The 144,179-nt window shown below is 45.0% G+C and overlaps 2 long non-coding RNA genes across 2 annotated transcripts; one reads left to right on the top strand and one right to left on the bottom strand.

The window, feature by feature from the left end:
- The first annotated feature begins 62,007 nt into the window (after positions 1-62,007).
- On the top strand, positions 62,008-119,707 carry LOC129388335 (uncharacterized). Its single transcript, XR_008615309.2, has 3 exons — positions 62,008-62,321; positions 76,614-76,693; positions 119,480-119,707. It is a non-coding gene; the product is annotated as an uncharacterized lncRNA (long non-coding RNA).
- LOC140213532 (uncharacterized) lies at positions 63,516-65,119 on the bottom strand. Its single transcript, XR_011890392.1, has 2 exons — positions 64,893-65,119; positions 63,516-63,629 (listed from the first exon to the last, which is right to left on the bottom strand). It is a non-coding gene; the product is annotated as an uncharacterized lncRNA (long non-coding RNA).
- Positions 119,708-144,179: the final 24,472 nt, after the last annotated feature.

Raw genomic sequence — 144,179 nt, forward strand, 5'->3', positions numbered from 1 at the left:
ACTGCAGCGTCGTGCCCTTCTGGGTACTCTGCCGCATTGGTGTACACTACGCTTTTGGAGAAGGTAGATTTGGAGTTTTTGGAGTCCTCGGACTCTGCTTCTACTGCGTTCCTCGTTGTGTATGTGGTTCATGTTTCTTGGGATGGGGGGTACTCTTAACCTGTTCGTAATTTCTTTGGGGATGGCGGTTATCCCCTCTCGCAATTCTGGGATCTGGTAGCCAAGTTTACTAAGGATGGATCTGCCCGTTTTGCTGCCAGTTAGTCTGATATATTGTGCCGTGAGTTGGGCCTCGCACATTTCCTCTAGGGTGTTTCACATTCCTAGGTTGAGGATCCTCTCGGTTGATGTGCACGGTGGTAAACCTAGGGCTGTTTTGACACCTTTCCTGATGATGATGTCTACCTTGACCCTCTCTGCTTTAGTTGTCTTTAAATACGGGATAGCGTCGGTGATTCGGATAATGATGAAATAGTGGACAAGTCTAAGTAGGTTCGACTCCTTCATCCCCGCTTTTTTGTTTGCTATCCTATTGAGAAGCCTGCACGTTTGGTTGGTCGTGGCTTCTAGTCTGTTTATCGTTTGGGTGTCTCTCCCATTTCCTTACATCCACATACCCAGTATCCTGATCTTGTCCACCCTTACGACCGGGGTGTTCTTGACCAGGAGCTGGATATTGTCCTGCTGCTTGCTCACGATTAGCATCTCCGATTTTTCCGGCGAGCATTTTAGCCCTATGGGTCTCAGATAGCTTTCCGTTTCCCAGATTGCCCTTTGTAGGGTGCCTTCTATTTGGCCATCACTCCTGCCTCTGTCGACCTAAAGGGTGAGATCGTCAGCGCAGAGAGTGTGGCAGAGGCCCTCTAGCTTTCTGAGTCTTGCTGGCAGCCCGATCACTGTAATGTTAAAAAGGGTAGGCAATAACACCGATTCCCGCGGTATTCCCTTGTTGCCTAGCTTAATGTTTTCTCTTATTGTGTCCCCAATGTCTTTGTTCACTGTTTGGTCCGTGAGGAAGCTTCTGGTATAGTTGTATAGCTTGCTTCAGACATTTAAGTGATTGAGGTGTAACAGGATCGCTTGGTGTTTGACGTTGTCAAACGCTTTGCTGACGTCCAGTCCCACTATGACTCTTGAGTCACTAGTCTTCCTTTCCAATGCTTGTTCTTGCCAATTGGCAATCGTTCCGCGACAACGGAGGGAGTTGCGGAGAGATCACCGACGAAGCTGAATGGACCAATAGCATCAAGCAGGCGTGCAAAGAGGCTGAGGAGGAAAGAGAATTAGATGAGGAACAAGACTGGGTTGATAGCCCCATGAGAAAACTGTGGCAAAAGAAAAGAGGCAGGAACCAGGCCTGCCGAAAAAAGGGGCAACCGCAACCTGAGAAGGAAAATAGCAGCTCTCAATACGGGAATTGAGAGCCATGCCCAAACATTAAACAGACAACACTGGAACGAGATCTGCAATAGACTAGATAAGCAATTAAGCTCCATCACCCCCAGGAAGCTATTGAGACACCTCCTGGACCCAGACAACCCCAAAGCTGAGACCAGGAGAAAAACGCAAAGACTAACACACAATTTCCAGGGGTCGGAGGAGGATATAATTAACCAGATAAAAGAGAGGTACACAAGGGAAACAAACACCGAAACTTTCCCTGACTACAGCGGCAAAATCGACGAGGACCTAGACCAAGCAATCAACATAAAAGAGGTCCAAGCTGCATTAAACAAGCTCTGAAGAAAAACCGCGGCTGGCCCAGATGGGGTCCACAACAAGATGCTTAGAAACACCGATGACAACTCGCTCCTGCAACTAGCGGCATTCATGCAAAAGTGCTGGGAGCGGGAGCAGATAGAGTGGAAGAAAGCAAATCTAGTCCTCATTTCCAAACCAGGGAAAGAACTCAAACTAGAGAACCTTAAACCAATATCGTTAACCTCCTGTGTAGGCAATCTCATGGAGCACGTAATACAGAACAGGCTCAATGGATACTTGGAAAGTAAGGAACTCTATCCAGACAGCATGATTGGAGTCGTATATTTTGAAGAAAAGTGTGTCTTCATTCAACAAGTGAGAAGGGCAGTCTGGTGAGCGAATTATATAATGGGGTCTTGAGGCACGCACCTGGGGTGTCGCCGGCCCTGCACGGTGAGCAGCGACATCCAGCCGCAGCAGTTGGCGAATGGACAAGATTGAGTTAAAGTTATTTTGCTTGCTTCTCTGCCTGGTGCCTATCTTCGAGATCATCATCTGGCCATCTGGTTCGCTGGTTCTGAAGCAACTGCACTGACTTCACAGTCATATTAGGTAAGTGAAGTAGTGTGCGGTTTCTGGAAACTTACAACAGATTGAAGCTAGTGAAATGAGCAAATAGTCAGATCAGTGCTGCCACCAGCTTTAAATACAGCAATGGCGACAACTTTTTTTCCGCGATTCTAAAAGCTTACCGAATTTACAGAATGCCGAGATTTTTGTCTGAATGAATAATAGAAGCAAGTTTACTGATTTCGCGCTACTGAGCCATATCATGTTCGGGCCAGTCTCGTTGAAGCACCATTATTGGGTAGTTCTATGGCAGTTAAAATGTATATATTCTTAATAAATTTTGGTTAAGTGCTTCGGCACGCTCTGCCGACAGTATCTTTACAACGTGGTTACATCTCTACTGGTAATCCTAGGCAGAGACTCAATAAACATTGGCCTGACTAGCCGTTACAATTGTTAGAATCATATGCGAGGATGGTATTAAAGTATATTTAGCTGGCTGTTGTCATAGTCATTCTAATGGTGCTGTAAATATTTACACAGGTCTAGCGGAAATGAGCGAGACTTGTTCTCTTAGTATTTCTTACATTCTTTTCTTTACATTTCGGAGTCTCTTCAGAATATGAGACAATAAAGCTTCATTATTCAAATTTGTGGTATGCACGTTTCGTGGTAGGCACATGTTTCCAACCCATTCAAATTTATTTCATTTGCAGTAACGAAGTGTATCCTAATAGAGGAACACTCGGAGGGCGTTGGTGCCCTCGCCGCCGCTAGCGTGATGCTTTAATATGATCGGTGCATGTGCTGTGCGCACCGAGGTCTGGTGGTGATATAATTCAAATGCATGGGCGAGAAAGAATGCTCAGCAGCGGTGCTGTTTTATGACAACCACGATAGGAGCTATACGGAGAATAGAGTGGAGCGCATTCATTTTCGCGGCAAGGACGGCAATGCAAACAGACCGCAGCACCACATACCACTCAATTTGGCTCGATAGTGAGGCCAAGGCGGCGGTCTTCCTCTCCTGCTAGCAGGATACATTTGCACCTGCCCACTGCGTTGACGCAGAGCAGCAGCATGCCAAAAAAGAAAAGGAAAAAAAATCGAAGTTTGCGATATTCCCTAAAGCGAAATTTGAGCGCAGCTCTAGGTGCGTTTTTATTGCGCGATACAATTGTTGGCGCGGACCATCTGTCTTGTGTTGCACGTTGTGAACGAGCGTTGCGAACGACTACCACGCTCAACGGAAGAACGCGAGAGCCAGCGCGTGCGTGACGCTTCGGTGCGATTAACAGCATCCGCCGCAGACAGACTTCCGCTCATGCAGCGCATTGCTACCATAGGTTTTATCGGCGGACACTCTCGCCCCATGCGTTGTCGGTGGCGTCATCGGTGAAGAGATGGCGTACGCTACTCTGGCGCCATCTTTTAGAAATCGTCGCCACAGAACAGGTCTTGCGCAGCCCCACGCTTTTTTCTCACGCTTCCGCCATACCCACCTCTTCCGCTTTCCTCCTCGCGCTCTCTTCGCTATCGCCCGTCTTTAATCCTCCGCTGCGATCCGTGTTGACTCTTTCATCCTTCACTGTGCTCGTTCACTCGGCTACTCCGAGCGATGCCGAGCTACGCTGAGCGTGCCGAAGACGCCGACGCTCAACGAAGGAACGGGCGCCTATGAGCTGCGCTCTAAAAGTGACTCGTACATATGATCTTACAATAAGTGGTCGTATTTAGCTCGCGTAAACAGTGACTGCCGTGAGTGTATTCCCCGGACCCCAACCATGGTCTCCCGGCACATATGTGTACCCCTAGCTTTTACGCTCCTTTCGTTTTCATCGCATTGACAAGCAAAACGAACGCAAATAATAAAAATATTAATTATTACTTGGTGTGACCAGGCTGGCATATGACACTTTGACTTGGCTAGGTCGTTAGCATCGGAGCCTTGTAGCTCCGATGGTAAAAAAGCTCGGCCTACTTATTTCCATCTCGGCTAGTTTATTTAGGATACTTAACACGATTTCTAATTATCACACACAAGCTTATTTGCAAAATCGGCGTTTCAACATTGCAGAATTCCCAAATGAGTCCGGTATTGTTCTGGAGAAGTCCTGATTAAGCCCCCGAATTTTATCAGTGAAATTTTGAGAATCACAGCGAAGGTGCAGAATAGTGAGTTGTCTGTGGAACGAATACTTAAAATACATATAGATACAAATGTATCTTAAGCATGCAAATGAATGGGAACAAACACGTCAAAAATTCCATTCCGAAAGAGAAACAGGCTATTCAATATTCGCGGAAGCAGAACGCTAGCGGTTCGGGGAAAAGGACTATTCGTGTTGAAAAATAATGAAGAAATCTGACAGGACAATATAGTTGTGACTAGAAAAACACTCCCGAAGGTGAGACAATGCATACAGTAAGCCGGCGAGAAGTACAATACTTCCCTGTGTTTTCTGGTGTGAAAACTTTTGCATGCCGTTGTGGTCATCCTTGCTGGGATATTTTAAGCCCTCTGCGAACTCGTAGGTTGCATGATGCAATAGTATAAGGCCGAAACATGCAAATACATATTCATCATTTATATTATTATGCAGCAATATAGTGGCAGAGGGCGAAAACAGTTGCAGTTATAGGTTACTTTAGGTATACGGGGGCGAATCAAAATTAGCGCCCCCATATTTTATTAGCCACAATAACGTGCCTACAGGTAATTACAAATATACGTACTATTCTACGTACCTTACACTATTCTTCCCCATAGTCTGCGCACCAGCTCAGAAATTTGTGCCATCGCAGCACGAATCTTTATGTGTTTCTATGGTAGAATTCGTCCGGCTGATTGTGGAACCACCATCGGACTGCAGATTTGGCGTCATCCTTGCACGCGAATCGCTGTCATTCCAGGAATTTATTCAACGGACCGAAAACTTAGAAATCACTAGGGGCGAGGTCCCTGTGCATTTCGATCGGCGTTAGTCTCATGCTCCATACAAAACGAATCGCACTTCGTTGTTTTTAGGCTGTGGGCGTGTGAAGCACAACCGCCATATTCTACAACTGACAGCAGCGCCGTGCCACCGAATTAGCGGCAGATAAGTCGGAGTCGGTAAAGAAAGGTCAACCACTTGGAATGCATAAGTCAACTTTGCATTTACAGCCGTAATGTGGCTTAATGAATAGGGGCAATGACTTTCTGGTTAGCCCACGTAACTTCCCTTTCTGTTACATGCATTCGTTTCATATTCATCAGGAAAGCAACAAAATAGGTGGAAAGTAAGAAGGTAGCCAAAGAAAACCATGCACAGACAAGATGCTTGTCTGCGCCAGAATAGGTCCCTGTCCTCAATATTTTGTATATTCGAGCAACAAGGGTTACATAATTCCATCGTGTCACAACTTTAATATGTCAGTGCAATGTAAATTTGATTCATTCTAGAAAACTCTACGGAAATATCTTCACAACAAATGCGTAAACAAATCACAGAAAATGCATTTACCATGAGGCAAACGGAGTCCTTCAGTGCATCTCATAATTAAACAACATACATAAGCAATTAGACAATGAAAACCTACGAACCGCTTGTTCCGTAAACATCCATACGCAAGGAAAATTGAGCCTGCCATCGGGAGAGAAAAACCAGAGTGCCAAGTTTTGTATAACCTAAGCCCTGGGGGAAAAGTTACCAGGATGAGGATTTGTTCATAATAATGTGTCTATAAAGTAGCTTTCTGAAAGGTTTCAGGGTCTTTGTTTGCTAAATTCGAGTTTCGATATTGCTGTTATCATTCAAGCTAGTAGGAGTTTACTTGCTAAATACAATTCGTTTCGATAACGGTAATCCCTAGTAGACTCCGTGTTTCACAAACTTTCAAGCGCACGTATGGACTTTTCTTTTTCGACGTCGCTAGCCTTTTTATCTTAGTATTAGTAGTTGTGCTACATATGACACTACAATAGAATTATTGCGACTATATCAAAGAAAAAGATATATTTGTCCTGTACATAACTGGTGCTTGATGTCCCGCCTTGCCTTAGGCACCCAATATGCGTGACATCTTCAAGTTTAAATGAACAACAAACACGTTGCAAGAGAAACTTAAACGAGAACATCCGAGAATCTTATACCCATTGTGAGCTCAAATTTATATTTACAAAAATGAGGAATAAAACGAGTATTTACACGTGTGATTCGGCACCTAAACGTTATACACTTTGATTGACATTGATTCGAAGTTCACTTAAATCTAGCCAATTTCACAACTCTTTCAATCATATATTTGATTTTTTCTCTTAATCAATTAGCCTGCAGTAAAGAAACAAATGGATTTAATGCGCATACAGAAGCATATTATTGCGTTTGCAGACCTAGTATTCTCTGACATTAGCTTGGACGACGATAAACCCTGAGTGAAATATTTATTAGGATTCTGCATATAGCATTTATTCAGGTTTAACCCACAGCCTCTAATTCCGCAGAAAAACAGCTTACAGAAAATAAGCTCAGGTTTGGCTGAATTAAAGGCCCTTTCTTCAGTACACAAATATTCCCACTCTATAACCCCTTGCGCATTATTTATTATAAGTTAATTTGTTTGCAAAAGGGCTAGCTCGGCTAACTAATACTTTTCAAACTGAACTGGTGTCATGAAACTAATTCACATATATGTAAAAACCTGAGTAATGCCTCCTACAGTTCGCGTTCAAATATTCTAGTGAAAACGCTCAGTACACATACTGGAAGATAGCTTTTAAAGCTTCCCTGATCTCCACATTTGCGTTTATCGGGTACACTAGCAATAGTCAGCAATTCTGGAACAGCGAATTTCCTCACTATAATATTACCTATGTGCACTGGACGAAAGTCGAGGGGGGACTACCTCAATCTAGCCCCCTTACATGCCGCCCTATGACTATTTAATGAAAAATGGTGTTCTTTAAATCAGCTTGATAGGTGGGTTAGAAAAACAATTAATTCCCGCACACATACCTTCATCTAATTAGAGGGATCGTTTCTTGGTTTGAAGTATGGCGATTCACACATGAAGGAAAGTATTCATTAAATGATTTCAGGGTAATTAGGACTCTTTCCGCTTTCCATCATTTCTTCTATAGTTGAAGCTTCATTCACGGTATTTGTCAGTTTATTTTAAACTTTAGGTAGCTTATCTGGCTTGTGTACGTGTTCGGAGGCATGCCTACAATATACATATTTGGGTTTTGCATATGTTGGCATTTACTTTACTGCAGGTATTAAGGTATTGTTAACATTTAGCAGTGTACTTGGTCTGAAAATATTGCTTGAAAAGCTTGTTCCTTTCTTGTGTGTTCTCGTAAATTTCTCAGCCATTCAAGGCTTTCTGAATTTTGTCACTTCTCCCAAATATGCAACGGCAAGCTTCTATTATGAAGTTCACTGAATATTTTGTGGAATATACATAAATCCCTGGTGGCGTCTAATTCCAATGAAAATCTTCGAGCATTCTTTCTTCTTGGCCGCTGTGGAATTCAACTCTGCATTACGCTCATGAATTTGTTAACATCACATCATAACTATCTATGTTTTACGTAGTAGTTCTGCGAAAGCCCGCAAGGTGGAGAGAAGTAATATTTACGGAAAGTCAGACATCCACCCGTTCGTAGCAATTGCTAGAAATAAAACCCATACGGGTTCCTCGAAAGAAAAGCCTCAGAGTTGAAGAAAAATTCGTCCTGGTCCGGGAATCGAACCCGGGACCACCGCCTTTCCGGGGCAGCCGCTCTACCATCTGATAAACCAGGCGGCTAGCAGATGGCAGGGCGAAGTCGAATTTGTCGACATCACGAAGCAAAGGCAGGTGTTTGACGTAGAAGTTATGCGGAAGCCCGCAAGGCGGAGAGAAGTAATAATTTATTATTACTCCTCCGAGTAGGTACGCCCGCATATTGAGCATGTTTCATGAAAACTGACAATGTTTGTATAGTGACAGACATCGTAAGATATTTAAAAAGAATGCGATGATAAATGAAAAGATAATTACTATACATACGACACTCAACAGATCAAGCGCATATATAACATGTTATACAAAATTAGCCTTTCACTGATATGGGTGTATCAGAGAAAATATAAAAACGCTTTTGCAGCGCTGCACAAAGGGGAAAGGCACTTTATTCCTTGAGACAAGTATAAGTTGTAGCCTAATGCAGTCAGATAATTAGTATGGTTCTTGGGATGGGTCAAAGAGCTTACGATTGCATATTAGGTGTGCTATATCCTTTCATACATTACACATAGCGCACAGTGGAAATGTTCAACATTTATTTTTACACAGTAAATAATTTGTAGGATACACTTTTAGACGAATACCGTGGAGCCATGCACAATCGCGCATGTCAAGTGCACAATGCATGGGAGAATTGCATATGGGGTTGTGAGTGCGAATATGCATTTTGTACCTCTTCATAGGCCCACTACTAAGAAGTGGTATCGAAACATGGCATTGCTGGCATGCATTAGCATTCACTAAGCCCTTGGACCTGTGCAGCACTACTAGCTTGCTGTACCTTGCGTCCGTTGAGCCGTTGTCCATCATCGTAATTGTGTCCATATGCGCTCTCTTGGTTGTCGGCTACTGAGAGACCTCTGGTACTCTCGCCGCTCCTGCATATGATCACAGTCCACGGAGAATGTGCTGAAAGTTGTGCTTTCGCGTGCTGTAGTTCGCCCGCAATTAAAGTCTTTAAGCCAGAAGAATCGTTGGTGCAGTCGACGCCGCGTGACCTTACACGAAGGAATGTTTGAGGAGTACGCCTCAAAATCTAAGTCCGGCGATTGGCGCATTCTTATAAGGTTCGTGCAGTTTGCGTTGTTATGCGGAGCACAATACGATTAGCAAAGCGACACAAGTGATAAATCATCCTCGTCATCATCAGGCTATTTTATGTCCACTGCAGGACATAGGCCTATTGTTGCTATCGCCAATAACCCCTGTCCTGCGCTAACCGGTTCCAGCTTAGTGACTGAAAATTTCTTAATTTCATTACCCCACCTGTACTTCAACCGACCTCGACTGCGCTTCCCTTCTCTTGGCACCCACTCTGTAACCCTAATGGTCCAGCGGTTATCTAACCTACGCATTACATGACCTGGGAGCTCTATTTATTTCTCTTAATGTCAATTAGAACGTCGCCTATCCCTATTTGTTCCCTGAGCCACACGGCTCTTTTTCCTGTCCCTTAACGTTACGCCTAACATTCTTCGTTCCATCGCTCTTTGCGCGGTCCTTGTTTTCGAGCTTCTTTGTCAGTCTCCATGTTTCTGCCCCATGTGCCAGCACCGCTAGAATGCACTGATTGTACACATTTCTTTTTAATGATAGCGGTAAGCTTCCAGTCAGGATCTGACAATGTCTACCGAATGCACTTCAGCCTATTTTTCTTCTTGTGTAAATTTCCTTCTCATGATCAGGGTCCCCTGTAAGTAATTGACCTAGGTAAACGTACTCCTTCACAGTCTCTAGAGGCTGACTGGTGATCCTGAACTCTTGCTCCCTTCCCCGGCTATTCATCATTATCTTTGTCTTCTGCATATTAATCTTCAACCCCATTCTTATACTCTCTCTGTTAAGGTCCTCAATCATTTGTTGTAACTCAGACCCAGTGGTGCTGAACAGGACAATGTCATCCGCAAATCGAAGGTTGCTGAGATATTGGCCGTTGATCCTTACTCCTCGGCCTAGCCTGTTAATTAGCTTGAATACCTCTTCCAAACACGCAGTGAATAGCATTGGAGAGATTGTCTCCTTGTCTGGCCCCTTTCTTTACAGGTATCTTCCTACTTTTTTTGTGGAGAATTAAGGCAGCTGTGGAATCTGTGTAGATACTTTCCAAGATATTTACGTAAGCGTCCTGTACTCATTGATTACGTAAAGCCTCTATGATTGCTGGCATCTCTACTGAATTAAATGCCTTTTTGTAATCTGTGAACGCCATATAGAGAGGTTGATGGTACCCTGGGGATTTCTCGATTACCTGATTGATGACATGGATGTGATTCATCGTAGAGCATGACTTCCTGTAACCTTCCTGTTCCCTTAGCTGCATAATTTCTAGTGTTGCCCTTTTTCTATTGGAGATTATCTTGGTGTGTATTTTATATAATACTGGAAGTAAGCCAATGGGCCTATATTTTTTTTTTTCAAATATTTAACGTCTCTCTTTTTGTGGATTAGCATGATGTTTGGATCCTTCCAGTTTTCTTGGACCCTTGAAGTCGATAGACAGTTCGTACAAAGGTCCGCTAGTTTTTCAAGCATTACGTCTCCTCCATCTTTATATCAATCGGCTGGTAGTCCTTTTTCTCCTGCCCTTTTTCCCCCTTTCATGTCTTGCAAGGTCCTACTAACTTCATCGCTAGTTATAGAAGGAGCCTCTGTAATCTATTCATTACTATTTCGTATGGAGGTACCGTGGCTGCTTTGGGTACTGTACAGGTGGGTGTAGAATTCTTCCACTGCTTTTACTATACGTTCGAGATTGCTGATGATATTACCCTGCTTCTCTCTCAGTGCATACATCTTTGTTTGTCCAATGTCAAGTTTCCTTCTTACTGGTCTCAGGCTGCGTCCGTATTATAGTGCTTCCTCAGTCTTTCTCACGTTATCATTTCGAATATCCCTTATTTTCTCCTTGTTGACTAGTTTTGACAGTTCCGCGAATTCTATCTGATCTCTTGAGTAGGAAACTTTCATTTTTTTATTTCTTTATTAGGTCCTTTCTTATTACAGAGAGCTTACCTACTGGTGGCCTTGGTTTCTTATTGTCAGCTTCAATTGCTGCTTCTGAAGATAGCCTAGTTACGTCTCATTCATTGCCTCTACTTCAATTTCATCTCGCTGTTCTAAGGCTGCGTATTTGTTTGCAAGTGCCAACCTGAATTGGTATGGTGTTATTATTGCTGCAGCTAGCTTGGTCTATTTCTTCATGACCAACTTTACTCGTTCCCTCTTCAACTTGAGGTGAATCCTAGACCTCACAAGCCTATGATCATTGCACTTTACCCTAACTAACACTTTTACATCCTGCACTATGCTGGAATCGACAGCAAGTATGAAATCAATTCCATTTCTTGTTTTACTTTAGGGCACTCCCCCGTCCACTTTTTGTTGCAACGCTTCTTGAAGAAGGTGTTCATTATTCACAGCTTATTCCTTTCCACGAATATTACCAACATCTCTCCTTCGAGTATTTCTAGAATGCACTGTGTAGTTGCCAATTGCTTGTTCGCCAGCCTGCTTTTCCCCGCTTTTGCGTTGAAGTTGTCCATGACGGCAGTATACTGAGCTTGCACTTTTCGCATCGCTAAATCTACATTTTCATAAAACTGTCCGATTTCTTCAACGTCGTGACTGGAGGTTGTAACTTAGGTTTGTACTACCTCTATTCTATCAGCAGCTTAGCTTTCTAGGCTTGTTGGTCTGTGAATTGAATAGCAATGAGTAGCGCGCAGAGGACGGGACAGTAAAATTCACACACACACACGGTTTCTTTAAATTAGGGAAGTAATTAGTTCCACATAAGGATAACCTCGAACAACTAATGTACATTTGTGTATGGCTCTTTAAATTGGCATTTTGCATGGATTTAAATGACTACATGTATAAGACGAGGGGAAAGTGCGGTTATAGACAACCTTATTCATTAGCTGTATAAAGACGTTCAAGGCTTCAGGACAAAAGTGCCGGTGCGAAAATTCCTCAGTTGTTGCATTTCCGCTGTTGTTCAGAGATTAGTGCACAGACTAATAAAATATTTATTTTGCGATATATAACAAGACTCCTCGGCGATCTGCACACATAATTTTCAAAGTGGGAGCGATTCTCCCACTTTGATGCCAGAATTCAAAATCTGCAAATGCTTCAAAGCCCAATAAGCCACCATGTGAATAGGCTCCCAGGGTACTATAAATTATAAGTAATTGACATGGAGACCAATGACAGATTGAACACAAGAACTCAGCTTCAATCTGTCAAACTCTTCAGAATACTCAGCTCAAAACAGTTCCCAACTTAAAGCGACTTGCGTGCTGGTACATTTCAATTTCCTACTTACTTACCTTCGTAAGCAAACTTTCCCCAGAATGAAAATTAAGATTCGAGATAACGGGCTAATTTTTCTCGGAACCACCTGGGTTTCGTCCTTAATATCGGTTCATGAGGCTTTACTGTCACAGTTGAGTGAAATATAAAACCAAGCCTCAGATCCACCACTCAATTTATATCAAAAATGTGTTGGCAACATGTTGTGATGACCGTATACCCGTGAGTAAATGTATACGGACCACAGGGTCACCGAAAAAACAGAATTTCTTCGTAATTAACAAGGATAAGCGGAAACTTACCAGTGTACTACAAAATTTCTAATGCCAAGTTTGTACAGCGGCCATTCATTTCCAGTTGCGTTCAAAGACCGAGGAGAAACTGAGTTTTATCGCGCAATCCCTGGCCCGCATTCTTTTGCTCACGGATGTACATTCAATTCAATACATTCTGCGTGCTGCCCTATACGGTGTTTTGCTGTCCTTACATGCTGGACTTTGTGCTGCTTTGAAAAAGTTGCAATTTCTAACCGTGTTTATATGTGCCATCCTGGTAGTACCGTGCCCTGTATATGGGACTTTGTATTCAGTGGTCACAGTCGTTCTTCGTGGTAAAAATTTTATGTTTCCTAATAACGTCATACTTTCTTCCATATTCATATATATCATCCTTGGTGGCTAGTTTTACTGTCGCATGTTGTCATGGCCGTATCGCCATGTTGACTGATGTCCTCCTTGTAAATTTGATTTCTGTTCCTACATACTGTAAAATGTCCTTATGTTCAATGTGTTCTGTCACAAATATACAAAGTATATTATGTGAGTAATGAATTTCCCATTAAGTCACTTGTCAATGACTCGCTTAAATTTTTTGCCCGAGTGTTGCGGTGTAGTATGCCTAGCCGGACCATACCTTAAAGGAACTTCTTGTTGGGCAAATTGCTATTGATTCATTACACCTATTTTACCATGCCGGAGGTTTGTGACGCGCCTCTGTAACCCATTGCGTGGAAGGCGAGTTATCAGCGCCTACACGAATGATGCCGGATGAATTCGAGTAATACCGCATTGCGTCCAAGGATGAGAAAGATCTAACCACACTGAAATGGCTGGGGGCATTCTTAAGTCCCTGTAATCTAACTACTGGAGGTTTGGTATAGAAGGGCGTTCTTTGTGAGATTTCTACTGCCGCGCAGTTAGGACTGGGATTTGGTTGTGCGACCCTGTAATCCAGCTTACTGAAAGACATCGTGTGGGATTCGAGTCTTGTGAATTGCTCCTGCGAAGAGTGTGGCCGCCATTCATGGCCCAGGGGTGCCTGAACTCTGCGGATGATGGCGGGCACGTGCAATGAAGCTAGGGTGAAATCACGGCCTCTGGATGGGAGCTCTCCCCATTTCCATGGCGTGCGTCACGGGCAACGTGCGGGTGGCCTCCGATGCTCGCACAGCCAAGAATTGCAGCCCACGCTGCGCGCTTAGCCTTAAGGAGGCCACGGCAGAAGTAGGGCGAAAGCTGCTCAGTATACTATGTGAAATAGTACCCGCCAAGTTATCCCGGGTCTTGAACTTCCTCGTCTATATACCGGTGCAGACGACTGTGTCAATAATAATCAACTCTGCACCAGGGATGACGTGCGACGGCAGGAGAATGACTCTTCTGGCGCTCTTCTGCACTGCGTACCGCCACCTTTCACCTGGCTAAGCATGCCATGACAACCTTTACCAGCCTTGCACAGCGGCGGCCCGTCGCTTCCGCGACCTAGCCACGCCATCCATCGCTACACTCTCCTAGCGCTGTTGAGGAAGCGTTGGCTCTCCTCTTCTGGTCACGCCCCCACAGTCTATAGGACTCGATTCCTCCTATAGATTCACTAGTCCCAGTCATAGGCATTATATATATTGAAGGATAGTCTCTCTCCATTCCCCAAGAGAGAGGGGCTGTCTGGTGAGCGGATTACGTAATGGTGCCCTGAGGCACTCACCTTGGGTGTGGTCGGGCCAACACGGCGAACTGCACAGTCCAGCCGCAGCAGTTGGCTTATGGACGAGGTCGAATAACGGTTCTCTTGATTGCTTGTGCGCCTGATGTCCATCTTTGGAAGCCTCATCTGGCCGTATGGCTCGGAAGCCACTGCCCTGACCCCACAGTCAATATAGGTACATAAGGAAGTATGCGGGTTCTGGAAGCTTACAACAGATTGAAGGTAGTGAAATGGGCCTATAATTGGTCCCATCAGCGCTGTCGCCACACTTATATACAGGAACGGAAACACCTTTCTTTTAATGATTTGGGATGCTTGCCGAATCTAAAGACTGCTGATATTTTAGCCAGAATTAAGAAAACAAGTAAGTTTATTGATTTGCTCTAAAGAACTATATCATGTGTTGGGCTGGTCTTTAGCGGAAATCTTTTTGTCACTGAAGATATGCATCTGGGATAGACTAACCTGGGAGCGGTTGTACGGCCAAGGTCTAGCTGGTGCACCACCATTGTGTAGTTCTACGGCATTTGAACTAGAAATGCTCTTAAAAATGCTTGTTGAATGCTTCGGTACGCTCTCGAGACAGCATATTTATAACGTGATTCCTTGTTTTCTGGTAAGCCCAGTCAGTAATTCAATAAGCTTTGGGCTGCCTAGTGGTCACTATTGTATGAACCATACGCTAGAATGGTATTGAAGTATATCTCGCAGGCTTTTCCGATAATCATTCTAATGGTGCTCTAAATTTTTTTATAGGTCTACCAGTAATCAGTCAGATTTATTCTATAAGTATTTCTATATACCCCTTTCTTTCTATTGCATAATCTCCTCACATCATGAGGCAATAAAGATTCATTAATGCAAGTGATAACACATGTTTTCACCTTGTTCCAGTTTATTCTGACAGTAGTGCCGAAGCTTATCCGTATAGAGGAACACTCTAATCACCTTGGTGACGTCACCGCCTAGCGTGCTGCCCCAATACCGTCGGTGCATGCGCTCGGTATGCCGACATCAGGCGGTCACGTGATGTAATGCAAATTCAAGAGCGAGGAAGAGTGCTACAATACTGGTGCCTTTTTTATAAGAGTGATAGAAGGTATCCGCAGATGAGAGCAGCATGCATTCGTTTTCGCTGCAAGAACGGCAAGATCAAATGACTGCATCCTCATATCAAAGCCAATTTCCTCGATAGTGAGGCCAAGGCGGCGTTCTTCCTTTCGCTTCTAGCCCGATAGATTTAGACCCACACACTAGCGTTGACCCAGAGCAGCTGCGTGCCAAAAAAATTAAAAAACCGGCGATTGCGATATTACTTGATGCGAAATCTGAGCACATCTCTATAAGTGCTTCGTTTCGCATATAGTGATTTGCCGGGACAATATGTCTCATGCTGCACGTTGCAAACGAACGAATAGTGGCCCGACTGCCTTGCTAATCAGGAGAACGCGAGAGGCAGTGCTTGTGTGACGCGTCGGTGCGATTCGCAGCAGCCGCCACCGACAGACCCGCTCATGCAGCGCTTGTTTACCATACGTGGTTTCAGCGGACGCTCTTGCCGCATGCCTCATAGATGGCGTCTTCGGTGAACAGAGAGCGCGAGTTACTCTGGCGCCAACTCACAGCGATCGTCAACGCACAACACGTCTTGCGTCGCACTACGTTTTTTTCCTCACGCTTTCGCCATACCCACTTCCTCCGCTTTCTTTCTCGCACTCTCTTCGCTATGGCCGTCTTTCATCCCCTGCTGCACTCCACGTTCCCTCTATCATCCTCCTCTGTGCTCATTCACTTGGCTATGTTGAGGAACGTCGAGGTACGCTGAGAATGCCGAATACTCCGATGCTCAATGAAAGAACGTGTGCTTAAGAGCTTTACATTAAAGTGACTAATGCATGTGATCATATAATAAGTGGTTCCACACAGCTCACCTAAATAGTGACTGCCGTGTGTGCATTGGAGTGACCGTAACCATAGTCTCCCGCCATATATGCGTACTCCTATCCTTCACATGCCTCTAGTTTTCATTTCATCGGCAAGGATACCGGCATTAAATAATAAAAGTAGTAAAGATTTCTTGGGTGGCCTAGAGTGGCACCTGAAGCTTTGACTTCAGCAGCGTGTTTGCATCGGAGTGGTTGTAGGCTGTCAGCTTCGAGTCATTGGCCATCTCATGAAATTGTGTTATTGGCCCTCCTGCCTAAAAAATGCTCGGGCTACTTATTTCTTTTATATTTGAATATACTGAGCACAATCTATAGTTATCACGCGCAATCTTCTTATTTACGAAATCGTTGCTTGAATATTGCGCAATTCCCAGCATGAGTCAACGTTTGTTCTGGAGAAATGCTGAATATGTCCAGCATGCCATCAGCAGACTATTGAGAACCACAGTGATCGTATAGATAAGGCAGTTGTCGGTGCTACGAACGCTTAAAATACATTTAGATACATACGCATCTGAAGCATGCAAGCGAATGGAAACAAACACGCCAAAAACGATAGTCTGAAAGAGAAGTAGAGCAAAGGATATTCGTGGAAGCAGAACGCTAGTGATACGGGGAAATGGGACAGTGTGTATTGAATAATGACATAGAAATCTGACAGGACAATATAGCTGGGTTAGAAAAACACTGCCGAAAGGTGGGACAATGCATACAGTAAGCTGGCAGGAAGCGCAATACTTTCCGGCTTTTTCTTGTGTGATGTGTGTTCGATGGCGTGTTCCAAGAAATGCAGAAACCAATAAGACAAAAATGCATTATCATAAGGCAAACGGAGTCCTTCTGCACATCCCATAGGTGAACAACATTCATAAGGAATTAAACAATCCAAACCCACTAACCGTTTGTTGCGTAAACACATCAAAGAAAATTGAGCCTGGCATCGTAACAGAAAAACAAGTGTGCCAAGCTTTTATAACCTTAACCCTGGGGGAGAAGTTAGCAAGATGACGATTCGCCCATTATCAGACGCACGATCCACTATTTGTAGTGACACTCTTGCATGCGCTGTGTGCGTGATTCTAATGAATGCACGCACTGCACGCTTCACTTTGCTGAGTGCTTGCAGCCTCAGCATTACGAGAGTGATGAGCCTTACATTGTTTGTTTGCTTAAGGGGGTATGAGCCATTGTTAATGATGATAGTTTTTGTACCATTGGACCGGACGGTGCGTTTTTTTGGGTAAGAATGGTGGACCCAACCACCGTCCCCCATGTCAATGCCCTAACCATTAGGTCCCTGTCGCACGCACAATTCTATTTGTGCCAACATCAACTAGCTGCTTCAAATGATCACCGCGCGTGTCACAACGTAGCACGGATGCACGAGAGCAACTATACGCGTACGAGTATCGTTTAGGACAAATACAAAGCGATGAAATGTAAAAAATTTCTAATTTCCTTAACACTTCGCGAAAACTTCGCGATTCAAAGATGTTCACTTTACCGGCACATGTTTTTCTAATTTTTTTTTTATTTCTTGAATCAGAGTCGTCCCAGTCAATATGTTATTGTGCCTCAGTTCTCCGAGAGCACACGAGATAATCAATTACAATGTTGACTTGTAATACAGCCTCTTGTAAACTCGCGTCAAGTGCAGCGCGGTTCACAAGTGCTACAGGCAGCCCATGACGTCATCGAAATCTTCTGTGACGGGGTTGCCGTACCAGATGCCAGTGACGCGCGTACGCACACTATTACCGCGCTGCCGAAAGCTCAGTCTGTTCCGCACACGGCGGGACAAGAGGCAAAAGTGTGTACACCTCGGTTTCCATGAGAAACGAACAATCAGACAGCCCATTTTGCCAGATTTCAGGGACACGGTCATTGTATCGCCTTCACCCATCGTAACCAGCTGACTCGCACGCTCTTAGGTTCCTTCTGCTGCCACGTTACCTCCAATTTTGGAGCTGCGATCGGTCGTATTTATCACGCCAGAAGCGACGCTATGATCGTACATCGACTAATGTACTATGAGTACATTAGTTAATGGCGAAAGCTGGATAGTTGGAACATGTACATCTGTGAAACTTCCTGCCCCCCCCCCCACCCTTGCGCGCGAGAAACATTTTATAGTTTTTCAGTCTGTGGTCTGTTTTGCAGTATTGTTGTGAGAATCAGTGAACTTCCAAGTTCATGCATTCCACAATTTGAGGCCACATGCAGCACTGAACCGTTAACAATTATAGATGCTCTTCTTTTTTTCAAAGTCCTAGTCATAGGGCTTGCACAGTTGCCGCAGCCAGACAGAAGTTTCCTGGAACACGTATATTTACCGATGCCAAAGCGTCAAATGACCTATTGAGAGAAAAAGCCGGTGTGTGTAGCCTGCAGCAACGAAATGCCACCAAAATTCCCAGTGGCTGCCACGCCACGTCACGTGGGCGCCTCGATGGAGCAGAGCTGGCGAAGCGAAACAGAACACACTCGCGCATCACAGCCATGTGTTGCTTGAGGGGAGAGGGCATCACCGCGTCGCCGTGTACTACCCCTTGCTAGCTCTAGCAAGGCGGTGCCCGGTGCCCGATCTAGTACCACAGGCTTCTGCTACTTGCTGGCTCGGACAGCACGTAACGTTAACGCCTGCTGGCCTTAGTGGCCGCGGCTGCTTCTTCGGTCTCTCGTCGTACATGACGTCGGTGGCATATCACGTTGACCACTATACTACATTACTCGCAGCGCATGACTCGAAAGACCAATGAGCGGCTTTTCGATTTTTCGTTCCAGCAAAGTACAAAGAACGAAAATGCAAATTGATACACGAAGCTCATTGTAGAAAATGAAGTCTAACAGGTTTGCATCGTAGAAAATGAAGTCTAACAGCTTAGCATGCACCGCAGTTGTTGCACTGACAACCTAATAAAACGACCACCTATGACCAATTTCTCGTGCTGCACTTGTGTTACAATTGTCATAGGCATACAATGTTTTGAGAATTGTGACTAATAGGGTGTGACTAGCCCTGTGACTAGTAGGGTGTATTTTTCTTTCCGGTCAGTCTCGTGAAGTCATCGTCCCTGAGGTGTTTCCTTTTAACCAAACCAATTGATATATGTTAGAGGTCTTAATAAAGCTTTATTTAAAATATTGTGTTTATGTGTGCATCTCTATGTATGTGCCTTACTGTATAGGGTATCTTGAATACATGCATTTCTCGCACAGCACCAGGGTTGCAGACCCGGCCATGGGCCAGGTAAAGATACTTAGCGTCGCAAATGGTTGCGACACTGGGCAAGTTGGTATTTAAGCCCCTTAAACTTCGTAAAATACTGCCACGCTTCGAAGAATGCCGCCTCCTCCTCGCGAGGTCTAGCCGAGGCCGACGCTGCGTCGATATTGGCCTAATAGCATCACGTGGGCCCTCGCGCCGTGCATCAATGCCAAATTTGATCGAGAAGCGTCTACGGAGTGGCGAGGAGCGCGTGTTGGCGCCGTTGCTAAGCTTGAGCAGTGTAGGCGGCGCCACGGTCGAGGAGGGAGCGTGAAAGAGAGGAGAAACGAAAAGGAGTTAGGCGGAGAAGGAGAGTGCCACTACTTTACGAAGTTTAAGGGGCATTAGTTGGTATTGCTTCCTGTAGTGCAAAACAGCGCTGGAAATTAGATATGGGACACACACAACGTTAGCCCGGCGTTGTGTGTCCCAGTCTTTGTTTCTCATGTTGTTTCTTACCACAAGGTATCTAGCATCCCTACGGAAACATATGAAATCTCTTTCTTCCATATGTTTACCGCACAATTTTTATTGAACTTGCACGGAATTCGTATGAAATTTATATACAGGGTCTCCCAGCTAAACTGGACCAAGATTTGAAAAATACCCAAGAGCTCCAGAGAAATCTTACCCACTGCATAGTAGCCGAAGTCGTATGTACTTACGGCCAGTATTTTTTCATCACGAAATATTACTTAATTACTTTTAATTAGTGAACTTTTTAGTTATTGATTGAATTGCAAACATACCAATTACACAGTTGTTGTGCACCCCTAATCGTCTTAGCATGTATCATATATTTACCCTGCTACCCTGCCCGTGCGGTTGAGCTTGAGTCGCTCTATCTCACTTCTCTTTTGGCCCTCTGCTCAATCCTTCCAAGCATTGTGGATGCCCAGGCTTAGTAGCTTATCCGTTTCGTCATCAGACGAACACAAGAAGCCCTAGGGCCAGGTTTAAGTTTTTTGATGAGAGTGTTCACGTTGTCCGTCCTGCTATTCTTGAAACCCTAGTATGGGATCCCATAAATGACATTACTGATGATCAGGCCTGGTATTTACGTAGTAGTTCTGCGGAAACCCGCAAGGTGGAGAGAATAATCATTACAGGGAAAATCTGTCATCCACCCGTTCGTAGCAATTGCTACAAAGGAAACCCATACGGGTTCCTCGAGAGAAACGCCTCAGAGTTGAAGAAAAATTCGTCCTGGTCCGGCACCCGAACCTGGCACCACCTGCTTACCTGGACAGCCGCTCTACCATTTAAGCTAACCAGGTGGCTCGCATATGGCAGGGCGAAGTCGAATTTGTCGACAACACGAAGCAAAGGCAAGTGTTTGACGTAGTAGTTCTGCGGAAACCCGCAAGGAGGAGAGAAGTCCTGGTATTAGTTTGAAGATGTTCTGTTCCTTCAGGCGGTGCTTTCTGTTGGTCACCCTTCGCATTAGATGCGTGGTATGAATTACTGTCTCTTGGAGCTTTTGAACGAGGGCGAGACCAACACCGTCCAACGGCAACGTGAGGCCCATGATAGTGACGACGTCTACTTAGGATATGGTGACTCCGTGCAGGGTGAATTTTGAGTCCAGTGTCTTCTCGGGAGACTGCCCTCGCATTCCTTTTTCACGATTAGGTGCTCCGGCAATGCCTAGGCGCAGAAGAGACTACAGCGGTGCAGGTAGCACTCGTTCCCTTCAATGGCTTCCTTTAGGAGGTCTTGTTCTTCGCCCACCGATCTTATGCACGCCCATGCGGTCAGGTTGTCCGCGTATATTGCGTGGTGGACACACGTGGCGTTCGTCAACACGTCCGGCCATCCCCTCATTGCTATAGTAGAAAGCAATTGGGACAACACTGACCCCTGAAGGATTCCCTTTTGCGGTATTTGGACCTTCACAGTCCTGAGGCTCCCAAGGCCTATGGTCGCCCTTCGACCCGCCAGAAACTCCCTAACGTAGTAGTACGTCCGTCGTTAACAGTTGGTATGTTGTAGGCTGTTTAACACTGCTTCATGAGAGACGTTGTCGAAGGCCACCACCTTTATGGCAAGTGATACTATAGCACTCTTTGGGCGGGCGATGAGGCGGTCTACGATAAAATTTTTGGTGGAGTAGAATGGCCAGGGTGGAGAGGTGAAGCCGAGAACTAAACCTCATGTTCCACAGGTGCGCCCCTTCCACAAAGAAGGGGGAGAGTCGGTTGTGGACGATGTGCCCCAAGAGTTTTCCCGCGCACTACGTGAGGCAGATCGGGCGCAGGTTCTGTGGCTTGGTGGGCTTGCCGGGTACCGAGATCATCGTTACATCCGTGTGCTTCTAGGAAGCCGGCATGCAGCGGCTGTCTAAGCAGCTACCTTTATGTATACTAGTATTCTCGGCATCGCCCCGTCATAGAGATTACGGTAGTTGTTATTCTTAATTTTGTCCCGTGTGATTCTAATTTTATTCCAACCGGATTTAAGGAAGGTGCGCACGTGTTCAAACATATTTTCGCATTAAATTTAAGCGGGATAACAACGAAAATGAAATAACCAGAACGCATGCTTATTCCTGACAAAAAATAGAACGGACAGTGCTCTTTCTGAATGGTGGCGACAGCGTCGTGAATAAATATATTGGAACCGAATTTCTGGCGGTAACAAAGGCAATAAAAAGAAAAGCAAATGGGTTTTTATTCAAGCATGACCTCTTATAGAGGACTTCTCAAGTTCTTTCAAACAGGTGCCTGCGTCGATGTTTTCCCACCAAAACAAGACTGAGTAACAAAGGAAATAAAATAACGAGAATGTTGGATTGTTGCCGCATAATATGAAAAGAATTAGTTTCTCCGCTGCGCGGGGCACATACGTCAGGCTGATGCAGCTGTCGTTTTTTTTATTCTTCGAACATTGATTTATAATAGAAACCCTAAAAATACTTTATCAAGCTTACATCTGCCACAGTAAAGTGATATACAGTAGATAAAAGTAAAGTGTGGTTGCACGCACTGGCACTTTAAAAGATCGAGCTAAACACGGTTATCAGTGCAGGTTAGTTGGTGCGAATCCATCGATGAAAGAACAGCAGGAAATTAACATGTACAAGGGAGCAACACAGTACAAGTGAACAACATAAACAACAGCTGGTATCCCCACAGGAATGCCAAAATCAATTGCGGTGAAAATACATTGAATAAAATATTCTACTTGTGCTATCACGACTTCAACTCATATGTCGAACAGCCTGGTTGCCAGGTATTCTAGCCCTCAACCACTCTACCGTTTTTTTTTCTGTATTACCCTGTGCAACGCTGCGCAGAAACTTCACAATTAGGCATATAAACCAATCACAGTTTGCCACGAACTTTTTAGAAAGTTTTTTCAACGCATTAAGAATACTTATGCAGTCTGGTGCGTCAGACTCGGTTCTAAGCAACTCTGTAAGTTACACCAACTTTTTGTTAGATTTTCTCTTACAGGTCTAACATGCTGATCCACGTTCATTATGAGGTCAACTGGTAGGCCCCTTTTGTCTTTTTGTGGTAGAAACCTCATTCCAGAAAAGTCTAGTGCCAGTCCTTCCTTGATAGTACACTGAATAGCATACCCATAGCGATGTTGCAACACTATTCCTGGAGTGGGTGATCGTGCCAGCAGCTCCAACTAGTCGCTAAAGTCGGCAGATCTACGTACTCGATATAGTTCACACCTGCGCCCTCATGACGTTGCTCGTTGCCTTGCCAATTGCGAATGTGGTCCTAAACTATATTTTCAAGTAATAGCTTTCTCAGGCTCTCCTCTCATCCCTTGTGAAATTTGTATCTATATTCGCTTCGGCTGGGCCGTTAATGCGACTTTCAGTGTAACCTTGGAACGTGCATATACGAATAAATACTGTATATATTAGTCATATCAGAAGCAGCAAACAAATCTGACAGCAAGTAAAATTATCTGCACTACTTAGTTGAGGAAAATGGTAAATAAATTGGAAGCAAAGTGGATGAAAAAAAAAAGAATTGGCCGAAGATGGAATAACAACCGACGTTTTCGTATTAAGCAACCCGCATTCAGTATGCGATACCCTTACCGAGTGCGCTACGGGGGCGCCATTTGCACATCTACTTTCTGGAGTGAACATGTTTATCTACTAGTGCGAAACCTCGGGGTTTTAGCTAGCGCCACCATTCACATCATTGACGGCGGATGTGACTGATCCTTTCTGCCACAGGCGTCACGTCTACGTGGACGTTTAGTGCGATATCCATTATATGGACACTCGAGGCGCGCTTCTACCATCGCCGTGAGGTTCCTTATCAAGTCTACCAGCTATAAAATAGCCGCCGCACGTCGTGTGCTACGTATACGAGGTAAAGCGCGCGAGAGTAAGCCGGCCAGCGCAGCTGGATGTCGCAACGCAAGCGAGGGAAGCGGGAAGGAAGCGCGCCGGTTTCCGTCGCGCGCAACTATCCGGGGAAGGGGCATTGCGTTCTACTCCGGGAGGCCCGGGTGGCCGCGGGTGCCTGCCCTGGCCGCTCTATTTTGAAAGGCATCTGCGATGGAGGCAGAATCCAGCAGCGCGTTGTATTTTTGCGGCTTAGTTCGCGTTAATGCGAGACGCAGCACGAAGGTGAACTCGCTCGCGGCTGCTGCTACACTTTTTCACTCTAGCGTTTTGACAGTGAATTTCCGCGGTGATCGAGTGAGATGTGCTCATGTTTTCGTGTGAGCGCATGATGCCATGCTTGTTAATTTAGTTACTATGTCTGTGTTTATAAGTTTATACGGCCGATAAAACTACGATCCTTACTTCGTACAGATCTCCACTAATTTGCTATCGCAATCGATGATTTCCCTTTAGGATGAAACTACGAAGTTTATATTGAGTAACATAATAAGGCAAATGAATGGGAAATAAAGTGGATGAAAAACAACTGGATGCTAGAGTGATGTGAACACGATTTACAAAACACTTTGGTCAACGAGGTAAAACTTTAAGGAACCCCAAACATTTCTGCATAGCCAGCGACCTGAAAATCACTTCGCATAACGTCGATTTCCACATTGCACGCGATCTTGACAATTTTTTTTTAAAGTCGATCCTCTGCTCAGACAACTTTCCTGACTGCTCGCGAGAGAACATAGCGAAATGGGTATCGCACTTTCTGTTCGAAAATCACTTGTTGCTTCCAGCTAAGCTGTTGCCACCGTGGGTGTGGCAAGCGTTAGCATGTGATAGATATTTGGTCTAAGTTACGAAGGTACGCTCCACAGGACCAAATCCTAATGCATTTTCTTGAACATCAGTCGAAGTACTCTTGCTCTTAATTCTACACCGATGCATGAAGGTCACATGCTGGCGTATCTCACGAGGTTGTTGGCCCCTCTTTCTGAATGCGATTTATTTCAGCTCCAAACAAGTATCTTTACTGCAGAAGCCTATGCAGTTGTGTAGGCAGGGAAACAGGTCAAGAAATTGAAACTAGAGAATGCAATAATATTCTAGAGTCAAGTATTGTAAAACCTTCACTATTTTCGAGTAATCACTAAATCCAGTATTGGTGTCTGTGGCGCGAGTACAGTGAAGTAGAATGCACGCCAGTGGGTGTATGACGACGGCAGGAAGGAGACGACGACGGTAACCGATGATTGCATAATTTCTACGAAAGATCGAATTGAGGTGAACGAGTGGAATGGAGGTGTACCATAGGCAAGGAAGGTAGTGCCTCAATGCTCGCTGACGGCAACACGTGATATCCGGCAGAGAACAAGAACGGGTGACTTGAAGGCCACACGGTAGCACAACCGGAAGCCAGTGTTTTATAACCAATTGGGCGAGTATCATGGTGCAGGTGCTTGCCTTTCCCGAGCCGTAATGAAGCTGATACAGTGGATTTGATGCAGCGTTGTCGTACCCGGACACTATGTGCACCCGGAAAGAGCACGCCTCGATGTCTGGATAAGTGGTCTGATAACGATGAGAAGGGCGGGGGAAGTCTGACATGCGTTGAAGAAGGAACAAGGAAGTGGTGTTTTTCTGTCTGGTGTTCGGGAATTAACGCTCGTGGGAAACTTTTTTTTTCAGTTGCTGTTTGAACGGGTTGCAACCCCTATCCAATATTCTACTGCGGAGATGCTGGGATCTTATGCTGGCTCAATCGGAAGTGGGACGCGAGAATCGGCGGCGACAGTGGGATTAGGAGGCTGGAAATATGATCCAACGTCCATCTCGGCAACGCAAACACAAGCATAAACAGAAGTGGATGAACCTCTTCCCAGGTGCAACTCTTCCTAAAACGTAGCCATGCATCAACTCGCCCAACAAAATGTTCTAAACTATCTAAACCATCCACATTTATTGTCATTTTTTTTACCACGTTTTTATTTCAATTAGTAAGTACAAGTAATTTCTTCTATGCTGTCATTGGTGTCTATGTTAGTTGGCTTCTCATGATATGAATAATCAAAATCGGACCCCTCGGTTAACCACTTTCTTCTCGTTCGAAAGGTTAGATGTAACACGGCTGTGCAGACAGCTAAAATATTCGCTGTAAAGTGCGTAAAATATACCTGTATTACAACAACGATAACGTAACACGAAGTACTATGGACATGAAAAACATGCAACGAGGGCAGAATACAATAAAATGTTTCAGTGTGTGCAGGACTGCTGCCTCACCAGGACCGGTTAAACGCAAGGCCCTAGAGGCCCATGCTCTATAATATACTACTGTTGCAGCACAGGCCTTTAGTAAGAACATGTGCTACGAATCTCTTGGCTTTACAACTTGCAATGAATCAACATCGCATTTATGAACATACTGCAAAAACTAGCGTCCTCCAGTGCCTTGCAGTGTGGGACCAGCGTGTTCTTTTTTTTGTTTTTTTTAACCTTGAATCCCACTGGGGATCCTGCAACTGGGTTGAAGACACTTGGACACCGATAAGGTTGCTTGAAAAGAGCTAGATCACATATGACGAGACGCTGGTTTCACGGCGTTGATACTGCGGCGCAATAGTATATGGTGTAAATGCGCTGGTTGTTCCTTCATTTCGCTGGCACGTACTGGAAACTGAACGGGTTGGGGTTTTGGCGCACTGGTTCGAGTGCGTAAACAGTAGGCACTGTTCAATAACAAATGCTTCGTACAATTTTATCGCGGTGCAGTAGTCTCCTATTCTAAGTAACCCCATATGTCAAAAATGTCTGATTCGTGTCGTAGCTTCCATAAGGGCGTGCGAGCTGCTCTGTTTATTTGCATTCATATGTGACACTCCATATCATTATTGTTTCTCTTATGTCGCTTCTGTCTGAGGGGACAACTACGCTTCTGAACAACAATAAGTAAACGCAGATAACACCTCGTCTTATAGCATTTCTTTTGTGCATGCGGCGCGAATGAGGGCATGTTGTTCAGCAGCAGTGCACATATTTACATTTCGTGCACGTTCACCGCATCTCTTACGTCAGTGTCTGTAAAGTCCTCCTGTTAAGTTTTATATTTTTTTAAAAGCCGTGACTGCAAGTTGTCACCGTGTTGTGAATTCGGCACAACATAACAAACCTAGCAATCGTACGAAGGCGTTCGGTCAGACAACACAACGGCTGCTGCTGCTTGATATTATCGTACCGATAACTAAGCTGAGGCTATTGCTGCGGTTCCCACATGTCTCAATACACTGAAATAAAAATTAAAAAAAAAGCTCAGAAACTCAAGTACACACAATTTAGTCTAATGAAGGAGCCCGCACCGAGATTGTTTCCTTCCTCCGAAGGTTAGGCCTATAGCGTACCGCCGGAGTCCATAACGCTCGATCCGCCCGTTTATGTCCTAGAATAAGCAAGCCTGACGAGAAAAATCAATCTAGAGTTCAGCTTTGACGTCAGTGTTATTAGGTAAATGGTTTCATTGTGCCTACAGTGTCCGCAGTAAAAGCGGTGGGAGCAGATGTCACGCGGTATAAGCATACGTTAAATGTGATGTCGCCTGCCAGCCGCACTAACCGACGCTTCTCTGACTGAGATATGTGACCACGCAGATGTGTCGAGAGAAACACGTTGTTGAATAAAAATATGTTGCATTTCCCTTACACAAAAAAAGTAACAGGCCTTATATCCTCCCGGGTCGGCGATTTACTTGAGACTTCGGAGTTGGAATAAAACTCCTACAAAATTATTGTTGTTGCACTTGAAGGCTTACTATTAAATACTGACAAAACAGAGAGACAAGTGAGTGTATTTGCACCCGTACAATACATGACGGGGGCAAAGGTTTTAGCCTGGACCCGCAGTCATCCTCACTAACCGTCGGCCTAACCTCCTTAACTCTTGGGATGCGGTGGCGGTCAGGGCGAGACAGGAGACTTGTCGTTGAGCACCTTCTTCTTGGTTGAGTAGCAAGGGCTCCCAGCATTCTCTACATCTATCTGTCTCTTCAAAGCTAGCACAGGTCCAAACCATGTGACCTATGTCGGCTATAGCGTCACAGTGCCTACACCGAGGGCTATACACCTCGGAATTTCATTTGCTGAGCAGTGGCGGGTTCGGAAACACCCCCGATTGCAGCTTCCTTCGCATAACTCCCTCGCTTTTAGTAAGGTTCTTATCCGCTCTCGGGTAAGTCTTAAGCCCCAGCTTATATTAGTTGAGAATTTTCTGAAAAGTGCTCAGTTTCTCAGCAGTCTGGAGGGGTGCCTCGATTAAGGAGAAGGGGGGGGGGATAGGTGGCCGGTCGTCGTGACAGCGCTGGGATCCCGGAAAGTGATACCTCGGGCCAGTGCGCCTTCTCGTTCCCTGGCAAACCATGATGAGCCGGTGTCTATATAGCGAAACCTGCTCCGCCGGAGGCGGTCCGAGGGAATATCTATGCACAGCTACGGCTGACATCCTGACCGCATCACGATTTCTGATTGCAGATTTCGAATTACTATCCAGAACTGTCACATCCTTTTGAGTCCAAGCCAGCGCAATGGCGACTTCTTCCGCCTCCGTTGCTCCCAAATGCTTCATTCTACGCCATGAGGCAAGGCCTCCGTTTTGGTGAGTAATTACGGCTGCGTATCCTTTGGTGTGCTCGTATTCGGCAGCGTCCGTATATGTCACGTCCTGCCGGCTTTCCAGTCTTTTCTGCAGAGCCTAAGCCCTGTCTCATCACCTGCCCTCATGATGCATCTGGTGCACATTCTTGGGCAACGGGGGTATTCTACGCCTGTTTATGACTCACGCTGGGACTGCCTGGGGCTCGAACCCGAACTGCTCCAGGACCCTTCTACCTGCCTGACTGCGCCGCAGTCTCTGATATTGCAATGCCATCCCCGCTTGAATGAGCTCGTCTTATGCGTTGGACACCCCTAAAGCTAAGATTTTGTTTGTTGATGTGTTCGGGGGAAGACCGAGAGCAGTTTTGATCCCCTTTTTAATAATAATTCAACCTTGTCTTTCTCCGCTTTTGTGAACTTCAGGTAGGGGGCTACATATAGAACCCTGCTAATCAGGAAGGATTGCATTAATCTCAGGAGATTCGCTTCCTTGACGAACCGTGACGAAGGTCACGTGCACGCCGCAGAAGCCTCGCTTACCCCTATTTTCTGGTAGGGTAAGGGTTGGTCATTTTTATTTAATCTAAGTACAAACACACTGAGTCCAAATAAGACTGAATGCTGGGCAACCACATTCGCTCTCTTGAACTATGATGACAGAAATACCACCTAGATCATCTAGTCAACCACAAATCAGCCCTCTCCGCATTAGGATATCGACAGAAAACGCCCCATGCATTATTTTGTTTCTCACATGCATGTCTATATTCATCATTCCACCAAGGGACTCGTCTTTTGCATGAGTTTACGTATGTCTGTGGGATTCATTTTCCCTGTTGTTACCACTATAGAAGTGCCAAAACATGCTAGTGCGTTGTCTATGCTAAATTCGCAAATAAAATCTTGTGATATATGACTTTCTGCGGTAAAATAATCCCAATAGCGGATGGTATTTTCCGCCGTGGAACACTAGAAGGGCATTTATGGTGCTTTATGAGAATTAGCGTCAATCAAAAAGTGTTCAGCTTCAAATAGCTTTTTATACACCCCTTTCAATATAGGGAAAGAACAACTAAGCCAACTACTATATCAATTGTATAACGTGAATTGTGTTGGACACTATAATACGTGGACTGTTTTTTATTAAAGAGGCACACACCAGAGGCTTAAATATGGTTTTTTTTTATTAGCCGGCCTCTCTTGTCGCGCCCCAAAGAGTATTATGGACATTGAAATCGCCGGTGATAAGATATTGTTCTGGCAGCTGGTAAATGCGGCTGTAGAATTCTGTTTTGTTGAGCTTGTAGATAAGTAACATGTAAATTGAACAGATAGTTACTTGCCTATTGAAGAGTACTGCTCGCACAGACACTACCTCGCGAGGCGTCGAAAGGGCTGGCTACAGGTTGGCAAGCGACAGCACTGTCGGTAATAATTGCTAGTCCACCGGACGAGGCGACCGCATCCTCATGGCCCTTCCAAAAATGGTGTCCTACTGATGGAAATTCAGATGTGCGGAATTTAAATATGTATCTTGGATATAGAACACAATCAGCTGATATTCGCATGGTTTTTCGCTTATGTCATCAAGATTATGAAATATTCCCCTGACATTCCAATGCATTATCTATGGTCATAGTGATACAAATAGAGAAGTGTTCTGTGTAAAAGGGAGAAAACTCTTATTAGCGCTCAGAAGTCCTTGCCAGGATCCTGGATCTTTAGTTTTTGTTTCTTTTTTGGCGCGCTATTTCTACGGCACAAAAGGCACCGATGTTACGTCTACTCGCTCGTGGGAGCAGGAGGATGCGCGCCCTCAGAGGGTGGCTGTTTGCATTTCAGGGCTCGCATGGCGAGAAGAGGCCTTCTTGCCCTATAGCCCGCGGGTCGTCATGCTCTCTTGCAGAGCAGCCCTAGTAGTTCCACCTACTACGGTGAAACTACTACAGCAGGCCCGAAATGGACAGTCCACTAGGTGGACTCTCATGGAATAACCCCGCAGAAGTGCTCATCACCGACAGATGAACGGTGCTGACAGCAAAGCTCACCCAAGTCATTCTGCAATACAGCCAGACAAGCCGCAAGAGGGCAACTGCCCACCACCCGCAGACGAATGGTCTTACGGATAAGCTAAGCAATACCCTCGCCTACAAGTTGGCATTGTACGTCGGCGTTGAACACAAGACGTGGGATGCCGTCCTGCCGTACGTAACATTCGCCTACAACACGGCAATGCTAGAAGCAACAGAGATCACGCCGTTCAAGCTGGTTTACGGAAGGAACCCAACGACGGCTCTCGACGCCATGCTGCCACTCGTCACCGATGAAGAAAATGTCGACGTCGCCACCTATCTCCAGCGCGTCGAACAAGCCCAACAGCTCGCCCGCCTGCACATCAAGAACCAGCAGAGGACCGACAACCCGCACGACAATCTTCGACGACGCTTCCTGGAATACCAGCCCAGTGACCGTTATTGAGTTTTACCCCGATACGCCGATGAGGACTCAGTGAGAAACTATTACGCCGCTATTTCGGACCCTACAAGGTCATCTGGTGCATTGGCGCACTCGACTGAGGTCGTGTAAGACGGCATTTCGCTATCGAAGCGGTGCCGCTCACGACCAGAAATAGTCTATATTGCGCGGCTTCAGCAGTTCTACCAGCGCTAACGAACTTTAGACTTTCTTGTTTTTTTTTTTTGGGGGGGGGGGGAGGACTGTGTTACTACGGACTTCGCTTCTTTGTTGCCTTGTTACTTTTGTTTAACAAGTGTCCGTTTTGTTTTTAGCCCTGTTGTCTTGTTTGTAGCATCGGGACGATGATGCTTGACGAGGGGGCATTGACACCTATACTTGTTTGTCTTTTTCACTGTGTAAGAAATGTTATCGCTAAGCGTGGGGCGCGCCCGCATGTATCGGAGGTTTCTCGAGTGTTATGGGTCGTTCTTTCTGCTGTCTTTTGTCACCGAACCCTGTGCAATCTAATTTCACGTATGTGCGACACTCATCGTGTGGAACTTCCTGTAAAATGCGCGGGCACCAGCAATTACTCCGGAACCTTCAATGACTCATGTATAAAAGCCTATCTGCTTGACCCGCTGATCAGACTTTCGACGATCACCGATTGTGCTCGCGACTATCGTTGTTCTTTGAGTGTAATTTGCATTTGAGGGCGCATGTTTGCCCAATAAAACGCTAATTTCATCATTCACAGTTTTGTTGCATTCTAACCGTCACTACCACGTGACAATATGAATGCTGTCAGCACGTCATCAACATATACAGTATAACACTGTGCGCCAAAGGGCCATCTATGTGGATTTCATTTATACATTAAACAATCTGCAACTTAGTAGTATGCGTCCTTACACAATCGGCAACTGAGTAGTATGCCTCCTTACAGCATAGGACCGCTTGGAGCAAATAGGTATACAGAAAACATTGAGTTCTGTAAACTGGAATACGGTTAGAGAGGTAGCTGTTAATATTGTTGAGCATGTTGCCGCGGACACCCCATGCATATTAAGATTCCGAAGCGGCATGTGGTTTCCTACGCTTTATTAATCTCCAAATATACAGACAAGAAGTTGCATTTGTCTATAGAGGCCTCCGTAATATTTGCCTCAATGCGACCTACATGACTGGTTCTTGGTCTTCTTTTACTGATAGCGCATTTTAGTGATAGCGCGTTTTGTTGCTGTACAAAAAGTGCACCAAGCGCCGATTCGCCATTTTCTCTATCAGCTTGCATAGGCAGCTCGTCAATGTTATTGGTGTGTGACCGATGGCTAAAGCTGGATTCGTGCCCCCTTGAGGAATTGAAATTTTGATAGATAGTACTCAGAAAGCCAAGCGACAGGAGAGATTTCTGGGATTCACAATGGAAGTATTTTATAATTTCCTCAGTGATATGGTAAAGTCCTGGCTCAGAATTGTTGCAGCAATACAGGGACGCCCCAAGTGCAGCTAACTTATGCGGATGGTTGTGTGATTCAGCTTGTGTGCACTTTTGTTCCAGAGGCTGGAATTCTGCTCATTGTTTGAACTAAAGGAATGTTTTGCAAAAATATGATGAACTGGAGATATGCAAGAAATGTGAAACCAGAAATTGCCTTTGATCTTGGAGGCTACATGCCTAATTGTTTACCAACGGTAGTGTGTTTGGCTGCCAGCCTTTTATCCTATTTGCACTGTTGCATGTTGTTGTCTCATCTATAAAAGTGCTTACACTGCCTATGTCTTTTGTCAAATTGGTCTTCTGGCTTTTTTGACGTGCCCTTCGCTCTTGTGGCTTTAAAGGTTAGGTTTTCCGGAGTCAAAGAGTCACAAAGCAGCCTGCACGCTTTGTTTTGCTTCTTGCTCACTTTTCTACGCTTATTATATCGCTACGTTCGTTTGTTAGTGATTTCATTTTTATGGAACGCATTTGGATGCAGTATCAATTGGAAAGCTGCTGAGAATGCAACAGCTTCATCTAAGCTTAAAGCACAGGTGCCATCCCACGACAAATACGCGAGTTCTCATAACAGCTCTCAGCCCGCTGAGTCTACCTTCCACCGACAAATCTGTGGTGGTCACTCAATCTGTTTTCTTGTCTTTAGGATTGTTAGAAGGCACTCATCGGTGTAGGGATTTTGATAACAGTCCATTTCAGATACGTAAAATGTGTTGGTCTTGATATACTCAGTTCTATAGAGAAGCATGCTTCTGTGCAAGAATCTAATGTATAGGTGTTCTCTTATTTACCAGACATGTCCAGTCGCAAAAAAAAAAAAATTACTTTTTCTAATTGTCGGGCTCTCGCATCCCCTTGCAAAGTTTCGCTTCCATTTACATTTTCAATGACGACCTAAGGCCCGGCTGTCTTGTCTATTAATGCCTCCTGATCTAGTCTATGGAGCTGATGATTAAGGGTTTTGTAGGGAGTGTATATAGTAACAAGTTTATTTAGAAACACAGCTAAAACTTCCATTGCATCAAGGGCCCTTCGGTGTTCTAAGCGCTGGAATGCAGTTGTCTTCCTAAGTATAATTGCTACACCGCCAGCCAACGCGATAACATCGTCACGGTGCTAACAAATCGCAGAGTGCTTATTTGGCCTTGTTGTTTATACAATGTCCTGAGAATACGAGGCAAATGCTAAATGACGACGTAGACAACGCAGTGCTTGTCCTCGTATTGTCTACGTCCGTGCGCAACCTTCGCCGTATACTGACATTAATTTTACGAAAGTAACCAACGAGTAACCTAATACCTAGTGCCTAATACCTAATAAATAACCTAATTACGTTGTAGTTATTATGACCTCTACTTAGTCACTACTCAAATCGACGCGTTTCTCTCAGCATTTATTAGTCCTTCATGGGCCTTCATTGTAAAAGTCCTGAAAAATTGCTCTCCGACGTTTTGAATTACCTTATCTCTACGCAGTGCATTTTCCATTTCTTCATACTAGAAAGAGTTATTTGGTGCGAGATCAGGATAACAAGGTGGAAGGTTCGATACTTCATAGCCACTTCGTTTTGCTTCCGCGGCAGCAGCTTGGGACGACTGTGCGAGTGCAGTATCATTGATAACACAGACACCTTTGAAGACCCTGCCATGACCTTTTTCGCTTTGGAACATGCCGTAACATGTTCAGTCGTCAGCATTATTATCCGCCATACATAGCCAAACGTAAACGTAATTAGGTCGTCTGTCGGGACGATTATACCACAGTCCCTAAATACCAACAGTCTGACCTTCGCCCCTTGACAGTTTGAATGAACTCTAATCTGAGTGCTTCCACTCCTTGTTCATCTCTTTAGTCCCTAGATCGCAATGGTAGATCCAACATTCGTCCCACAGTCACCGAACGATTAAAAAAATATTGACGCGAAAGCGTCAAATTGAGCATTGATCCAAAAAGCCGGCGTCTGTAGCAGCGAAACGGCACCTAAACTCCAATCGGCTGCGACGCATGTCACGAGCATGCCTCGACGGAGCAGATTGGGTTAATCGAAACAACTGCCGCTGCAATAGCGTGCCAGGTGTTACGTGAGGTGAGAGGGCCCCGCATATGTTTCCCGGTAAAAATTACTGTTGCGCAAGGTGCCGCTTGCGACGTGAGTAGTGACGCCACTGGCCTTTCATCTATAAAATAACCAGCTGACAACTGACTTCATTGTTGTTACAACCGCGCTATGGGTAGGCAATGCATAGTTGGAACTCCCAAGGAGCAGCGTGAATACGAGGAGCGTCAAAGTGAAAACGGCAATACGACCAGCGGCGGCATGCTGCCACTGGTCTTACTGCCATTGAGTTCCAGCACAGGGGAAGTTCGCACGTCCCCATTATCCTGTGCCACAATAATGCGCCGGAGCAGGAATTGAGCTATAAAGAATTGCATACTCCTTCAGCAGTTGCAGTTGAGTTGCTCAACAGCTTCACTGGACATCCATTTTCGCAATGCTGGGATGGCGAGTTGATTTCTTTTTCTTTCTGCACATTCCCTCGCATTGGCAGAGAAAGCATCCAGACCGATTGAGGAGTAATATAGCAGTATTCACCAACATAGCTTCTAAACGGCACTGGAGAACAAAAATATAAAGGACTCGAGCAGGACCAATGAAAAATCTACAATTGCGCACCATGACAAAACGATGTCAACATTTTTTTTTCAGCAATACATGTAACAGCGGACATGTGAGCCAATGGTCTCTAACAGCCTTACCGAAAGGCCATCTCTAAGAGAAGCATAGAGAGCCGACGGCACTGATATCATGAAAGAATTGACAGCGCAACAAAAATACGAGAAAATGTAGTAAGAAAATATTATTTATGAGAAAAGAGCACGCCTTGTACGCCGCTGGTCGAGCCTAACGAACGATAGCGCATCTTCTACCTGTGTGGTAAGAGAACGGAAAGAAGAGGCTCGGTAAAAATTGTTACCGATCAGAACGTTAAGCAAATTGGTTACCTTGTTTACTGCATTTTAATGCCTAGTTTATTTCAGGAAAATGTTTAATGAAATAATTTACTGCGCCACCATTGCAATTCCACACCAAAAAAAAAAAAAAAAAGCTGCTCTGGTGATAACCTATCATCAATTGCTTGAAAATGCATGGTGTAATTCAAAACAATCCAAACAACGGCTTACGCTTTAAGAGCAGCGGTATTGTTTGTGCAGCTTGTGAAATTTGCCATGCGTAGTGTGAAAGGCGCCTAATAAATGCCTTATCTAAATTGTGGCTGAGGGGAACGAAGATTTCGCTGTTGATACAACGATAAAGAGGGCACCCACGGCGACAGTGAAAGGCGCACGAAGCACCGCTGCTCGAATGCAACAAATTAGTTCAAAGGGAGAACGAATTTTACAAGCGTACAGCGTGGTAAGCGAAGAATCAGGTCCGTTGTCCTTTCTTGGTATAAAATTGTTCTCCACGTTACCTCCGAGGAACGGTTAGAACCGAGTACACACGGTAAGCTAGGACACCCTATAGGCGCAGCTGATGGACAACTTGTGGCGCCATAGTTGTGCTGTCAAAGACGAGAAGCACTGCTCGCTATTCCCTGATTTTTGGAAGTAAATTAAGAAACACGTGCCGTACGAGGAAGCGCAAATCATTGCCCTCTTACATAGTAAATCAGTGGTTTCTCCAGCCACTACCAAGATTATAGTTTCCCGAACCACTGGCGCGAAACAGACAAAACGATTCAAATACGCGAGCTGATGCAACTAGCGGAGTGAGCGTCTCTAAAATTTGTAGTCATACGCACCTCTAAAGCTGGCATGGTAATATGTCGAATCATTTAACAAACCATTGTGTTGAAAGAAGGGGGTGGTCGGTGCAGCTTCCCTGCGCTGAGTCAGCCAATAAACTGTATCTTGGGCTTTCCGAAAATATTACTCATAAGCCTTTCCCCGCAACGTTGTCTCAGTCAGCAGCTTTCATATTATATCAGCATTTCTCACTCAGGCGAGCGCCACTCAAAAAAAAAAAAAAAACACACACACACACACACACACAGGGGAACGAAGCAGCATATACGAGTCTGAATTAAACATTAGCGTTCGTGGAAAGAGACCGCGGAGCGAAACACCACTAGGCTTGTCACTTGCGACATTACACGTGTATTATTGTGCTACGTTGAGATGCATGTAGGAAGTAAACATTGAACAAACAAGGAGGAACTTCTTGGCATGCGCTCCGTCGAGAGCTTAAATAACGGTGTCATCAATGTTTTGCTTGCCGGTAAAAACACCAATTCCTATGAAATTGGGTTTCGGGCGAAGTGCTTTCGCTGAAAGCCTTCCACACAAAACAAATCCTAGCTCGGCGGATACCATATTGAATTGTTTAAGGCATCTGCGAAGAGAACAGATTGACGGAAGTGCTTGACTCTCTTTGTACGGCGCGTTTTGGATTTCAACGCTAGACGTTTGTTACGAGGAATGGCGCAGTTAAGAGTTTTGGAATACTCCACATCAACATGGATTCTTAATAAAGTCAGTAACTCCCATGCGAATCATGTTGGATGTACATTAGACGGGGTGTTTCTCAGCGTCGGTGCGTGGACTAGCGTCGTGAGATAGATAAGCACAGTATGTGTAAAGCCAATATGCATAGCAGCAGGCTAATCTGTTAAAGTTCAACCACGACGAACATTACACTGCCTGCAGGGCAGCGAGTTGACCGTGGAGTGTAAAATAGAAGCGTCATTCCCATACGACGTACTAAATGCGCATTTGTGCCTTAATGTGGACGTCTTTTCATGATCACGATAGTACTTGGTAAAACTGTAAAGTGTTCAACAATAACAAATTTATATCGAACAGCAATATAAACTCGCCCAAACATCGACCTCACTTTAAACATTTTATTTGATTTTAGTAATAGAAGTAGTGTACACGCAAGAAGGGCTGTCAGACTAAGCATGTTCCTTTACTCGCGTGTTTCTAAGGAGCAGATCTTCTCATACGAGCAATAGCGCCACCTCCACAGGTTCAGACCTCATACTGAGAAGCGCTCCGCGTCAAAAATTATGGATGCCGCAAGTAGTTTGGGAATCCAGCAATTTGGTCACCACTAAAAGTATACAATGTTCTTTTAAACTTCAGCTATATTGGAAACACCCCTCTCTGTAGTGCAAGGCCCAAAGTCTACATGCGATTATTTTGAAACATGGCCTCTAGTGATAATGTTACGCATTTCTTCTACGTTATAATTGTATCGATATTAATAGCAGGGGGCAAATACAAACGCGGCAGCAAATGAGTAGCAAAGAACGATTGAAATGCAGTCGGTCTTTATAGCCTTCCCTTTGGCGTTACGGCGCATACCACACAGTGGTAATATTACTGTTCGTGTGTTCCAGATATTCAGAAATTACGTAAAGCTCACTGCATAACGTTAATTGGAAATTTCGATGCCATTTCCTACCTTTGTTTCTGCCAAAAGTGTAAAATTACCTTTATATACCTTACTTTTAATGTCACCACATGCTTAAAGTTCGTGAACCACTCTACAATACCCAAGGTAAAGTAGTGGGTGCAATAGGCCGGCTACTTGTGAAATTCACACTACTCTTTATTTTATTGTGGTCCACTGCTTACCGCTGCCCAATACAGCATATTTTATGAGCAACCGGGCTAACGCATGCCTCCTGGCCTCGCACGTAGGGGACGTGAGACTCTAAAGGTTGGCTATAGGTATTTCTACGCGGCTTCTGGATGATCGTTCTTTAACCACAGACATTCTTCTCAAATAGCATGTGGCACGACTTCATGCAGCAGAGCGTCCACACCGAAACGGTATACGTATCAGCGGAAGTGTTTCAAGCGCTCACCCTGGCTACCTCAAATCCTACAAAACCATAGCTTAAAGAGGAAGCAATCCCCAAACGCTCTTCCCGCCTGTCAGGTACTCCAGCAAGCCCTAGGAAAATCACTAGATAGGTGACGCTCCCAAAGCCCCGTTTATTGCTATATTAATCATACTGACACTTGAAGTGCCTTCGCGCCGACACTGCTGCGTTCTCGCTGTATCCATGCCTAATTGCGTTAGGTCGAGGGTCGGGTTTCCAGAGTTGCGATATAGGCGCAGTGCAATGGGGCGCAAAAAAAAAACGAGGTGGTTAAGTGCACGCGCCCTCATGTTCTGCCCAGAAAATGTTGCCACGTAGCCTGGGCATTGCTCTGCCTCGCACTACAGACGTGAGTGTTATGCGCACTAAAACAGGCATTCCTATTAAGCACCTCTTTGCATACCACACCGGGGCAAATACCCTTGTTCGAGTGGAACGAACAGTGCAATTCAAGCTGCAAGCTTTCTCGGTTTCCCTTTAGTGCATATTTCGGTGTATAATTTGGGTGCGATGCCTGCAAAGCCAGTGGCAGTGTTATTCATCATGTTGGTGTATGAGACGGCTAAGTGCTGTCAGGAAGTGCTTTCTGCTACGCAAAAGAAGTTGCCTCGCAAGCTGTACCGCGCTAACATGTTGCCCTGCATATTCCTGGAACACCTTTTGGGATGCTTAAGCACTCCGCTAAACATTTTTATCGCTTTCATTGCATCGCCCTTTGGAGTGAAACGGGCGTATGTTATTCATGGATTGGTCATTGTTACCGGGCTTCGATAGGAATTTGAACAAGACAGATTATCCCACAGCCGTGCAGTTGGGTCCAAATCACATCTCTTTCTTAAAACCATTTATTTAAGTCTGCAACACTAAAGAAAATGGTGACATCATACTTTAATTTTTTTACATCCTTGCGAAACGACACATCTATCCATATCCCTCAAAAAATTTCACCCTCTTGGTATCAAGCTATTATATTCGATTCTTATGTTCTGTTCTGACAAAGGAACATAATTAAACTAGGCTACATCATATTGCAAAATAGAGGAAATGGATCTATTGGTAAAACTGTGCATGATCGAGCTACAGAAAAAATGAAAACTATCAGTTTGAACGTTTGCACGTTTGATCTGTTAGTAGTGCGTAAAATGGATGAGTTATTGCATGGCGTTTCGGCAGGGATTACCCCCCTACCCCTACGATGAAGCACTTAGAGCTGCAAAATTGATGACATTCTTTTAAAGGTATTAGATGAAGGTGACTTATTCAATCCCTAGGAACACTTGTTCATCCTGGATGGTTGAGTTTAGCTTTAGAAGAGCACAAAAAAGGCATCAACAGGAAGGACAGGGCAGATACTAGCTCTGCAACTAAGCAACTAACTCACTAGCAAAAATGGATCCTCACCACACCATGGGTGCATCAATTTCTTCATTTCTTCATTTGTAAGCAACATTAACCCCTGGCTGCAGCCAAAAGTTGTGCTCTTAACGAAATTTCGTCGTCAAGGTTGTAGATCGTCTGATCACCCTGGTTTCATCGACTGATAGAACTGCGGCGACTCAACGGGCGCGGTGCAGTGGCGCCATCTTTGAGCAGTCGCTAACAAATACGGTATCTCTCGCTCACGAAAACCGAGATCTGCGGCGCTCTTGCATTTGGAATAGCAGCATTCAACAAGTAGAAAAGAGCGCATAACCTCTATTTCAGCGAAACACGCTGATTTGTGTAAGTGGTTCCAAGATCAAAATATAAGGAGCGTTTGACAATAGGTCATTGTGTTTAAAGGCTTGCCATGATTTTATTACTTCGCTGGACATGCAGTTGTGCTTTTTAAACAAGCTATAACTTTTTTTTTTCATCCACGCTTCCCTGAACTTTTCATGTATCTGCACATGAGGCTTTCTACACTTACGTTCCGGCTACTTGATCCCATATGGTTTATCCTAATCCACAAATGATGCGAGCCATATGTGAACGGACATGTAACAATCGCTAAATTCGCCTCTGCTAGCCCGGTTTCTGAAGCCGCTGTCTGAAACACTTCTTAAAGGCCACTTGCAACTAAATTCAGTACAAGTTAGGTAAATAACATAGATGCAGTCCTGTAATCCTACAGGGGTGTTAATTGCTACTTTCCTTATAAGTACCCTCTAAACAGCACATAGAGAGACCATGCGTTCTCTTGGCGGTTAACCCCTCTGACTTAGTACGCAGTACGTCGCCTCCGAGATTTTTCAGCGCCGTGAGGGAAGCTAGAGTGCCACGGTATCTCGAGGCTCATGCAGAGCAGCAGCATGTTCTAGTCCATGCGTCACTTCACACGGGCAGTAAATGCCGCGTTTTTCTTTCTTTTTTTTTACTTTAGGCCAACTTTTTTTTTTAACTCTCGGTATCAGAAACGACTTCCTTTGGGGGTTTTTCTGGCGCTTCCAGCAGTAACATTAGATAGGTAATATTTTACTCGGAGGCTGTGCTTTTTACGCGGCCCAAAATTTCGTTGCAGTGGACCTTTAAAGTACATATGGTACGTTCCTTGATATCAAGTACGTAATAAGAATGCGTAGAAACCACACGTGCATTCCCAAGATTCGTGCATTGATTGAATCGAATGGAATTTTATAGACATAATACAGTTTACAAAAAATGAAATTACAATAATGCATCTGAATCCCTAGCCTGAGGCTAGTTGGGATTCATTCAAGTATAATTATGAAAAAGAGCATGTCACATAACAAACGAAGAATGATACAAACAAAAATATTTTAGTAACACTATACCATTCGAAAACTAATGATAACATGATTATTACTCTGGAATACTATTTGACATGTTTTGTGCATTTATTCGGGCGAGTTTCACAATATTAGCACAGATATTGTTACAATTGTACAAGCAACAGATTCGTGTATTTACAGATTATAACGTACAACACTATTATTCATGGTAGTCAATTGAACACAGTTACTCGTCTTGAAAAATGTTCTTTTTCTGGCAATTAATATATTAAGTGGCTATATAACACGTAGGAATTGTATTTCCAATGGTAATGAGAAATTTGTACACTTTTTTAACTCTAGTGTTAGGTTGTTCCATACAGCGACTCCATTAGCTGTAAGTTTTCCCTTACCATATGTATTTTTTTGTTTGCTGAGTAAGGTAGTTACATTTTACCTTGTTACGACTTTCGTAGCGAGAACATAAAAATGTGATGGGCAGAGTGGATAGTTGGTGCTAATACTAGAATGTACCATTAGTACAGTTTTATAATCAAGTGGTGAACAGCTTGATATTTAGGCTTCGGAAGAGTGGTAGCGTATGTAGAATGATGGACATTTGGGCGAGTTCGTACTGGTTGAACATCTTGAAGCGCCAGCGCAAGACGACGAAGACAGAAGGCAGGAACACACAGGACAGCGCTGAACTCACAACTAACTTTATTCGAAGGCATACACGAACTTATGTACTACAACCAATGGCCACGTGCTCTCCCATCGATGGCGTCGTTATCAGTGCGCAGGCAAAAACGCAAAATCCTGTAATCTAATGCAACACTATGAGGCGGTTTGAAAATTCTCATGTCGCACGGCATTGCTCGGAGCATGGGTGCACTCCTGTCTATGAAGGCACCACAATACCTTCCGCGCATAGAAATCGGACTACTAGGGAGATTATTGAGGCCTACTATATCAAGAAAAAACGACCGCGTTGTGTAAGCATGTCATCGTTATATTTGTATGACAGTGAAATTTGAACTTTTAAACCGCCTCACAGTGTAGCATTAGGTTACAGGATTTCGCGTTCTTGCCCGCGTATTGATAATGACGCCATCAATAGGAGAGCACGTGGCTATGCGTTGTAGTACATAAGTTTTTGTATGCCTTCGAATAAAGTTAGCTGTGAGTTCAGCGCTGTCCTGTGTGTTCCTGCCTTCTATCTACGTCGTCTTGCGCAGCCCCTTCAACAGGTAGCGTACGTGCAGTGTAGTCTTAATTTGTCATAAAGCGTATTGCTCTCTTGTGGAGTATTATAATTGGTTCTAGATATGTGCGGTATGTTTGACCCCAGCTAAATAAACAGTAATTTAAGTGGCTATGAAATTTACTGAAATAAATTATTGGTAATGTGGGTATGTCGAATATGTGTCGGCATTTGTACAAGAGAAAACAAGCTTTACTAAGTTTCTTGCAGACTTCGTTGATATCAGGTTTCTAGTTAAAAGATTCATCAAGTATAACGCCTAGGTATTTTATGGAATTCACTCGTTCTAGTGGTAAATTATTTATTGTGAGTGTACACGAGTGCTTGAGTGATCATCCAATAATTTGCACGGGGAATTAAAAACAGTATACTTTCTTTTCTGTGTTTTAACGTAGTTTGTTTGAAGCGAACCACTTGTGTATAACGTCAAGCTCTGAATTCGCACAAATAAAGGTATGGTCCGGAGAGTCTTGGGCACATATGAGAGCAGTATCGTAAGCGCACATTATTATTGAAGTTTTTTATAACACAAGGAAGGTCCTTAATGTGTATTGAGAAAAATATTGGTCTAAGAACAGAGCCTTGGTGTACCCCTACAGTTCTTTCAAGAAGCTCGGACTGGGTATCAGCTATCGGCACTGTCTGTTTACGGTTTGCTATATAATTTTTAAATAATTATAGGCACATTCCACGAAATCCAAAACATTCTAGTTTAATAAAGTGATGTGGTTGACAGTATGAAAGGCTTTTTTATGTCAAGACATATACCCACAACGGTTCTATTGTCATTTAAATGGTAGTTAATAAGTTCACATAAGGAAAAGACGGCTGTGTCAGCTGACCTACTATTTCTAAACCCAAGCTGACAGGGTGTAAGAATATTGTAGTGTTCTAGGAAATACATCATTCGTTCTACTATTAGTTTTTAGAATACAATACTTATAGTACTTGGGATGGAGATAAGACGATAGTTTTCTGGAAGGTTTTTCTCACCCTCCTCTTGAATCGGGATTATCTTTGATAATTTAAGAAGGTGCGGATACGTAGATGTGCAAAATTATTAGTTAAATATTTTTTCTAAAGGGCCACGGAGAATATCGATGCATTCCTTGAACGCCAAAGAAGGTATGTTATCGCAACGGTTTGAAAATTTCGCTGGCGTAGTGCTAACTAGAGTTACAATTTCACTAGCTGGTATGTCGGTAAATTTAATTATATGAGGATTGGGAGGAGGGTATATAGTGTGTTGTTCGTTGACAGCCGTAGCCACTATCCTGAAATGTTGTGCATTCCCAATATTCGTGCACTGGTTTTCTGTGTTGTCTGCACTAACGTACAGCCCAATATGCCATGAAAGATAAAGTGTTGCACCGTCTTATAGCAACAGCCAAATGTGCACACTGTCTCAGATTACAGACAACTGTATCATGGGAAAAATTGCCCTCGTTTGCAGGGACAAGTTGGAAGTCCTCACGTTTCGTTTATACTTCTACTTTGCTTAGAAATATTCTGAGCGTAAACCAATGTTATAACTGGTTCCCGTCGACACTCTACCATAACGATATAGTTTATATACTCGGTAGTTAACCATTCCACCCATTTTCTGTCAATGAGAAATGTACAACGAAAAGGGCGAATGAAGGTGTCGTCAAATACATCATTTGGACGACCTCTTCATCTCTTCATTTAAATGTAGCCGTGGACCGACTTGAAACATATCATGGCAGAAAAGGCTTGCAAATGTTTGCGGATGGTAGAATTTGAGCTTAGAACAAAATTTCGTTTGTTGTAAAGCAGTGCACTTCTCAATTGTGGGAGCAGGACGCTTATAACAGCTGAAATTACATTCGATATAGACGTGGGTTTCCTCCACAACCTCTATACTCAGCTTTATGGCAGTTTGCCCGCCCCTTGAACGTATTCCCATGTTCGTCTATGTGAGACATTGTGCCTTCTTTTCGTTTCTTGAATATGCTTGCGATTGCCATTTCAGATCTTTCTCATGAAGAGAAATCAGGGTAAGAAAAATAAACTCAAGCACAGGTGAACACGTTAACACGCGATCTAAAAGGTGAAATATATAGTCAGAACATATCTCGCGTTTCCACAAAAGAAATTACTAGGGGCTATCTGAGGCTAAATTTTAGACAACATTACGAGCATTTCGATTTTGCGAGCCATTCCCAGCATTTCAATCAGCTAAGTCAGATAAATTGAACTTCTACGTCAAGGAAAATAGAATTTGGCTGATATTGCTGGATATAGTGACAAACAAACTCATCTGAGCTTTCTGCTTCCACATTACAATAGCGGGGTATCGCCACAAGAAGCACAGAAACTCGTCTAAGAAATTTTCTGATCATTAAACTCAGTGCAATTTTCTACCGCGCTGCAGCATTGAGAGAAGCAGGGACGTTACCCACGGCGTTCTCTATTGTCCATTCCTGGTGTGTTATTACCAGTGAAAAAAGGAGCAACAACAACATACTAAATAAGGAAAATATCTCGCAAATCCCAGCTCATAATGGATGCAGAAGTTAATTTATTTATTTAGAAGACGATTGATGTTGTCGGTGCTCGCGCTCAACCCGCTCGGCCGCTGTCTCTCTGTGCATTCATATAAAATGTCGAGCGCATCATACCTTAAGCGCGTACTAATTAGTGGAGGTGCTGCTTCCCTATGTCAATCTGGCACTCCGTGCCCGGACTCTACCCCCCGACTTGGTCATGCCTGCCGACGTGCCATGGCACGGTGCTACCGCACCACTGGTGGTCGCCTGTTCGGGAGTACCAAGAAAGCGAGACCCTGTCATTTTCAACAGCACCGACGAGCTTGACTTCGAGGACTGGCTGACTTTGTATGAGCTGGTGAGCGCCCACAAGAAATGGGGTGACGGCGTCAAACTGAGTAACGTCAAATTTTCCCTGGCGGGCGTGGCACACCTGTGGTTCCACAACCACGAAGCTGATATGGCCAACTGGTCACCTTTAAAACGAGCTTCGCGGAAGTCTTTGGCAGACCAGCTCTTTGCAAGCTCCGCGCAGAAGAGCGCCAAGCAATCCGGCGAGAGAATTATGTCCTACATTGAAGCTATTGTCGACCTGTGCCGTCGCATCAACCCTGCTATTTCTGAATCTGACAAAATACGACACATATTGAAGGGTATCGAGGATGACGCCTTCCAAATGCTCATTGCCAAAAATATTTAAACTGTCACAGACGTGGTTTAATATTGCCAGAGCTATGGTGAGTTGCGGAAACAACATATTTTTACACGTCTCGCGTGCTCTGACACGGCCATCATGTCAGCATTAACTGTGGGCAACGCTTCTATAAAAGGAAGTAAAATGTAGACCGCCGGGTAGATTGATTTGTCGGCGCTTTAGGAATGTGTGTGAGGAGTGTTGGCGTGGCGGATAGGGGGGGGGGGGGGGTTTGTCCGCGACTGTACACACCCACTGCTACTCTTACTACACTACATACGCCCCACCCGATACCCCAGCAGTTGCCCGTGGTGCGGGGGGCTGCCACTTCTTCGCCATAGCACATGGTCGTGCCAGAGTCGGCCAGAAAAAATCCAATCATCCGTCATGGGGCAAAATTTCAACATAGGCAGTGGGGTGTGTGGCTCGCCAGCACGGTGCGGGTGGGCCAATTGGCACTTCTCGACCAAGCCTGGTGTACCACGACCGCCAGTGGGTCCCTGGTCTTAGGGAACCACTCGCTTGACCTGGATCTATTCTTCAAAATCAAAGCCCTTTTCTTAAAGAGAGGTGGTTGAACGTGAAGCTTTGATGCAAGCTGAGTCAAAGTTCAAAGCCAACGACCACGCAACGCTGAGCGACCCGATGCTATGCATATGTGATTTGACTGCTTGCTTAGGATTGTATTTTTTCAACGTTGAATTTGCATGAAGGCACATTTCGTTAAGTTGCATAGACTTTATTTTAGATAATGTAGCCGTTGATTACACGCACACACACACACACACACACACTTTCACCGAAGACTCTACAATTGCACAGTATTGCCTTGTGATTGCTGTCGCAGACGGTTAGAGGCTCTGCCATCGTAACAACACCCAGCCTGCTTGCAAAGGTGAGATCAATGCAGGAACGGTGTTGCGCCGTGGGTCTCTGTTGCGTCTTCAGTTTCAACGAGTAGCTATTATCTAGCGTGAAACTGTCGATTTATCTGCCGTGCTCTTTCGCCACGTCGATGTTAATGTTACGGCACACGAAGATCGGCCTACAGTGTGGCTTTAAGGTCTTCATCGTTTCTGCCTGGAAGGTTTCCGCGTCACAACGAGGCGTGTTCGGTCTGATGCACATGGTGACGATCACAAAACCAGTAGGCATCTCGACGGCACAAGCCTTCCCACATGGCTTCTACGTGCCGTTGCCGATACGCGGGATCGGCCTTAGGGGCCCGATCGCCTTCGAGCTTACGTTACGTTCCCGTACGGCACCCTGTTCTGCCCTGCTATGCACCCCCAGGGGTGAATCTCCGTATGGCTGCCATTGTATGTTTTTAAGCAGACGCTCTTTCGACGCTAGGGCCGTAACTGAAGGGAACCTTGGCGCTAGCGTCGAAAGAGCGTCTGCTTAAAGTCTGCGCCAAGGTTCCCTTCAGTTACGGCCCTAGCAGGAGGGCGATACTTTGGTAAAATGGCGACGCACACGATTCTTTACGTTGTCATGGCAACAGGAACAGCAGCCGCGCGGCGCCTCCTCACCCTAACGCTCTTTGTTTTTTTTTATTTTATTTTTATTATGGTGACCCGCTCCGCTCTCTTTACACCCTTCCCCGTGCCCTACGAACTTTTTGCTTTCTTATTGTCTCTCTGCGGCGCGTATATTTTTTATCGCGAGCGCGCGCTGCACGAGACACTGGCATTATGTCCTGGCGCGTGGTGCGCCTTGGATTATATATGTATTTGCAACCACGCAGTCTTGTTCATACTTTCAGTAGGCCAGCATATGCCAGAACATATATAAATTCCTCTTGCAACAGAACAGATCTTTGGCCTCGTTCTAGTGACTTCCGTTTCCGAAATGAAAAATTTTCGCATAACTTCAGATGATAGAAGCTGAAAAAATGAACAAAAGTGAAAAATGAATTACATGTACATGACTACTAAACAACAAAAATATTCACAGACAGTGAAATAACAAAAAAAAAATAAAACTCAAGGAAACGCCATGGCCGTTTCATGTACCACATATAAAAAATAGTTTTATATAATGCCCTAAAGATGAAAGTATAGAAGAGCTTCTTATATGCGCAATGAGGGCATCTGATTACTCACTCAGATATTGCACAAAACTGGACGAGGTGTATGACATAGTCATGACAACTAAAGAAAAGGAAAATTCACTGGTAATCAACAAAACAATGACATGCAAAATACCTTAAAATGGAATAAAATGCTAAGACTTTTATCCACAGCCATACAATAAAAGAACTTACTTATATACCTGCACAAAAGTATATAAAATGCGTGACATGGTTATTACCACAGAAAAAAATGAAAGGAAACGGCAGAATGAAAATACCATTGTACTAAAAGCACAAGTGCAGATTATCACATTGTTTTGCACTTGACCACAACTTCAGTAACGGTGGCAAGGGGGAGCACAAGGTAGTCAGCTTTTGCAGCAGCACATAGGAAACATTCGACGAAAGGCCTATTCCCCAATCAAAGACCAGTTGAAATAAACCAACAGCATGACTTTTCTTTCACCCCAAGTGCAATGCTTAGCAGTAAAGTTATGTCACATAAGGAGACTTGAACTGCTGGGCCAGTTGGTTATTCGACATAATAAACGAGCTTTGCACCAAAACCCTACACACAAAAAAACACCCGTGGTGTCTCTTTTCTTGTGTGTGTGAATTTGCCCCAAAACTCATTTATTATGTCACTTCAGGCACTACGTCATACATACTGGGCACTCCTTTGTGCAATAAACACGAACTGAAAAAAACCTGCATATAAGACACTTGGAATGCTCATGCTTTCAAGAAAGAAAAAAGCATATAATGCCTACATATGAAGATTGTTAGCGCGACTTTCCCATCGGCAATTACTGAGATAATAAATAAACACGAACAGTAATTTTTCAGCTGTTAGTTCGTTTGTAGATGGGTGACACACAGAAAAAGCACTGAGAGCGAAATGGAAAGCTGGCCGAGTTACTGAAGTTGCAGATTGAGACTTGGCACAGAAAAAACACAAGGCATAGACCAGGTGACAATGAGGAGGAGCATCTGTTTGTCAGCTTCCTCTACTGGTAAGAGAGGAGTGTAGCACAATCAAAGCGCAATGACGTCCGGGTACTCATGGAGCACACACATGCTGAGGCCTGTGTTCATGTGCATGCGCCTTCTAGTGTTGTTGGCTCTGCGCGCTCACCTGCTGTCTTTAGGCACCCGGAAGAACCTTGCAGGGCTTGTTTTTTGAGGTATTCATGCACCATTGCACGATGCACAAGCGGTGCGAGTCGTGAAACGTGTGAAACATCACGGAGCACAAGCACACTGTCATAGAGAAAGAAATGACACACCTATCGAGGACCACAAAACTGACGAAACTGCCCACGCCAGTCCACGCACAGCAGCGGACGCTTCCCGATAACAGCAGATAACGAAACCGGAAACTTCATGCAGCGAGCTAAGCGGGCACGGGGTCGGCGGGCGCGGGGTCGGCGGGCGCGCGCAGGGACATTCGAAGGTGAGAGGGTTGTAAGTCAGAGAATAGGAGAGGAGTTGAGAGGAGAGGCGAAAGAGCACGGCCTCCTAGATCGGCGCGCGCCGGGGCGCGCGAATCTAGGAGGCTGTGCAAAGAAAGCGCATTTACTTTGTCATCCTCCTGATGGATGGCGCCCATTACCAATGCCACCTAAAACCCCTAAATGATCTAAAAGTAGACACATCTCTCTCCTCCTTCTATAGCGACGTTCTCTTTCTCGGCTCTTCCCGGCCGCCGACAGTGGCGGCACCAAGGCTAGGTGCAGCTAGCGGACGTTCCCAATGTTCGCCCCGTTGGCGTGCCGCGCACTGCACTCCTGAAGGATTTGGTTTTAGCGTTTATAACAGGAGAGGTTCAGAAATGAGTTATTCCAATAACTGCCGGGATCCATGTTGCAATGCTTTATCGCAGCTCCTTCCACTAGGATTGTGGTGGGAACGGTGGAGGTGGTGTGCGCAAGCGAGTTAAAGGAGGGTTTCGTCTAGAACGGTGCCTTTTGATCAGCTTCATTTGAACTTGAACGCCACTAAGAGAAATTGGAACAACATGCGCTTTGTTTGTGGATATTTATCTTTTGCTTTTTTAAAACACAGACATGGGATCTAGGTTTTATATGAACAGATGGTGGTGTACTACTTGCATAATATAATTTTATTAGTATCGTTATTCACGAGACCAAAACTAAGTCTAATCAGAGGCATGTCATTGGTACAACCATACATGAGGCCGCATGAATGACCTCTGAGAATGAGTTAATCCGCACGGTAGCAGACACCTAAATATCGCCCCGTCAGGTCAGGACGGTCTCCTGTACATCTCAATTATCATGGCCAGGCCATTTCCTACCTGGAGGCGGAGTTTGACGTTGAGGAGATTCGTAGCGCTCTACATGGACTCAATGGTAGTTCCGCAGCAGGGCCGGATGCCGTCTCCAACAAGGCGTTTCAAAATCTGGATGATAAATCAATCGCATACCTCAGAGAGGAAATTAATGAAATTTGGAGGAATCGAACCATCCCATTACCCTGGAAGACTGCTCTCGGAGTACCACTCCCCAAGCCTGGCAAAACACCTAGCGTTGACAACTTGGGGCCCATCTCGGTTACATCCTGTGGGGGTAAGGTAGTGGAGCACGCGGTCGTCAATTGACTCTCGTCTTTCTTAGAAAATAGCGACATTTACCCCTATAGTACGATAGGATTCAGAGCAGGCATATCCACACAGCATACTATTAAACTGCTTAAGCATCAAATCATAGACAACGACTCTAGCGACACCCGGGCCGTTTCGGGACTTGATCTTAAGAAGGCCTTCGACAACGCTTCACTCTTGCATATCCTAGCCTCGATATCTCGGCTCAATCTGGGTGAGAGATTTTACAACTATGTTAGATCGTTCTACTCGGATGAGTAGGCTACCCTTCGGGTGGCCGATCTTGAATCACATCTACTGGAACTTGGCGAGAGGGGCACGCCACAGGAGGCAGTAAATTCTCCCTCTTTATTCAATATAGCCATGGTCGGCCTTAGCAGAAAGCTCCTCGAGATCGATGGCATCAAACACACCATCTATGCTGATGATATAACTATATGGTGCACAGGAGGCGATGATGGTCAGGTTGAGGAAGCCTTACAGGAGGCCATAGACACTATCGAAACCCATCTCGAACCTACCAGTCTCAGATTCTTCGCCTTGGAGTCGGAACATTTACTGTACAGTCCCAAGAAACGCGGTCCATGGTACAAGGGGTGGAAATCGTTAGAAGACAGAGACATTAACCTATATGCAAGAAACGGTTGCCGCATAGCCAGAGTCGATTCAATCAAGGTCTCGGACATGATCGTTGAGTCAGGGGGTACATATGGCAAGACTATAGGCAAACTAATTGCTAAAACTGAAAGTACCGCTCATATAGTTCGGAGAGTATCAAATCGGCATCATGGACTCAAGGAGGATAACCTCATTCGACTAATGCATGACTTCGTTCTGTGCCACTTTACATAGGTGGCAGCCATGCATCGATGGAAACGGGCAGAGCGGGATAAATTGATTGCACAGCTTAGGAAGATTATAAGCAGGTGCTCAGGTTACCTTCACACACTAGTACAAAGTTTTAAATGCAGGTTGGCATTCATAATACTCTGGACGAAATTGCATACGCCCAGGAGCGCGCACAGCTACCTCGCCACCCTAAAACAAAGGAAGAGAGATCCATCTTCCAGAAATTCGGATGTCACCCCAATAGACTAGCGGAAGAGTTCTCTGACGTGCCTCCGTCGATTCCTGAGAACATTACGGTTGCGCCCATACTTAGGAACACGCACCCCGATCATAATCGCGGTAGAAGAAGGGCAACGGTGGCCAACCACTTAGGCAAATACAGTGATAAGCGACAGGTCAACTTTGTGGATGCCGCTTCTTGTAAAGAACATCGGGCGTTCACCCTCGTCACTTTCGATAGTCGGCAAGGAATCACCAATACTGCCTCGGTTCGGGCGAGGGACTCCGAAATTACTAAACAATGGCTATTGCACTAGCCCTACTGGATAGCTCAAGGAGTATCATCTACAGTGATTCAAGGTCTGCAGTTACAGCATTTGAAGAAAACACCGTTTCCAAACAGGCCCTCAGACTTCTTTGGGGCAAGGCAATCACGCAACAATTCATTTATTGGTTTCCCGAACATGGGGGTCAGATAAAGGGTGCTCCTCCCAAGCTCAACGAGTCGGCTCACGGGACTGCGCGCGAACTTGCTCATCACGCTAGCCCGAACCGTAAGCCGGCTCCCCAGGCAACAGAGACACGCGCTCCACCTACAACAAGATTACTTACTAAACACTACTATCTTGGCCGTACAACCTACTTCATTCCTCATTCGCGGCTCAATAGAGCTCAAGCACTAACGCTCCGTCTAATACAAACGAACATTTATCCCAAGCCACCGCTCTTACATAAAATCTATCCGTATGCTTACACCGATGGTACTTGCCGCTATTGTGGAGAAACAGCCACGTTAGAACACATGCTTTGGTTGTGTGCCCGGTCACGCTCTATCATCGATAACAGCTCGGCCAGATGGGAGGCGGTTCTCTGCAGCCTTCTTCTGGCTGACCAACTCTGGACTGTCCAGCAGGCCCACGTTACGGCCGAGAGGCTCGACCTCCCGGCTCCCACGTGGGAGCGGCCCAATGCGTGAAGACTCACGATCTGCAGAAATTCAATAACGTTTTACCATACCATACCACCAGAAATGCAGCGGCACGTTCTTCATATTTGTTGCAAATACCCAACTGCTCCAGGCACTCTGTGCTGACCGTGTTCAGGAGTCCCCGAGCAGATTTCTGTGCCGTTCTGATAAGGATGTCGAAACCTTCCTCATTTTATTTTTGTTAAGTTTTTGGAACGGGAGGCCGTAATTAATAGGGCTAATCACCAAAGCTTGCAGAAGCGCAATAGTTTCTTCTTTGAGCCCGTTGCGGCTACGTCTCATTCGCCATATCATATGTGCCATACTCTTAACGGTTGCTTTTAAGCTCCGAATGATGGCATTGACGTTGCCGTTCTCTTAGATAAGTAAGCCAAGTACGCTCATTTGGGTGACTTCACGAATCGCTCGACCGTCGAGATGTAAGTCTATCCTTATTGTGGCAGCTCTCTTATGAGGCCTGCTGCGTACTCGCATGAACTCTTAATTTCCGGGTACCCACGTCATACCTGCGTGCTTGGTGAACTTTACCAACTTGTCTTTGGTTAACTATAATAGGTGTTGTTATTCCCCATAGGAACTCCGGTGTTCCCTTAACGTTATGTCATCGGCGTAGATAGTACTTCCGAGGTCCGGTGCTTGTTCGAGTTTGGGGGCCAGTCGCCTCATCCCTACGTTGAAAAGAAGTGGGGACAAGATTGAGCCCTGTGCCTCGGTAGGGCATTGCGTATATGTCAGAGCCCGTACTGGCCAAACGAATTGTTGCCTTCCTGTAGTGAAGGAAGGTAAGGACGTACCGAAACACCCTTCTTCCACAACCTATGTTTTCTAGATCTTTGAGGATTGCTTCGTGAGAGAGTGTGTCAAACGCTTTTTTGACATCGAGCGCCACAACTATCCTGGCTTCTTTCTTTCATGGTGGGTCCAAAACTTCGTCACAAAGCATGAGGAAGGCGTGCTGCGCCGATATATGGAGCCAGAAGCCGAGCATAGAGTCCGGGAAAAGTTCATTCCGCTCGATGTAGTTGCTCATTCGAGCTTACATCACATTCTCAAAAAGCGTCGCTGCGCACGACGTTAGCGCTATTGGTCTCAAATTTTGTAGATCTCTGGGTTTAGCCGGTTTCGGTATGAGTATGACGGTAGCCTCTTTCCCTTCTTCAGCTACTGCCCCGTCGTCGGACCACGCATTATCGTTGAAGTAGGTCGTAAGCTGCCTCAGTGATTCCTGGCTCAGGTTGCGCAGCATCGAACTTGCTGTGCGGCCGAGACCCGCTGGGGTGTTCTTCTGGAAAGATTGTGCGGTTGCATAGAGGTCTGCCGTTGTTATGGGTGCGTCCAACTCTGCGTTGTGTGGTCCCTCATTGTTTTATTACACTAATCTTCTGTCCTGCACTCCTATGTAGACACTCTTAAAGTCCTCAATGACGGCATTGGTCGTTTTATCGTATTCATTTTCGACGAACTTCAGTGTCCTGCTTGTAGTGGTCTGTGTTCCTGTCGGATCTATCATACTGCACAGAATAGCTGCTAAGCGTTCCCTATAGTACATAAAAAAACTTAAGACAATTGGTGTGTTGCAGCTGCTGCGCGTACTCACTGGCTTACTGCGCAAGCCTAGCTATTCCAATCCTAAGTTTTCTGTTGTGTATCTGTCTCCTCCAAGGTTTGGTCAGACTTCTGCGCGCTCCCCACAGGTGTAGTGGGCGCTTGACTACTGCTGGTGTTTCGACCGTTGTCGCGATTTCACGTGTAGTGCTTGTGTGCATACTCCTGATGAATTTCGTCCATTCTGTAGCACTATCGCACATGTGATCTGCCTTTGATTCTCTCTATAAGCTGTCGAATCGGTTATGGTGGCTTTCCCTAATCTATGCCGAACCCACGTAGTGTTAACTGAGACACTAATTATGCAGTGATCACTGCCAAGGTATACCCCGAGGTTGGTCCAGGTAACGCCTCTGTTATAGTTGCTGAAAGTTAGGTCCGGCGTGGTGTCTTTTACTACACTCTTTCCCGTTGTGGTTGGTTCACCAGGTTTTTTCTCCAGGTCCAGGTCATACTCGTCCGCGAGTAGGGCTAGCCTTTGGCCCTTCGCTCGGCCCAGATTATAGCCCTAATTATAGTGCGGAGTGTTAAAGTCCTCTAGGATAATTTCCCGGTCGTTGCTTTTCACTTTGCGCAATGCGGCTGTAGCTAGCACGTCGAACTTTGCCTTCCTGTCTCTAGGTGGGCTGTAGACGTTGGCAATAAGTGTTTTCGGTTTGGAGCGTCTGCATGGCCAGAAAGGCAGGACCTGATGTTGGACGCCACAGTTATAGACGTAGTCCACTCTCACTGTTATGTCCGCGGGTGTCAGCGCTGCTATCTGGGGATGGTCCGGGTGAGTGTGCAGCTCGTATCCTCTGAGGTTCTGTATCCTCTTGCCTGGCTCTAGTATGCATATGATATCCGGGGGAACAGGCATCGCATCAATAAAACTCGAAAGTGCTGCATCTTTGGTGCTAAGTGTCCTGCAGTTCCACTGCCAGATCTCGAGGTTTTTGGCTACTCTCGTGTGGCGATTAACCATCTATGGTACTTTCGCTGTTGGTCAGCTCCCTCTTTAGGCTTGCATGTAGATGTTCCTAGGCTGGCACTTTTTGGTTTGTTCGGTCCCTCTTTCGTGCTGTGAGAAGAGGCGTCCTCTATGTGTCGTTTGAGCCTCCACAGCTTCGCGAAAAGAAGTTGGATTTTGCGCGCTATCATATCCACTTTATCGTTTTTTTCCTGTCACCTGTGGGTTCACGCTTTTGGTTTTTCCTGGCATGGCTTTCTTTCTGTGGGGCTCATTCCTTTGTTTGAAATAAGCTAGCTTCGTTCGGGTTTCTGCAAGACTGTCTTTTAAAATTCTGTTTTCTAAAATCCTTTGATAGGCTGCACTCTGAGTTATTGTATCGGCAGTGCGAGACACTACTCGCGCCCAGCTTACCTGCTGCGTGACGGTGGCCGCCGTCTGATGTTTGGCCTGCGGAGCCCTCTCCTGCTTAGTGGCTAAAATCTTGACATTGCCTGCTCAGGGTGCTGACCTAGATCTCTGACGACTCCGACGTCTTGTACGCGATTGAGATCTTCATCTGGATCGTTTTCCTTGCCTTAGTTTGGAAGGGGTCCCCTCTTGCCTTTGAGGGAGCTCGGGAAATCGATGACCTCCAATTCTTCGTCTTCTGTTGCAAACCTCCGGGGTAGGTGTTGTTGAGAAGCTTTGTGAGCCCCGCTCCTCGGTCAGCCGTGTGGTCGGGTTTGCTTCAGACGTTTTTTGCAGCTGCGGTCGCCCGTGAAGTGCTGTCCCCCGCAGGTGGCACATAGCAGCGAGCACTCGTGTCCGCCTTCGGGCTTGAGCGCCCCACAGATTACGCCCACTTTTATGCCCATTGCGAGCAAACATCCGTGTGGTGGCCGACGATGTGACAAGTCTTGCAAACCTGCGTCGAGTTGTGGTATGGATGCTATGCGATTTCCCCACCGCAATACTAAACGAACCGCGGTAGGACCGTTCCGAGGAAAGTGATGGCTGTGCTCTTTGAGTCGCTTAGCATTCTTGCTTGGATTATCTCGATGCCCTGGGTGCGGACTCTTAGGTTTGCTTTGATTGTCTCTCCGGGCGTGTGCGGCGGGAGTCCATGAACGACACCCTTGATGGCGCCTTCTCGTGTGGCAGAGTACGCATTGAACGAGTGCATCTTGCCATTGTATGTGAGAGCTGTGATGTTGATGGTGACCATGCGATGTGAGTCTGGTTTTATGCGCAGTATAAAATGCTCACCCTTTACTTTGTTGTGGCAGGCCGCGATCATTGCTTCTGCGAGCATCGAGCTGGTCAGAGATTTCATCGGGAGTCCTTGGCGCAGGCGGAGAATAATCTTGATGTTATCATGTGGTAGTGGTGGTAGCTCGTTCCGTCGCAACTTGCGTCGGCGGATAGGTGAGGGGTTGCGTTCTTCTGTACCTCCTGCGAAGGCTCGTTCCGTTTCACCTGCAGGCGTTCCTTCGCTTACTGTCGTTTTTTGGCGGAGCATTAGCACCGTCTTCCATCCCTCTTCGTCGGATTCTCTCGTAAACCGCCTCAGATCCTCAGCGTCCGTGAGAAGTGTTGGAGTTGTTTCATCTTTACGAGAAGTTAAGACTTGAGAAAGGCCTATGTCGTCTTCCTCTGTGTGGGGCGTTTCGGTTTGGACGGCGGGCCATTTTACGCGCCCGCCGCAACAGAAGCGATTTGTTGAGACAGCTAGCATATGCGTCGGTGTTGTGTGCCAGACGCTGAACCGACGCGACGCGGCGGCAACCACCACGCCTTAGCTCTGACACCGTGCTAGCTCGGACACCGTGCACCTGGTAGCTCCTTGAAATCGTGGAGCTGCCGGAAACGGGCCTAGGTCGAAGAGGATGGTGCTCCTGCTTTCTGTAGAGGTTCACGGTTCTGGTGATACACAATTTGGTCGGATACTGGAACTCTAACCAACAAAAACATGGATATTGTGGAGCTGGAGCTCGAAGCGGGTGCTGCTGCACTCCTCGACGCCGCCTATCGGTCTCGCGCGGCTTGAGGTTTTTCGTACGGCAACAGAACACCGACACAAGTGAGGCAATACAAGCTTCGATTGAATATTCCAAATGAAGTGTCACTGATATCAACGAGAAAGTACCAGTAAATATTACACGAAGATCATTGCAATTCAGAGAAGGCGTACAAACGGCACAATTGCTATATGAACTGTTGTATCACCGCAATGCAAACTACAAAAATAAAGAAATAAAATTGAGAGTAACGCAAGCGTCAGCTAAACTACGCCATTTACAATAATCTACAAGTTAACGGACAGTGAATGGTGTGTGACCCGACTATAATATGTATCGAAAAAGGAATGAATATAGAGAAAAAAATGCGTGCAGAATTACTGCCTAATCATTTTTTTAGAAGCGATGTTATCCGGGATAACGCTCCGCAAACCGATAGCATGAAGCAGGGCTGGAACATTGGCTGGGTTGCATCCTCTAAAAATATTCTGCAAGACGTGAAAAAAGAAGCAATGCGCGCGTTGCGGTCTCGCACGGTTTGCCTTACACGACCTCCTCTTTCCACGGGTGCCAGAGCCCTCGGCTAACAGCGCCATCTCAGGGCAGTCGGGCGTGCGCGCCGTATTACACTTTTCTTCTGGGAAGCGCGCCGACTGTGACGGCTGGGGAAAAACTTGCCTGCGTGTGTGATCTCGGAGGCCATGCAATTACTCGATAATGCTTCGATCGCGTGTACGGAGCTAAATTTAGCCTCTCGCTCGAGATTCAGTGAGGCATAGCTCGTTAATGTATTTCTCGATCCGAGAGCGAGTTGTCGCGGTTGAAAGAGGGAGCCCAGCGGAGTATGTGTAGTTCATCAAACTGAAACCTCTGTTCAGCAGGAGTTATAAGGACTAGAAGTATACAATTTTGGCCAGCATTTCACGCTTGCTTGGTTATCCAGAAATGGCGGAAGGAGTCTCGGGAAGCAGGATAGAAGGAGGACCATACGCGCCACCTTTCACCTTGGCGCGGCCACTACGAATAGGGAGCGAACGCTATTTCAAGATCTGACGGCAGGAGCCCCCCCCCCATAGGTATATTGCGTTAAGCATGTTAGCGTTCCAATGCGTAAATATATGTCATGTGCTTTACTTCGGTATTGTGAAAAGGAAAGACGCCATTACTCGATCATGTACGGATCGCGTGCACAGATGGCGCCGTTCTCGCTCCACTAATGTTGTCGTCGGAGGTAAGTTTGTCCTCGCGTGCGGAGTTCGGAGACGCACAGCTCGTAAATACTTTCGTCTATGTGATCAGGAATGGTCGCGTTTGAGAGATCTCAATGTTTCATAGCAGCTATAATCTGTCAAACTGAATTTGGTACTCACGAGGACTGATGAGCACTACAAATGCGCAATATTTTGCAGCGATATCACGCTCGCTCGGCTATGGGTCTTCTGCGTTCGACACGTATAGTACCGAAATGGCACGACGACGCATGGGCAGCAAGACAGAGGAATAGCTAACCTTTTTGATCGCGGTGCATCATGTCTGTGTCTTTAGGGAGCTCAAGCCGAAGAAATGGAGGCAAGTGCAGGAGCCCCAACCATCTAAGAGTTTGGCGGACTCGTACGTTGTAGGGCAACATTCTCGGGTGCCATGAGTCGAGGAATCACTTCTTTAGCCTCTAGTGCATAATCACTTCGTCAAAATAGTCCCACCACGAATAGGCAGCGAGCGCGATTGTATAATTACACCGTAAGACCTTCACTAGCTGTAACCTAATTCCGGCGTATAAGCTTTCTCTAGTTTTAATGAATGTAACTTATGTATTTGGTTAAGTCTTCTGTGTACCCTAGTGCGCACACGCCCTGTGCAGCAACCACAAGACGTATCACGCACCCCATTGCAGTTGAGTCTTTGGCAGAAGCTACCGGAGTTTCTTATGTTTATTTATTTGCTCTATGTCTTTAGATGGCTTTCCGCTGCTTGTGTGCCCGTTGTGCTAACTTGTATATATTTTCGCACCTAGTTTCAATGAAAATTTTGTTGGAAGTCAGAGATTGCTCTTGTCTCGTCAGTTCTCTTCGTCTTTTGGCGCTATGCAAGGCAGTCTACCTGGAACTATGTTTGTCTGGACTGTAAACAACCTTCAGTTGTAGTCTTGCGCATTTTATTCCGGGGCTGTCCATTTGTTTGAAATAATTTGCTTAAAAGACATGCGTTATCATGAAAAAGCTGTCACACTTTTCGACCTTAATTCCTGAAACATAAATCTTGTCCTAGTGCGAACAGAGTGCTACGTAAACGAATGTAACCGCTCCGCATTACCACACATATAAAGAAATAGTATTCACTATCCATCACATAAAGAGCAAACATTTTTTTTGGGCCTAGGGAATAAAGCACATTGCGTTTTACAATTTCGCTTTGCACTTCACTAGCGATACGCCCGAGTTCACAAGCAAGACCACTGGAAGAATTTTGTCTATGACGTGCGCTCTTCCGGGGTAATGATTATTCTGCGATTTTCGGTGAAATAGGCCCAACAAGATATTTCGTTTCTTTGGTAACTTTTTGCTATATCGTCCGCAATATGACAGGCTGTCATGCAAAGCACTTGCATAGTTTTAGTTTATTCTATTTATGCAATACCCACACCAGCTTTACAGGCATTACACTATGGGGAAATACATAACACCAAGCGGATTTGAGCACCATGACTTAGAAATAACGATTATGGTACAAAACGTAAGCATAACAATCAAAGAATTACAGACAATGTTCGCTCGCAGAAAAATTGTCTACTAAAGCATAAACATTGTTAGGTTCAGCTGTGACTTCAATTTCGCCTAGTTTTGCTTACTTGCATTTCCTAGCTTATTGCTTTTCCCTTTACCTTTCCGGTAGCAAAGAAGGTTTACGCTTTAGTAGAAAATTGTCAGATTTTATCACCGCATCTAACCCTTTCAATGAAATCGTACCAATTGAGCCAGCAGTACAGGCACAAGCGCGCCTCGACGGAGTAGAGCGGTGGCACGTCACACTCGCTGTCGCTCACGCAAGCGTGCGTTATACGCACGAATTCCTTGTCCCCACAAGCTCTCGCCTGCGTTCTGACTACGCCTCGGTAAGGCCCAATGACAACGCGCCAAACGTCTCCATGCGCTCGCGTACCCGCTAGGTGTTAGTAACTCGAAGGACGCTCAGCAACGTTCACTTGAACATTAGGTCACCACAAAATTTCAGGTATGGCCACATCCAAATTTCAAGTTGGCCTACCCCCCGATTTAATATGGCCCACCCCCGAATTTCAGTTGGCTCACCCCCTGATTACAACTTGGCCTATCCCAATATAAATGTTGGCCCATTCCCAAATATAAGCTGGCACACCGTGAAATTTCCAGTTGTCCGCCCCAAAATTAAACTTGGCCTACCCCATCATTACAAATTGACCCACCCCCAAATTTTCATGCCACTGCTCGAATGTTCGTTGCCATCTTCTCCCACAGATGGCTGGCCCTGACTTGAAAGCGATCGTCTTACGCAAAGGAAGAACGGACGGACAGTTCTCTCGGTGGGTAACCATAGAAATGCTTCCGCATTTAAAAAGAAACATCAGTCACGTCGCATCAATCCAAAGGCAGAAAATGTATCATTCGATATTTGATCAAGCTCTGACGATGGTAGCCTATTCAACTGAACAAAAATTAAATTATGGGGTTTTACGTGCCAAAAGCACATTCTGATTAAGAGGCACGCCGTAGTGGGGGACTCCGGAAATTTCGACCACCTGGGGCCCTATAACGTAAAACTATTCCAATATGTTTCTATTCCAATCTCCTGACGTCAAATTTGCGTAACCGCCAACGCAAGCACCGGGCGGTCACCCGCAGGGTTGTCTGAACAGACCAATCAAACGCTCTCCTCGTTCATAGGAGGTCACTTTTGTTTGCTTGAAAAACGAATAACATTGCCTACACTGAGCGGCTTGTCGTATCTACTTGGCTGACAAGAGGCGAGGAGAACGCTCAAGTAGAGAGGGATACGATGGGGCCAAGCCAGTGCATTGAAAATCGATAACCGGATGAAGAGGGTGGTGCCGGCATCTGCGATTGGTCGGCTTTCCCTTACTTAGCTTGTGGTGGCTGGTCGAAAATCACGGCGTCATGATTTTCGTCTGGCCCTCAGCAAAGAAGAGTTGGCAGAATGAGGTGGTAAACGTGCCGAAAGGGCTCGAAAACGTTACACGGTCACGCAAGAAGTTTTATTATACGCAAATACACCCATGCTCTCAGGCAGGTGCGAGTAGCCAGCGTATGAGCGATCGGCGGCAGCGATCTTCTATTCCTTTCGGAACGGGGCAGCCTGCGGCTATTCCGAAGAAAATTCAGTTTTGTTCGGCATATTAATGCATCTTTATCGCGTACACGTCACTTTGACGCGGTGCGTTATTGCGGTTTTGTGACGTCGCGTGACAGGCAGGTGAAGTGGTTGCAGCCCGAAAACTTTTTACCAATAGCCGAGGGCTAATGGCGAAAAGTGGTCGAATCAGAAATAACTGTTTTTCTTTTTTTCTGTCAAATCATGCATAATCAGTGTGTACACATCATATCAGATGGGGAGGTATCGCGGTTTTCGTGACGTCGCGTGACGGACAGGTGAAGTGGGGGTGGTCGAAAAAAGTTTTTGACCAATCGTGGAGGGCTGATAGCAGAATTGGAATAGAAAAGTTTGGAATAGTTTTACGTTATAGCGCCCCTGGGGTTCTTTAGCGTGCACCTAAATCTAAGTACACGGGTGTTTTCGCCCCCATCGAAATGCGGCCGCTGTGACCGGGATTCGATCCCGCGACCTCGTGCTTAACAGCCTAACACCATAGCCGCTGAGCAACCACGGCGTTTCGATATTCAACTTCCGTATTTTTCTAGGAAGGAAAGACATCCTGAATAGTTCTGTGTGGCAAAAGATTTCTCCTACTTTATTGGCGGCGTCGCCTCGAGCTGATGCATAATAAATTTCAAGTATGTACTGTTCCTTGTCAATAGGGATTCTTGTACGCAGTGGGCCTGGAAGCATAGGAAGAATGAGTGGCTCACTCACGCTCTTCTTCGTTCTGCAGCTGTTTGCCTTCCCGGCTGCCGTCTGGATGGACTGTGCCCAAGAGCACCCTGTCAGCGGGCTCGCCATCGATGCAACTTCAGCGGTGCCTAGTAATTCCACTTCACCCGGTATCGAGTGGTCAACTTCCTGCCGTTATGACCGGCTTCAATGTCTTCTGCTCCATCAATCACGTCCTACCACAACCTGTCGCAGCCGCAGGAACATCGACAGTCCCAACAACGCAACATTTAAAACCGAGTACTGCGCAGCCGCCGCTGACTAGACAAGGAAGCACGGAAAAAATGAGAGGCTCACACACGCTCTTCTTCGTTCTGCAGGTAAGTTACCAGTCTAAACTACCTTATCATTGTTTCAAATATGACGATGCCTTTATCGTTGTGCTTCCATGCCTTGGAGCCTTGTTTGAACCTTTTTGTTCTATGCTGTTGATCTTGTGTGAGAATGTTGAGTGTAATCCGTGTACAAATGAATAATCCGAAGCGCTTGCAGAAGTCTTTAAAGCAGTCAATCATAAAAACGAGCGCACAATCAGGATAACAAGAGTACAAAAAATAGTTGCCCAAACGGGGATTGAACTGAAGGGCCAAAAGAAAAATGCTTGTCAAGCCATATCAGATATGAAGACACGGTTATAAGCTATGGAAGGCCGGACTGCAATGCTTCAGGAATGGCAGGCCTACGTCAGTGAGCTACATGATCAAGTCTGCCGCTATCAGTAGGAAACCTGCGCACTACGCTATCGGCTAGACGACGCGGAGGACTGTCCGCGAAGTAACAATCTCGTTTATTGTGGAATAAGAGACGTTGAAAATGAAGCATATTCCCATTCTGAAATGAAAGTTTTGGACGTCATTACCGATAAACTGAGTCTCAGCTTCAACACCCTTATGAAAATGGTTATGCCCTTTATGTTTACTGTATGTTTCCCGCAGTTCACATGAGGAAATGTCCTTTATGTTTCCTCCATGTTGAAATTTGGCCACTGCTTTTACGTTTCCTTCATGTGTCCTCCCTTTATGTATCCCTTATGTTACCGTACTTTATGTTTCCTCCATGTTGAAATTTGGCCACTGCTTTTATGTTTCCTTCGTGTGGCCTACCTTTATGCATCCTTTATGTGGCCGCAGTGATTAAATTCTGTATTTTACGTAGAGATGCATAGAGGAAGAATTCCGTGTACACATTTTATATTTATAAACTTTTCCTGAGTTAAAAAGTTTTGCATTGGTTTTCATTGTACGGTTACTGTTCCCTACATGATGCAGCGCATGGATTGGAACTCTGCTATGGCACAGAAATTCATGCCTATTTGTTCTAAAATTACAAACTAATTACACTTCATAGATTATTTCAGTATAACACTTGGAGTACCACTGTACGTTCCTCACTGCAGTGCTGCTGTTCTAGTTATGTCTTTGTTACTAATATAAAATGTAATGTTTGGATAGAAAGATCAGGTTGGATCAGTGCTTGCACTTTTAAAAGAAAGTTTTGACTATACTTTGCAAAGGTTTGTCTGAAACTACGAACAGTTTATTGGACTATCTGGATGTTACTTCAATTTGCCACGTCTGCTCACAGCAGACCTCTGGAATGTGGTGCTTGGGTGAGAGCTCACAAGGCACCTGAAAAACAAAACAAAAGCCAATCTTTTTCACTTATTCAAAAATATTCATATTAGCAAGAACAGCCTGGCCTGTATGCACACAGCTAAGAAACGTGGAGCAATCAAAAACAGCTCATAAAAACATCAGGGCAACACAGAATCTTTTAACTAATTGTTGTTTGAAACAGACTGAGCTGCCAGTCCACTCAGGTATTAAACTGCTCACAAGTTCTTTTAAACATTTCTGCAGCAGCTGCTAAGTAGTACATAAACTTTAGGAGTAGGCAACTGGCCAACAAATCTGTGTGCCTGCTTGTACAGATGTCTCAGAGTTATGTCGCAAGTGGTTACACTGTTATATGGTAAAATTCAGGCGGGAATAAAACCAGCCGCAAACATCAGACTACCTGGGAAATTATCCCCAAAACTTAAATATCTAGTAAATCAAACGAACAATCGATTACGAAGGGTCTAAAACATAGGCCGCGATTTTGTAGCGTTCCCTTTTCCTCATTGATCTGACCGACATTCCGCTACCGTTATTAACTAGAACAGCCAGCCGTGGAAGGTGGGTAATAAGAGTGGCAAACATCGAGCGGACAGCATCGCAAGAAAATCGCATCCCTTATTCGGCAGTGCTACAAGCCACTGTCTTTAACAATCGTAGGAACTGACATCCTGTTCTTCGGATGAAAATATTAATGAAAACGAGCGTCGGATTGACATGCCTCGATTAAAAAGAAATTTCGCTGTTGTAATGTCGGTCTATATTTGCCCTACAATAAAAGACAAATACGCGAGCACGTCGAAGAACACAAACAATGCAGACAAGTTCTCGCGAAGCTGGACTTCACACTGAACACTATCAAAAAAGTAATCTTCACACAAGCTAATATCTGTTCAAGTGTCAAACATCGCAGTCGCGTGCCAACTCGCGATTCCCGTGACACATCAACATGCATTACACACGTAACTTGCGGAAATTCATATCTACGGAAGAATTTCTTGCCGGGAAACTACCGAGAGAACAGTAACTTTCAGCGTTTACGTAAATATTTGCCCATTAAGTCCCAACAATCAGCGGTGGTAGCACTTCACTCCATAAAGCAAGTAAGCGGTAAGAAATAATACATTTAACGGAACTCCCCTCGTGAAACGCTTTGCTAAATGAGCACAGTAACATGGTCAACATACGTTCAGAAATTGTTCAGTTGTCGTTCCCCAAAGCTTACAACATGAACCAAAAGCTGCGAGAATGCGCGCAAGCGTCAGACCTGCTTACCTTCAACGTGGTCAGCAAACGGCTCCTTTGTCTCGCAGGCACCACGCGACGACGCTCTTTCCGGCGCGAACACTGTCGAATTACCGATGAACACCAGCGCACGAAAGCACAACTTTCAACAAATTCTTCCACGCAGCATAATTCGAAGCCACAGTACCAGGTATTCCACGAGCGAACGCGGACAGGCGAGAACAAAGGCAGCTCGGACGGGCGCTGTAGTACACATAAGACACTGCGTTGGACACTGGCGTATCACAGGATACATAAGGCGAACTAATGGCGTTACGCGAGTCCAGAGGTTTCCTGATGGGTAATGCACACGGTACGGATCACAGTTTGCTTAGGCACTTCGAAAATATGATTAAATTACCGTGTAACTGCAACGAGTACTCACACCGCTCACAGCAACACAACGTGGCCTAGCTCACCGTCAACCGTCACACTGCGGCAGCGCCGCACTGCGGTTAACAGGGTTAACAAGTGAATTTAGCATCCGAGATCTACATTTCCTATTAGGGCGTGCATTTTGAAAAAGCACGGCCTTCGAGATTCAAAAAAAAAAGTCGTAGCTGGAAGGAAGGCTGGTATTTAAACACAAATTATTGAGTTTAACGTGCCTTGGTGCGCTTCCTTGTTTTTTAAGAGTATATACAAAGATTTTAGACGAACTATGCGCGAACTTTTGCCGGCGGACACGAGCCAGTCAGCGCGCATCATGTGCAGCTCGGTCTGCTTGGAGTGGCGCACGGTGTGCGGGCAGCCGCGATAGCTGTGACACCCACCGATCAGAAATTAGGAATCGCCACACATATACACGCTTCTTATGGCGCCCAGTGGCGTGTTATTGAGAATGTCAGGCCTTATCTTGAATAGGTGGAACCATATTTCCTCGTAGCGTAAGGAATAAAGGCGACAAAATGTGGCGATGGCTAGCTGGCTTGCAGCGGCAGCGGAACTTCGGCCAAAGTGAAACAGGCGTGCTGCTTGCATGCTCGCGTAATCAAATACGGCCATACTCCGCACACAACTTTCATACTCAGCCAACTCACAATTATAAATTATTCACTTGTACGAAAAACCAAGCATTTACGTGATCCGCGCTGCCCTACTTCCACGCGTGCTAAGATCGACACAGCAGTTACTCGTACTTGTGGTCAGCGCGAAAGCGACACGGACAAAAGGAAGAAACACAACAACACGGCGCTGTTTCTTCCGAGTGTTTGTTCCTTGTTTCCGCGTTGCTTTTGCGCTGTTGCTAAGGGTACGATGAATCGAAAACCGACTCGCCCACTTCGCTATCTCGCTACAGCAATCACACGCAGTTTTGAAAAGAAAGGCACTTTTAGTATCAACCGTCGGTTCTGCATTGGTTAGTGACCAAACATATTGTGTATAATCTGTGTGAGTAGTAGAGAAAAAGTAGCATGACAAGGCCGAGGGCTGAAAAAAAAGATAGCGTAGAAAAAGCAACATTTCAAAAAGTGCTTCAAAGACCACGGTGTTGAGGTGGAGCAGTAGCAGCGTCTCCCAATGTTAGTTTTTTTTTCAGCTTAGAGCATCATAAACGTTATAGATATTCAATTTCACTACATTCTTTCGAACTAGGTGTTCTGAAAGTTAGCGGCAGCTCCAGTTCAGCTTTGGAGGTGGCAGCGCTTGCATTTCCCGCTGATGGCTGCAAAGAAATCTTACGAGCGTAATATAGAGACAATCGTAATGTACGTATTAGATATTTATGTGTAGTGAGGCTATCATGAAACCAATATAACACCGCGAACAGCTACTTAAATGGTTGTAGAATCATACACGCTCACTAGCAAAGCGGCGGATTGTCCGCGGAGGCGCCGGCCTCTTTTGCGGTTCATGTAGCGCAAGCCATCGAACACTGCGCGTCGTGCCATCGCGTCTCCAGCCGCCGCGCAATTGTTATTTGTCGTGAGGGATTATTGGCTGCATGAGGCTTTAATGTACGTATGTACTGTTGATGGCGCATGGTGATCAATACGGCCAAGATGGATAGGGAGGGGGAGGCAGGTGCACCCCCCCATTTTTTTTTTACTTTGATACGCCAGTAGTTAAAGTTAATATATCTTTCAGGTAGACGATCTATCTGTAGCATCTGTAAAAAGATAATCACTGGGCGCACTCTATGTTACCTGGATGTGCACTCGAGCGAGTACACAGCCAGGTAACATAGAATGCCCACACAGGTAACATAGCGCTCATATATATATATATATATATATATATATATATATATATATATATATATATAAGCCAGATATATAAGTTAAGTAGATCATTTCTCAAACTGGAGGCGAAGCGGAGCATCTGAAAGACACCCGCTATGAGAACCGCCTTAAACACTCAATCAACTATATTTGATAGCCTAGCTGGCACAAAACTTTCATCAAGTTCTTGCATATTAGTTTAAATACTGCAGATTTCTGCATCTGACTTGCTACTGGAGAATAGCAGGTTGAAAAAGTAAGAAATACTTTATATATTAAGAGAATGCATGGCATAAATCATTATATACACCACCCTACCTATTTCATGGCATGCTCAATTTTCCGCACAATATAGCCACAATTAGTGCCGGTCGGCATGTCTAGTGCGAGGGGGGCAAGCAGTACCTTTTCCCTGAATCTGCCGGTGACTAACATACTTTACAGATAGCTCTAACTATCCTATTCGCAAAAGACGCTCACTGCGCACATTCTGTTACCTACATGTGCACTCAAGTGCACATGTAGGTAACATATAAAGAGTGCATGCACCATATATAGATTAATGCTCTATGTTACCTACGTGTACACTGAAGTGTACACCTAGGTAACATCCCGCCGTAAACACAAAGGGCACATACTACAATAATTATAATAAGGGTTGTTTTCTTGGGGCAAAGGAAAGGATAAGTCAAGATTTAGTACTTACAATGACTCTGCAGAGTGTATCAATGGCTGTCACACAGTACAGATATATCTGCCTGTATTATATGTGCATACAGTTGTTATGTGCACTCTATGTCACCTACATGTGCACTCAAGTGTACACTCAGGTAACACGTAGTACACACCCAGTTAACATCCTGCCGTAAACATAAAGGACACATCCTAGAGGCATAATAAAGGTCACTTCCTCGAGGTATACGTTAGGATGAGTAAACATGTGGTACACACAAAGTTGGCGTCCCGGAGGTCACACAAAGGACAAGGAATCATAAAGGTCACATAGGGCACAAGAAGGAAACATAAAGGAAACATAAAGGCAATGACCATTTTCATAGGGGCAGTTACAGCAGAGTACGCAGTCGCAGGATCGGACGGTTTATCCACGGGAAAACACGGCCGATCATTGTCAAGTTTGCAACATATATGCACAAAGAATTGGTCTTTGCTAAGTATTCCCTGCTAAAGAACCGTGACTTCTGTCAGGATTTCTGTCACACCATGCGGAACATTAAAAACAACTAAGAAAATATGGTAAAAGCCTGCGTAAACCATATAAACGTGTGTACATAAACTGCATGTTAGAGGCAAATTGTATGGTTATAATGACGTGGCTCGCACTGTTTTCGTGATCGGCCCCTCAAATACATCACCGAATTCACACGGGACTTCACATCGAGCAGTTTGCTCTGGCCGCCTTGTACTGCCTAAGGACCGATAAGGGTACACGAGGCGAAACGGCGCTCCTCGTCCAAAATCAGAATTTTCTATTTGATACAATATTATTCGGACTATGTTTTCCAAAGAGGGATGAATTAGGCACCGTAATTTTCGATCTGAAAGCCGATCTGATTGTTTTAACTGAAACATGGCTTAGTACCAAAATACTAAACTCCGAATTGTTTCACTGTGATAAAAAGTATGTTGTGTATCGTAGTAACCGCACTGGTAGAATAAGGGTGGTGTTTTACTCGCAATCGACGAGCGTATTGATTGCTACTGCATACCAATAATTTCTTATATTGTGTCGGTGTGGTGTTGCCTCAATGTAGATTTCAAGAATGTGTTTGTTGGTATCTTCCAGTGAGAACTCTTTCTTTGATAACTTACATGACTGCTTAAATCATGGTTCGCTATCCCAATGCGCAAGTAATACTTATGGGGGATTTCAATCCTAACGTTGTTTGGTCGCACACGTGCCCTTCGACTAACCAACCAACTGCTGAAGCCAGCCAATTTATCGGCACCTGCATGGATTTTGGTTTAGCACAAATTGTTACTTCACCCACACGTGTTACTCCGACTTCTTTCCTTGTAGATCTATTGTTAAATCATCAGAAGATACCACGTCATCCATAATACATATGCCTGTCCTGAGTGATCAGGATGTCTTGCATTTAACGTTCAATTTGTCCCGCACACAATCATCAAAACGCTCCAAGAACATGAGAGCCTATAAAAAAGCAAATATTCAAGCCATGAATGACGAACTGCGCTGCTTTTCAGATATTTTCTTACCATGTTATCTTGAGCACTCAGTGGAAACAAACTATGTGTATTTTGCGAAATAAAGTGTCTGAATCTCTCAATCGCCACATCCCTCTTCCGCCCGTGTACTGCTATAACCAAGCTGCATGTTATAGCAAATATTTATGCCGACTTTCAAAACAAAAAGAAAATACTTTTTCGAACTGCAAGGTATTGATTAAAACCTGCCCAATGGACAGCATACAAGATAGCTGCTTGAGCATATTCACGAGCACTAAAGTATACTAAATCCTCCTCCTTAAATGTAACCCGCCCGATCATCCTCAAAACTAATCCAAAGCGTTTCTGGAGTATAATTACACCTGGCAACACCAATAAAGTTTCAATACTTGTACCCACCAGCGACCCTGTTCCCGACCATCTTTGTGCTACTTTTTTTTTATTTCTTCATTCATCATTAGTACAGAAGGAGGTCCCGGAGTTATAAGAACTGTCAGGGGGAACTCTTACTAGTAATTTAACAAAGCAGGAATTAATACATTATGACAACATAGCAGCGACAGACATCAGAAAACACGAAGTTAATGAAGCAAATAAACAAATACAAGAAAGTGCTTACAATAATTGAAGTTCAAGATACAAGCAAATGAAACCGATACAGCGCATCGGTTTCGGATGAATGATACTTTTGTCAAGTCGTTTTGTTCTTCATCCAAGGACACGCGACGTCGCGAGCCTCAATTGTGCAGGCATTTTGCTATGGATCCCATGGTGTTCGACTCGCATGGCAACGTATCGATTATCGACGATTTGATGCTGACATCTTCCAGCGGAATTTAATACATTAACAGCAAAATTTTGACGCAGTAGCAAAGAATATATTTCTATCATCCTAAATGCATTTTCTCAGAACCGTATCAGGATGGCGAACTACTTAGAGACTGGAGGACTGCAGTGGTCATACCAGTACATAAAGCCGGAGATAAACACAATCTGTCTATCGACCCATATGTCTCACATCAGTATCATGCAATATAATGGAACATATAATATTTACTAATCTCTTAATTTTGCAGTGGATAACAGTTTCTTCTCTTTAATTAACCATGGCTTCTGAAAGTTGTTCTCTTGTGATACTGAACTACATTCCTTCACTAATCACTTGCAGCTCTATTTGGAGACTGCTTTTTTCAACCGGCTGCATATTTCTTTACTTTGCTAAAGCGTTGGAGAAAGTTAATGACTCACTGATTTATATAAAGTAAATGTTCTAAATATTGACCCTGTAGTTATTAACTGAATTCATGCATTTCCATCTTCTCGCGTTCAATTCGTCAGCAATATTGACTCTAATTCCTCTACTGCACCAGTTGGCTCTGGGGTTCCTCAAGGATACATGCTTGGTCCCCTACTATTTCTAATTTATACAAATGACTTACCTACTGATATTACCTCCTGAAGTTCTTTATTTGCTGACTGTATGATTTACCGTAAAATAACTAACGGTTCCCATCTTCACTCGCTCGAGGTCGATCTCAGTAGCATACTTGATTGGTGTGATTTTTGGAAAATGGAACTAAACATTAAAAAGTGTAAGTCTATGAGGGTTTCTCGTTCGAATACAACTTGTCCAACTTAGTTTCTTCACGTGATCCCCTTGAAAGCGTAAAATCCTACCGATATCTCGGCGTGCATATAACTAACACTCCGTCATGAAACTGCATACAGAACATACAGCGTCAAAAGCAAACAAAACAATGGGGTACCTTCGAATAAATATTTTCTTGCTCTACCTCCAATAAAAAGATTATTATACACCACCTATGTGCGATCACAAATGAAATGTGGTCGCACAGGTCACGCTACCACTCAGATCACGCTAGCACTCATGTTGGAAACTGCAGAATCGTGCAGGTCATTATGTCTGGGCTAACCATCATCGATCAACTAGTGTCACCCAAATGAAAATTTCTTTGAACCTCATCCCACAAGCTACCCACCTAAAGCACACCCGCATTTGCCAGTTCCACAAGATTTTGTACCATAACTGTAATCTTGGTTTCAGATGTATTTCAGCAGCACCATTCATTTCTCATCGCCGAAATCACCTACAAGAAGCCTCGGTACCCTATGCAATACCGTAACGTGTGGGCAATCATATTTACCAAGAACTTGTAAAGAATGGCATCCCGTACCCGCATCACTCACATGCATCACTGATTCCATTCAATTTAAAGATGTAATTACAAAGTTGATTACCTAATTACTACGCTTGTGTTTTGTCCATTAAGTGATTGTAGTATCCTGTTTTGGTTCTGTAATTAATATTATTGTTGATCAATCGTTTTATAAAGCTGTAAGATTATTCTTAGGATATTTAATCGTTTTCTTTCCTGTATGGTTCTATATTTTTGTATGAAACGTGCTTTGTGTTTCTTCTTATTGTTGTGAATAGCCCTTCCTCTCTGACATGTACTCTGTACCCTGAGGGTAACAAAAGTTAATACATAAATACTATGAAAAAAGTGTTAAATGAAGCTTTTCCTGCGATTTTCCAGAGACTCCCATTGTAAATTATTCTTTGCTTCTGTACTGCTAAAAGTGGAATTATAATTTTTAGTAACAAATGTTGCGGCTGAATTTTGTGCTCTTTGAAGGCATTCCTTGTCCCCAACGAGCGGTGGATGACATACCTCGCAAGCATATTCTTACACAGACCTAACGAACGTCTTGAACAGTGGCTCTTGAGTAGCCATACTAAAATGTTTAGCATTGTGCCATAGAAAATGAAAATGATTTGCCTGCGCTTGCTTTTACATAATCAACGTGGCGATTCCATTTCAAATCAGTGGTAAAATAAACTCCTACGTATTTACGTACAGACACCTGTGACAATACAATATTATCTAAGGTATACTAAAGAAACAGGTTCTTTTTTTCTTGCTAATTGATATAATAAGTGTCTTAGGTGGATTTAAACTCATCTTCCACTTACAATGCCACTGAGAAATGCGGCTGACTTCACACTGTAAAATGTGGTCATAACCTTCACTACTGATAAGCTTGTAAAAAATGAAATCATCAGCGTATAATCTCACGTGTGACAGGACTCCTTCAGTGATATCATTGGTGAATAAAAGAAACAAAAGGGGACCCAGAATTCAGCCCTGAGGGACGCCGTAAGTTACGTCTTTTCTTTACGACTCAGCTCCATTCAAATCTACGTACTGTTTGCGCAGTTTTAAGTACTCGGAATCCATAAAATAATTTGTGAAAGTGAGAGATGCGAAGGAGAAAAAGGCAGGGAGGTTAACAACAGTTAAAGCCTCCGCTTTGCTACCCTGCACTAGGAGAAGGGAAAGGGGAAGTAAAGACGGAAAAAGAGCGGAGACAAAAAGAAAGGCGTGAAAAAAAGGGGGGGGGGGGGTAGGACGCCATGGGTTCATTATTGTCTCTATAATAGGCAACTGTTACGTAAACAGGTAAACAAAGCCTTGACCGACTTTCGGTTCAGCGATAGTTCATGCCGGCATTCTAAGGCAGTCTTTTCTGAAAGTAGCCTGTCGTTAAGCCGTGCCAACCCGGCCGCTAAGGACAGCCGGTGCTCGCTGTATCGAGGACAGTGGCAAAGTGCGCGTTCTATAGTCTCCTCACCGCCACAGTGGCTGCTAGCTGCGCTCTCGTTCATACCCACTCGGAAGGCGAAAGATCTTGTGAAAGCGACACCAAGCCACAGTCGGCCAAGTACTGCTGTCTCGATTCGAGATAGTCCAGATGGGGGTCGAAGTCGAAGGGACGGGTCCAGTAGGTGTAGATGTGTGTGCTTCAAGCTTGGTGTGTTCCATGAAGATGTTATGGCTTCATTTGCAAGCACACGAATTTTCATTGCCGCTGCTGTTCTTCAGAATGGAATGGAGTCTCGCAAGGCCTCCGCATGTGCAGATCGTGCTGCTGCGTCGGCATGTTCATTGCCCATTATGCCACAGTGGCTTGGAAGCCACTGTAACGGGGTGTCGTGTCCTTGCGCAGCGAGTTGGTAAAGCAACAGTCTGGCTTCTTTAAGTAGTTGTTCGTGGTGTCTGCGGCGTAAGGCAGAAACCAAACAATGAAGAGCAGCCTTGCAGTCACTTAACACGCTCCATTTGTTGGGCAGTTCATTAGAAATTACGCGAATAAATTGTGCATGAATGTTGTAGGTATGAAGTTTTTCAATTATCAAAGAATTGGATGCAGTGTCTAATGACTTCCTGAAATCTAAAGATATGCAACCCATAGATAATCTTCCATACATGGCCCTAGCAATATTATAAGGGAATTCAATTATATGTGTTACGCAAGACAAATTAATTCTGAAGCCATCTTGAGCGGGATTAAACAGGAAATACCAATTCATATGTGCTAAATACCTGAATATAAAACATGCTTTAAGAACTGTGAATGCAACACACGTTAAAGAAATCGGACGATAATTGAGTACGTCATTTCGTGGTCCAGGTTTATGAACTGGAATCACTGCACAAATATTCAAATGATTGGGTACGAAAGCATCCGCCACTGATTTTTCAAAAAGCATTTTCAAGAAAGGACCTAAAGGTCCGGCACAAATTCTAAAGAAGATGCTAGCTAAACCACCAGCTCCTCCGCCTTTAGCAGCATTCAATTTCAAAAGCGACAGTTCTATGCCACGTGTGCTTATAACGACGTCATCGATATCGTCGCTCGGGGCTGCCAGTTCTCGCTGGGTACTTCGGTGGTCATCGTTGCTGGACATCACAATAGAAAACACGGGAGCCAAATAGTGATTGAAGCATTCCGCTTTAGCTTTGTTGTCAGAAACGATGTCGTTTTTCAGAGACAAGCGACGGAATAGTTGTTGCCTCTTTTCTATTTCTTTTCACTTGCTTCCATAATTGCTTGGAGTCATCTTTGATTCTCAACTGGATACATTCATTGAAATCATTCTTGGCTACGCGAGTTGCCTTGTTCATTTGTGGCCTAATATTTTCACCTTTTTCCTGTTACCACTTGACATTACTTGGAGAAAATTATGATAAAATGTTTTCCAGTTATGTGTAAGACTGCGAACGCTTTCGAAAACCAAGGCTTCTTTTTATTTTGTCTTTCATTTAGCACCCTACAAGGTATAATATGCTTCCGAAGCTCTAATATTTGGTTTTTGAGGAGAGTCCATAATTCATGTGTATTTTTAATATCAGCCCCCTTCTGTTGCAAAACGTCATAATACACATCCAAACACTCATTTACTTTATCTTCCTGAGCTTTCGGAAAGCTATACACGTGTCTCGCCGCACTGTGCGCAGGTTATTCAAGTTCAATTTCCATTTCAGATAGAACAGCACCGTGTTCACTACTTCCACGAACGACAACCGCAGAAATTAGCATTCGAGGTTGGTTTGTGAACATCAGATCCAGAACAAGATTTCCTCTAGCTGGTTCAGACACTAGTTGAGATAGTGCGAACAAATCAATAATGTTCATAATGTCCGGACACAAGCGGCCCTCACTTGCAATAAGTGAGCCCTCTTCGTTCCACACTGCATTTGGGAGATTGAAATCTCCGCCTATAGCCAAATTGTCCGCTTGCACCGTTTCAACTGCGGATATCAATTGACATGTCAACAGAGGAATCAGGTGATCTGTAAAAACTAGCTACAGTAAAAGCATGTTTGTAGGAAAGAGTCAGTTCACAGAAAATAGCCTCACATTCTTTCACAGGAAAACGCAGCTGGACAGATGAAATGCAGTTTTCTACCAATATAAAAGTTCTGCCACCTCGCGAATTTTTATTCTTTCAGTAAAACGTGGAACCGTGTGGAAATACATCATTGTCAGCTATATTGTCACTTAGCCAGGAATCTGTTCCTAAAATTCCTTCACATGTTACTCGTCGTCTGTCCTCTCAATGTATCTACTTGACTTTTTCCAAACCCTCATCTACGAGGAGTTACCATGGTCTAAATATTTCAACCTTTCATTGCCCGCGCTGATTCCTTTGAATACAGCTTTTTTCCATCAACAGTTGAAGCCTGGAATTGATTGCCGGGCAACATATGTTCAGTACCACTGAAACAATTCCCCGCAAGCTTGTTTATGATTGTTTCAATGTTTGTTGTTCTTCGCACTCCTGGAATAGCTTTATTGAATAAATAACTAAATAAATAAATAAATAAAGTGCACGAGCATATTTTTTTATTTCGCCCCCGTCATAATGCGGCTGCCGCGGTCGGGCTCAAACCCGCCACCTCGAACTGTTGATCTGACGTTTGACCACTTCCGTAGTGTCATCTAGATCCTACGGCGCGCTTTAATGCGGTTCTGCTTCTGCACACCCTACATGAGTTTTCCGCTTGACAAATTCGCACGTTGTTTATTTTTCAGAAATAGAAAGGTACCATACGCTCCCTTTATCTTAAATATATCCCGTTTGCCCGCAACCACTGTCATGTCTACAGTAGCAGCGTTTCCTTGTGTTCTTACATAGCCTTTTCCCTATATCCTCCCTCCATCCCTATGTATGGAAACTGCTAGTGAACAGTTACAAGACTGGTTATTCACTCGCACCGCGATTGCGTCGGTTTCTGGCTCTCCTCCCCCTCCTCTCTACCATTCTATCTAGCTTCCCTGTGGACTTGCATGTTAGCAGAAAGGTGAGCGTTGCAATTTCTGCAATGTGTTGGGAGGGAACGGATAATTACAGCTGTCAAGAGGTTAATATGGTGACGTCCAGGGAGCTCTAGAGGGCATTGTGCACAATCGACGTGGTGCAAAGGTCCAGACAACTTTGTGGAGTCGCCTTTCCTCCCAGGCACTCCTGTCATGTATATACACGCTCTGAACCACCCCTGACAGGGTGTGCCAGGCATCAAGAGTAGTAGCAGCAGCAGCAGCAGTGGAAATGTCGAAAGAAGAGACAAAGAAAGCTTCGCTGTGAAAAGCACAAGTTGCGCTTGCGCAACTACGTGCCACTCTTCGCGGTATCAACACCTACTTTCACAGGCAGTCCTGCCGAAGCCAGATACTTTTGTCGGTTAGTTTGATTCCCGTTTCGAGTGTTCGCAGGGGCTTTGCGTCTGCCGTATTAGGAACCCCACCTAGTGGCTAATTAGAGCAAACACCACATTAGGCAGTTTTGATATTTCCAGGCAAGTCAGCTGCGCTAAGATAAATATTCAATGTGTTTGTAATGATGCCGATTTTCAAACTGCACTACAAGAGCTAAAACATAGAGCGTACAGCATGTGCACATTTCCTCCGATTACAGGTCTTCGTGAACTCAGTGCATCTTCAAAGTTTCTGTGGCCGAAGACGGCAACTGTTGGTGCAGAAGTGAGATACACTAAGGTGAATTTTTCTTTCGTCTCTTTGTTTTTGCAGCAGGAACGGTATTCTGCTAACATCATCTTTCTTCCCGAGAGATGACCAACTGTGGTAGTAAAAGTGTAGGGCTGTTTTCTCTACAGCAGATCACTCTTCTTACAGATGGAAGAAGGCGCGGATTCATAGATTCATAAGGCAAGGTATGCGCAAAGTGGAATGCCATGAATTCGGTGAACAAAGACGAAAACGAATCGTTCTCTCATGAAATTCTGCAGACGAGTCACAAAGCCATATAACTGCCAAGGAACACTAAAAAGCTTTGATAGAGGAATAAAAAGGCACGTCGGCTAGTTTAGACAATAGGAAAAAGACAGGGTGATAAAAAGCCTACGCACCCTGTTAAATCTCTTTTAAAGAAAAATGATGGCAAAATTTGACCAAATTATGGCAGAAAATAGCATAAAATGAACAGGACAAGAAACAGACAAAAGGCATAGTCCGTACCAATGGGAAACGGCTGATGGCAGCAGGAATGGAGAAAGTACAATTAGGTATCTTTCAGTGACCACTGCTACACTTTGCCTCGAAGCAATCATGATACTGTAATGAAACACGCAAGCCAGCGACCAGTTAGAGGCAAAGAAAGTAACAGCCTAGATTTTTAAATCCTCGACATAATGTAAGAGAAAGCTATGCAAACAACGTATCTAGTGCGCGAAGCGAAAATATAGCGAATGCGCGTACTTTTGTTTGACCCCAGTTGTGTAGATTACACGTACACTCTTATAAAAAAAAATATCGCAGTAGTTACTACTTATTCTTACACCATTTGTTACTTTAATAAAACTGCGGTTGGTAACGATAGAGTTAGTAACATTAATGACTAAAATACGTAGTTAATGTTACTAATGGGTCTCAGCTACCAAATCCGATCCCAGTTAGCACCATCGCAGTAATTGTTTTTATTCTATAAAACATGCGCCGTAGCTCGTCGGGTACACGTAGCAGTGGAGAGTCGGTTTGAATCAGCTGGTGCTGTTTTGGAATTTGTAGATGATACCCATTAGTAACAGAGACAACCTTGTATAGTTGGTAATGTTTCTAACCCTATCGTTACCCATTGCAGTTATAGCAAGTTAACAAATAGTCTTACATTATCTAATAACGTAACAAACTTTTTTTAAAGAGTGCACCTGGTATTTCTATTCACTGTGAGTTAATGCGATAAAATTTGATTCTGCTTCGTTCAAACGAGATAAACATATGACTGCCGCTACCGTTTGATTTCTGCTAGTTCAATAATAATAAGGCACTTGTTTACAACGCACATGATTTTTAGGACAAATTGGCTGGTCGTGCGTTGGTGATCCCTCCTCACATTCAAAAACAATTTTTTACGACACTATTAGTAAAATCGCATGCTAGCAAACTGTGATGTCGGTTATGGTATTACGGAAGCTAGCCGGCGAATTAAAAAGCAAAATGAACTTGTGAAAGAAAAGCTTTGCGAATGCGGCCCCTGAGCAACGTCTCTGGTGCAAATTTAGTCCCCACCTGACTTCAAGTAAGTAGTTCGGTGATTTACACGCATAATATTGCATACAATAAGGGCTACCCTTTTTAAAAACCAGTGCACACGTTGTTTCTCCCGTGCACTATGTTTTTCTCGTGATCTTGCTATTCTCGTACCGCATGCGTACAACTACATATGGACGAGCAACAGCAATCAATATGTCTGACGGGTAGGCAACTCTGAGTGCGCCTATTCTCTCTGGCGCAGTTCGTACAGCTTGCTTTCTTCCGGCCACCCACGAACATGTACGCAGTTGATTTCTGTGAGTTTTCTCATCAGGCTTTACATATTTGGCCCGTCGTATGTCTTACCATCCATCGTCTGTTCAGTGCAAGATACAAGCATTTCTCTTTATATAAACAGTGTTCATCGCATGTCTGCTCTGAGCATACGTACATAGGCGTTTGAATCTCAGCGCGCCAGACGCAGAACTCTTTGTCGGTCCGGGTTCTCATGCAGAAATGAAGGAAAGTTTGCCTAGAAGAAAGACGAAAACCTTAGCAAGTTTATGTTTGTGCTGGTATGCTTGTGTCGTAGCGGTTGGACAGGTTTCGCCCTTTGGAGGCTTGTCGCCTTTTCATTCCTCACTACCTCGTGCAAAATCTTCAGGAACTTACATAGAGTTGGCCTTATTGACATCAGCAATATGTGTTTCAAAATGTATTTCATATTTATTACTGCAGTATTCTTAAGCAGCCCTTTACTCGGCATTCCGCGGCTTATCTACAAATTATCCCGGCCTCACAAATGCATGCATATACGCTTTTACCCTCGGCACCTGTGGGAGACGTAAAATCACTTAGTAATTACCAAGCCCTAAAGCAGAGCTACAGGTATTGTTCAAAACATTGCGGCCATGACGTTTTTCGGGCGACTACAATTGGTCCCGGCTCATGCACCTTACAAAAGCACAGCCTTCGAGATTGATTTGTAATACTCGGAGGAATTTATCACTGGGGCGCTGATATTAGCATCACATATAGCACAGTGGTTTAGAGCGTCCGGATCCCAACCGAAGATCGCAGCAGCGGCATACGTTTGAATCTGCCGGCCCGGCAGGCAGTTACGAAGACGGACTTTGGAGTGACGGAAAATGTTGACAGTCACAGCGAATCCAATTTGCATATCTGATCGCCTGTCAAACTTAAAAAAAACAGTAACAACAGAACAAAAGAGTTGTGGTTGAGTACAAGTTTGTGCTATAAGGAAGCATACAGTTCCCTACAGAAACTGTCCGAGAGATGTCTGCCGCTAGTGCATATGGGATCTGCAAGCATATAGTAACTCAACCGGCATGGTAATGATGATTATAGTATTTTTCACATGGTATGGGTTCTTAAGTCTTCAAACGGATGCTAATGCTAATGCTAAACGAATGCTCTGAAAATGAACAATCAGTCGCAAAAGATTGCAACAATATATGAAACATTTCGCTATGCTTGTGTATGTGCGCCAATTATTGTTGCCGTCTCCATTAAGAAAAACAGGATTGCTTCGAACTTTACGACAATAAAGGCAGATGAGGCGTAGTAAATAAAGTACAAGAAAGTCTGCAACCACAAGCACGAAGATCAGACAAATCCGTCTACTATACGTCCCTCCCATGGCTCCCGTATAATCTCCGCGTGAGAGTTTCCGCTAGTAATTCTCCTAGCAGACTCTATGTAAGAGGACGGGGCTATTCTAAGCGGACGACTCTATTCTAAGAGGTCACAAATCACGAAACAGTTGCTGAACATGAAATGACCGCGTTATCCAGGCGTCTTTCACTTTGATTGAGCAAGAGGTAGAATTCCTTCATGTAGGCTTAAATCAAAATCTAGTTGTAACCAAAGCATACGGCAGCATTCATATTCGTCTTTTCTATTTCTTTTACCTTCTCTCTTTCCACAATTGTATGTGAGGTATGAGAAAGAGGAGGCAAAAGTGAACACTGCCTAAATGTTTGTATGACACGTGTTGCGTGAGCGCTGGGGCGTTAGCCTAATTTATTTTATTTGTAGGTTGGAAAATATCATATTGTGAGAATACGAATTGGACATGCCGAATATCAAATGGAATATTGAATAGTCATGAGCGGACGCATTTATTTATAGCACCAACGTTTTATTCGTTATAATTTGGCCCCGCGCTTGCACAGACTAGCGCAAAAGAGGCAGAAATTTTATCAAGGACAATTCAGATCGATTTAAACTCAATATCACTAATTCTCAGTTATCGGAGTCCCCACAGCGGTTGTTGCGGAATATTTCATTAGTTTTGATATTGGAAAATACCAAATACCTCATCTTCAAATAGGAATACGAATAGTTATTGCGTAAGATTGAATTTTTAGGCAAAATTCGAATGTTCGCGTACTCTATTTTATTTTAACGCGCGAGTTCATGCCAGCTTGCCTGTTAGTCCTTTATGTTTTTTTTTTTCAATTGATATTAAATTGAGAGTAAGCACTCCGCGTTTTCGCTTTGTTACTGTCCGCTGTGTTGCAGTCTGCAGTTATAATGGAACACTTACTATCCCAACTTTGACTTCTTGTATGAGGTCGCTGGGATAAGTGCATTTCTTTTGGAGCTCGCTCTGTCATCACCTTATGGTTTACTTTTGTACACTGAGTAGTGTCTTTCGAATTGCTTATTTGTGCACTAAGCCTTAAACTCCTTTGAGTCTCATTATAACTCATTTTTCGGCAAATGTCTGACGCTGGCTGCATGGCCTTTCCGGAACCGAAGGAGCAGGTGAGGTATGCTACTACCAGCACCCAATGAATCGTGACATGGTCAGAGCGCGACAATTTGTTGCCCTCGAGCATCGGTTGGGGCGGGGCGTTGTTTTGGGTGCTCACAGAACACGGCCACGAGAAAACACTGCCATATCCCAAATTCACTTCCGGCTTTCTAGCACCGACGGTATACACATCGAACAAAAGATCATTTCTGTTCCTACCGTTGCAGCCGTAGGTGAACGCTTTCTGGTGTCCTTTCCGTAACATGCGTTCTTTTTTTATGTGGTCTAAGGAACAGCGCTGGTTGCTGTTAATCGCTTTGAGTAGCAGAACGCGTTCGTTATTCAAGCTAAACGTCGGCGAACGCCGACTACTGCAGCAACGACAGGTTCGAGCCGATGTCGGTCAACACATTCGAGAGGATGATCTCCGGCTTCTAAATTTACGCCTCGCTCAATGTACTCTTCTTTTTTTTTCTATCCTAAGAGCCGACCAGACCTTTGTGCAAGCGCGCAACGAACCGTGCCCTAATTATCTGCATCAATTTGCTCGTTTTACTGTAATTTTGTGATTTCCTTTTAGTTCTTTGTCTCTCTCTCTCTTCTATCTGCGTCTGTGTTTGTGTGCTGGTATGTTTTAGTGCATTTGTGCGTCTGTGCGCGCGTGCTTGACATGGGCACACGTTCGTTTGCGCTAACACTACACGGTAAAGCGTTGCTTTCTTCTGGCCCATCTTCCAGACTAGGTGATCGATGCGACTCTGGTGCGTGCGCTGATGGAGCTCGTATCCAAACATCCTTACTTCAAACGAACTTCCACACAAAGCTAAATATGCTTAAGTGATACTTATGAAGAATGATTTCTTTGTGCAGTTTTCGTAAGCAATTGCTTTATTTTTGAGAGCTTCCTAAGCAGCCCCTAATTAGAGCACCCGCTTTCGTCTACATATTTTTTATGGTAACTCTTATGCGGTTTTATGTGCATAGTATTTTCAAGTAAATGTTCTGATATACTTCGGTCAGGATGTAGGCCTCTCACTAATTGCATCCGAGCGCCGTACGTCAGTTTCAGGTAAAAGCAAGCACCATTTTGGTGTCGCGGCTATTTTACGTGACATTTATTTATTTTTCTATATGTTTACGTACTTTCCGTATGCTTCACCGCGTAATCGTACTGTATAGAGGCAAAGCTGACTTTCAAAAACCACCATTATGCAACGCGTCATGCTTTCCGAGCTTCGAAGCCATTGGCGAGGATTACAAACACGGAGTCGGCGCGATTGCTACCAACAGCGAATTGTTTAAAAAGAAAAGACAGAGCACAGAAAAGAAAGAAGCTTGGTAGAGAACGTCGAAATAGCTAGGCTTAGCATTGCCGGGGTAGTGGCTACGGCTGCCAGCGGATCTGCGCGCGAGAGCTCCTATTCGAGGTGGCGAGATAATCAAGTGGCCGCGGTGGTAGCTTACATCCCTTCGATAAATGCCGTTCGGGACACGCGGTCATGGCAAAAAGTGCGGAAAATCGTACAGCGAAGGGTTTTTGCGTCCAAAATTTCAGACGTTCTTATAGAATAATTCTATACGAGGTACCGTGGCGGTGCCACGAAAACTTCGGAATCATCGCGCATGTCCGAAAAATCGGGCATCTGGAAAATCGGTCGTTGACTGCAGTGGCATAACCCTACTGCAAACATTTCATTGCCGTGAAAAGGCGTAAATACCAAACTTTTGCGTAGTTGGCGCAAACGACACTTGAGTAGGCGCTGCCAGGAGCAGGCAAGTCGAATTGGAGTAAAACGGTGCAAATGGTGGAGTTGGATCACCACTGCCTATGTCTACATTAATAAGGCTATCCTACGCTGTTCAGTCAACAACAGGTTTTGGGAAGCAGGAAAATTTAAACAGGTTGGTCCTGCCAAAGTTGGCCATTAACCAGTGCGAATGTGTATGACGCACCTTTGCGAGTTGAAAATTGTTTAACATATAGGCTAGCATTGATGTCCTTAATGTTTCTGGCAAATAAAAGAATATTCTTACGTATCTGAACGCGGAAATGTCAGATGGTGTATTTCACGGGCTTTATTTCTCTGTTTTCTTTTTTGTGCAGTATGAACGCTTGTGAATTATAAAGTTTTGGCTGCTAACTCGATGAGTACTCAAAAGTCCGTGTTGTTCTCTTCCATGAAGTGCTCCACGCATTTGTTGGAACGGATATTCATGGGTGCTTATCTTGCAATAAACCTACAGTCGCAGTACAGTGCTCGTGTTGTTAATTTTGTGTTACGCCGTTCTTTCAAAGTGCGCTGCAATGTCCCATCATGGTGTAAACGCTCAAAATTAAACTCATGGGAATTTTCATCTATTTTGAAATTCTGTAGTCGAATTCTTTTTCATGAGTTCTATAACGGTATCACTTTGGTTGTGTTTTGAAATGATAAAGAAAACAGACTTGCTCTGAATTGTTTCCAAGTAGATAAAAATCATTTTTTTTGTACAGATCCCATAGTACACAATCGTATTTAATTCTGGCAGAATAATTGATGTATACACTAAATGTTAAACACGGGAGGATGCATACTTCAACCTGCGACGACGTAAAAGTTTCCTAAAAGTTGAAATGCAGAAGCTTGAAATTTGGCATTTCCATTGAAATTTTCGCTTATCACATCAAGGTATCTTCAAGCACTCACCTTGGAATGAAGGATCAGGATCAAGAAAATAAGGAAGTGTTCCAGGACTTTTCTTCTTTTTTATTCGAGGCATGACAGAGTTATCAGAATTAACCTTCATAGTGCGTTCATTGCTCCAAGATAGAATACTATCGAGTGCCGCATTACGTGCTCATTGGCCATCGCATGCTTTTACCTCGGTGAAGGCACACACACGTCCGCGAAAAGATGTATTTGAACTGGCTATGCGTTACGTTGACAATGCCATTGCAAAGAATGAAGAAAAGGAGTGGCCCGTGAGGGGTGCCCAAAGGAACACAAGATGAAACTGAAAGAACATCACTTGCTCGCCCATCCGCTACCGCGTACTGGTGAGACCACGTGAGTAATGAGATATGCATATAGCTGAAAGCGTGGTTGACTAATAAGTTGAAGTTTATATATCAGTTTGATATGGGAAACAAGTGAAATGCTTTAGTGAATTCTGACAATATAACATTTATTTTAGCTGATTTGTCAAGAAAGAATAAAAACAAACGAATTACGGCTAAGAACTATGTGACTGCAGATAATCCTCACTGGAAACCATGCGATACCGGTGATAAAACATTGCTATCATCTTGAACTGTTTTAGTTAACCTGTCCACAGCATGCTCAAGCGTCTTACGTGAATGGGATATTATTTATATTGGGTGATATTTTCTTTCTATGAGAATATATCTATTTTAAAAACAGGCATGACACGTGTCATTGCCAATCCTGTAGACGATTAGCTGAACTAATGGATGCTTGAAAAATTACAGAAGGGAACTTCGCTAGTGATTCAGCATAACGGCGGAGGAAGGCGTGCTGTATATTATTGGTCCGCGAGACTATATAGCCGTCACTCTAGCAGCAAATTTACGAAACCTTGATATGATACCGCACCTTCAACATGAAAGAAAAAAAAAACAACTTGGTTACCACGTAATTGCAGGAGGACATAGACTAAATTAATGCCGTAATCGAGAGTAGATGTACGCATGAAATGGGTACACGCAAACCAGATTGGTTGGAGATGATACTAGCCACAAGCTTCAAATGGGTAGAGTGCATGTTCGCAACCGCACGCCGCACCACAGCACACGAACCTATTTCGAACTGAATCTCATTGCAAGGGGAGATTCGGCCAAACAGCCATCCGCAGCGCTCCGGACGCTGCCGGCTTGGTCACGCAGAGTGGCGCCATCTCTCGAGCCCCTGAATTGGGGGACCGATCGCATTCAACAGGCAACCCTCTCTCAGCGGTAAAAGATCACAATCAAATGTTTGGGGCCCTCTATGTGGCCGTTCAACGCCACTATTGGAAATAAGAAATAAAACATCGGCGTACATCAGTGACGTTGTGAGCAAACATTAGAGAGAACTCGGAAGCAAGATTTTTTTTTTTTAGCTGTTAGGCCAGTTAGTAGCGTCTGTCGTGCGGTCCTGCACAAACGGTTGGGGACCAGAGACTGCATTTTCTTAAGTTTTGACTTTTAACCCGGGTGATTTCGTTTTCTCATTTCTTTGCATCCGCGGATAGCTTTCGCGACTGTCGTATTGGGCGGACACCTAAGCGTGATGCATCATGAGTTCGCCCAGAGGAATGGAGGTCAAACGCTCTTCTCAATGTTGACTACAAAATCTTCACAGTTGTCGGTCGCCGCTTGGGAAGCCTCATGCCTTCATTTATAGGGCACCATCAGGCACGCTCGACACTTGGCAGAGAGATACACAGTCTCTCGTGCGTTACGCGTGACATAAGGACGTACACGCTGACCAGGTCAGCACGAGGTCCCTTGGCTTCAATAGATCAGTAAAATTTATTCGATTGCCTTGAACATAGCTACATATTTAATGTACTGACGTCGTTTGGCTCATCGTCAAATGTTGTTTAACTTATAAGGAATGCCTATTCAAATATCTGAAGTATATTGTTTCTTGATGGTCGTGAAAGTGCACCATTTCCTGTTACTCGTGGTGTTCGTCAAGGAAGCCCTCTATCCCCAATACTCTTTTTGCTCAGGGTGGAGCCATTTCTGCGCTCGGTCTTGAGAAACCCTTACGTGCCGGTCCCCCGCTGCCAGGTAGCGGTGTTGTGAAGGTTACAGCCTTCGCAGATGACATCACATTATATCTCAGGAATATAGACAGCTTATGCGGCAGCTTCGAACTTTCACTGACTACGGGAATATTTCAAGTGCTGCACTAAATTTCTCAAAGTGGTTGTGTTTTGTTCATTGGTACCTCACAGACATGCCTAAGTCCCTTTTAGGTCTCCAAAAGAGCGATTCTATTCGTATTTTAGGCCTTGATTACACCTATGATGGCATATTAAACTCTGTGTGACTCTCAATTCTTGAAAATGAAACGCAAAATAGTCGGGATGTTCAAGGGTATAATTTACCCCTATTAGAAACGAAGTACTTTGCACAGTGTGCATTTTGCGACAGTTTGTCACAACTGATGGTGGCTGTACAACGTTTGTCACCTTGTACAGCCACCATCACGGGCTACTAGGTAATTGCAGTTCCTTCTTACTCTCCGATTTGTGCGCCGCCCGCAGGTGAACTCGCCTGCTATTCCGTTGGCACAAAAATTCGTTGCTACCAGGCGTACTCTTAAATCACGGACCACAAGTGTTAAATGCGCCAGCATTTTTCTCTTCGGCCGTGGCATTTTATAGCCACGTACAACAGGTACGTACTGATGTCCACGTTCTCAAAAACCGTGTTGTAGATACAAGGTCAGCCTTATGGCTTCCTCTAGTTTCACCAGTAGGCCGCGCATGTTCCAATAATGTGTCGTGGGGTGCGGTAATGGCGCCATTTCTGCCTGGCCACCTACGCGACTTCATGTGGCGTCTAGGGTGTCAAGTTCTCCCAACGCGTGACAGACTAGAGTGGTATCTTCGCTTTCTCCTATTTGCCCATTTCAAGAATCCAACAAGCCTGTGCTACTGCAATGCGTCTTTAGTAGGTTATTTTGGAGGCCCGTGCATGCTGGTTTCCGTGGCATGGGAGCTAACCGCTTTATTACATCTGGTCACTGCTCACGTGGCCGCTTCGCGCGACATATAATTGCAGCAGGGGCCTTTTGTCTATGGCCTAATGGGTGCGAGGCAGTTGCCGCGGGACATCATCGCTGCGCTTTCTTTCTACTTCTGGAGAGGCTCTACTTTGCCCTACTGTCGTTTTTGTAAGAGGAGTTGTTCTGTCTCGGGGAAGAGGAGTTCCTTCGAAAGCGATCGTGCCGTTTCCTGTCAGTTGCTGATGAACGCGTATGGCTTAATTTTCGACCAGCCTGCTTCTTGTAGCCAGGCAATCAAATCAAAAGTATTCGCTGTATGTACATATATATATATATATATATATATATATAGGTGACCATGATTTCTGTGTGCTCTCGTATGCATCACCATCCTTGTATATACATATCTCATAGCATCGCTACAAAATGATGCAAAGCCTCCTTATCATTGTACCTAACCATTGTGTACACTGTATATATTCAACATCATTTTTGTAATGTGACAATTATGTGTAACTGCGCGTTCCTGCGGGTCTATGCGGTTATACGTTAGTTAGTGTGGACTTACATACTTCTTTAAAAACGTGACGTGCGTGCAGTGCCTCGTACTTTGTATATGTTATCGTCCCGGTGGAATTGTGCTGTCATTGTGACTCAATCTTTGTATCGTCTTTTCTTGGAATAAGTATTGCCCCAAAAAATTGTTCTCGCTATTTGCCTGAATAAGGGCACTGGCTCTTGGCTCAAGGTCACTTGAAGGGCGCCGACGAAGGAAGCTAAAAGCACTGGATGCTTAAAAACACACTATGGATGTGGTGCGCTACTTTTGTCGGGTCAACTATGGACCTATCTTTATCTGAAAGCTGGCTCATTTGTTTCTCTTGGTAACGACTGGTACTCCATCACTGTTGGGAGTTATCGTTATGGAATCTCGGTAAAGAAGGTTGAAAAATACTTATTTGACCGCCTGATTGATTCACGCACCGAAGTGGGAAAGCCACTCGGGCGGCCTGGCAAAGCACGCTGATTTCTAGCTCGCTTACCCTTGTGTTTCAAATGTACAATGTTCCTTATAACCCAAGGAGTATATCTGGCTGTTTTTGTTTACCTCGGCCGGGAACAAAGATGACGTTCCATAAGAAGCAGATGCGCTTGAATTAATCCCAAAGGAGCGCCGTTTCCATGCTGTCAAAATCAAGAAAACGCTCCTGAAAGTAATGTACTACCCCAATGCCAAATCTTTTATCCTCCAATCAAAACATTAAAAGGAAGCGGTGTATCTTATACGAATGAGACCAGTGGACTATTCTTCGTATTAGCCTTCAGGTACTAAGACTACTTTTGATGCCCGATTAGCTCGCCTATCGGTATATTTATTTGTGCAAAGCTTAAGCACTTGTTTTTTTTTGCATAATTAATTTTGATGCGTCATGCAGTGGGCTCCGAAAGAAGCAAATATTTTTGTTTAACGTGTAATAAAGGTAGTTTTCTTTCCGGTATGTGAAGAAAGCCTAGAATATATGAAAGATAGGAAAGTCACACGACTGTGTGCTTGCGGTCTGAATCACAACGCTTTCAATCGCGTCAAAAAAGAACAAAGAGGGCAACCTTGCAATGTTGTATCACGTAGGAGTGCTAGATGCACAGGAAAACAATAGTATAGCATCTCCGAAAATTCTCACGACTTCTTTCGATTTCTTTAACGTGAGGTAGCCAACCAGACTGGCTGGTCAACATGCCGGCCTTCTTTTCGTTTCTTTCACGCATACGTCGACTACTTGTGGTAAAGCAATAAATGTTTTCAGAGTTGTTTGAGAAAAATGCGTCTTCAGTGGAAGGAAGTATAATGATGTTTACGCTGGCGTTCGCAAGGGCCTAGACAAACAATCATAGATGTGGCTAGGATAAGACAATATGGTCGTGTACTTTACTAGCCGAATTTATTTTTACACCAATAGTTGGCGGTATTCTTGCTTCCTATAAGTGATTGCTGAGGTGGACTAATTAGGTGAAAACACAGAATCAAGGACGTTGCCAACCCCGTCAATGTTGGTGCACTGAAAATTATTTCGCGAATTTATTATTTTAGGCCCTTTACGTTCCTGCAAGCACAGGGTAGCAACGAAATGTATTCTTACTATTACCTTCTTTTAGTTGGTTCTCTATATATATCTCCTTTCCTTTGACAAAAAGAAAGCTGGGCGGAATAACTAATTGGAAGTTATAAACCCAAGAACATCATCAGAGATTCAATGCAAGCATATTAAATACATACCTATCTATAATTGAAATTCATGAAATTCCTTCATGTCTTTTTAGTGTTTAGTATGCCGGATGTTTTGCTGCTGAAAAGGGTACATTGTGTCTCATGATGCATTTAGTGCAATCCAGTCAATTTCGTCCCGTTGTGCAATTGGTACAATGAAGTGCATTTGATTCCGAGGTGCATTTAAAGCAATCAAGTGCGCTTCGCTCCATACTGCTACACCTATGGGCCGAACAAACGCATGTCGCATAGTGGACGACAGCGAAAAAGCGTAAAAGGAGGCAAAGATGTGGTCGTGACTATTTCATGGGATATTTCAGAGGAAACATGACTCGGAAGTGCTAAAGGCTAGATGAAATGGGTCTCCTACTGCTCGCGCATGAGCTACTGCTCATGAGCTTACTGCTCGCGCATGGCCATATCGCTGGTTAATCGAAAAACAGACCTAATAAACGCAACGCGGCCGATTTTGTTGACCCCGAAAAATGCTTCCTTTTGTAAGTGACAGATAGGCAATAATAATTCTATGTGTGGTAAAGCAGGATGGGTGCTTTCGTGTTAGTACTCCCTTCAGACACGGACAGAATTTCGTCCTCAGGAATAAGTATTGGAAAGCGTAACACACTTGTCGTGATGGCTCAAGTCACGTAGGGAGACAATTTCGCGCGAATTGACACCCCGGAACTAAAGAGCTCATAAATGCGGCAGAACGTGATCCGGGAAGGCTGAACTGCGCACCGCAAACAGACGAAGAGGGCGCACGAGGCAAGACGAAGCACTAGCTCCCAACAAGGTTTTAGTGAAACGATATGCGAATGTATGTGCAAACTAGAGCTGCATGCCCACGCGAAGTGGTTCTCCTTAGCGAACAGCAAATAAAAACAAATAAAAGCAAGGAAAACGGCTAAGAACGGTACAGAAGCCTTAAAAGCCGTAGTTCCAACATGCTCGGGGGGATCGGCAACGATCGGGAAGGTTTCATAACTCTATTACTGGGAGGAAGTTAGCAAGATGTAAAAATACTAACACTTAAATGAAAGCAACTACAATAGAGATATCTGTTTCTGGAACAGGGTCGTTCTGAACGAACAATGGGATTATTAAAAGGAAGTGTTTTCGAAGAATCAAATGACAAATCAGATTACCAAAGAAATAGATAGGATTTTGTTGCTGCTATGTCGAGAGCCGGAGTGTCCGCTTCTTCCTAGTTATCTACGCCCACTGGTCCCTTTAAAGAGCGTCTACGGCACTTGGCTACTGTATATGTTTATTTAAATGCTTTGACGGAGCCATGGTTAGAGCAAGGTTTTGAACAATGATGTCATCACGGTTTGACAATGCTTTGTCTGAAAAAAACATGTGCGCCGATCCCTGCTTTAGAACAGCCTAAAAACGTGGATACAATGCGAATTAAGGCGGTCCGCGGCGGTAAAGTGATGCACGCGAGCGCAGATGTGAGATTCGTCGTCAACATGCAGTAGTTGCAATGCTGCGTCTTCATTGCGTCGTCATCACTTAATTGCCTTCATGTCATTTGGATCCGGCTTTCATTATCATGACATATTCATCCTTCGATCGTTTTTATTGTTTTGCTGTGACTGTGTTGGCACATCGGCGTAATGACGCCGTCTTCGAGCCCTAGTTGTAATGCCGTCGTAATATCGTTGTCGTCATGCTGTTATCCTCATTCCTGCACCGTCATTCCTTTCGTCACATGGTCGCCTTCATTCCGTCGTCGTAATTCCATCGGCTGCAGCTTATCTCGCCGTCATCATCACACCGTCGTCTCAACTCCAGCGTCGCCATCTCAAGGGGTCATGCAGTGGTCCTGACACCATTCGTATTCACACCACGGTCTTCGCGCCACAGTGGTCGCAGCATCGTTGTCATACCTTCGTCCTGCCACCGGCGTTGTCATTCCATGGTTGTCACGTAGTGGTCGCCACACTAGAGTACCTCGTTCTCGGGCATTCTGTGCTGCCACACGGCACGCAATTCCACTCACCCGGCCTCTTTCAACCGAAGCGGCAGGTGATCAAATCCGGCCAAGCGTATTGTCTGCCGTTACATGCAGGAAGTGTTGGTTTCGCGTAACCCTAACCACCACGAACCTAGTGCCATCTACACGACGCCATGCTGTCATTGGCCAAGTGTTCACCAGACGAGTTGATCTTGCTACTCGCAAGCACATCTCATACTCAAGTAAACATTAAGCCTGTACTATCTGTAATGGGTGCCACCAATGCGGCTGAAGAAGCATTGAAACAAAACACTTGCCCACGCGCACAGTTGCGCCCTTCATGTCTTTCAGAAATCATTTGCGTGCCGCAGAAAATCACAAAGAATGGTGTCAGCTTTAATTTTGTTTACTGCATTATTTGATCACTACCTCCCGCAATGCTCTACAGAGCTGCAGAGCACGAATCGATCTGATTGAGCCACCACCGCCGATGCAGTATATGAATCAGCGCAGGAAATAGCCGTGTTTTGAGGTTTAGTAACACGTTAACTTGTGAAGTCCGCGTTGTCGAAAATATTCCGTCACCAATTTACTTCGTAAAAGCTTTCAGAGTCCAGATGTTTTTTTTTTCTTCTTTTTCTGAGAACTGAACTCCATCGATAACTGCCTTCGCCAAGAACCAAACATGAACGTGCCAACGAAGTCGCCATACATATTGTCGACTGCTTTCCTTTTAACTGTCTCTCTAGAAAGGCTTACTGTCTGTGCGTATTTTTGATGCCGATATCTTGTTTTTTCACTCACTTCCTGATATCGAGGACCTGAGATGGCACCACCATTCGTAAGCGCAGAGCCGTGTTGTAAAGGCAGGATACCTGAAATGACAGCGGTGCGCAGATGCCGTGTTGCCGCCTGGGGCGCTCGATTGAACTTTTCTTGCGGCAGTGAGATAAAAAATAAATGAATAAAAGAAAACGGGCAACGCACTCTTTCATCCAGACTTCGATGTGGACGAAGATGCAGCCAGAATCGCACGCACGTCAATGTTCCTTCACTACGACAAGCTTCGTTCTCCAGCTCTTCGGATGGTTTCAATGGATGGGAAAGGACGGCTTCCTTTTAGGCTGCCTCCCCAAAAAAGTACTGTCGCCACATTTCTTTATTATCATTTTTATGATGCTCTGTTTAGTTCTCAGGAAGGAGCGACAGAAAGAAAAGCAGGGTGGTTAACTACTTTCAATTTATTACCCTCAGTTGGCGAGCACGTGAATTCGTTAAGGCTAGTCTTCTGGTGTCTAACCGACTGACGAGCTTTCAGAGAGAAACAACGGAAAATCAGGCTGCTGTATGTCGTCCGCAAGCCAATGGCAATGCCGAGCTACGATCGCGATTGCGAGAGCAGTCATGCACAAGTAACAGCACAGACAAAGGCAACGAGAGGTAGCCTCAGTAGGCGATCGATCAACGAGAAGAACAAAATGGTGAAGCGAAGAGCTGGTGTAAGGGCGGAATAAACAAGAACGAAAGTACCTTAGTCATGCGGAAATCTCTTGGTGTTCTCGTTTTTTCATCAGTATAAAAAAAACACAGACTAATACCTAACCATTGCATTGTTGTGCATTGAGGCAAATTGCGCAAGCTGCGGTTGGTGTTACATTTAGAGTATAAACATTTGTAGAGACCACCAAATCATGCGATATTTTAGATGTCAGGTAATGCCAATAACTCCCATATTCGTTGCGTTTTCCGGCAAACTCCACAATCATTGCATGTCGCTATACGCATCATCCGACCACGTAAGAAATAAAGGCAGAATGACCAGGTAATGTTGTCCATCGCAATGACTTGGCATAAGTGCCACCGAATGGCCAGTCGGACGCATTTCATGGCGTCTACATGAACGTTTAGACCCCCTCACAGTCTACGATTTCATGTTGATTTCTTATTGCGTGATAGTGCACGTGAGCTGATGGATTGGTAAATCTGAGCAGCGTTGTTTGACTAGATGGCGCCAAACTATTTCAGGTTTTAAAATATGACCGTCATCCTTTATCTTATTTTTAGTTTTGATTGCTGCAGAATAGAGTCAGCCGCTAGATACAATTTATCTCTGATATGCTCTTTTAAGAAATCAACAGCAACTACTAACATAGATCCCTCCTGTTTGCAAATCACCGAGTTTCTTGCCTCCTGACATTATTCTATGAAGGGATGTCTAGACAGGAAGTTCTTTACTTGCGGCCCCTCAAAACGTCTGGATGTATTTTTTACTTTTTTTATGAAAGGTTGCCTGCTTGCAGAACTTTTGCGGTTGAATTCGCCGAGTGAGATTTCAAAGACGCTGCGAACAAGTTCTTTTGTGTACCAGACACCAGCAAGTGAATCCTTTTATTACCTTGGAGCTGAAGCAGCATTAATCGCCGAAGCACTGTAAACATCAGAACGACCACTACAGATTCTAACTAACGGAGGTTCCCCAATACGGTGTGTCACTACCTTGCTTGAATGCTAGTCGCATTAACGTCAACAGTCATCGTGAGATGTGTTCTCGATTTTGCAACGCTAAACTTTTTTGAAAACCCTCCCAGACGTTCATGACCTTGCTGGCTGGGCGCTGCTGCTACAGTTGTGGCCATGCCAAATAGCTAACTCGTTTCTAAGCGACAGCTATGTCAGTGTTCTTCAGCATGTCATGTTAGGTAATAACTTTCCGTCTGATTTTCTTGTGGTGCCTGTTCATTCCCGCCTTGTTCATCTTGCCGTTTTTCACTATTGCCGCCGTTTCCAGAGGGGGTCTAGATCAGAGGTGCGCAGGAATTATAGTGGGGCGTGCCCATTCTGGAGAATTATACAAGGCCAGGAACGCGCCCACTGGCGCATACTGAGTCGCTAAATCAAACAAAATAAAGTGAATGAAAGAATCTATTAGATATAATTTACCGTTTCATTCTCACAGGGATATGCTTTAGAGATCCCTGTGAGCCGACTTGTATGCATAGGTTTTATACGGATGTCATTTTTTGATAAAAAGAGTAGAGGTGGGCATGCTTGGTCAAGATGTCGGGGTTATTTTAGCGCATTAATTGGTACCTTCATTCGGCGCCACAAAGCACCTAGTGATACCCAGTGTCCCACGTTGGCAGACGACTAGCCACGAGATGTTTGCTGTTCCACAACAAGGCTGTTCGGATATGGCCTCCACAGAAGCACTGACCGAGTTAACTTCGACAGAGAAAGGAAGTGGAAGTACGCCACAGTGCCACGCAAAACATATTCAGAAAGCTCCTGACCACTTGCATGCGTAATTTACTGCAAATGTGGTAATCAGTTCACTATCTTTGAAGTTTACTTTCATATTGGCCATAACGCGCCCTTTATTTTCGCCAAATAAATACAAAATGTCTTGCTAATTTCGGCGAGGACATCGCTGACACCATGCCGGAAGATGTAATGACGCCTGAAAATAGGGGGAAAAGATGACGGGTGAGCAATTATTAGCAACACTTCCAACCAGACCAGGAAAGCAAGAAATTTGTCACGCATCGCAGTTACCATGTCCCCCCACCCCTTTCCACAAAAAAATAAACCTCTTGTAAACTGTATACAGCTACGCCAGGTCACTGAGAAGCATAGAACGCGCTCTGGCACTTAAGATTTTTTTTACAGGAGTAGTGTTTGATCCAAGCGCATTTAACTTCGCACAGAAAGTTTCAATAGTGTACCACTAATTTTCGCTAATTTTGGTATTGGTGGCTTTTATAGCCAGGGCAGTGGGATCAATTCTTCCCCTTTCATTATACATGCTCACGCACACTAGAGTGCTTGCATACATAATTTATTGCGGAAGCCCCACTTACCCATCTATAATGAACTTCACCTACACATCACCCATTAACTTGTCCTTACAGTCACCAAACATAACGAAGCGGCCTCCTTCAGCTCAGTGAGGACACCAGGCGAAACTAATATATCACGCCTGAAAAAGTAAGACGAAAATAGATGAGGGTTTAATAATTATTTGTTAACGGTTTTTAACAAGCCAGAAACATTAAAACTAAAGGACACATTGCACTTCAAATGCTGCCTATTTCTTCAAAGTATAAAATATCTGAAAGGCAGCGTTTTCTGAGGACATTGGAAACCAAGCCAACAGCAGCACTGTGATACTTTCGAACACTCGCTTATAAATTTTTAACGCTGTATGTGATCAATACGCATCTACCAACGGACATAAACTTGGCGTATTGTTCCTCTTATGTGCGCATAATTTGAACTTACTTGTAGTGGTATTTGTACCAGCGCAGCCTGTCTAATTCTGACACCGCTCGTAAAACGGCCAATAACGCTATGGACAATTTGCATACGTTTTCTAGTCGAAAATGCGCATTTAACCCTCCCATTTGGAACATTGCCTACACACTGGCCATAGCACGTCCCTAATTATCCCCTAGATAAAAACTAGGTGCCTTGTTTAGCTTACCGAGGACACCGGAGAAACAAACTACGGATCTCGTAATATCCACGAAAATACATAGAAAAACGAGAGCTTAGTAATTATCTGAGGCAGTTGCATTTAAAGTAGGCAAGTGAAAGTTTCGCGACGCATTGTGCCTAAAAATGTTCCTATTTTCAACGAATTTCGCGTCCGTATCTCGTGTTCTTGCTTTAAGAGTCTGGGAAACATTTAGGTTGACGGCAGATGACACCCTATTAGGCTTCAATGAGCAACATTTTACAAAGGTTGTAATGAACATACACAGAATAAACACGCATTGCCCGTCACTCGGAATATAATTTCGTGCTTTGAATAAATATAAACACTGTGCCCTGCGTATTTAAGAAAGGATACCGGGGGAAAACAACTAAATGCTGTGTATAACGCATAAAAATTCGGAGAGAGCGCCTATAAGGTAACTGTTTCCAGGGCCCACAACCAACTTACACAGTGCAAACTTTCGGTACCGGTCACCAAAAAGGTAGCCTTCAGTTTTTTTTAAATATGAAATATCTGCTGTTTTTGCTCCTTGCGGGAAGCAAGTAATTGTGCAGCTCTTATTGAGAAACAACCTGAATATGCAATCGGCTAAGTCAGAAGTGACAAATTCGTTTGCAAAAAAAGAGAAAATTCAAGACAGTGTTCTATTGGCATTGAAATGGCTCTGCACGCAGGACCAAAGCCATTTTTATCTCTACGATAAGTCGTGATTACACAATGAAATCAAACCTCTAATAGGTTTGATTAGGTTTTTGATAGTGATAACAAACTGAGACTGCAACGCTATGTAGGCTTTCTCTGGGCAGAGGCTAAATAGTTTCAGTATTTAATAAACCACCTATTCCATGCCGTAAGGCACGCCAGTCGTTTGGGGGGAGCGGCTTATTATAATATTTTATGGAGACTACCCCTCGCCCGTAGGTTAAATCTAGCAAGCTGATTGTATCTTAAAACACGGATATGGCGGTCCCAAAAAACTGGCCTTAATGCATGTTGCGCAAGCTGACAGAGTTTGTTAGAGTGGGAACTGCCCAGTGCCAGGCGTTCTCCGCAACGCGAACTTGTATGGCAAATCCCGCGGGTCGTCCGCTACAGCGCGTCCCGAAAGGTACTTACGACAATCCTCTCTGTCCAAGCAGGAGATGCGTAGTAAAGAAAAGCATTAGTTAAGCGGTCACTCTATTAAGAAAGCGATTGTTGCTTCAGCTTTAGTTTTGTTGGACTTTCCGGCGCACAGCCGAAAGTGGCCGCTTTAAAAACGGGAGGGGGGGGGGTCAAATGACATACCTTGCTCCCCCCCACTTCTGACATTGGCGGGGAGGGCAAGTGCCCCCCTTGCTCCCCCGGTAGCTCGCGTGTACCTTTTCACCGGTAGTTACGCGGCGGCAACACTTGTCTGCCTCCCCGAACAGCGGGTGATTCCAAGCCACTTCACCAAAGCTGTGGTGGGGACAATGGTGGCCTTGAGGTCCTTGCAAATCTCAATATGGCCCCCTATCGGAGTGCCAGGTCGTGGTACAACGCTGGCTATTAGAAAAATTCAGCGGGTTTTCAGTGGCTCCAGGATTGTCACCCAGTTAGACGAAGCCATTACGTCAAGACTATAATATATGTAGATTCTGTAGGACGGGTACGTGAGACATGTGCGCGTCAGTTTCCTTTACGCCAGATACGCGGGAACGCAATGCCGAAATTCATAGCCTTTCATCGACCACTTCAAAAAAGCTTCGCTTCACATAGATTTTAACATGTGCGTTGGATCTTCATTTTGTTCTCACTTCCTGACGTAGAGGAAAATAAAGTGGCGCTACCGTTCATAGGCGCGGACTCGTCTTGCAAACGCCAACTGCAGTGTTGGGCAAGTCGTGCATTGCCACCTCAGGCATTGTATTTGACAATGCTAGCGATATTGAGTTGGGAAAACAGAAGAAAGAACATAATATGTGTCTTTTATTCTTAGTCAGAGGTGTTGGAATAGTCAGCAAGAATGGCATGCCACGTTAATGCCACCTTCACCACGACTAGCTCAGTCCTCCTGCTCTTGAGGAGGTTTCATGCTACAGGCGGGCGTAGCACTCTTATAGATCACACTCCACAACAGCAATGCCGTCAGATTTCCTTAATCATACTGTTTCCGGTGGTCTCTTTTCTTTTCACTGAGAAAGAGGGGGAGAGAGGAGAGGAAGGAAAAGTCGGGAAGTTATTCAGACTTTGTCCAGTTTCCTACCTCACGTGAGGAGGAGGATAATTCCTCGATGGAAGTCTCCGGTGGTTAGCTGACAGGCATTCCACCAGTGAGGACATACATAAGACCGTGCTTGCTTATGGCGTCCCCTGTCCCTTTCCTAAGCCGACATGCGACCACTATTGTGAATGCAGTTGAGCACAAGCAGCTCCATATACAACCGTACTAAGAGGTACGCTACATAGGTGATGATCAACTAACAAGAAAAAAGAAGACTAGGGCGGCGATGCGGGGAGTACAAGCATGTCAGCATCGTACGTAGTCATGTGGAGATTGAACCAATATATGCATACACAAACTCGTCGAGCAAGATTTCGTTGATACTGCAAATAATTTATTTGGTACATTACACTAAGCGAACATCTTTGATAGCTTAGAATGCAGGTGGTTGGTAGAATAGATTCAAGCTATAATTGGCAGCTGGTCCATATTCACTCTGTCAATGTTAGCGTAGATATTTTTCTCGCTTTCACCTTTATGCAACAGCAACATGAAATTAACGACGTAGTAACGCAAAACTGCTCCAAAAATCTGAAATGATGCAAGCGTGGAGACAACTTGTCAGCCTTCTTTCCAATAAAAAGCAGCTTTCATTATTACCAGATAGAAATTCTGTAAGCCGCCATAAATCTCTGAGGGATGGACAATGCTGAAACAAGTATTACGCCATTTTTTTTTGTATTTATATAAGCCGCATGATGCATGTTGCATGAACTGTGTTCTGCAGTTCCTTTCGTATTGGTATACTACTATAGTTTAGGACATATTTTGGAAGCTTCTGTAGTAGAAAAATGTTTACGTTTTATTTTGTGGCTCAGGCAATTTCTAAACGTTTGTGTCTCTTAGTGCAACAAGACAATACAGAAATGTTTAATGCAAGGCAAAATGGAAAATACTATAGCCGGAATCAGGGAGACGAGTAAGGCGTAGGGTATCCGATGGAGTACTGCTGTAACGGCGATGTTTTTTTTTTTTACTGCAGTTCGGGAGTTCCTGCGGAAACAATCCAACAGCGATCAAACTTCGAAACTTTATATAAAGGAAACATTAGAGAAGATGACCTGCAGCGTTAAATTGGAGCTGCTAGCAGGGCGTCCAAGTGGATTGCGCTTACATAGATGTTACAGTACCATAACATCATTAATTCACAGTGTAACAGAAGCGGAATTCTTCACTCTTTTACGCAAAAGGCAGCCTGAATTCTCAAGGCACTCGTTCGCGATGACATATATTCTGCGCCGGCCCGAGACAGGAAAGGAAAAGGCAACGGTTGGTCGGGGCGAGCTGCCATCGGTCCCCTGGCTCCGTCGGGCACCGGCGACGCATAAACTGGCTCGAGATGGATCGTCTAGGAAATAGCTTGACGTGCGCTACCGGAACGATCGTTAAGCGGGAAAGAATGACGTGGGGTCTTCGCTGGAACGATGGAGGCCGATCGTGTAAATGGTGTTCTGGGCAGAATCGTTCTCATTTAAAATTGTTGAAAGCAGCTGACGTGAGGTTCAATGTATTTGATAAATAATTATCTATAAGTACTGATACAGAGATGCGTCTGACGGGTAGTGCGCCGCACCTGAGATAGGTGCGTGCTAGCCCGCCAAAGGATTGTCGTTAAACTTGAAACTGGCACCTAGGGACACCAATGTAGTCACACAATATCAACCACCTCTAATGCAGTCGCACACATCCAGTAATGTCTTCACTTTGTGCGTTTTATTTGCTTTTTTTTCTCATTCAAGATCAGTTCGCGAAACACATAGACATATAAACCCGGCTTCGTGTAAAAAAAATTGCGCTGCAACAGCAGTCGTTCAAAACCATTTGATAGTTGTGAAAAGGCGACAATAAAAAAAACGGTTGCTGCTATTTGTGGCCGTTTGCTGGTGCAAAAAAGAAAGAAACGAGAATATCTTGATCTCAGTGTCTTGCCGCTTTTGCGCATGCATATCTCATTTGCTCGTCGGCATAAGGTTTTTCTTCAATGCCGCTCACGCTGCTACCTATCGCGCGAAGTGTTCGTGAATTCAATGAAAACCTTTGAAAATTCCAAGCCGTGTTGGAGGATGGTCTTGACAATTTCCTGCGTGTCACTGATTAATGGTCACAGCGTCGTGAAGCTCGTTATACTGCCACTGTATAGGAACAACCTTGTTCGGTGACTTGTTTGCCTGCGCACGAACGCTCGCGGACCCTTTGTAAGGAAACTGGAACAATAGATGAAACTCGATTGCTTGTACTTGGTCCAGTGTCATGACCTGGAATTGTTCAACAGCGGACCCGCACAAGCTTGCTTGCAATGAAAAATTTAGACAAGCAGAGGAGGTCAATTTAAATGGAAATTTATTGCTCACTATTGGAATATTACAAAGTTGTGAATATCGTCGCATTGTTCTTACGACAAGAATGAGACAGCTAAAAAGGCGTCATTTAATTATTTATCGAGCGAACTCGTGCCCACAAAAAGAAATAACGCTGAGAGCAAAACAATAGCGGCAAGCGCGATCGCCAGGCATCGAAATGTGATCTACTGGTCAAGGGCAGTCAAGCGCACCAGATACATTTAGAGATACCGCATTGTACATTTAGGCTTAGTCACGTGTATTCGTGAACGATCCAAATGAACACCACTATTCGCGTGCGCTCGCAGTCTGATGAGAAAAGATGCTTCTGCTGTAGAATCGGTGAACACTATAAAGAAAGTTCTGATACCTTTCAAGGCACTTCTCCAGCTAAGCGATGACTGGGTAAAAATTGCTACCCGCTGAAACATGGTCACCGCAAAAAGATAACAACGTATGCATGTCAATATACAAAGAAGGTCCGAAGGCCTAATCACCGTTTGTGGGACTTCCTGTCTATGTAAAATGAGCAAAATGCAAAGCGGACGAAACAGAAGGTATATTATATATGTATATATATAATAGGTTAAACATCCTCAACAATAACTAGCGTAAGCACATTTCACATCTCGGTGTTGAATGAACACATCACTGCTGTTTCGCCCAACTGAAAAGTCACTCTGTTCGTACATTGTCAAGAGTAGGCCTAAATGTAGCTCCTGAGTGTTTAGGCCATTACCGCCACTCTTGTTCGTCCTTTTATGTCGGTCTCAGTGCCCGCAGCCATGACTGAGGCAATCCCTCCTTGTCCCGATTCGCATCCGATGCACTTGAGCATGTTTTGAAAAACTATCCACTTTCCAGTGCGCACCCAGGAAAGGTTTACGCTCTTGCCGTTGTTGCTATTTAAAAAAATAATATTACTACCTCTCGGTTTACCGGTAAGAACATTGAGCTGCACCTGATCGAGTGCTTACCAATAGTTGTGTACACCACGGCACTCTCCCACACATGGGAACATCAGGCTGCCTTTAGCAAGCTTGTACAACCGCGCTTTGTCCAGTGGCATTCCTGCGTACTTTTTACAGCAAGCTTTCTCAAGATTCCTTTACTTATTTCGAGGCACATGTTGGACACATGAAAATGTTATTTGTTAGGCGCTTCTTGCAACCGATATGCGCACTGCTCTGTCATAATAGTCCAGGTGCTTGTCATCTTCGTGAATACCGTGACGCCGTCGCTGTGGCCAGCCCATTGTCGCAGGTGAGGCTATCTATCAAACTTTCAGGGAGCCAATTTCTTGTTAGCGGCATTTATGAGCTACAGATTTTACATAAGCATATAGAATGTTGCCCCCACGCATTGATGCTGCCTAGTCTTCATCACATTAGAAATGTAGAGGTGTATCACAAGATAATTCAAAAGCAAAAAAAAAGAAATTCTACACCTAATAAGACAATAAGCAAAACCGTAACATTTTTACTGTGATATTGCGAATGCACGCCTACTCAGAGCGCAAAATAAGTTCTCCTCATGGTCCGCTTGATACATGGGCGGCAGTAAGTGAAACCAATGTATATATTGGCCAAAAATAAAATAGGCATGACAATATTTCCCGTCCCATAATTATTCACCTCTAAGCCAGATAACAGAAACCCGCTACCCCGACTATATATATAGAAAACAACACGCTGGTATTATTGCTCATGTATTGATTCGTTTGAAAATATTCACACAGAGTATCTATAGCATTTATGTAGAAGGAATCGACAACTTACTTACTAAAGCATGAGGAGAGGCAATGGTCCCAATGGCACTAAATAGACTGAAACAGTAGGTGAGATACGGACTGTTGCACGTTGAGATATTACTATATATTTGAACGGAGTGACAACGAAACTTATGTTGCACAGTCGGTCGGTGCAACAGATATACCGTCAGTCAGTACAACAAATACATGATCCAACAAACTGTTAACGGTACGTACAAATATTTCGCAATTTCTGTCTTCGGCTTTCCCCAACATGTAATAATTTTACGAACAGAACTAAATGACACAAATGCGCAGGAAAATACAAAACGCGCTAAATCAACGGGATAGTATCCAAAGACTTAAATGATCAAGAAATAGGGCAAATGTAATAACACTTCTTACGAATGTGCACCTGAATGTACAGCAGAAAAACTAGGTGTTGAAGAGATTGATAGAATATACAAAATTTGTAGACATGTATAGTTATTTGTCGCGTTTACACAAATATAGCTAATTTTTGATACGGCGAAAATTTCACATATTGCGATAAGTAGACGTCGGCACATCTCCTAAATTCCACGTGAGGACAACAAAATATTTTGAGGCGTCAATAATCTTTAGAATGCGAAGCATTATTGACCGCATCGCCGCTTCGGGCACGATCGACAAACGCAAGCTAGAGCGAGCCCGCGCACAGCGCAGTAGATTTGAGACTGCGCAAATTTGAGCTCTTCTACAAGCCCACAGTTCCACAAATTTGGAAGGAGCTTAAGCCGAAGCACATCACAGAGATTACAACAGAAAACAGCAAGTCACCAAACACTTGGTAAACATAAGCGCTAAGCGGTCGCGGCGCTGAGCGGAACGGTACAGCTGAGCTGCGTTCCCTCGGCAGTATGAACTCGGGTGGCAAGAGGATGGAAGTGGGAGAGCGTGGTCGAAATGGAGGCGGTGAGGGGAAAGCGTTTCTACCAGCCGATATGCATATTTTCTCCTTCCTTCGCTCTTCATGCAAATCTCTGTCGAGTTCGCGGAGTGACAGCGTTAAAACGAATGACTTAAAAGAAATCAGGAATGTATGGAAAAGCCTTACCCGCCAGCGCTACGGGGTACCGGGCACGAGGGAGGCTGGTTTGCTGGAGATAACGCATGCATGTATGCATGCACGCTAGTGTCAAGCGTTGACGCTTCCTCTTGCCGCTGGCTTCCGCTGGCGCACCCGCATGATCGTCAGTGACGTGGGCACATGTCGTGCCAGGGCAATTTGTCACGCCGCCTTTATTCTCTCTCCGGGCAACCGCGAACGCCGTGCTGGTGCAGGAGTTTGTTTCGTCACGCTGACGTGCACACCACTGGCCTTTTGGATGGAGGCGAAAATTCAATAACGACCTTTTTGGGTCACCAGCGTGGTGGCGGTGCTACCAGTAAACGCAGAAAACGTTAATTAAAGCGGAGCAATTCGCCGAAAATAAGCGACTCAGGTGACCGACAAACACGTTTCGAACTCAGAGCGTAACATCTTTACTAGCAGCAAGTGTTAACTGCATTGTAAAATCTAAGGAAATGTCGCTTATAGAAACATCTGAGCCTTTACACTCACCGTGGTTGCTTAGTGGTTATGCCCTTATGCTACTAAGCACGACATCGCAGGATCGATTCCCGGACACGGCAGCATCGGTTTGATGGGAGCGAAATGCTCAAATACCCATTTACTTAGATTTAAGTGCACGTTGAAGAACCTCAGGTAGTCAAAATTATTCCTGAGTCCTCCACTACGGCATGCCGCATAACTAGATCGTAGTTTTTGCGCATAAGACACCGTGATTTATTTTTAAGCCTAAACATGGATCTACATTAGCAAGGATGCAGATAACACTCTGACATCGCACCAGTTGTACTCATGACTTGGAAAGCAACTATCGTTTTTTGTAATTTCGCTACACTGACGGCTATAGCCAACCGAAGTACAAAGCAATTAAGTGTTCTAATAGACGTTTCTGAAAGAAAATGTTTTCTCACTCGCACAGCAATTGCTGGAGAGTGAGAAAAAATCTGCCTCCATTCCACTCTGTGAATGTGGATGTACAAAGAAGCTGTCCCCGACGTTAGACGATGTTAGAGAAGCACCACCACAACAAGGGATGTGCGTCACGAGTGCACACACGTGCGAGGAAGTGCAGAATATATGCTCATTACCCTAGGCCCTCCACCAAGCGCAAGTGCCTTATTGAACTCATTCAACATTTCAAATTAAATTGCGCCATAATTCGTAAGTACCACCTGCACACAAGCAGCAGACATGATAGCTTCGAATTGTATTTCGAATGTAAGAGAATAACAGCATTGTCAAGTAACGATATCGCCTCATGACGTAATCTGATGACGCCATAAAGCCAAACGAGACGTCAAGCGATGACGTCTACGTCAAGTGATAATGTCACCTGATGACGTACATGTGAGGTCCCTTGCAGAAGCAGCACACTGTGCGGTTCCCGCTTCTTTGTACCGCTTCCGGGAAGGGCCTAAATTTTTGTGTGAGCATCGCGCACGAGGACTCGAGAAATCTCGGCCAACTAGAGCCTAGCAGCTTAGCTGTAGAAATAAAAAAAAAAATGGAAGGCAGTGAGTTCAACCAGACGAGCGTCCGGCTTGCTACACTGCACAGGAAGTAAAGGAAAGGGTGAATAGAAAGAGGAAAGGAGGAAGACAGTGGTGATGACAAGTTCCTCGGGTGTGAATTTCTAAACTGAGGTGGAGCCTCAGTTCAGGAAACACGAAGCCATTTTTCCCCAAAACAAATTTAATATTCATTGCAAGAAATAGAAAACAAGAGAACACTAAACAGCACACCGAAAGTATATAAAAAAGTGCCACTAGCGACGCTAGTCCACGCGAGAACTTCAAACGACTCTAGGTCTAGAACAAATAAAGAAAAACTAAATCACCGAAAGCATTATTTACTCGGCCAGTGCGTTGCCAGCATGCACTGGTATTTGCGTTGACGGCGGTAGTGGTGTGACAGGCAGTGGCACACGACTGACGCGGGCGCACGGTAGAGCCAGCCCCGGGCGGCAGAGTCCAAGGCTGTCGGAGTCGAAAGTCGTCCAAGTGCGACCGCCGCTAAAGCTGAGCACGTACTGGTGCCTTGGCTCACCGTCCTGCCGTAGCACCTCTCACCAGCGTCGCTCCGGGCCTCTGGTCACCCCCAAGTGACCTCTGCTCTCCTCGCGGCGGTTCAGGGTCCGCCCCAGGAGCTCAGGATTAGGCACCAGGAGCAGAAACGCCGACGGCCGCAGGTTCAGCAGAAATAGCCGAGCCCTACGCTCGGTGGATCTCTCCAGCGACAGAGGGGGTCGTCCTGGTTCTGCTGATGCTCTCGGGTTGGGTTCTGGACCCCGACGACCTCGACCTCAACACTAGCGATCTGAGAACTCTCGTCCCCGAGCGATCTCTTCCCCCAGCATTCCGGTCTGTCTCTTTCTCTCCGTTGCTTCCTCGTACCCGTGGTTTCGTGCCCACCACTGATTGGTTGATCATCTTTCTCCCGCGTCCAGTAACTCGTGCTACCGGCCGCCGACATCGTCTGCCTTGTCGGCCACTTGATGGTGTTTGGAGCTACCGCTCCTCAGCAGTGTTTTGTCGCTCTCCACTCACTCATGACAAAGATGCACCCCCCCCGCCCCCGCGATAAGCTTTTCTTTTTTTAAAGCGGTGCAGAGTGAGGGGTATAACATCGCATCTACAACAAAGTGAAAAAGCGACAGCTGTACAATAAACACACACAGTAAAAAGGGTAGACCAGTTATGCTTGGAGTCTATTAAAAAATACATGCGCCTACATCTCACAGCCTTTTCTGTGCTCTACTTAAAATGAGTACTCTTGTAGTACTGGGCTCCACCGCAGGACTCTGCTGTTTTGGTGTTTAGCGTGAGATAAATCCATCAAGTGTTGGTGATCCGCTTGAATAATAAATGGAGTGCCATAAAGAAAAAAAAAATATCAAATTTTTCGATTGCCCGCACTAGTGTCAGGCATTCGCGCTCAGTGGCGGAATACCGGGTTTCACGAGGAACCAACTTTTCAACTCTTACAACTTATCAACCCTTATCAACTCTTCCCGGTTTTATTAAACCTGAATGCAAAACCACCGCAGCATTTGCTGAAGGGAGTGTGCAATGCTTTATTGATGGTTCGGATGCTTGTTTTGAGATTATTCCTTATTGAAACGTATGCCGTTCCGTGTGTTCTATAGGTAATTTCATTGAATATAGGCAGTGTTCGCTTTACTTTGCTGAACGCTTGTAGCCTCTGCCTTACGTAGGTATGAACCATTGCATTTGTTGCTTGCTTACGGGGGCATGAGCCGTTGCAGTCGTATAAGGTGACAAATGGACATGATTCTCATTGGTTAGGCGCAGAAACGCCGAAGAGTTTAAAATATAAAAGATTTTAATATATATAGTTGAACGCATGGGAAAACAAATGAATCCCCAATTTCTTCTCTGCTCGAATAATACCGGTATGATGCTGCATGAGCTAGCATACATGTATAGCAAGACACGGTTCCTTAGCCTGACACCGACAGACCCAATACTTTGTGCCTCTCTAAGTGTTACATAAGGACAAAAAGGAGAAAAGAAGCTATTCTTTGCTGGCAGACACGAGAAACATCTATAAATACGGCCGATCCAAGAAGCAGTGGGGATCATACCAGCGACGCATAATGGAACGATGCCGCGGGCAATGAGCTAGTACGAAAAGAGAAGGATGGCATCCGCGCGGTCGAGTCGGCTCTCCAGAGTTCTCCGTAACGATGTATGGCGACAATGGAACACAAGCAACAAAGCCGGTCGCATTCGCAAGTCTTATACGCTTCCCGAGTCTCAGCGGTGAATGAAGCAGCCAGCAGCACCAGGGTGCGATGTCATCAGCCAGCGTGAGGTCAATCGTTGTTGCAGAGCCGAATGCCATCTTCATTTACATCTACCGCATGGCGAAGAAAAGGACCTATTGCTGCCATAACTTACACGACTGTGACAAATGCCGAAAGAAATAGTTTTCGGGAAGGGTAGCCAGCGTAATTTGCAGTGCGTAATATGCAGTGCACAACACAAGGGCGAATGATAGTCTTTGCCCATTTTACGCATTAGAAAAATAACGTGTATACAGGTAATTACAAAGATGCGTACTATTGAACGCACCTTGTATTGTTCTCCCACATAGTCCCCACGCCGGTCAAAATATTTGTCCCATCGTAGCATTAAATTGGAGATGCCCCTATGATAGATTTCCTCCGGCTGACTGTGGTACCACCGTCGGACTGTTGTCTTGGCTTCACCGTTGCCCGTAAATCGCTGTCCTGCCAGGAACTTCTTCAGCGGACCGAAAACGTAGAAATCACTAGGGGCGAGGTACAAGCTTTATGGTGAGTGGTCAAGATTCTCCCAGTTGTTGTCAGTCAGTGGGGCACGCGGCCTCCCCGAACGATCCTTGTCATGCAAGCCTTCAGGGCCTTTTCTGAACTCACGATACCACCACCTCATACTTCTCGAAGCGAGACACCTTTCCTCATGCGTGGGCTGCATTTCCCTGTGGATTTCGATGGGCGTTCATCCCTAGCTGCATAGAAAACGAATCAGACTTCATTGCTCGTACACCGTGGATGTGTGAAGCACAACCACCATCTTTAACAACTGACATCAGTGCCGTGCCGCGGAACTACCGGCAGATAAGGCCGGGTCGGTTCAAGAGAGGTCCACCGCTTGGAATGGACAGGTTGACTTCTCATTTACAGCCGTGATGTATCAAAAAAATAGAGGCAGAGTCTTTCTTATTCGCCCTTGTATTTGGTGAAATCATTGGTAAAAAAGACCGTCAATTTGTTGGTTACAAAGTACTACCCATAAACATATGCAACTCCTTCTATCTTAGGAGAATGGAAAGTTCTGTCGAGAGGTGTTCTGGTTTAAATAATGAAGCCCTCAAGGAGTAGAGCACCTCCGCGAAAGGTGACACAGTTCAGGCAATATAGGCATAAGGCTTGGACCAATTTGTCGTCATCTTTCTCGAAGCAGTACATGCTGCTTGTTCTTCTACAGTAGTTATCTCCTTGGAGAACAGAAGCCGTACCGGCCAAAGGATAGCAGAGGTAGATTCAAGTAAGGCTTTAGCCGGTGAACGTAAATGTTGCGCTCTCGGCATCGCTTATCCGAAGGTGGTTCAAAAGGTCCTGTCAACTAATTCACAGGAGACGTTTTTGTGACCACACGCTTGGGACCCTGGTACTTCGAAAGGAGTTTGGATCAAACTCCAAGGCTGGCGACGTGAACTCAAAGACAGACTAGTGAATCAGGGGCATAGACTTCAGTAAACGCTGCAATATCATGACGGAGCTTCTGTCATTGCTGGTCTTCCGACGTAAACGTACAGGCAAGCTTTCGGCGCTCTTCCGTGTGTGCAACAGCTTCAGTCAGCTCCGTTGTGTCAGGGCGATACGGAAGGATGGTACCTAGTGCCCAGGAAAACACGTGGCTGTAAAGGAGGAACAATGGAAAAATGCGTAGTGTTCTGTGTGGCGGCATTATAAGCATACATCACGAAGGGTAGGACGTAGTACCACTTGGTCTGGTTAGATGCGACGTACATGGCTAACATGTAGCCAAGGATGCGGTTAAAGCGCTCAACTATCCCATTAGTCTGTGGGTGGTATATAGTAGTGAATTATATGGCATTGCTAAAGTAGGGCTTCTATAAAGTCAGAGAGAAAGACACGGCCTCTGCCGCTCAGCAATTCTCTGGGAGCTCCACAGGGAAGTGCGAAATTGCGCCAATGACACCAGGTAACATCACGCGCAGATGCGTTGGGCGGAGGCGAAGTATCCGCGAAACACGCAAGATAGCTTGTCGCCACAATCGCCCAGCGATTGCCGTCTGAAGTACTAGGAAGGGGCCCATAATGATGTACTCCGACGCGGTCCAAGGCGCGCCCTGGGCAAGGCAATGCCTGCAGTGGATCATCTGACGGTCGAGAGGTATTCTTGCAGTGTTGGCAAGCGAAGCAGAACCGGACATATTGCCGGAGGAATCGGTACATGCCGCGCCAGTAATAACGGAGTCGCAGGCGCGCGTATGTATTTAGCAATTCGCATACGTGCATTGCGGGTCATGGTGAAACGCGGCACATATCTTTGAACGTTGATCCCGAGGGACCACGAGTAACCATTCGCTGATGTCCTAGAGGGATAGTTATGGCGGTGTAGCAGCCCGTCATGAACAGTGAAGTGGTGTGCTTGGCGGCGCAATACATGGCCAGGAGAAGTCACTGATGGGTGTGACAGAAAAGCCAGCATAGAAACAATTCACAGACCCTTCTGCTGCTCCGGAAGCATGTCCATGGCAGTAAGGGAGGACTTGCACATTGGTACTTCCGGATAATTCGGCTGGCCTGACATAGGGAAGCGAGAGCAGGTACGCTCGTCCGCAGCGTCAGCTACTGAGGTCCATCCGCGGTACGAGCGTGGGTGACGGGTATCACTGCTCCTGTAAGGGGCGATGGCGAGCTGCTACGAGTAAGGCTTGGCGGGACGCTCCCTTCGTGGTTGTCGCCGCTGACGCTGGTGGCACGATTTCCACTCGACGAAGGGTCACTCTCGTCGCTGGTGGAACGAAAGCATCAGAAGGAAAGCCTAGTGCCGCGCAAGACGGGCTGCGTGCGACAATGGCTACGATATCACGCCAGAGTATCGCACGTCGTCGTCTCTGTGGAAAATAAACGCTGCATTGTCGCAGGTCTGTCCGCGGGTGCTGCTGTGAATCAAGCCTACGCGTCACCCACGAGCTGCCTCTTGCGATCTTCCGGTTAGCGAGGCAGACGCGCCACATGTCGCCCCCTTTGGAACCTACCGCAAGAGACAGATTGCCCGCACCAGCCAATCTATTGTGAAATGAAAACACGTATAGAGCTGCGCTCAAATTTGGCATTAGGCAGTATCGCAATCTTCGGTGAATTTTTTAATGAATGAACTACTAGAACTTTTTTACCCAGTATGAACGAAAACTGATTTGCTATGCTTGAACATTGGTAGCACATTAAAAAAGCACGAAATCACAAATTATGTCCTTAACAAACTTGACAGACCTTCTTCTCGATATCTAGTGGGACTCTTCAACTCCGCTAGAAAGAGAGCACACTTCCGACCGAATGAAAACGTGTCCCATCATTATGCTTCCAAACCAGACTGCAGCCTTACAACCTGTGACCATAAAATTTGCTCTCCGGAAAAATGTTCACATTTAGACCCCCATCTTTCCACACGAAATATCTTCCTGCAACAAAAGGAAGAAACTTGAGACCACATAATCCTCAACGACTGGTGCGTGATCTGGACTCAAGAACTCAAGCGTACCTGCCACAGTGTTCCACAAATTTTCATTTCATAAATTACCGTCACAATGCATGCCAATTGATTTGCGCTGTCACAAATACGATTTCTGATGACAAATAAATGTTCATTTCACGATTTCACAAGATTTCTCAGAAGTCATTTCAAAATGACTGTCGACAATGCGTGTAGCAGTGAATCAATATGGCGACACAATATATTACCACCTTTGAAAGAAGCTATATATATGATGTGTATACTGCAGCGGGATTCCTCTTTCAGGCTTCCGTAAAAAACACTGTGTGTCATCTAGCAGCACTGCCATGCAGCCTGCCCATGTCCTCTGACATGCATGGCGCGCCGGCGATTGCGAACACCCAGACATCTGCCATGTGGCAGCTGGGCTCTTCTCTGCGGCTTTTTCACAAGCTGCGCCACCTAACGACGGTGCTGAGAAGCCCGGGCATGGCCTCTGAGACGAGGAGCATGAAGTGCCGGTGCATGCGAACGCTGAGAATGGTTCTCCAGCTTGCCGCACAACCAGTGCCACAAACAAGGTGACCCATGAAGTCAAGAGGTTCATTAAAGTGCGGCACATACCCAGTACATTTGTAGCGCAGCATGATAAAGTGTCGGGTTGCTGTTTTTGGGGGAACAAGCGTGACTTTCGTTGGATTCCCCTAAGCACCCGATAAATTAAAAGAAAAACTTTTTGTCGTTGTAGAGTGGCATACACCTACTTGCACAAACACAATGACCCAAGTTGGGATCAAATAGGTTCAGTGAACACCAGCACACACCGAATGACACAGACTCAGTTTCCCAAGATGGTGTCAAAGAGTTTCATTGGAGACCATTACATATCCAGTTCCACATTAGGGCGGAAATCATTAGCCTGCGCACGTGTCGGATCCAGGCCCCGACGGAGTGACTCACACGATGCTCACAAACTTAGACGAAGCAGTAATCTCGGCGTTCACGAAATATATGAAGGAGTGCTGGGAGAATGGCAAACTTCGAAAGCAGTGGAAGAGTGCACAAGTTGTCGTGATTTCCGATCCTGATTGCAACCTTTCGTTGGAAAATCTAAGAACGATCTCCCTTAGCTCGTGCGTAGGCGAATGATGAAATACGCCGTACTAACAAGACTGAATAATTACATGGATGACAGGGGTCTGTTTGCAGTCACCATGATTGGATTCAGGCCCAAGGTCTCCACCCAGGACATCATGATTCACAGGAAGCATGAGATCCTGGAGCGGCAAGGCACAGAAGCCATCTTGGTCTTTGACCTGAACGATACTTTGAGCATGTCACGCAAGGTATTGGTAGAGAACCTCCAAATGTTAGTGGTGGGGCCGAGGACCTACGACTACATTAAATACTTTCAGACTGTGCTGAACTAATTGTACTAAGAGCAATTAAGTCAGACGAAGTAGAGCTGGGAAGCAAGGATACACCACAAAGCTCACTCTCCTCGACCTTATAGAGCATAGCGCTAATTGGGCTAACAGAGAAATTACATAAGATTGAAGGGCTGACGCACACACTCCACGCAGATGACATCACACTACGGATAGTTCAAGGTAACGAGGGCGAAATGGAGGAAACACTCCAAGACGCAATTGATGAGGTAGAGGCATGCCTAACGGTGAGAGGACTCAAGTGATCACCACAGAAACGTGAGCTATTGATCTCTCGAGGCCAAAAAAGGCACAAAGTCTGACACCCACCCCAAATAAGGCTAGTGGCTGACGGTAGCCCCATACCAACCGTAGAGTCAATCAGGGTGCTGGGCCTACGCATACACGAGCGAAATCTCTATGCCGAAAACATTATGGCAGTAGAGGACATTGCGCAACAGATAAGCTGTCTAATTATGCTGATTGCAAATAAGCATTACGGAGTGAAGGAGACCAATGTGATCAGATTAGTGCAGGCCTTCGTAATTAGTATACTCGTGTATGTGGCTCCGTATCTGAAGCCGTACTCTTCCAGAAAGGCTAAGATCAAGAGCATAATCAGGAGAACATAGCAGCAAGCAATTGGGATTCCAATTACGGCAGCAACTAAGAAGGCTTTAGCAATCGGACTCCACAACACGCTCGATGAGTTCATCGAAGCATCCACAATATCGCAGTACATGAGACTCACACAAAGCCCGACTAGGACTAGGAATAGAGTATGAGGCGCACCACATCGTAAAGGTGGACAAACCTCAGTGATAAAGAGAGGGTCTCAGGATCCCACCCCTACCAATCAAGCTGCACCCCACTCACCATAAAGAATTGTGAAGTTTGAAGTTTGTTTATTTTCGGACAGTCATGTACAGATCTTCCGCGGACGCTGGCGAGAAGACAAATAAATGCCTGACAAAGCCCGAGCTACCCATAAGGACAAACACTCAGTGAGAATAACAAAAAACAGAACAGTAAAAAAGCGGTAATTCACAGTTTAAAAAGTTAAACAGTTGTGGAAACCACATGTAACTGCAAGAGAAAAGACAGGGAATGCGGGAGATGGAAATTCAAGACGATGAGCAAAACGTGAACAAGGTGAACAAGGAGCCAACGTTTCGACAAGTGGACTTTTCTTCAAGGCGACATATGCTTTCCTTGCCACATTATATATAGGTGGGGTTCTTCTTAAGGAAAGAGGGTGTGAGGCGGGAGGACGCGTCCTCCCGCCTCACACTTTTTCCTCTTTTCTCGTTTCCACGTCCTCCCGCCTCGCACACTCTCCCCTTTAGAAGAACCCCACCTATACACCTCGTTTCGGCGTCCTCCCGCCTCACACCCACTTCCCTCTAGAAGAACCCCACCTTATATACTGTGGCGAGGAAAGCATATGTCGCCTTGAAGAAGACAAGTCGACTTGTCGAAACGTTGGCACCTGCATTCACCTTGTTCACGTTTTGCTCATCGTCATATAACTGCAAGGATACACAATATATTTAAAATATGATGACTTCAAGAATAACTAGACGATCTAATGGACAATATTGAAAACATGACAGCTACAATTTCAAAACAAAGGTGATCATTTGCCTACCCAGTCCGTCCCTACTGAAATTATAATAGGTAGGTATGCATTTTTTTTTCAGGGCATGGACAGATGCGTTCTTTCGATAATTGACAATACGTTGGGATGTTTGTGTAAGAAAGCTGATATTAAGCAATCAAGCTTCTGGGTGCCGTACTTTGTGCCGAGCTTTTCCTTTTTATAAAACGTATGTCGAATGTCGTGGCAGTGTTCTCTTCGAAGGTATTTATTTACAAAACCGGATGGATCAGATACATCTTGGCTATATGTTAAAGTAGCTATATTATTATTGAGTATATTACCAAAAGTCAGAATTTGTTGCTTTTAAGTATTGTAGCTGTGTTAAAATGGCATGGTTCACCTTCGATAATACGTAATACTCTTTTTTGGAGCACAAGTATACTTTCCGCGTTAGTCTTTGTTGTGGTACCCCACACAAGTAGACAGTAATGAATGTCTCAGCGGATCAAAGTGTATTACAGCTCTTTCTTTAACGACGCTAGAATCAAGCTTCGAAATTTACATGTAATAGCAATCCCTCGAGGCACATTTACACGGACAATATTTGTATGCATAGAGCAATCTAGGTATTCGTTCAAAAGTATACCAAGAAATTTGTAATTATGTAACTCGGCCGATTACTTGATTACGAAAATGAATAAAGTTCTCGTAAGAAGCTGGCTTATTACGAGGTCTAAATATAACATATTTTTTTGGCTTAATTCTAAGGTGTTTATTTTAACCCATTGTGACAGTTCCTGCAGCCCATCGTTAACCTGCTCATGTAATGGTTTTGATTCCCTGCCGGAAAAGAAAGCGCTGGTGTCGTCTGCATATAAGGTTAAATGTGGCATGTGTGGTACAGTTACAATATCATTGACATAAGCAAGAAAAAGAAGCGGCCCAAGAACTGATCCCTGTGGAACGCCGCATGTTATATGCCCCATCATTGGTTTGAAGTTATTAATGGCAGTGTATTGAAGGTGGTGATATTTAAGGTAGCTTTTAACGAGATCTAAAGCTACTCCTCTAATTCCATGTTTATACAGTTTGTCTAATAATATGTTTTGCTTTACCGAATCAAAGGCTTTACGGAAATCAAGGGGCAAGCCTAAAGTGAACAGTTCGTGCTCGAAGTTGTCAATAATTTTTTCTTTGGTTTCTAGTAGGGCCGCTTCAGTAGATCCTTCAAGAGAGACGGGAAGCAAGGGTGAAGCATATAGAATGCAAATATGGCCTCATGCAGAACGAGGTTTATGTCGACGCTGCAGAGCACAGAGACAACATGGCAATGGCTGCTATTGCAGTGGAAGTTGACGGGGAGCCTCCGGTTAGCGGTACTGTGGCGACAGACGACTCAGAAGTAGCAGAACAAGAAGTCATTGCGATGGCAATTGTGTCTACTGATTCCAGAGTCACTATCAACGACTATAAGAGCGTCGTACGCAGCTTGGCCAGAGGACGAATATCCCCACAAGCACGAAGAATCCTAAGGACCAACTACAATTATCCAACAATACAAATTATATGGGCGCCAGCGCACTCCTTTCCCGGGAATAAGGTGGCTTATCACGTAGTTCGACGTCTCCAATCACTCTTCGACTCAAGTCGAACAGTGACAGCTGCTGACCTGTAGCGAAATCTCCCCTCCACACACACATACACACACAGACGTGACTCGCCAAGAAGCAAGCGGTGGGCAGGCGTCTCCTACAACCAAAAACCTACCTGAACCCGTTAAGCTACAGCTAATGCTTCCCGGGTCAATATCCATAATTATGTAACTTTCGCACTTAAAAAGCCAACTTCGATAATACGATCGAGCCTGCCCATTGAAAAGCTAGGCAACATGACCAAGCACCGAGTAGTGGCTGACCACGCTTCTCAGCTCGGACCCAGAGAGGTACAGATCGTTCAGCTCGCTGAAAACTCCACCCGGACCCAAAGCCTCCAGGCTGCCGACTAGGCTCGGGGCCGCAAGGCCTCCTAAAAATGTGGACAATAAAAATGTTATTCCTCCTCACTTTTACAGCGAAACACACCACGCTTCTCTGGAAGCAAACAAAACTTCCACCAGCGGGCTGTGTTTTCGCGTCGATACCTTAACAACACGACCACGCCACAGGATGCACCAATGACGTTGCCAGATGCGGTGGCACAAGCGGGGTTCGAGCGTCCGCAGAATTGCTAGCGCACATGTTCTTGCAATCAAATTTGCTCTGGTCCGGCGCTTGTGCTTGAACTGCACGAACTGCAAGCTTTTGCGCGTTTGCAGAGACGTCTTTGCTATGACGCTTATGTTTTCTACATAGCTGCCGTGCTGACGTTCAGTTTCTGTTGTCTGCTTTTTAACGCCATAGGTTTCACGGCCCCGTGTTGCAGAAAATCTGATGTCCGACGTCGATTCGGCGAACAAGATTTTCGAACCACCCATACCTACGCCGCCCATGTCACACAAGTAAGCTACGCAACTAATTGAATTTCTCAAGCCAAAATACGTAGAAAAATCATAAAGTACGGCTTACACACACCCTACAGACATGATAGCGCCACATTATGGCTTATCTATACGAGAAAACATTCTTCTCTTACGCGAAAACTCAAAGAAACCCTTTTTCAGCGTTTATACCAATCACTGAGCCGCCGCGGCGTTCGACAATTGCGCGCACCTGCGCGCAAATGGCGGATGCCGCGGCAAAGTATCTCGGGGGCCATGTTGCGGCGCGCCCGGTGTCTTGCAATACCTCCAGATGGCGCTCGCCTCCACCACATCGCGGCCAACGGAAGAGGCTGCGTTTCTACCAGAAAGCCTGCTGTTGTGCCAGTTGTTGCGAGATGGTTGAAGGCATTCCAATTGCGCAGGGGTTGCAGAGAGCAAAGCCATCGTCTTGCTCGCCAGGCATTCTCTTCCTGCCCAGCGGTTGCCACCACTGGCCAGGCGTGATTTGCCGGGCCATGGAGGAGCTGTTAGGATCGGTCTGCAGCTATTTCAGCCCGCTGCAGGTGCGTCCATCGATCCGGTGTGGTGGCGCCCTTCAGAGAACCAGCCAGGACAGCGCCTACCAACCGTGAACTTCCTTTGGAGAAATACGGACTACGGAAGCTCTGGAATTTAGGGGTGTCGGCTGGTTTCGGGCGTGACCGCCTGACTACAGGGACGCAGGACAATGGATACCACGACGACTGCGCTGCAAAGGTCGTCTGCCCTCGGAGAAAGCACTGAAACCTGTGCGGCATGTGTGTGTGTAAAACCCCTACCCCCTTCTCTCAAAGGCGACCACGAGGACTTTCTACGATGACGTCGAATGGAGTGGTTATAAGCGGCTGTTGTTGGCTGCTAGGGTGTGCTCGTCGTCGTGCTCTGTGCTCGTCAATGTACTCGTGAGCTGTGTGCTCTTTTGCTGTATGATTCATCTTGCGGGCTCCATTTGGGAGCCACGCTAGACTGTCGATGTATGTCTTGTTTAAACTGTAAGTAATGTAAATAAATCCTGCTCGCCTAGTCCTGTCGCCCCAAGTTCCTCCGATCGTCCTACAAGCCCGACTCCAAATCTTACATCTGGTTGACAGCGATGGGATCGACCTACAAATCCTACAGTGCGTAGAATATAGATGTAATAGAAGAATGGCCAGGGAAATAAAGTGTACTATGGACTCGAAAAATACATTCTGAAGGAATGACGATATACTAAAATGAATCAGAGGCGAACGTTTGGTAGAAGTACTGCTGCCTTGACAGAGTCCTTGAAACGCACGGGCTTGGAGACATGTGCTATACAAAACAACTATCGCAGCGGCATCCTCTGGAAAGAGGATGTGTTACGAAATTATGGGGCAAATAACATGTAAGACATCATGCAAGAAACCAAGGAATGTTCAGGTGTCAAGAAACAGTTCTGGAGCAAGAAACATGACAGGTTGAAGAGGAATGTGCTTCCGGTATGCTACAGGAATGTGTTTATCGCAGCTTCTGCTTCCCGACCCTCCAGGAGGTGATGAATGACGGTCAGCCTCACATCACATGTACTGTAAGTTGGAGGTTCGTTACCAGTCAGTAAAAAACGGAGGGTGTCATATGTGTGTCCTATTGTGAGTCGACAGAATAGGAGATCAGTTCGTGGTGTTTTTGTTGCTAAGTCCATGAACCTAACTGTGCCTTCATCACGTGAACCTTATTGTTCGTTTCAGTGACCCACAAGTGTTGCCAGTGGCTTCGCAGTTTCTTTCGTACGAAAGGCTTGAGATCTCTGGAAAGAGTAGTAGCGGCAAGATTAGTACCTTGTGATGCTATTGACGCGGTGATATTGCGGGAAAGCACATTACCGCCAATTCGTTGGAGCCCAGCAACCCAACATATTATTACGTGACTACGAGATGAACAAATGTTTTACCAGAGTGAATAAAGCTCAACAAAGCGGGGATTTTATGTTTTGTAAAAAATTGAGCTCTTTTACAACACTTAACGCATCAGTGAATATTACTGCATTCTCTAGTTTTAGCTTCTGTATATTTTTCACCGCAAACAGTACTGCATAGTTCTGCAGTAAAGATACGTCTTTGGATTTTCAATTTGTCAGAATCAGAGAAAGAGGGGCCAACAGCCACGAATAATACGCCAGCATGCGACCTTGATATGTCGGTGTACAATTCATAGCAAGACTACTTTGATTGATGTTCAAGGAACTGCATTCGAATTTCAACCACTGGAATGTGCTTTGTCACTTGAACAAGACATATACGACCTTCTGTCACCTGGCACTCCCAAGGCGGTAACAGCATAGTTGGAGGCATTAGAAAATGTTCCGCGACTGGGGACATTAAAAACATGGCTAAGATCCCTCACACGCAGTGAGAAAGGGTGTCTCACAGAAGGTTGATTATAAAGAATTGCAGCATACAGCCAGATCATTATTGGTCTTAAAACACGGATTTTCTTGTTTAGAGAGTACTTTAAGAAAGTATGTCAATCTTATGTATGTTCCCTGCAGAGGGAGTGTCCATTCATTCGTTTCTATGTACAGACATTCAGTAGGGCTAGGTCTGAAAGGGCCAGTGGCCAGGGGGATAGCTAGATGATGAATGGGATCCAACATTTTCTGCGCGCTCGGGGCGGCAGAGTGGTATACAACAGCACCAGAGTCCAATCGTGATCGAATGAGGCTCTTGTAAAGGTTCATTAAACACTTCTTGTTGTTGCCCCATATTGTGGGAGAAAAACGTTTCAGTGAGTTCATAGTATTTAGGCATTTCGCCTTGAGATATTTTTGTCTGTGGAACGAAGGTAAGTTTTGTGTCAAGTATAATGCCTGAAAAGGTGTGGTCTTTGTTGACAGGTATCTGTTGTCCATACACTTGTACACGTGGATCTGGAACCAGGCCTCTCTTTCTTGCAAAAATAACACAAGAACTTTTGTGGGGGTTAAATTAAAGCAGTTTTTAACAAACCACTTAGGCATCTTCTTCAGGACCTGCTATTCTTGTATTTCGCACATTGCAAGGTTACCGGATTTGAAACATATTTGTATGTCGTCTACGTAGATGGAATAAAGAATAGGTGATGGTAATGAAGCACGGAGCGTGTTCACATTAACAATAAAGAGGGTGCAGCTGAGAACGCCTCCCTGAAGTACACTAGTTTCTTGTATAAACGGACGTAATAATACATTGGCGATTCTGACGCGAAAGGTACGGTTAGACAAATAGATTTCTATTATGTTTAGCATATTTCCAAGGATGACAATTCCTGACAAGTGTCTCAAGATTTCGCAACACCACGTTGTGTCGTATGCCTTCTCGATATCGAGGGATAGCGATAAGAAAAACTGTTTATGTACAAATGCGTCATGGATATTTCCTTTGATGCGCACAAGATTATCAGCTGTGGACCGCCCTTCTCTGAAGCAACACTGATAGGAATCAAGCATTTTGTTCAGTACAAGGAAATGTATAATTCCACGATTGATATTTTGTTCAAGAGCTTACAAAGACAGCTTGTGAGAGCTATCGAGCGGTAACTTGTCGCCGAGAAAGGGCCTTTACCCTGCTTCTAAACAGGGACAGCAATCACTTTTTTCCATGAAGATGGAAAGTACCCGGCCACCCAAATGGTGTTTTAAAGTGCGAGTAGTGTCAGCTGTGTATCAGTCTGTACGTTCTTAATCATGTCATACTTGACTCTGTCAGGTCCCGGTGCAGAGCTCTTGAATGCAATCAAGGCTCTCAACTCGGCAATACTGAAACAACGGTTATACCATTCGTCTTGTCGGCATTTACGTACGAGTGGCTTACGTTCTTCTATCTTTTTTCTATTTCAGGAAGGATGATGTATAATCAAATGAGCTTGACACACGCTCAAAGTGCTCCACAATAACGTCTGCCTGGTCTTGCAAGGTATTCCTTCGTCATTCACCAGAGGCAGTGGATGGATTTGTTGCCCATTTGGCTTTCTTAAGCTATTCCGCACTTTCGCCTCCTGTGTGTATTAATTTACGCCCGAGAGGAACCTCATCCAGCTTTCTCTTTTCGCTTGACGACGTGTCTGCCTTCCCTGGGGTCTGCACTTAACGATGCACCTAATCAGTATAATGCGTTATTATGCCTCTTTCACTCATCTCTACAGTCTTCGTTCCACCAGCGAACAGGTCTTTTAAGTGAACCACCACTTGTTTGGGGAATAAAGGTTTCGGCTGCATCAATATAAAAGCAGTGAAATTTACGACACATCATCTATACTGATTTCCTTATAATATGTAATGGTAAATAAGCTGTTTCTTTCAAATGCTGCCAGTGAGCCGGGGCTAATTTACATTGAGGAGTATGGGGAGTGTTGCTACGCTGCCTTATTAAGTTGAAAGTTACAGGGAAGAGGTCACTTACGAAAGGATTGTTGACGACATTCCATTCTATGTCAGTCAGAAGAGAAGCACAGCCACTTGCTAGATCTATCGACGAATATGAGTTTTGTTGGTCGTTGCAATAGAGCGGCTGCTTATTATTAGGCAGGCATGCACCAAATGTCTAAAAAAGTTTTCGAAACGTCGATCACTTGTGTCACAACAGGCATCTTCCCCCATCGTCTTGGTGCTAATATGCCCCACGAATATGTAGCACTCGAGAACCTGATCAGTGAGGCTATAGAAGTAGGCTTTCCCGAGGTGTCGATTGGGAGAAATATAAATAGAACATAGGATTACCAGCTTACTGGAATGAGTGGCTTAACTGACACTGTCTCAAGGGGCGTCTGACGGGCGACATGTTGACTTGTCAGCAACTATTGCTATACCGCCAGATTAGGCGTTCGCCTGGTAACGATCATTACGATAGACTGTGTATTGACGAAGGAAGTTTGTGTGTGTGGCTTTTAGACGTGTTTCTTGAACACAAATCAACCTCGGAGCATGCTTATGTAGGAGTTCTCTAATATCGTGGAGGTTATGAAAAAACCTTTTCACATCACAATGTAGCATTTGTATCTCAATTATAAGAAAAGTGTTTGTGCTGTGTGTTTAAGAGACGGAGATTGGCTCACAGGCATTTTCCAGGCTCCGCGAGGCGAGATTTGTCTTTTTTAGGGTGGCCGAGAGAATATCGTCTCTCCTTGGGCGATATATTCTATAGTTAGTCAATATATTCTACAAAATCTGAAGATCCTCTTGCAGGAACATCACACTGCCTGAATGGTTTCTAGCAACAGACCCTGACATACATTAACGGGAACACTACACACGACACTCCACTGGGCTATATACTATAAAGAAATAGTGAAAGTGGTAGCCATGCTAAAGCGAGAATAATTTACTTGCGTGCGCCGCGCCCCTGCCCATTAAGTACACGGCAGCTTGTGACGTTGAAACTGAAAGTGTAATATAATCCGTGGTTGCATGAGTCATGTGGCTGCCGTGCTCATCCACCAATTTTTATGCTACAAAACGTGGTGCAGAGCACGAACTCACGCGTTACCACGAAGCCAAGGGACGAAAAATTTTGGCGATGGCAAAAGAATATGAACGTATTCTTGCGTGTACTCGTGTGAGAGTTGAAACCGGTGCAGGCAACCTAACCAGGAAGTGACTAACTTGAAAGAATTTTCAGTCATTTTTTCGATAATTTTCTTGCACCGGACTGTTTCTTTTTCTAATAACATGATTTCATAAGAAAGGTCTGAGCCATTGGGTGGCACATACGGCTCCTCGTTTTACGGCAAACAAAAATAGCGAAACGTACCAAAAAACAATGAATGCAGTCAAAAAACGTGAACATATCTGTACACCAGTGCTGGAAGCCACTGACGACAGTACATGACCACGCTGAAATAAATAGAAACATTACGGAGGAATCACATGCAGTTACGTCAATAAATAAAGTTACTTGAATACGCCCGGTAACATACGTGGTTCACAGTTGCAGATGAGCGATTCATAATTAAACAGCCACCACATATACAGCACATAATATGCCTCAGTTTAGGTTTTCTGACGCAAAGGTACCGCGCAAACCTAGCATCTTCTAGCACCCAGGTGCAAACCTAGCATCTTCGTGGAACAAGGTTCAATTCAACCAGCGCTTTTCTCCGTAACCGCGCGGTTGGCCATGGGGCAAGTACTCTTTTCATGATGAATTGTCAGTGATCTAATAACATCCTCTGCCTTCAGTGTGAACCACACACTTTCCTGTTTTGAGCACTCGACAATCAGGTGGCGTACATTTTCGTCTCTATGGCCAAAGAGGCACAGTGGGGTGGCAACGGGTTTCCAAGCTGCAAGTGCTGCGTCTACGCTTTACCAAACTATTACGGTGCAATAAAGTCTCAGATTTGACAGCTAAGCTGTTTATACGGTCCCTGTGCCGTCGTAGTCTGACTTCGCTAAAAAAGAACCACGTTACCTAGCAGTAGAGGAAAAAAAGTCAAGAGGGGAAAAGGGGATGAAGTCACCCCTTTCCTCCCGTGAGAATATACGCGAATCTTATACGGTTGTCACACGGTGCATTTTTGTCAAACGAGCCAGATCGGCATCGAATTTATCGACGATTGAATCCACCCTGCCGCGAAAGAACAAACGTTATGCTGGCGGTTTGCGCCCGACGAGCAGTGCCCAGAGATTGAAACGCGATACTAGGATCACGTGGCTACAGGCACTTCTTCCGCGAGCAAGAAGTGCCAGCAGCTCCGTTAATCTTCAAGCCAATCCAACCAATCGTCAAAAGACTTGTAGCGCCCGCATCTCCAGTGGTGCGTCTTACGCCCAATATACGGAGCTTTGGATTAGTGGTGCCTCACATTGCATTCCAGCTACAGCTATGGGAAGACGACGAGTAGTGCGTACTCCTGAGAAAGAAGCTGCCCACCGCCAGCGTTAGCGCGAGTTGGCTCGTGAACGGGCTTTTCGTCGTAGGGCCGACCCTGAGCTGCCCGCCAGAGATGCTATGTAATGCTCCCCTATGTAATCCACTCCTGCGGGAAGGCCTTTAGGGGTATTCTGAATAAAAAGTCTGAATAAATAAACGGCAGCGCTCCTAAAGCGTGCTCAACACGCTACGCACACAAAAGCGAAAATGAGGTGAAAGAATGGTGAAATAAAAGGTTTACAATGTACACTACGTGCAAAGTTTGACTGGCATGGGGTAACACTCAATGTTACTAACAGAGCTTCGCTGTTGAGCCACTTTTACGGACTGGAAGGGCGGTGGTCTTTTTAACCTTTAACTTTGACGAGATTACGGATAACCGATACTAGTATATCCTAAAAAAACGGATGTGTCATTACTACCTTTTTTTGGTCCTTTTAACACGAGAATAAAAATACTATGATGGACTCAGGCTTTTAAATAGGTTTTGTTAGTAAATGCTGCCAATGCATTGTACTCATATGCCCAACCCAAAGCCGATATTTTTTGGCTCATTCCTGAGTAATTTTGAACTACCTTATATGTTGTTTACTTGCTTCGAATTTGTAGCTCTCTATATTTTTGCTGTTTTAAACCGTAGTTGCCAGTTAAATCGTGTTATATTTGCTACACGTTTTAACAGGAGGTTCTCCCGATAGTATATACTTTGTAGCCTCCTTCTGTAGTATACTTTGCAACAAAGAAATATGTGTAGGCGAATTTGAATAAACATGAAACTTGAAACCACCTGCCTAATTTGTTAAAGGAGGGAAAGTGACTTGAGTGGAGCACATCACCACACTCCAATATTTCATCACGATGCGGAAATGCTTGTCAAAACCGATGTTTCTCTTAACATTTCTTCGGTGCTGAACACATCTAATTTCGAAGCTATTTCTATCACCTACCGTATATTTCTTAGTGTTTGTACATGTCTAAAAGGGATCCCAAGAATACATATTCCAGGTTATTTGTTTCGTTCATTGAATGATCAGGATGCTTCAATTTATAAGCCTACTTTGACCTTTGTCCAACCATAACGGCTGCAGTATGTTAAGTTTTCAGTTTCAGTGTGTGCAAGCAAGCGAAATATTCAAGACACCGCGCATGCTTACCGTGCCTCGCATCAATATCGTGCACTTGAATATATTCAAAGCTTTTTCAAAATTGATAACGCTGTAGTAATTTCAAGCCTTGCTGTGTTCGCATTCCCGTTTCAGTATTTCGCTAGAGCTTATCACTAGAAGAACATACAACGCAACGCCAATTCGCGTTCAAGCGCCACAAACAAAAACAAAAAAAAAACTATGTAAACGCTGGGCGTCTAAAGTTGAGGCGTTCGCAGAGAAACTTCCGTCTTCATCACGAAAAAGCACGAGACATTTTTCTTTCAGCAGCGAATTTCGAGAAGTGAGCAGATGAATAGCGAACACCTCGCTATCTGTCATCCCTGCTCAACGTTCAGAAATATGGATTCTCCAAGGCTTGCATAGAAGAGCAAAGTATCGTTCCACAAGGCTACCACTTCTTAGAATAAAAGGAAGAACTGCGCTAAGATAAACGGCAAATGAGAAGTGAAGCCGGAGAAACCCATGGCGTTTCGCGGAGTGGTCTTATAGAAGTGGCTAGCTATGAGCAACAGCTTTGGGGAAGATAGGCGGATGGAGAAAGCGATTTGCTGGCGCTTCAAAACTGACATATGCGAATTCATCTTTTTTTTTTCTTTCGTGCATGAACTCCTAGAAGGGCCGATGGTAGATGGAGAGTAGTTTTGAACTGTGGAGCATTGCTTTCTTTTTAATATTCTTGTACAGCTCAGACGAGGGGTGCATGATGAAAACCAACAGGTTGATTTCACGACAAATCACAGCTGGCTGTGCTGAATGATCTTAAGGCTTGAAATTAACCAATCCCTTTAGTGCCGAAGTGAAGCGGCAACTATATGTGATGCATTTTCGATGGGCTTTCTATGTGATGCCATCCAGCATAGCCACAGAAATATTGAGGTGTAAGAAGGCGGTGATGTAATACCAGCCATACTATCATGCATGCTTGTACTCACTCTAGATGCTTGTAGGTTCATTCGCGCTTGTAGGCGCTCTATGATGCCTTATGGAACGGGCCTAAACGGGCTGCTAATAGGCCAGAATGCTGGCTCCTTACATCTATGGCATTATAACCAACATTTTGGAGGAATGATACCCGTCTTTCCAGGAACAGGAAAATTTATTGAAATGAAGTTCGTACGGTTTATAAAGCGGCAGCTGTTCTAAACATGATTTTCTGAGTGTGTGTTTGTGTCTGTGTGTGTGGCATTCAGAACACTTCTAAGTCCCCGTCCTTCACACGGTTAATGAACTGCATTATCGCTCCAGTAGAGGCTGCTGCGCATAGAAGAAATAAATGTGACAGTAGCTGCGAATTTGCAGAAACCACATTGAATACCGAATACCCAATGTGTGCATGCAACTGGCTCTGCTCACAGGCATTGCGTCTAAAGCTAATCAGCAATGGAGAAAAATGTTTACCTTATCTGCAAACAAAGCTGTTGTAGAACCAGCAAAAGGCGCAGTGAAAAATTGTAGGGTCTTTGGTTTTCGGCTGATATCTGACAAATGCAGATTTTTGCACCCCGAAGAAAAGTTATGAACATCGGATTAAACATGTATTCTCCCAGAAATTTGCCTTTTCGTAAAGAATAATAATTATTGCAGGCATTACAAAACTAATGAGTACTGTCTACCATTTGTTTGCAAGTGATTAAGATATGTTTGTGATATATTTTAAAATGGTTTCATACTTGGGGTTCGTATGTGATACAAGTCGGCGCACGCAAGCTGGTTAAGGGACAGACAATCGCTCAGAACGCAAATCGATATAACCCCGCTGATGGAATGATTCCCTATCATAGTGTCTAAATTTTTTTTTTCATTAAACGTGGATTTCTATTTTTATTCGGTCACTAAAATTGGGAAAAGGGACCTTTGGCGCCCCACGCGACAAAAACATGAAGCTGCATGAGAGGTCCACCACGTGACCTTCTACTAATGCACGCGGTTACTGGACTTTTTATTAGTACTAAAATGCACTATAGCTTTTATTATTATAAATTTTTCCTGACTTAGAATGTGCAGGTAAGCCTTCGTTTATAAAGAGCAGAAAAGTGGCGCTGCCCTCGCCTTTGTTTTGGAGGAGTTCGCTTGACTCGTCTATCGACAGAACGACGAGTGGGGCGAGCTAGTCATGACGTAGGCATGTACTTGGGGGAAAACGGGGTACAAATGTAAGAAATGTCTGTACAACAAACCGAACTTATTGCGCCAGCTTTTTATATTCAAGCGGTTGAAAAGGTTTAAATGTAGTTGGTTAAGCACAGTTACACTCCCTCCTGTGAAAGCAGAACGATGGGTGGCGTTCACAGTTTGTGAGGCTGGCTGTCGAAAGCGCTCTCACTTCTCAGCGTTGCTGGAGGAGGGACTCGTGCTTTTTAGAGGCTGCTATCATCGAAAAATTCTACTTACCAAATATACACACGCTTTTGGAAGTAACCATTGCACACGTAAACGCTAGCGAGGGCGAGCTTTGCGTTGCGTCATAAAAAACTACGTCCTTAAAAATCGCTTGTCAGTCCCTTCAAGAGGAGCATCATGGTTTAGGTGCTCGAGATTGAGCTAGACAAGTTGTGCCACCCCAGGGTAACCGATAGCTTCATGGCACAAGCCCTGTGGCTTTGTGCCATGGGGTACCTTAACCTATTACTCGCTTCGGTCGCAGAGAATTCCCTCGAAAAAAGAAAAGGCCGCTGTGCATCCAATGACATTACGCCCACTCCACACAGTCGCGGGCGTGGCAGAGTGGCGGTTATCCTTACAGGCGCTGCATTTCGGATCGTTTGGAAAAAGTGGGTCTGCGTTATGGTAGCATTTTCTGCACTGCGCAACCTGTTTGAACGAGCAAGGACTAGCTGTCGTATCCGACTAGAAATGCGTCAGCGCAAGGTGAATCATCGCTCAAAATCTGTAGACTGATGTGAGACAGGTCGCCTACAGTTTACCCCTCTCTGACGGTGCATGTTACATGGGGCAAACAGGAAGGTGCTTGAACCAACGCCTGTGCGAACACTTTAACAATAAAAGAAATAGGAGGGAGGGTTCTTGGCTAGTCATTGTCACGAATGTAGGTGCAAACAGAATTCAGGGTGCACAGGCGTGATGGCTAGACATAAGGATGGATGTACTCGCACTCGCTGAGGCTGCGCGAACAGCACCGCAAGATAATTGTGGTAGTAGGCCTTCTGCTGCATTGTCAGGAAGGGAATTATTCTTTTCAGAAAGCACAGGCCTGAGCACCTAGATGGTGTCGTGGTATTGTAGGTTTCTTTTGTGAACTTGCTGTTTTTTTTTTTTTTTGCCACGTCACAACCTTTTATTAACTCTGGGTATATAAATCCCGCCAGTAAACAAAAACCAATAGTTGGAAGTCAGCGTGTGTCCCAGTATGTCTGTTTCTCTGTGTATGCATTTTACTTCGGGCTGCTATGACTTCATGATGCAAAACCAACTGACCCCATATTTCACCTTACTAAGCTACATTGTTTGAGTGCTAATCGCGATATTCATTGTGAGATCAGTTCTGGCAGAATTGTTTTAATGCCTAAGCATTTCTATGCGTACTCAATTAGAAAACCTGTCCGCCCGTCTCTCACGCAAGATCAATCGCTATTAAGAAATTATTGCATAGATCATTTCACTCTTTACAAACGTAGACCCTGGTCGGCTTCCGGTTTTGCCGACTGCCGTAGCCCGCTAACTACAGCGAGCCAGAAAGTCAGTCGGGGCAATGTTGAGTTACAGGAGTGCCCTTAAAACGGATGCCTCCAGATTTTCAATACTTTTCCTCTGTACATGACAACACCTTTAGAAATCAAAGTTACCGCTAGTTATACGAAAATATTTAGATATTTTTCTTGGGTGCATAATGCGCATGTCTTATCTGGGAACACAAACATAGACATTTCGCACATTGAAGCAAGTTAAAAATGCACTTTGTATTCCGGCGTAGTAGACTAATAAGGCACGTGAGCGGAAGCTTCTTGGCGCCGCACGCTCGACACTGTTATCTCGCGTGAGAAACCGTCTGTAAAACAAAAGTAATTCGAAAGGAAAAGCGTTAGCGGTGATGGAATTCGAAGCTACAACCCCAACCGTCACAAGCCTGATGTCTTACCATGGCCGCCGAATAAAAAAAGATTGGACGACGCTTGAGCTTTGCCTTTACGAGTGGAACGCCATAGCATTCAGAGACGCCTGACTGTTTTTAATGCGTTCGAAGTCTCATAATTGCACACAGAAGTCCTCATCTGCCAAAATGCATTCGCTGCGGTGTCGTTACGATATGCATCTGGGATCGCCGTAAGCTCCAGCAGAGGCAATTCGCAATCTCCTTGAAGTGCACAACACACACAAATACTGCGTACATGCGCACAGAGGCACCTTCACTGGACAAGCGATGGACAAGCAATGGACAAGCAATGGCAAGCGACGGCAAGCTGGCCGGCAAGCTCTTCTTGGCAATGCATCGCGGAGACTTCGCGCACACAGATAAACAGGTACGTTTTTACTGTGCTGCGTCACTACAGACCGTACCACCAGTACCACCATTTTGTAGCGACGCCGCTGCTCTTGTCAATATGGATGGAGTGTAGTTTTTAGTTGGTGCAGCGGAGGCCTTGATAGCTTCAGTCAAGCGTCTGCGGTGAACAGCCATGCCGCGGCGCTGCGTTGCCATTCCCCTAATAAACGGAGAATGGTTAGATCATTGACGTGACTGACTTTGTCGAGAACACCACTGCAGCGGCCCTGGCTACTGCTCAACTTAGGAACTCGCTCATGCATGTGACCTTGTAAAATGTATCTGCTTGTAAGCTTTGCCCACTCTCGCCAATCGCGGCAAAAGTGAAAAATTTATCAATTCGCTCAATCTCCGTTTGTCAAGAGAAATTTATACCATTCGAAAAAAAAAAAGACAGGTACCTTAGGAAAGAAAACGTATGATATTTTATTGGTTACATTTTAACGCATTCGACTTAGCGAAAGTGCAAGTGCACGAATGCGCCGCATGTGCCCTGGCAGAAAGATGGTAGAAGGTAGTCCTTGGCATGGGAAGGTAGAAAGATAACGCCCGGAAGAGGAAGCAAGCCCTTAACGTGCCCGAGAAAGGCGTGGCAAGCGGCTCACGGTAAGTGTGCGCATAGCGAGGCAGTCACGGTATTGCTAAATTGCGACGATACGTTCATAACAATACGTAGCGCTGGCGCGTTTCGTTGCGCAGCCTTTTGTGCTTGAAACATGGAAGCAGTGTGCAGCGCAGGGCGCACTTATGTTGTCATACGCGGCTTTTTCTAGACATTCTTTTTTGCTTGCTATTCTTGCGCTTTCCATATGCTACCTCCGTTCAGAGAAAACCGAGAGAACTCGCGTAAAACTCGTGCGAACGGGAAAATCGGCGCACCCTCCATATAGCACCCCTGGCCTTACTTGCAATATACAGCGGTTGAGCGCAAACTACGATTTTGTCCCAAACATTTGACAATGCATTCAGAATTCCAGTCGTTCTGCTCCGATTTCTCGACAAGTTCTCATTTTACGGTCGCGATTGATCGATATGACACTCGGCGCTTTGACGTCCTTGGTTTCTCATGAAAAATTGAAAAAATGCTTTCATCTGTGCGCTTTGACCATTCTCCAAATCCCCGCAGTCGCAGATATTTGGGGCTCCTGCGCTTCATGTGCTCGACCTCGGCATGGAGAAGGACGCGTTCCGCTGTGTTCAAAGGGGCTCGATGTTCCTGTCTTACTGCACGTGTATCCGCACGCCACTTCTGGACCCTACGTGTATTACACAGGGGCAGCATATCTAAGGAAGTTGGAAATAGGCGCAGGAAGTTTCCAACTTTTAGACCCTATAACCCCTGGAGTTTGAGTTTGAGTTTCATAAATTTTACCAACTATGGCACAGTGAGCTTTCCGAAACGCCAAAATTCCTCCTCTGTTGGACAAACGTACTCTCGAGCTACGTCTTTCTTAACACCACATGCGATACTACATTTAGTTCCGATTGCGTCATGCGTGGCGGGTCAGAGGCGCCACCTGCGCACGTGACACATGTATGATCTAGTAATGTTTTTTTTTTTTTTTCTCTATATGCAACTACACCAAAGCAAAGCGCATGACATCTATTCACGCATACGAAAGCTTACACGATTAACGTATCATAGGTCAAGTGGGAGTCCTGCGAGTTTCTCTTGAAATCGTACACGATCACTATTGGTAGGAGGCCTACCGTGGTCCACGGTGATGGGCGGGAATCGGCATCCCTCGGTCTTGCTGCTCGAATCTCCACTCCATTTCTGGGTCTTGCATGTCAAATGCGGAGGTGCCATAACCGATGAAGCCTGAAATGGCTGCAAGAAATCGCACAATTTTCTCTTAAATGCAACCACTCGAGCTAGGATGGTCAAGCGCACTGCCTAGCTATGCCTCCTTCAACGCCGAGAAAGCGTTTAAATTTAGCGCCGATTGCGTCAAGCCTGTTGCGAGTACTCCACCTATGCACACGACCCGTGTCTGATCGAGTAATGGTTTTATTTCTCTAAAAACGACACCGAAATTAGGCTAAGGGGTAGTACCTGCAGTTAGAAATTTATAAGCGACCATGCTATGGTATGCTTTCATAACATGTGGTTTATGCAAGTCACCCTCTCTGAATGATATTAAAGACGTTTAACGTTAAAAGAAAGTGTCGTAACGCCATCCGTTACGCTATCGTTATCAGCGTTGTCTTCCTTCTGTGTTCGTTCACAGGCTTGAGGTGCTTGATCCACACAAACGCATTGCTTCGTCTAGAAACCCTCCAAAGAACCGTAAAAGGTGCTGGGTAGCCAGCTACTTGGAGGATAGTTCAGCACAATGCGGTTTGCGCTAAACAAAGTATTCATGCACTTGCACGATAGTTTGCATAAAGTGAATTCGAACAGCGCGTGTGGTCTGCATAGCTTTTTATGTCCGTAATTGTTTGCTTTTATGTCTGGCGTACGGAAATTACTATTACCGATCTTTCATTGCACTTTTAGCACTCGCATAGAAAAAGTTACTTGGCACTCTTCATTCATGTGTTACCAGCTTGGTATGCCATTTGGACATAGCTAATAGTGCACAAATGTCGTCCAGTTTTGCTTGTGTTTCCAACAGAGAACGCGAACTGAAAGAGTTTCGGTTAATTCCCTTGTCGACGATCAATAATTATAAATCGCGTGGTTTAATAGTAAATTCTTGATATGTGATTGTGAATTTGATCCGCTTGTTCACACTGAATCACATACCATTCACGTGTATTTTTCCTATCATGCAACAACAGGCGTTTAAGATTGCTTTACTTTACCTTTTGTATACATGCTCTCATGGATCGATCATGATCCACATTTAGCAATGTAAGAAAAGGGTTGTATAAAGCAGCAGTTATTGTTTTTCAATAGCAAACCGTGGACGCTGCTTTCAGAGAAAGAAACTCGAGCTGGAGAAAACATGGGTGTTCTAATTAAAACCCATTGATCGACGGTATTAGATTTTGAAAAAAGTGGTCTCAGGTGGAGAAAATCAATGCCAATGGAGAAAAGAAGATAGCGAACAGTCTTATTCCCCATTTATCTTGCCAGTATACGCACCAGGGCTTGAGCTTCTAATTCGGAGAACCGATGCCCAGTTAATCAAGGCTGCAAACGTAGAAGCTTATGTGTTTTCATTTCTCTCTTTCTTGCGGATATAATTTTTCGTAAGGGAAAGAATGTAGCGGAATAACTCCGTAAAAGCATGTGCGTTCGCTTCTGCACAAAAGAAAAGTAGTGTTTGTGCAGGCTTGCCCTAAAGTAGAAGCAGACGGCGAGATTACAGTTCTGAAGCTTTCGTGCTCGTTATTTGATACCTGTCCGCCCACCCCCGTCCCCACACACACACTTTCTAATTACGTTTGGCAAGCAAGCGTGGGCGTATTGTTAGCTTGAACATTCTTTGTTTCTTTAGACTGCTGAGAATGCAACGGATTGAAATATTTGCCGCATACAGTTGAATTGAATTGGATTTATTGATAGGAGAGACAGAGAGGTCGACCTGAGGTAGTGCGCTCTAGTCTGCTACTCTGCCCTGGGGAAGAGGGAAGAGGAGGGAAAGTACTGGGATGTATGATGACGATGATGATGATGATGATGATGATGATCATGAGAGAAGTGGTGAGTGCTTATGTACATGAGACAGTTGTCTTGCTAGAGCCGCTCGTCGAGCTTGGTGTCCTTCAGAAACTTCAACAATACTTTTGTTGCACGTATTGAAATTGCAGTGTCAGGCCATGGGCCGAGGATAGCTTCCTCCGACAGTGGTTGCCTGCCAACGATGGCTAAGAACCTTTCTAACGTCCTTCGCTCCAGCATATATGCTAGGCAGTCGCACAGTAGGTGTTGCAGTGTTTCAGGCGTCTGGCAGTGATCACAATCAGGGCTGTTCGATTGGCCGATGAGGTGCGCGTGGCGACGGGTGAAAGCAACGCCGAGCCGAATCCTGTGTAGCAATGATGTTTTGCTCCGCGTAAGCTTCGGGGGCAAACAGAATTTACCGTCTGGGTCAATCATGTGTAGACGTCTGTGAATGTTGTCATAGTGGGCTCTGTAAGCTTTTGTAAGGTCCTGCATGAGTGCCTTAATCATGGAGTTGGTGTCAGGTCGCGAGTAGGCAATCCGTACTTCATGACGCCGATCTTGCTTCATTGTCAGCGATTTCATTGCCAAAAACACCACAATGACTAGGCACGCATTGTGAAGGTGATCACGCGGCCACTTAACTCGGCACTGTGATGAAGTTCGACGATTTCCAGCACGAGCAGGTAGTATGGTCCTTTCCTTTAAAAAACGTTTTAGCGCCTGTAGCGCTGATTTGGCATCGCACAATATCGTCCATTTATGAGGTGTCTGCGTTCTCATAAAACGGACAGCCTCCCGTATTCCCACAAGTTCCGCAGCCCTAGATGTCGATTTGTGGTCTAATCTAAATCGTTGAGTAATTCCAAGTTGTGGGATGACAACTGCGGCCGTTGTGGCAGATGGTGTGACTGAACCATCGGTATATACTTGTACAGTCCCACTATATAATGTAAATATATGGGACAGGGTGAGCTGTTTCAAGCCAATGGAGGAAACGTGAGATTTCTTCATGATTCCGGGTATCTGAAGCCTCTCTAGAGGTCTTTGTAATGTCCATGGAGGTGTTGCGGCCATGTCGGTGGCCTGGAATCTTGCAAGTATAATACTTGCGGGACATGCAATAGCTTTAGAAAAACCACAGTCAAGGTTGGTGCTTGGAAGTGTTGACAGTGGATGGTGTGGGTGTTTGGTTAGCAGGCGAAGATAGGTTCGCACAGGTTCACAAGACGTGTATATGTCGATTGGACAAGCCCGTGCTTCCGCTATTGTGCCCTTAGTTGACGTGCAGCTATTTCACGTATGTTGCAATATGAGGTCTCAATTGTTGGCCTCGCACTATTTAAATTCATATTATATTACAGAAATTGTAACTTTGTTACACTAGTAATAAGTACACTTTGCGTTCAAACAATAAAAAAAACAACTAATGCGAAGTGAAATGTACGTCAACCTCAGTTCAGGAGTCTCAAGGTGAACGTCACGGATGTATATGCACAGGAGACGATTGTTTTGTGTAAAATAATAATATAGCCATATACGGCTCACTCAACTTAAGGCTATGTAACTGTTTTTTGTAACTAAATTTAGGAATGGAATCAAGTATAAATGTTCAAGAAAAATGATGTTATATATAAAATCGAACATATATAAACTTTTATTGATGACCAAAATGAAACATGAAGGCTGCGTGCTGACTTTTTGTAAAAGAGGCTTATTTACACTATTTTACAGATAGCATGTCGTTTGTCAAATTCATGTCCAACCTGCTGAGACGTTTGTGCGGTAAATGACAAGCAAATAGCACTAAACACTAGGGCACTCTAGAAAATACACCCGACTTAAGTGATTCCTTCGGATCTAAATTCATTTACGCGACAGTTGAATTCTGCTACAGTGAAGACGAATATCTTATTTGCTTCTTTGATTTGGTCGCCGACTCCTTTCTCAAATAAATGCGTCTACCAATTACGCTGAAATGGAAGCGACCCCAGCGCTTAGGACAGTCTTTAGGGGGTAGTGTGTGGTTGTATAAAAAAGATACAGTTAAAGTAACATTTAAAAAAGGATTACTCGCTATAACTTAGGAAAGCTAATTATAACTCGTGATGGTACAGAAAGAGTAGTATGGAATAAAAATTCATGAGCCATTTCACTCGGTGAAGGTGGATTACCAGCGACGCTGTTTTTCGTAGGACAAAAAGAGGTGACACAGAACTGTGAACAGAAGTACGAACACGTTTATTGTCTTGATTGGTGGTCATCGGGACGAAAGGAAAGCAAACAGATATCTATACCTTCGCGAGCACTCCTATATATATATATATATATATATATATATATATATATATATATATATATATATATATATATATATATATATTCATGTCATAAGAAGACAACAAAGATACCATGGATAGCATAGGGGAAATTTCTTGTACTTATAATTTGAAATATATAAATAATAAATTTATGGAAATGAAGGTGGGTCAAAACATATATACACCCTCTACATTGCGAGCGGCATAAACCAATGCATTTTTTGTTTGCTTAGGGGGTACACTCTTAAAGAAAATTGCACTCTTTGGGTCGTATCTTGCCACACAAGAATAATCGTCATCTGTCTTGTCCGCATTTTCTTTCTTTAACACTGCGAGCACGGTACTCTGAAGTCACGAATGGCATCTCGTTATCAGCATGACAGAGCGTTCTCGACAGGAAAGTGGCGGGCACAGCGTTTTCAAGAAAGGAAACGCAAGCAAGGCAGATTAAAAATATCCTTGTGTGGCAAATATACACCCCAAAGGGTGTAGATTTGTCTAAGAGTGTGAGAGCCGTTACTGATGATCAAAGATCTTGCTCGCACTCATGAAAATTTCACGGAAGGCTGGCCATAAACAGCTTCGCTGTAATCAGTTCTGACCTTTATTTATGATGTACACATGTCCACGTTTCAAATTTCTTTATTTATATCGTGTAGTGCAACACCTATAATCACCTATATGCTTGACATGGCTATGGCTTAGTACTTCAGACGACCTTCAAATTTGAAGTCTCCTTACACAATTTTTGTATTCAATATCTGTGTAATTTAATATTGAGGTCGCAGGTGAGCAGGTAGTTCCTCAGTTAAAAGCTTTATGCTTTTAAGGCACGATGACTCATTTTGAAGTCCCACCTGGAACATTTAAATGGACTCCAAGGCCAATACTTCTACGACTGATGCCACGAGCGAAGTTATGCAGTGCGACCTACAATATTAGAGCAATTTCATTTTCTCGGTACAACAGCAGTGCTACTATTAGCCCCCAGATGTCTGAACGGCACCCTGTTGTGTGTGACGTCAGCTGGTGGTCCCCACTGCCGCAATGCGTGCGTGCTCGCTACGTGTGGGTAACATGGCGTTGTCGGCTGACCTGCTCTGCTAGAGTTTTTGAAATGCGAGTCAGCAGGCTTGCAGAACAGTGTATACAGAAAGTTCCAGAATACTGTTCCCTTCGAAATCTAGCGGAACCGCCATCGTCACCACGTTTAGTTTTGATTGCACCTGGCGTCATCTGCTAGTGTGTAAAATGCGTACATGTGCTTGTACGCCGTTAGCCTTTCTCGTCTTTGCTGTTCCATTTATGTAACGCACTCACAATTATCTGTCGTCCCTTTCTTTTTAAGATAAACTGCAGCATTTGGCCTTCACATACTGTCTCTTAATACTTTGTTTGTCGGTCGAGCGCATGATGCGTGTTCGGCAGCCCACTCCGTTGACCACAGGCATTCCAATTGTAGTGTTGCCCAGCGCGTTAAGCATATCACATAAGACATTTTATGCCATTCTCAGAAAGCTAAGTGGTCGCTGCGGTTAGTTAATGCTTACACTGCGCTAGCGGCAATACCACGAAATGCGCTCTGCAACATCAGATAGAAGGGTGGGAAAAATGAGCAACCCAAAGGAGGAGGAAAAAATCGCGAGCCATTCCCTCTGTGAAGGTGCGTGAGTAGCCAAGCTGTGCAGCACACGACAAAGAGGTGACACAGAACTCTGAACAAAGGTACGAACACATTTATTGTCTTGATCGGTGGTCATCGTGACGAAAGACACCCACACACATTCTTTTTATACATCTGGGTTCATTCGTGTTAAACATCCGTTCTATACATTCGTGTTTTCGTTTCGCGATTTATTGAGGCAAGGAATTTGAGACCAAAATCACCACACCGACTGGCAGTGTGCAAGTGCCGTCGGTGCCTTCGCGGAGGGACGGGCAGTATGGGAAAGCTAGCATGACGAGCGGCAAGGGAGCGAGATGAGGAAGAAGGCGAGAACGACGACGAACGCGTGAGCAGTGGCACGAGCTCGTTCGCGCGGTTGCGCCGAGTGGCACCAACGAGCGAGCTATGGTGGAAACAGACGAAGAATGCGCGAGCAGCGGCACAAGCACTTGCAGATGATGATAGTTTTAGCTCACAGATTTGTTGACGGACACGAAAAATGCACTGAAGCCTAGCCATAAACAGCTTCACTGTAAAACATTTATTTGTCTAGAGTTTTTTGTGGTGGCTTCGCGACTAGGTGGTAGTCAACCTTTGGACGACGGCGACCCCGTCGGCTCTTGCAATAGCGGAGATCTGAACTTGCCGATAGGAGCAAAGGAGCATTGTCTCCCACTGCACGGTACTTGTGGGGTACGAGGGTGGTTTAGGATGATTTGGACGGGCCCACACGCTATGAAAGGGATCGCCAAACGGGGAACCACGTCATTTACATTTACTTGATGAATGATCTGGGCAACACGAAGTAACATACTCTGGTGTAGTAGTGCTGACCTTCGCAAGGTAATTTTAATTCAACTTTGTTACGTTCGGTGTGAAGCAGCTTGCCCCTGCATGTTAGTCGGCTCAGCGCAACCCTATCTTTGCTCCTTCCATGGGTAGCGAGCACATTTCGGGGGATAAGCAGGTCTAGTGATGAGAATTAAGTCCAATGTACACGGGCGCTTGCTGGCGAGCGAGCGAGAGCTCGTGCATTCGCGCCTTGCGTTCGTCCAACTGGTGGAACAGAATCCGCTCTCGCACAGAGCTTCAACGCGTGCGACGTGGCCTGCGCCATCCTGCTGCTGCGTCGGCGCTCCGGAAATCATGCGTGTAGCTTTGCCTTTGGTGCTATCGCAAAAAAAAAAGGACAGCCGAAAACCTTTGTTCAGATCACCGTTTTTAATATTTTATTTCTTCTCTAAGCGTGGCATACATATTTAAAACTAAAAGCAGAAAATTGAGAAGTCCAGGTTTGCTGGTACTTGACGGAATAAGGAGCAGAAACGCTAATCACACAAGTAAAAAGGGAAAAAAAGGGGGGGTAGAACCACGGACAACGGCGACATAAAAGGCTCAAAGCTTTTGCTGTGTGTCTTTTATACCACAGTACCTTTATTCTTTCGCTCATAAAGTGGCTTACTGTAGTTTGAAAGTGCGGTCAGCAATGCTAGTCTTATGCTAACCGATACAAACTGAAAACTTTTGCCTCCGAAAGGGGTAGTGAGATTAGTTTGTAGGAACATAGTGTAAAGAATGAGTAGCATGTATTCGCAGGCTCCTTTAATGCTCGGAAAAACACTTTTATATAGCACGTACTCAGGAACAAAAGTCAATGTCGGTAGTTTTTCATACTGCTCTACAATTTACGATCACTCTACAAGTGAAGCAGGCGTTGCTCCCCATACGTTGCTGATCCCAAAGACAGTGCGATGCCAGGCCGACCTGCACCGGATGTGCAGTTCACCATACAAAGCTTCGCTGGTCATCCTTCTTCACAGTGTGGAAAGGAGCTGAGTTTTTCACTTTGTTTTCAACAAGTAACACGCAACTTTTGCCACGAGAGCCGCCTATCTACAACAGGAAGCTACATAAGACGATTTATCGGCATCGTGTCATTTTACGAGCCCTTCTCGTTGGTGGAATTTTGATCAGGGACAATTATTGCAGGTAACAAAGTTGTAGTGAAATAATATAGGCTCATTAACTGCATGGCGCGAAGAGATGCAAATTACCTATCTACTTCTAAGTAAATCTAAGGGTACGTAGACATATATATCCGCCACATATATGTACGAAGAAAATTATCAAATATTCTAAATGTACTGATTGAAAAAGGGAGAAGTCCCGACCGGTATAAGCGCGCTTCTCTTGAAAGCTGTACCAGCCCCAGTTGAACCAAACAACTTTCTTAGAAAACAAACCAAGACATGCACTTATTGAACGGTAATATGAACAGTGTTCGCGAAGAGAGATTCCCTATGTACTCAAATAAATCGGGGAGACGGGGAAGCTTTCACCTATATAATCTCTGTGGCAATTGTCTGACGATCTCCTTTAACGTGCCAGCAGACGAAATTAGGTAGGAACATCGAGTCTACTCAAGTTGTATTTTCTGTTCAGATCGTATTCAACGTCAGAATTCACTATTAAAATTTATCTAATAGCCTGTCCCGTTCGAATGTAACGCATAACAGCACATTCGAAGTCTCGAATCTGAGAGGCCGATGCAAGTGAGGACTCTTATTCCGATTGATTTTGCAGCTGGATAGCCGTCGCTGTTGTGCAGAGGCGCACCATTTCCTGAGAGAATTACTGCACGGGCGCTAATCGATTCTGCTTGAGAAGTTCCCAGCTGTCATTCAATATAAACGCCCCGTTTTGGGGCAGCCTGTAAATCTGCTAACTTGATTCAGCCAAAGAAAACATTTCTTTGGCAGTCTCACCATATCTGCAAACCCTTTCAAACTGGGTGCCCAATGTGGAATCACACGTATCTTCTTTAACGAATACAGCACATCTACGTACAAATATCTCTACGTTTATGTTAAGCATGCCGTTCCTTTAATTGTTTTAATTATTGTCTGTATGATAGTTCAACTGATAACGGAAAGCGGCCGTTCATAATACAGAAGCTGCTTAGTTGAGCGGACGTACAGTTGAGAGCGGCAATACATTTTGGTATGAAATATAATATAATCGCTACATGTTTATTTTTTCTCAGAAATCAGACTCTAGAATAATTTCTTTCGATTACAACCCTAGAAAGAAGCCGAAGGACGCAGGCAGCTTCTTTTTTTTTAACTAAACAAGTTATGGCGCCTTGCAACCGGCGATAAGATCATGAGGCAGTTCTAACCCCCAGTGGTTCTTTAACGGGCACCAAAACAGAAGTACATGAGTTTCTTTACATTTCGTGCCCATCGAATTCCGCCACCTGGTTTGAATCTGTGAGCTCGAGTTTAGCAGCTTAACGCCATATCCACTATGCAGCCACTAATTAGGCTGCCGCACCGCTTTTTTTTTTTTTTTTTTTGTTAAGCATGGACTGAACAAAATATTTCACACGGCTTACCGGCCGAAGATTAGCATCTATAGTGGCTACTTAAAACTAGCTCCTTTCGGCACGCGAGATCCGACCGCATTAAAATAACCCGTACCAATTACACCACGTTCTGCTACGCGAGAATTAGACTTAATAATGACTGGAATTGTGTACCGCAGTTTTTCTTTTTTCTATAAGAATACTTCTCGTAAATCTGAGAAGAGGGCGCTGGATGGGGCAGATATATTTTACATGTTTGAAGCGGCAAGCCCGGTGTTTACATATGTTTTTCCGTCTGCGTTTCGCAAGATCCTGGGATGCAAAACTACATATGCCTAAAAATACACACGAGAGATACGTGCCGCTTGAAGAACAAGAAAATTATTTGTTCTCGAACGCGACAGCGCCGCCTCCCATTGACTATGCTCCGTAATTTCTGTGTTTGCCTTTTTGTATATATGCCGTGCCTGCCCATGAGATGTGGTCGAAGGTTCACAGGAAGAGGTCCAAGGGGCCATCATCCGACAAGCAAGGCGGTGCGCGGAAGCCAGTGGGGCCCTTGCCTATAGGCTTCACCCATTGAGCGTTTTATTCTTCAATAAAGTTGTTGTTGTTGTTGCTCTAGAAAACGAACCGTACAATAACATATTAGAATGAACGCCGACATTCCGGCTTCAACTACAGTATGACGTTACCGTGCTTCACAGTATACTTACTATTACTGCGAGCCGCACTCGCATGCCTGTCTTTAACTTTCGATTGGCAAAGCAAATTCTACCGCAAGGTGATTGTCTCGGCGACCATCACGTGGCAGCGTTATCGGCCGATGGTTCTCGCGAGCTTAGCAGGCCCCTCGCGCCAGCCTGGGGTGTCGATCACAACATAAAGAAAATGGTTGCGACGGACCTGTCCTCTACGCAGGCTGAAGACCTTTGCCAAGTATTATCGTCCTACCGAGATATTTTCGACTTCGACGATCGCCCTGTAGGCCAGACGCACGTGGTCAAGCGTCGGATTCTTACTGGCAATGCTACGCCTATTCATCGACAACCGTATCGAGTTTCTGCGTCGGAACGCCGAGTAATTCAGAGAGAAGTGAACAAAATGCTACACAAGAACATCATTGAGCCTTCTTTGAGTCCTTGGGCGTCACCTGTAGTGTTGGTTAAGAAGAGGGATGGCACGTGGCACTTCTGTGTAGACTACCGCCATCTGAACAACATTAATAAGAAGGACGTCTACCCACTCCCACATATAGACGACGCCCTTGACTGCCTCCACGGTTCCAGCTATTTCTCTTCTATTGATCTTCGTTCGGGATACTGGCCGATTGCTGTTGGTGATAGGGACAGAGAAAAAACTCCGTTCATTACACCTGATGGCCTATACCAATTTAAAGCAACGCCGTTTGGCTTATGCAACGCTCCTGCCACCTTGAAGCGTATGATGGACTCCTTGCTCCAAGGTTTCAAATGTTCCACATGCCTCTGCTACCTTGACGACGTCATCGCCTTTTCGCCAACGTTCGGCACTCACCTTGATCGTCTAACAACTGTACTTTGTGTACTTAGAAAGGCGAAGCTGCAACTTAACTCGTCCTAATGTCGTTTTGGCCACCGCCAAATACTATTCTGGGCCATCTCGTTGACCCTTCCGGAGTACAGCCTGATCCCGACAAAACTCGCGCTGTCTGAGAGTTTCCGGTTCCGAAGACAGCCGCAGACATTCGAAGTTTTGTAGGGCTATGCTTGTCGTTTTGTTCCAGATTTCGCGGCAATTGTTAAACCCCTCACTCCCTCCAATTGCTAAACCCCTCAAGGCTTACAATTCTGTGTACTGCAGAAGCCACCGCCTTCTCTCGTCTCGTCACTCTTCTAGCCTCACCACCCATTCTCGCCCACTTCGACCCTTGATGCCCTTACAGAATTGCGTACAGATTCCAGCGGTCATGGCGTAGGTGCCGTCATAGCCCAGCGTCAGAGTGGCCAGGATTGCGTTATTGCTTATGCGAGCTCCCTGCAAGCACAATCGGCGCGCAACTATTCCGTTATGGAACGCGAATGCCTTGCTGTCGTCTGGGTGGTTGCGAAGTTCCGTCCTTACCTTTACAGTCGCCCTTTTTCTGTAGTCACTGACCATTATGCTCTCTGCTGGTTCTCATCGCTAAAAGATCCTACAGGCCGGGTTGGTCGATGGGCTTTGAGGCTACAAGAATTTTCTTATTCCGTGGTGTACAAGTCTGGCCGCCTGCACCAAGACCTTGACAGCTTGTCGCGTTACCCTGTTGACGACTCTGACTCCTCCAATATTGCCAGTGCTTCTTGCATATTCTCTCTATCACAGCTGCTTCATTTAGCCGACGAGCAACGGTGTGACGCCTACATCAGAGCACTCGTCGACCGTTTTGAACACTTTCCGGCCGATACTGCTCTACGCCTCTTCGTCCTCCACGCGGGTACTCTGTACCGACGTAACCTTCATCCGAACGGCTCTGAGTTCCTACTTGTGATACCTAATCACCTCCACTCCACCGTTCTAGAAGAGGTTCACGAGGCACCAACGGCAGGACGCCTCGGCGTATCTCGAATCTATGACCGTGTACGTTGCCGTTTTTTCTGACCGGGCCTTGGCCGTTCCGCATGACGTTACGTCACCACTTGTGAGCTTTTCGAACGACACAAGAATCCTTCCCAGCTCGATGGTGCTCGATACTGATCACTTTCCGGAAATTTGTATCTTTCGTTTGATTGTGGAGTCCGACAAGCCGCACGAGCGTGCCGAAAGTACGCCGAGGCATCCTTAGGTACCTACGAATACAAAAGAGATTGCGTGTAGCACTACACGACATCCAAATATCCAAATACACCTTATTTAACGTTGTCACGAAAAACAATATATCTCAACTATTCTCTGTAGTACTCCACGTCAGGATCTCGCAGAAGGGGTAGCACTTTCGTAGCGTGTGCAAACTTTTCGCGGTTTTGAAGAGCTGGACGAACCCACCTAAGTCACTGCCGTCGTCTGCGCGTCATGCATCGCCATAAAGGTGCTTGCCAACAGGCCTAGCAGTACTGCCTCTTCTTGCTTTAGGTTTATCATTGCCGTGCCAAGCAGTGGTGAAGACGTGCACAATAAATCACATGAACTCGACGCGAGTGGAGATAACTGCGCAATTTTGGGCGGCGGGGACATCCGGCATATTCCGCACATGTTTGAAGGTTATCGCTTTTCAAGGCAGATGACGCTGCGTCATGTTCCGGGGGGCGTATTTCCAATTGCTAGTAGGTACAGCGGGGCGTGGCACTTGCGGAGAGGACGGACGTTTGCGCACATGCGCGAGTAAGAGTGGGTGCGAGAGAGGAAATGTGGGGACTTCTGATCCTTGCATATACGATTCTTCCTAGGCACTACGGAGGAGTTTCTTGGCACGCTTTTTATGCGCTTGTCCCTAGGCGTGCCGGCAGAAGTCGCAGGGCGCGATAGTGCTGAACTAAGCATCGCTAGTTCGCTTCTCGACGCAATTATATTTATTCAATTATGTTTCACTAATGAAAACAACCTGTCATTATTTCGCACTATTTGCGGCGCCTGCAGGACATCAAAGCGGCAACGGTGACATCAAAGCTAGAACCCGGACTGGTCGGTGGGTTGGGGCTCGCAGAGGCTTGCGCGTGCGAGGGGAATATAAGATCGCCTTTCCGCTATCACAGACAGCCAATTTTTTATGCGAACCCCCCCTGGCACGCTTCGGCCTGCCCGGCCCCCACCCACGGGCCGCCCTGCTTCCAGCTTTGCCCCAGAGATCCTGCGCCGCCAGCTTTATTATAACCTCAGGTGCTCTCCTGAGGCCTCCGTTTGCCGGTCACATGTGCCTTCCTGGAGCAATGCTTGTAAAAAATCCAATCTATCGTCGCGACGAAAAAAGCGACCCGCGACTTATACAACACCAGTCAGAACACTGCCTGTTCAGACACAGCGATCACCAAGCGGCGTCCTCGCCCACTGCCTCACCGCGCGGGCAGCCAGCGGCGGAGCGTATAAGCTACCTCGACCGCACTCCGCAAGGGATGGCATGTCTAGGGCACAAACGAATACAACACGCACTAAGAAACCACCTCTGTAGTCCCTAGGCTTAGTGATATATTCAAGGAGCAATAGCTCCCAGATTTTCTCTCTTGCACCAGCTCTTACTCGCGCCTGCGCGGAAATGTCGAGCGCCGTCGAAAGCGCTACGCCCCGCTGTACCTACTAGCAATTCGAGAAATGCTTCCGCGGGCGTGGTGCGCAAACAGTGTGAGCGACGCAATTCTCGGCGGCAGGAGAATTGCATTCGCTGTAGACGGCCGGATTTCTCAGTACGAATGTGCCTTTAAATGTCACCCCGGTTCCATAGGAAACACATGAAACATAATGCTGAGTATACGCAAACCTGCGGCCGCATTGGTGCACAAAATATACTAAAGGCGATGAAGCAAAAATAAAAAGCGAACGAAAGCTTCTCGGGAGCAGTTATCTCGGCCATACATCTTATTCGGAATCCCTACTAGCTGTCTCTTCAGGGGTCTAGCAACATCCTCTATTCCTTGCCAGCCGAGGAAGTAGTTGACCGTCATCGAGATAAGGTTGATACGTAACAGCACTCGTTTCCATGTACCGAGCTGAAGCAAAGGGTTCAGGGTATGTTCCTTTTATTGTGTTTTCTTTATTTGGGCGTCATGGCATACGTCATGGCACCGATTTCCATTCTTAAAGGATGATACGCCACGTGGTGGGGAAAAAAGGAAGCTGTACGAACGTCAAGACTTCCTGGGTATGAGCGTCGGGGAAGCTTGTTTGTGTCGTACCCTGGAGTCCGGGGTTCGATTCCCACCCAGACAGAAATTTACCTAATATTCTTTTCATAGGTATTGCCTTTCTTCGTTTATAGGAACCTCCGCGAGAAATTTGACAGCAATCAGAGTAATTTTAATGTGTATTTACTCTTTTCCATCGGGAATTTCTTAAAAAGCAATGAATAGCGCGCTGAGGAGGGGAC

The sequence above is a fragment of the Dermacentor andersoni genome, chromosome 10 (genome assembly GCF_023375885.2).
Source record: "Dermacentor andersoni chromosome 10, qqDerAnde1_hic_scaffold, whole genome shotgun sequence".
In the NCBI taxonomy this organism is placed as follows: domain Eukaryota; kingdom Metazoa; phylum Arthropoda; class Arachnida; order Ixodida; family Ixodidae; genus Dermacentor; species Dermacentor andersoni.